Source organism: Melozone crissalis, unplaced genomic scaffold, assembly GCF_028551555.1.
Source record: "Melozone crissalis strain CALT ecotype California unplaced genomic scaffold, PUWL_Pcris_2 ptg000034l_1, whole genome shotgun sequence".
Classification (NCBI taxonomy): domain Eukaryota; kingdom Metazoa; phylum Chordata; class Aves; order Passeriformes; family Passerellidae; genus Melozone; species Melozone crissalis.
Genome location: NW_026535812.1, coordinates 19,412,910 through 19,554,997, shown reverse-complemented (window position 1 = coordinate 19,554,997; position 142,088 = coordinate 19,412,910). Strand labels below are relative to the sequence as shown.

At 42.9% G+C, this 142,088-nt stretch overlaps 5 protein-coding genes across 10 annotated transcripts; 3 read left to right on the top strand and 2 right to left on the bottom strand.

Moving 5' to 3' along the window:
* Positions 1–20,501: 20,501 nt before the first annotated feature.
* ZMAT3 (zinc finger matrin-type 3) lies at positions 20,502–33,800 on the bottom strand. Of its 3 annotated transcripts, none has more exons than XM_054282748.1 (6): positions 33,675–33,800; positions 28,194–28,519; positions 26,566–26,685; positions 24,681–24,847; positions 24,469–24,569; positions 20,502–23,407 (listed from the first exon to the last, which is right to left on the bottom strand). In XM_054282748.1, exons 2-6 carry the CDS (start codon positions 28,461–28,463, stop codon positions 23,196–23,198), a joined length of 870 nt encoding a protein of 289 aa, XP_054138723.1. In that variant the 5' UTR covers positions 28,464–28,519; positions 33,675–33,800; the 3' UTR covers positions 20,502–23,195. The 3 variants fall into 3 exon arrangements, with proteins under 3 accessions (XP_054138723.1, XP_054138722.1, XP_054138724.1); XM_054282747.1 differs by lacking the exon at positions 33,675–33,800 and adding an exon at positions 32,127–32,202; XM_054282749.1 differs by lacking the exon at positions 33,675–33,800 and adding an exon at positions 31,750–31,870.
* Positions 33,801–34,067: 267 nt separating this feature from the next.
* PIK3CA (phosphatidylinositol-4,5-bisphosphate 3-kinase catalytic subunit alpha) lies at positions 34,068–73,758 on the top strand. Its single transcript, XM_054282416.1, has 21 exons — positions 34,068–34,108; positions 50,722–51,135; positions 52,612–52,821; positions 53,486–53,736; positions 55,638–55,883; positions 56,685–56,770; positions 58,217–58,322; positions 59,311–59,463; positions 59,568–59,702; positions 61,319–61,443; positions 61,806–61,887; positions 62,343–62,507; positions 63,067–63,170; positions 63,878–64,049; positions 64,380–64,486; positions 65,000–65,121; positions 65,652–65,730; positions 66,585–66,755; positions 66,974–67,091; positions 67,280–67,431; positions 68,580–73,758. Exons 2-21 carry the CDS (start codon positions 50,784–50,786, stop codon positions 68,848–68,850), a joined length of 3,207 nt encoding a protein of 1,068 aa, XP_054138391.1. The 5' UTR covers positions 34,068–34,108; positions 50,722–50,783; the 3' UTR covers positions 68,851–73,758.
* A 6,536-nt stretch (positions 73,759–80,294) lies between these two features.
* ZNF639 (zinc finger protein 639) lies at positions 80,295–85,374 on the top strand. 4 transcript variants are annotated; one of them, XM_054282534.1, is made up of 6 exons: positions 80,295–80,382; positions 81,395–81,498; positions 81,877–81,953; positions 82,481–82,576; positions 83,457–83,597; positions 83,879–85,374. In XM_054282534.1, the coding sequence occupies exons 3-6, from the start codon at positions 81,896–81,898 to the stop codon at positions 85,024–85,026; spliced, it is 1,443 nt and encodes a 480-aa protein (XP_054138509.1). In that variant the 5' UTR covers positions 80,295–80,382; positions 81,395–81,498; positions 81,877–81,895; the 3' UTR covers positions 85,027–85,374. The 4 variants fall into 4 exon arrangements, with proteins under 4 accessions (XP_054138509.1, XP_054138510.1, XP_054138511.1 ...); XM_054282535.1 differs by lacking the exon at positions 80,295–80,382 and adding an exon at positions 80,644–80,836; XM_054282536.1 differs by lacking the exon at positions 80,295–80,382 and having other exon boundaries at positions 80,871–81,498; positions 83,457–83,591.
* Positions 85,375–88,244: 2,870 nt separating this feature from the next.
* MFN1 (mitofusin 1) lies at positions 88,245–109,195 on the top strand. The gene is made up of 18 exons (XM_054282474.1): positions 88,245–88,328; positions 88,950–89,071; positions 89,874–90,009; positions 91,030–91,192; positions 91,842–91,966; positions 93,406–93,514; positions 95,776–95,883; positions 96,538–96,691; positions 96,815–96,882; positions 101,105–101,226; positions 102,676–102,802; positions 103,080–103,184; positions 104,240–104,342; positions 105,300–105,529; positions 105,974–106,117; positions 106,618–106,814; positions 108,306–108,440; positions 109,108–109,195. The coding sequence occupies exons 2-18, from the start codon at positions 88,957–88,959 to the stop codon at positions 109,175–109,177; spliced, it is 2,211 nt and encodes a 736-aa protein (XP_054138449.1). The 5' UTR covers positions 88,245–88,328; positions 88,950–88,956; the 3' UTR covers positions 109,178–109,195.
* Positions 109,196–112,553: 3,358 nt separating this feature from the next.
* GNB4 (G protein subunit beta 4) lies at positions 112,554–141,873 on the bottom strand. Its single transcript, XM_054282537.1, has 10 exons — positions 141,787–141,873; positions 126,133–126,229; positions 121,851–121,889; positions 121,053–121,159; positions 120,027–120,090; positions 119,148–119,310; positions 118,933–118,999; positions 118,597–118,798; positions 116,639–116,855; positions 112,554–115,495 (listed from the first exon to the last, which is right to left on the bottom strand). Exons 2-10 carry the CDS (start codon positions 126,187–126,189, stop codon positions 115,389–115,391), a joined length of 1,023 nt encoding a protein of 340 aa, XP_054138512.1. The 5' UTR covers positions 126,190–126,229; positions 141,787–141,873; the 3' UTR covers positions 112,554–115,388.
* Between the last annotated feature and the right edge of the window lie 215 nt (positions 141,874–142,088).

Here is a 142,088-nt window from a genome sequence, read left to right as displayed (position 1 = left end):
CATGATTTCACCTCCTGCGTTTTGCAAAGCTTTGGTGTTTGACTGTAATGATGTTTTGGCTACAAACTGCAGAAGAGGGAAATGATTACGGGTTTTGCTATCTCTTAGAATTCAGCACAAGAGCCACAGAGCAGCTGTGGCTGAAATGATGAAGTATTTATATTGCTGTTTTTCCATCACAGGTGTTTCCTGGCATAAAAAAAGATTCCCTTGCACTGCAGTAATGTGGAAGTGTATGCTGGTCAGAGCTACTGGCACCTGATCTCACAGCCAAGGGGAAAAACAACTTGCAGGTCATTTTCTATCCATATTTTTATAAGCTCACAAGAGTTATGCATGATATCATTGTTGTATCTATGCCTCATGCAAACAGTAAGAGGGGTTTATTCCCCAAATTATGTTACATCATGATATTTTCACCAGTGACTTGCTGTGGGATAAATCTGGATGTCTCTACATAGATTTAGGGAGGAAGAAGGAGTTTTTGCTCTTTCTTTTTAGGGGGAATACATGGTGTGCTGTACTTGACACTTCTCTTTTTTTGCAAGGAAAAACAGTAAATTTTTGTAGGAACCATTCTGGAGTAAATCCACTGTGACTGAAGGTGAGATAATTCACACTTAATTTAAAATCCACTAATATTGATTTCTGAAGGCTTTTCCTCCCCCAGGGCTGCAAATCAGGTAAAACACTGTCAGGGCCTGGCAGCACTGCCCTGCCTGTGGTCAGCATCTCTTCCAGACCTCAGCCAGAACCCACCAGCCCTGGGGAGAGCCCCTGCACCCAGCACGGCTGATGTGGGCTGGGAGCTCTCCTGCACCCTCCAGCCAGGCTGTCAGACATCCTGCAGCTAACGGGACATTGACAAAGCAGCTGCTTGTTTGGTTCTGTCCATCCTCACCCATGGCTGCCATGGATTGGATCCACTCCACTCAAGGGACTTCTGTCAGCTGCTGGGGCTCAGCATGTCCTTCCAGCTGCTTTTTCCTGATTCCTCACCCACAAAATGATGTGTGTGCCCTCAAAGCTTAAGCAGCAACACCTCAGGTGCTGGGGTGGGTGACACTGATGTCCCCAGCACTGTCTGCTGGTGTCACTGTGCCTGTAAACTGCTGCAACCTTTGAGGACCTTGGGGTGCCCCAATCTTCCTGTGGTGTTACAGAACAGGGGCCTTGTGGGCTGTGCCCTCACCAAGGGGCAGATCTACCTAAAGCCAGAGATACCTCAGAGCAGGGGCAGATCTGCCTAAAGCCAGGGATGGACATAACTGGGAGCCAGCCTGAGATAAGGGCAGAGAAAACAAAGAGCTGCTGCTCTCTGGTCATCAAAGCCTCTCTGGAACTCTGAGCTCTCAGCTCTCCATGCAGGGCTCTGGGGATGTGCCCTGAGCCCTGTCTTGCTCCCTGCCCACCCCACTCAGGAGCTCACTGATTCATGTGAGTAGGAGGGAAGGAAAGAGGATCCTGTGGGATGCTTTTCCTCAGGATTAACCTCTGCCTGAGCAGGCTGATATTAAAGTGAAGCCTGTGGGCAGTAGCACAGCTAATATCCAAGACCTGTGCTGGTGGTGGAATAAACTCAGCAAGGAGGCACAGATGACTACTGGTAGTGAAAGATTTGGGATTGCTGCTCCTCTAGAAAGAATGCAATGGGAAAAGGAGAGAGAAGTCCTCAAAGCCCAAAAGCCACCCTGCCTCTTTGCGGAGTTTTTGTAGCTGTCCAGACAGGAAACCAAGAAGGCAACAGGATGTGAAAGCTATTGGTTTAAGAAGCATGATTGAATATCTAATAAGCACCCCCACTAAAAAAAGCAGAATTCTTCACAGGTTATATTCCTTACAGCCATGTTGGTGTTACCTGTTTACCAAGGGCTATTTCCCAGGATCTGCCTTGGTTGTCCCACCATCTGCTGCCCCAGGTCACACAGTGGTTAGACTGAGCTAGCAGCAAAGCTCATCCCTAGTCGTGACCTAATTCATTGAAATTTGTGCAAACTTAAGCTGAAAATTGAGCTCGTGATGGTTTAGAAAAAGCCTAGACTGGAAGCACAAAGCAAGCATCTTGAAAGCAAAATGAGGTTTAACTACAGCTGATGATCCAACTTCCAAGCAGATAAATTACTTTGCAAAAAGACTGGTACAGCCAAGCCCCTTTTCATTTACAGAAAGCTAACTCAATCAGTTCCTATTCTTTTTAGATAGATCTGCTGGGTGTAAATGAATATGTATAATATGTGGACCATTTATTTCCAAGAACATTGCAGTGAAAGTTTCTTTATGGATTTGCTGTAAAATCCTAAGTAAAGAAAAAAAATCAATAGAAAGTATCCACCTTTCTTAAAAAGAAAAGCCATTTTTCATCCCAAAGTTCAATTCATTTTGCTCTGGCACTTACTGACTTTGATTAAGAACCTTCCAATGTTTGTGCAGGGGCTTTCCTCCAACCTCCCTGGAAGAAGTTTCAAGTCCTTAAGCCACAGGGGTGTCAGCAGCATTGGAGAGGCTTTGATGGGGTGTGGGGAGAAATCACAAAGCTGAAACCCCTCTCTGCAAGTGAAGGTGAGAGTTGTTTTATTGCTGTTAACTGGGGCTGGGGGTGTCCATGATGCTGTCTGCATTGCAGCAGCAGCTCCAGAGGCTCCATCAGCCCCAGTATGACCAGTGCACCTTTGGGATGACAGACTGAGGAAGGTGGACCAGCCCAGTCCACCCTGTGGTCACCAGATCCCCCTGAGCTTGCCTGCAATGAATCCTATCTGAGACATTGCCTGAGGCTTGGGGGCTTTGAGGGCCCAGAAGAACTCATCCTTGAAGTGTTGGTGCAAGTCCTGAGTTCAACAAGGGTCCTGGGAGCAGAACAGTCCACTTGGTCCCACTTACTGAAATATTTTGCCTTGGTTTGGCAAAGGAAAGAGGCCCCAGAGGTTTTGGCAGCATCTGTCACATCAACACTGGGCAGCATCTGCTTCTGGAGATGTGAGCATGAGTCACTGGCACTCTGGAGGAGGGTGGGGACCAGCAGAAAGCAGAAGGCTCTGCCAGCTCCTTTTCCTCTCTCTCAAGGACCAGCTTGGCTCAAACACCATCATTAGCTGGCAGAGTGGAGGGCTTTCATCACCTGGCAGCTGTAGGGAGGTGGTTGTGCTCACTGGGAAATGAGATCAGACATGGGGTGAGCGGGTTTGTGTTCCTGTGAGCTGCTCATCCCCTGTGCCTTCCAGCAGGCACAGCACAGCCCCTTGTACAGAGGGGCAATGCTCTGTCTGGGGGTGCTGGGGCATCTCTCCAAGACAAGGGAAGCCAAGAGTGAGAGTCCCAAACAGATCCTGTGCTTGTGGTGAGCCTGAGGTTATCCTGTGTACAGAAGGAATGGGAAATGTCAGGCAAATGCAAAGGCACCTGCACCTTCTCTCCATCCAGTTTCCAGGGATGGCAGATGAAGTAGTGCCTACACATGCAACATGCTTTGTAGAAGCCTGTCTCTTCTAAAAATCCTTCAATTTTTCCCAAAGAAAGTCACAAATAACTTCAGGCTGAATAAATATTTGGAAAGAAATATTTTGCTTAATTTCTTGAGATTTCGTTGACTAGAAAAGAAATCCACAAACTCATTATTGAAAAGAATACACCTTACCTTGGACCAAACATTTCTTCATTCTCTTTTGCTGGTGTTAAATAGGAGGCCAGAAGAGAAGCCCAAAGGAGAAAATGATTTCCTGAGATAATTTTCAAACCCAAATATATGACTTGAGGCACTCTAGACATTGTCTATATGGAAGTCAGTTGTCCACAAATAATATCATGTAACTAATTAAACATTGTTCCTCTGCTGTTGTAAATGAAGATATAATTGTAGTTTTTAGTAACAAGTGTCTGCTATCTGATAGTTTTACCTATCTCTGGGGTTGGGGAGGAGAGATGTCTCAGATTAATTATCAGCCAGCTTGCAGAGTAATGTGGGAAAATGTCTACCCTGGCCTTAAAAATGTCTGACTACTTTACATTAATTGGCAGCCAATTAAATTGTGGTTAAAAGTGCCCAGAGTGGACACACTCAGAGGAAAAGAATTCACTGTGTGTGCTGTGTATGTTAATTTAAAATCACTATAACAGCAATTTCAAAGCAAAGTCTCTCCCAGTGTGACCAAGGATTAATCTTCATTCACATTTCAAGGGGGATAAGTGCTCTGCTGTTAAAGCCATTTCTCACTTTCCCAAGCTAAAGCAAGAGCTACAACCTTTCTGTCAGAATATGTATCACGATTTGGGGTTTTTAAGTGACCAGGCTTTGAAGTTCTCCTCTGGAGACTCCCCATCAGACCTTGTGATGTGACTGGAAAACCCTACACAGGGTGTGGATTTCCCCTCATCCCCCTCCTTACCTTTAGCAAGGGGAGTTACTCAGGGTTAGGGAGGACTCTCACTTCTCTTTGATCTGAGGGCTCCTGTGAACTGAGCACCAAGAGTTCATTTTCCCCATCTTGCTCAGAAAATCAAAAAAGCCCAGCAAATAAAAAGTGTGAAATAAGAATTAAAAGCCAAACAGGGAACTGTATGTATTTTATTGCAAGGACTTTCATAGGGACATTAAGGGGTTTGCTTCATTGCAGATTGTTATTATGAACAATATATGAATTTCTTTTAGACCGTTTTCTTCTTTCTTTACCTTAAAAAACAGAGGTATTAACAATGCTCCCAGCTATTAGGCAATCACTTTGTGCTGTCTGAAATTAATGTAAATTGAAATCAGAGCCTCAGGTGCTGAGGTGAAATTTGAAGTTTTCTGTGATGTGAAGAAAGCTGAAAAATCTCAAGGATACTCATCAAAATGGGCCATTTTATCTGCATGGCTTTTTCTATTTTCAGAAGGCAGCAGAGGTGAGATTATCACAGCAGTTAAGAGAAGAAACAGAAGTTTCATTGAGCTAGCACATCTAGATAAATTAAATCTGGTTGTGAAATGTAAATTAATAAAGAAGACAGCAGAGATGAAAGGGGGGAAATTTTTTCTCTCCTTCCTGTCCCTGAATCCCCATCTACTGCTTTGACAGGCAGTCCAGGCTAAATGGCCACAAGAATCACACAATGGTGTGGGTTAGAAGGGACCTGAAAGATCATTTATTTACAATCCCTCAACCATGGCACCCACTAAATCAGGTTCCTCAGGGCCCTGTTCACCTGGCCCTGAACACAGGGGTGTCACTATAGGACACGAAAGAACACAAGCACACACCACTGTTCTCAAGGTGAAGATAAAAGGAAGTTCATTTTCTGACTCCAACATTAATAGTTTTCTAAAAGTGACAGTGGATTGGAGGGTGACAGTGCCACCTCTCCAATGACACTAACTAAACAGTCTATCAACTTTCTCCTCCTCCATAAAGGGATGCAAAACAATGAGTTATTTACAGAAAGTGTGTGAGAAAGTTCACTACAAGAATGTCAACATCACAAGGCTTAGAAAATCTTAAAAACCCAGGGTGACATCGGGGTACCATGCTTGTGTTTTGTGGCAGCTCACAGCCTCCATCCTGCAGGGAAAGCCCTGGTTCTATCCATATTTACTGCTGTGCTCACACCAGACCCTGCTGGAATGTCCAAAGCAAAAATAAGTAAGATTGAGATGCCTCTCCTGATCAGCACAGGCTCCATCACACTTAGATACTTCTGTGTTTTAATTAATGCTCTTAGGTTAGCTCTGGTCTGGAGCAGCCTGCCTCACCTGCGTGGAGCAGCTGCTTGAAAACCCTCTGGCAGAGCAGCACGAGCTGCACTGCCCCTTCCAGATGCTCACTGGATCCAAGGAAGCAAAAAATATAAATTAAAAGGTCACTTTTCCACATGGACAACTAATGTCCTTGCCAAAGGGGTCTCCTATCACCTCAGATGAGGAAAATGGAGAGAGGAGGTGAAGTGTAGAGCTCCAAGGGGAAATACTCCTTGCTTCCAAAGAGCAGGTTTCTGTCTGCCTCTCTTTCCCACATGCAGAATTAATTCAAATGTACCACGTGGTTGTAAAGCACAATCGTATAAAAAACAGTCAGCAGTTTAAATAGTGCAAATGTAATATAAGCTTTGGGGACAGAGGAAAATATGTAGCAGTCTGAGTTTTCAGAGTAGAAAACAGACCTTTCCAGAGGATAATCTCTATTACATTGAGGAGGGATGTCAGAGTAAATTGCCAGTGCTAAGCAATTTTCTGATCTAAGGCATAGGAGGTTTATAACAGCCCCATGTGCTTTGGTTTAGATCATTTAGTCTGTTTTGCTAGCAAATATCACCATGTGCTGAGCAGCTAATTTTCAGCAAACCTTGGTAGAGCCATCAGGGAACCAGGTTTGTTCTTTGCTTTAACTTCATCAAAACACTTTCATTCTTTCCTTTTTTTAATAGTTTTTTTCCTTTTTTTGACTGAAGCACTGCAAACACTCTGATGCCAATCTGAAGGAACAATCTTGCACAGCAAACACAAGTTCCAGTCCCTGGGAGCTGCCTTGCCCTGTCCCAGGTCCCCCTTGGCAGGTGTTTTTGGAGGAATCACGATGACACATCAATCATTTCCAGCTCCCATGGTGCCTCCTCAACATCTACATCAATTCCTTGATACGCAGAGCTTGGAGAAGAACAAACCCAGCATTATTATGCCCTGGCTTTCCAACCTGCAGCTTCACAGCCAGCTATCCTTTGCTCCTATGTGCTGTAATTAGCCTTGTGTTAATTCCTGGGCCCCAGCCCAGCTCCTGGGGAAAGTTCACTGCATGCCAAGGTCGCTCCAGCCCTCAGCAGGGAGGAAAAAAGGAGGAAAGGCTCACTTTCTCACTTTTCTGTGGATGTAACCCCATTTCTGACACATCCAAGTTATTCCTTTGATTGGAACAAGACAATCAGCCTAGCTGTGCTGTGTCTGTTGTTTCAGGAGAGCCTCCTCCTGCAATATTTCAGAGAGCCTGTGGCCATCAGTGGATGCATCCCAAATCCCTGGGCTCTGGCTCACAATCCCACCCAGCCCCTGTGAACCTGGCTCACTTGGGAGAATTCAAATAAACAGGGCATGGCTGCGCTGTGCCTAATTGATAGTAATGTTAAAAGACTGATTGTCATTTGAATGCTAATTAAGGAAGATAGTTATTGATTTTAATGGGAGGCAGAGCAGGCTTTTGCCCATCTACCACGTAATGAGAAAGTACCAGGGTTGCTGTCAGTGCTGGGGAAACAAGCACAATAATAATGTGCTGAGAAAAATGCAGCTTCCTCTTGATAAACCTTTAACTGCAGCAAGAATGGCACTAAAGAAGAAAGGATTTTCTGCTCCCAGCCCTAGGAAGTTAACTCATTTATTTCTCTATATTCTACTATAATTATAACAGCACTTATAAACTCCAGTAAACACAAATATGGGTGTTATAAGGCCACCCAGTACTAAGATATATGGACAACTGGAGCTTTTAAGATGCTTGTGTAAAATGTCATTCTGTTCCCACTGACAGCATTCAAAATTCTCAATTTTTAGTAGAAAATTTTTATTTCAAAATTCTTTACTGTTAGTAGGTTTAGTGCGAGCTGAGGTCAGCACATGCTCCATGATTTCAGGGAAATTAGAGAGAACATTATTTTACAGTGACATTTGGAATTAAGTATTTGGTTTACAAATATCCTTCCCCAAAATTCAACACCATAAAATTTTTCCTGTCATTTTTACTTCTACCAATTCATCTTTGATTTATTTCTCCCTTTTTTAATAGCAGAGGGGGAGAGCAATGGGATGTTCAAATTCCACTCCATCAAGGTCCTCACAAATAAATAAGAGCTCAAAAATCCATAAAATTTGCCATTGTCTTTCAGCCACAAAATCCATGTCCCATGCCAAGAATTACCACAACAATAAAAACTTCTCCATCTTTATTGCCACAGAGCATATGATTCATTGCAAAGCTTCCCAGGAATATTTGTATTTATGCACATGACTCCATGTTGACCAGAGAGGGTAGAAAAATCTCCAAGCTCCCTCTTTGGCCAAATTAGATTTCACAGCTGAATCGTTGAGATTATATTTCGATTTTCAATGCTGGTGCTGGCATTTTTATGACAGTGGCTCTGGCTTATTAACAGAGCATATTGAAACCAGCTTGGTGATTTTCCCCTCCTTCTTTTCACTCTGTTGTACCAAAGAACATTTATTACTTTTTGATAAAAGATGCACACCCCTCCCTTAGGAGAGGGGCACTGAAGCAGGATGAGATGGCTCCTGCCTTTGTCACTGTCTCCAGAGTAACTGGGGAAGGGCGGGAACTGGAGTGTAATCATTCAATAGAGTGACAAAATGCAGGGCTGAAGGAAAAAAAGCTTAGATTAAATATTTCTTCGGTGTCCCTTATGTCTTCATCTATTTCTCAAAAGGCATTATGTGCAAAGCAGAAAATGGTATTACTTTTTTGTGTTAATAGCAGAGATGAATCATCTAATGCCATTCAACAGTTGGAACTAATATCAAGATCCCGGTTTCACAGCTGGCTGTAAGAGAGACTAGCAAAAGTTCCATAGATCAAAAGATGTTCATGTTTTGGGGAAGGTCCCTCTCCAGTCCCTCAGTCTGTGATTCCCTCTGATCTTGGAAATTGAAGCTCTCACTTTAAAGCCTTCCAATTTAATTCTCGTTCTCCTGAATGCTAAACATCCAGAGAGAGCATTTTCAGGGCATGCAAGGAGGGCAGTTTGGGCTTGCTGCCATATAGCCAGTCTCCAAAACCCCACAAAACCTTTAGGAGGATGATGACAGGATCCTTCAGGGCATCCAGAGCAGCTTGTCAGGCCAGCAGCAATCTCCTGGCATCACCAAGAAGGCTCCAAAGAGCCAAAGGTGGTTGCTGAGGGTGGAGCCCACCTGCCCAGCTTGCCAAGAACTCACTACCAGGGACCTGGCAGGGTCTCCTCACACTTCTGGGAGGTTTGGAGAATGTCTGGGGTAAAAAGTGGCTTTAAAGCAAGGTATAAATAGGTCTACTGAAAATGCCAGGTTGTTTCTAAAGATCTGTGATTTCTGGGAGGCACACCCAGGGTTAGAAACTGAGCACATGGATCAATCTCTCTCACCTAGAGGCTGCCTGGCCTCCATTCCATCCATGCCCCACAATAACCAGGTGAAGTGGCACCAATTTGTTGGTGTAATAAACGAGCCCATGGAGCACAGAGGGGCAGGAGCTGCTCCACGTGAGCTTCAGCTGCTCCTGCTGCAGAGGGGGCACTCCAGGGACAAACTGCCTCAGCCACCTGTGGTTTATTCACTTGCACAACCAGTCAGCATTTTTGGAAAAAGCCAAAAAATTGATGTGAGTCCACAAGGACATTATGACTAATCATGAGAGGGGAAATAGAGGGAAGAGCACGCAAAAGGGCTGTGAGCAGTAGCATCTCCAGAGCAGGAGGAATTAATTGCTTGCATCCCAGTTCTTTGCAAGCTGTGGAAGTCAGTGTGAGGGAAAGATGCCCACATCTCACAGAAGGAAGGTGTGTAAAGCAGGGTCACCTTTCGCAGCAAAACTTCACAGAAATTAGATGGCAGCCCAACCGTGCTAAGAGTTTCTCCACATCAGAGGTTCTGAATTGCAGCAGAATAATTCCAGCATCTGTAATTAGCGCTTCCATTAAATCCTCATTGCTCTTATATTAATTTCAGGAGTTTGGAGCTGTCAGGAGCATTATTAAGGGATGCTATCCTTGTCAGGAGCTGCAAATAAAATTTGAGCCTCTGATTAAAAGTTTAGGGCAGCCCTCATTATTTCCTGCATCAGAAGAGCAGTTTTGGGCTACCCTTTTAGTTAGTCCTGTTTCGTTATGGAGGGTCTCTATTTATTTCTGCCTCTGAGCTATTAAAAAAAAAAAAAAGACAATTTGTTTTTCATTTGTTTTTCACATGCTTCTTGGTGCAGCCAAATACAAAAATCCCCATTTGCTTTCAGAGCTGGAAGGACACAGTGGCAATGGGAAGGTGCTGGGAGAAGTCACTCTTGATTTTCAAAATTACCTACCTGGACCAAGGAAGGCACTGGCAAGTACAAGTCCCACATGAATGGGGATTGACTGCCGCTCTCATTAAGAGCCATATCTAGGATGTGGCATCCAGGAAACACACAATAGGCTGGGGGCAAACACATCCAGGACATGTGTTTCCATGGGATTCAGTACAATTATTTTGGCTTTAAAAGCAGACCCAACTCCCTGACTGGATCCAGCCATGCCCCCAGCACAGCCCTGGCACGCCTGGGAGAGGGGTTTGTGGGTTTTGGGTGGGGAACAGGCATCATGTGGACAATCAGGTATGGGAGATTTCTTATGGAAAACCTGGCCACCCTGTGCCACAAGGCTGCAGTGCCTATGTGCTGTTTGCACACACTGAAAAATAGGTGTACAGGCTGAAGGCAAGGCAGGCTGGGGCTGGTGCCAGAGCAGGGCTGCTCTGGGCCTGAAATCAGGGCTCAGGGCTGCACTCTAGAGCAGCTACATGGTCTTCAGCCAAATATTTGCGAGGAAATAAAGATTTGGATGAACTTAAGCTCATTGCAATCTCCTGTCAAACGTGTGTAATTGTTCACACTGGAAATGGAAGTTTGAAAAATCAAGATGCCTTATTTGAGAAATTACAAATGAAGGTTTCACTCCAGGAGGATGTTTTGGTTTGGAATTTATGCATTTGTTGTTTAATACAAACTCTTTCAATTAAAACATCCCCATGCATTTGGGGGAGGGGGTTGAAAAACATTTACTAAACCTGATTTTTCCATGCATACAGACAGCTGACAGCAATTTTTTTCTCCATGGGCAGTAAATAAAGAAACTGACTCAATCCAGTGAGCTGCAGATGCTTTTTACTCTGTCTGAAGCTGAACATCTCTGAAGACCGAGTTCTGTATTCCCCTGGTTACTTTTTAATTACATTGCAATAAAATTGCAAGGAATCTAATTTTGCCAGACAAAACCCAGGGATTCAGTGGAAGGTGATGGGGGTCCAGCTATTTCACACACTAATTACACCAGCACAAGCCCTGAAATACTGTGCTGTTTTTATTCATTCATGGAAAAAAAAAAAAAAAAAAAGCTCTCTCATCTAGATCTGAGTGACTGCTATTTCATTCTCAAAAATAGTCAATGCACTCTTCATTTCCCAAAAAGCAGCTGCCCTCTTCTGTTTCCAGGGAATATTGCTAACTTTCAAAATCCTAATGGTGTGCTGTTGAAATCAAAATAAAATGCCATCACTCTGCCTGCCTCAAAACAACAACCCAATCTCAAAAAAGCACTGCCACCTTCCTTAAAACCTCTGAAAAGGGGGCAACATTAAATAAGAGCTTGAAATAGGGGTCTAAGGAGGGAGCTGCTGGGGAATTCTAAAAGTATGTCTGCAGTGCCATCAGGAGGTGTGATCACAGCATAGGAGGGCTGGGCTGAGGCCGAGCAGGGTGAGGCACTACAGCCACCAGGACAGACGGACAGCGGAGCATGGTTGTGGGAGAGGCATCCCACATGCCCCTTTCCAGGGATAACAGCATCCTGAGAGCTCCAGGCACCTGTGAGAGTCCCCACAAGGTGTTGCCACCTCTGCTGCACCTCTCTGGCTGCAGCCAGCACTTCAGACCCCACTGAGGATGGGAATTCTGCATCCAGGAGGCTCAAACACACGGAAACATGCAGCCTTCTAAGGGGCTACAAAATTTTGGTACTTTTTTCCTCTTAATTTTCTGGAAGCCAGTTAGAAAACCATAGCCTAAATCTGCAGTAGGTGAGAGACCTTGCCCAAGCAGGACACCACAGCCCTCAGCAAAGCTGCTGGACCTGCAGGGAGGTGGCAAAATTGGAGACTGGGAAGGTGGATACCAAATAATATGAGTTATTTTTGTGTTAGGAATTGCTGTGACCCATTTCCACCAAAGCTGACCTCAGTTCTCAATTGTTCTCACTTTCCCAGTTACCAAAGGCATCCCTCCAGGGAATAAAGATTAAATGTGTGTTGGAGAATTTCAGGAGGGTGACTCGTCCCCTCACATGACCATTGTTCACTCATCTCCTCAGCCCCATAAAATGCATCATAAAAACGCCTTTTTTACTGCCTAGTAAAGAAGGTTCAAGTGTATAACTGCATTTACATGAATGTTCAGGACAGTCATATTTGCCACTTACGTATTACACCTTGAATTCTATTTCTTTCCTTGAAATGGGAATGAATCCAGTCATGCCACACCCGTTCTTTCCCCAGAGAGACAGGAAAGGTTCCACTGAGACAGAAAAACATAATGAATTCACTAAGGTCCCATTTAAAAAAATTTTAAAAATTAAAAAAAAAGGCTCAAATAGGTGAAGGTGGAGCAAGCAGCTGTTCCCTGGTTTGTGCCCTACAGGAAAGCTGGGCATGAGGATGCTGATTCAAACTGGCCTCTTCTTGTGAAAGTGGAAATCTTCCAAGTAATGGAGCCTGCCTGAACTTTGGGCACCTGTACATGTGCTCCAAATGAACAAGAGTGCTGCCCAAAATGCTGCATTTCAGCACCAGTTTAGCTACATAGCAAGAACTTCCACTGCAGCTGGTGATTAGAGTTTAGAAAGGTAATAACAGAAAGATAGAAAAAAGGGGAGGGAAGCCAGGCCTGGACTGGCACAGCCCTGGCATCCCAGAGCCCCTGTTTTGTTCTTCCTTCCATGGGCTCTCCATCCCCACCACTTAACTTTCCACATTTCCCTCTCAGCAATACATTTCCACGCTTTGAGGGTGTAAAAGCCAAACTCTTTGGAAAGAGCCTCAAAGCACACAAAGCAGATGAAGAGCTAACACTCTTTTAGGCCTTCAAAGGCCTAATTTCTGCAAGGCGACAATTTGCTTTGGTCATACAGCAAGTCTGTGGAAGCAAAATGCTGCAGACAGGATATTTTCACAGTGCTGTAGGTAGAACCAGCTGTATTGGGTTAAAGGCAGCACTTCCAACACAGATAAGTAATTTCTAATAAACAGAAATTGGAAAAGCCTCCAGCACCGAAACAATATTAAAGATTGAATCCTTCTGGGAAAGATATGTGATATTTGTCTGGCAAAATTGCCACCAGGCATTCAATGCTATAATTGTGTAATATTGAGTTTTATTCCAAATGCCAAGCATTAAGTGATCCTCCTGCATGATGTGACACAGCTTCACGTCCTTCTGGAGGAAATCTAGATCAACTTCAGTGGCACCTGCTGAGCACAGGGTCACCTCAACCAGTCTCCAGAAAGACACTGAAATATTTGCAGTTTGACTGTGGCACTGCAGCATTGAGATGAGCTCCTACATGAAACATGTAGCTTGAGATTGAACCAGAAATGTACTCTGGCAGCAACAGGGGACTGCAATCCTTCATTTTGGTGTGGGCAGTTCAGACAACTCCTGCTCTCTGCAGGGAATTGCCCTGGAGAGCTCTAGCCAGCCTCAAAGGCTTCACCCACTGCAGTTGCACAACCACATGCTGATGACTCTCCTTCTGGGGTTAAATTCTGTAAAAGACTAACTCACTTGGGGTTTAAACCCTGTTTTTAAAGGTAACTTGCAACCAGATTTCCAGAAACGCTACAGCAATTTAAAATGTCTGCTGGGGTTGATGAAAATGCCCAAGCAGATACAGGTATCAAAGATTTTTAAATGTGACCTATGCTGGTCTTGGGTCCCAAGGTTGGCAGGATCATCCAAGAAAACTTGAAATTTTCTTTGTTTCTATTCTTGTTTCTTCCACTGATTATTACTTTCCCTTCTGGGATGTATACATAATATTCTCTTTAAAGTATGACAGCCTGTGATCTGGACCCAAGGTGGATCTTTGGGTGCTCATATTTTAGGGATGCATGCTCTGATTTGGAAGACCTGTGCAGTATTCACTGTGGGAATATTATATTGTATGCCAAAGACAATAAATGCTGGCTGGCATTTTCCAGCCTCAGAGCTCTCATGAACCATTGCAGGGAGCTTGGCTGCTCATCCATTTACCATGCAGTTTGTTAAGTGGGCAGCCTGACAGTGGCAGTACCACAGCTTCATTTTCTCCTAACAGCTTTAGACAGCATTTCTTAAATCAAGACAAAGCCTTTGAAGTCAGTGAGTGGAGAAGGCAGCCCTGGCTTTGTTACAGCAATCAGAAATTCAAGTTGAAAGCCTGTATGCTAATTGCCAAGACTGCTGCCATATAATTAGCATACACAGTCTGTACCCAAATTAAGAAGAACTCTCTTGAAAGCTTATTATGCCCTAATATATCCCCAGAATGTCTATGCCTATAGCTGTGCTCTGCCCCACCTTTGCATTCCTCAGCAGCTGTGTGAGGATCAGTGCTGATCTGTGTGAACAAGGTGTCTGCAGAAACCTGTCCCACGTGCCAGACACTGGGCAATGACAGGAGTCCAGGCTGATGGCACTGCCCATCAAGAGCCCTGATAAGAGGGGAGATGCTGCTCCATGCAGCCACCCTGACCTCCCAGTGCCTCTCTCTGTGTCCTGCTCACCCACAGCTCCAGGGATGTGGCTAAATCTCACCTTTTAATAATGCTTGTCATGCCCTCTGTGCTGACAGCTAACAGCCCACCCCAAGGGCACAGGCTGTACCCAGCCTGCTGCCTTTGTGGGAACAGTGCAGGGGCAGGAGCAGCCTGCCTGGCTCTGCAGAGCAATCCTGAGCCCCCTGCATCCTGCCTCTTGTCTGCAACTGCACATCAGCCTCGAGGAAAGGGTAATGCAAGTGGGCAGAAGTGCAGCTTGGATTTATCAGACTTTATTTCAAGGGTATAACTGCAAGGACAGCAGCTGAACCCTCAGAGTGTCTTGAGACTGTGGGATTGGTAAAAGACAGATTGGAACTATCCACAGCTGCCTCCCATTCCCCACTTTTGTGTGCCTATGGTCACCTCAACCTTGAAAACCTCTCTTATTTATATTCTTTTTCTATTACCTCTTTTTTTTGCACTTTTCAACAATACCCACTAGAAATTGGGGGTTGCATAATAAAAACCTCTGCTTCATGCAAGTAAATGTTAAATAGAGGTGGTGTCCTGCTAACTGCACTTTTGTGACTGTGACAAGGCAAAGCAAAGACACGCTGGCCAAAAACAGACCCTCAAAGACACAGGCACTGAGAGGAGGCGCAATAGGAGGCATGAGAAGCATCCAGCCCTCATTCCTGGGTATCCTAATGCCAGCTACAGAGCAGCAGAATGTATGGCAGCCCACAGCCCCACCTGACATAAATAAATGCAATATCCTGCGGATGAATGGCTTTGCTCCTCTGTCAGAACTCAGACCTGCTAATCCAAACATGCTCCAAGCATCACCAGCTTTTACAAACAGGAGCTACTTGTCCAAGATCTCATGTGTTGGGTGGTTTGGCCATTTCCTCATTAAGCTGCTGCTGAGATGCTGTGAAGTGTTAGAGGAAGCTGCAACAACTGCAAAATGATCTTTAATAATTAGTGGACAAGAACAAGGAGGAAGAGTCCTTAAAGGGACAAGCAAGCACAACCATGGCAGAATTTGCCCCTGGAGGCTTCTGAGGCCACAGCCCTGCCTTGCACAGGAGCCTCTCCCTTTGCTGAAACAATCCCCACCTACACAGGTTCACAAAGAGCAAAAGGACATTTTGTCATAAATGACATCTCAGCCCCCAAACTCTCCAGTCAGCTGCAACAAGAGATTCTTGGCATCATTATACTCTTTCTACAAGTCTCTTAATTCTGAAGTATTCTTTCCAGACTCCTCAACATAGGTGTTAAGCTGTATGTCATCATCTCTTCTGGTGCACAGGGATTTGGACATTTGACTTTCCTTTTTTTTTTTCATACCTATGTTCCAACTTTTGTGTTTTTCACACTATTGGTCATGTTGCATTTAGTAAAGTATATAGTCTGCTTCTTCAGGTGAATACTGAATTCCTGCACAAAATTCCACAGACACACCAAATGCAGCCTATTTTAATTCTCATGCAACTCTGTTCATTTCTTCTTAGAACCCCACACCTTGTTCTTTCACTCACAGTGTCTTGGTACCTTGATACTGTAAAACAAGCCTTAGATTAATATTTTTTTAACATCTTTATATGTAGTGCAAACACCTGCCACATTCCCTAGTCTCAGATAATACACTGTGGATAATCTTCCTATCTCTCTTTACCCTCATGTAATTCCAGTGACTTGACACAGCTCTGCTCCTGTTTCACTCAGGTGGAGAGGTGAAGGAAGCCCAGTGGAATAAGGCCAGTCAAAAGCACATCATTCCCTGAAGGATAGGCCAATAAATCCTTGATATTATCTGTTACAGCAGCTTTTTACTATTCAAAAAGAGAGAAGCGTCCTTCACTCCAAATGCTTTAGGAGAACTAGAAGTAGGAATAAAGGGAATTTATGTGAAGAGGACATAAATGAATACAGAAGAGCCTCCAAACCTGCACTTTGCAAACCTGCATCCTTTACAATCCTCCTAAAAGCTGTTGTTTTTCCACATCTCCACTAAGGTCTAATGGCAGAAACAATACTGGAAGATCTCTGTCAGGATTCATTATTTTTAAACCACATGCCAAAGTCCTAATGCTTTATAAAGCCACTACATGAACAATGAAAATCCAACTATTATTAATCAAATTGGTTTTAAAATCCAGTCACTTTCATCATCCTGGGAGCAGGGAGGCTAGATGGAGAGAAGGCAGGGACAGCAGCTTGGTATTCAAAAGCATTGAGTTCAACTTTCCTTTTTAGCCACAGACTTTCTGGACAAATAATTTTTTCCCCCAAATTTTACTTCCTCAATTGTAAAATGTTGCAGGACAACTACATGAAATCCTTAGACAACAGGGTAATTGTAGAAGCAGAAGAAGAGCTATTTATGCTTCCAAATTACACAGTCTGTGATTTTCATCTTTATTTTGTAGTATTTTATATGCTGAGTAATTCAGCAAATGCCTGTGACTCTCAGTTAGGTTGCCCAGGTATCACCATGGTTTTTGGCTGTGCCAAATTGCTATAGAATTGGTATAAAATACAATTACCACATGCAAGTATTAAAAAGGCAGTGCTTTACCAGAGAAACCTGATCATGGGGATGTGCTGCTTTGTAGGGGTTTGGTTTCCAGGATGACCAAACACAGCCCAGATAAACATAAACAGTGAAGGGCTGGGGTGAAATTTAACATTAAACTGCACTTACAAGTTTTTATGACTCTATTTACTGTAAGAGAGAACACATAAAACCTCCAGCATTTCACTGTTAGCACAGAAGAAGTCACCTAAGCACAGAGGCAGCTCTCATGCCAAAAGGTAAATCAGGATAATCCCACCAGTGTCAGTGTTCTCTGTAAGGGCCAAAGCCTGGAATAGGAGAGGATAGGGGAATGCAGGGACACATCCCTGTTCACAGCTGATTTTACACAGCAGTCACACCCCAAATGCCCCTGGTGTGTCCCCAGGGCCCTGCCCCTGAGGCCAACGCCTCACTGCACCAACAGCACAGCTGCAGCACCACACAAGGGCTGTGCTTTGCTCTTACCTGAGCTGAACTCAAAAAACCCAGATTTTCCCTGCTTCCAAGGCTCCACTCAGAATGCCCTTTCAGTTTGGAAAGTCATTTATGCTGCACAAGCATATGCTCTTCTGGAGCCCTCAAGTAATGAAAGGGGGAAACAGCACTCTGGTAAAAAAAATGTGCAAATTTAAGTGTCAGGCTCAGCTTGTCCCCACTTTTTCACAGCCAGAGTTGAAAGTCAGTCCATGGTTCAGCCTGGTCTGTAGCAGAGCTTGTGATGTCCACTCAAGGGGAAAGCACAGACAGACACAGAGCCTTTTGTGTCCTCCTGCCTCCCATCCTGCAGATGCTGAGCACTCCCAAACCCTCCTCCCAAAGCCAAGACAGCTCTGAGCTGGCTTTCAGTAAGAGCTGGAAGTACACTGACCCTCCCTCCAGAGTAACACATTCTACCTTGAATTATACTCCTTTATCAGTGTGTGAAAACATGTTCATGTAGTTGCACTCAGTGCTGGGCTAAACCAGTCATTCCCACTCCAGCCATGAGCAGCAGCAACACCAAACATCAGGGCAGTGCAATGGTAAGAGCAATATGGTTTATTATATAATGAAGAAGAAAAAAAAAAATTCATTTTCATCAAGTATTCCCTCACAGGGGTCAGAACAATATAAAGGAAATAAGGAAAAATGTACAAAACAACCTGACAAGAAGGCTCTAGATGAAACATGTTCAAAGCACTTGCAAATGGTGTTGCTGGACAGATGCAGAAGGAAATTAAATCAAGTCATTTTTCCCCTGCAAAATACAACTGAAAAGCTGACTTTATTTTCAAAAATTCAGTTCTGTCTTTACCTGCAGGTATTTCAGGTAAGCTGACACAATTTTAACTGTGATACATTTTTTAAAGGAGAGATTCCCAGAACTACTGTTTGACCACATTCATTTCAAAGTGGATTTTATTTTCCCTTCCAACTTTATGCAGGTGGTAAACCCAGTTCAAAATAAAAGAAGCTTAGCCACTAACTTCAAACAAACCAGGTCCCTATTTCTCCACTTTCTGTTATCCTTTGGCAACCATGGCATTTGTTTTTCCATAATCAGCAACAGATGTCCATCTCATCCAGAGCATCCTTGCATGTGTGGTTGTAAAATTAAAAAAAAAATAATCACAAACCAAAAAACACATATAAAACATCAGCAGTGAGAAATTCCTGAAGGTTTTCAGGCCTTGCTCCTAACTAAACTAAAGTCAAGGTACTTCAAACTATTTTAGCTGGAGCAAGACCAAATCCTTACAGAACCAGATCAATGGTCCTCAAAAAGCAAAACCATAAGAGTGTTGTAATCCAAATGGAGGAGGAAAAGACAAACTTAGCAATGTACCTTGCCTGGCCCCAGCCAACATAATATCTCTGCCTTGGGTATTTAATTTACTCTTGACCCAGGCAAAATTCCCATTGGTTACAGTGAGAGCATCACTTAAGTAATGTAGCAAAGGGACATCAAGCATTAGTAAGCTAAAATATGAATCCATGCTTATGGCAATAGCTCTCCCTTCTAATGCCCTATAATGGGCATCTAGGAAAGGAAATAAGCAGCTTTACAGAAAAAAATCTGCCTTTTGTTACACTGATGACCATCCTAAGCAACTCCACAGAAGTTTTCAGGGCTCCTTTCAATGTGCATGAAGAAAGCAAAAAGTCAAAAACAGACCGATGTTAGGCAAGATTGTAACAGATTTACTCATTAGTGCAGAATGTAAAACAAAAGCTAATGCCTAATACAAAGAAAATAGTATCACTTTCATACTCCTCACAAATTCATGGATTCCACATGGTTTACTTCCTTGCCTTAAAAGAAATGAATGTTTAAATGAAGCATGAACTCTGTGGCTCTAAAAATAACATCCCGGGTTAGCAAAGGAATCATTTGAGGAAAAAGGAATTGGAAATTGACATTTAATAACAAGTTGCAAGGAAATCCCCATTTTGTTTAGCATGAAAAGAAACAAAGATCCAGAGGTCAGATTTGGTTGGGGGGATTTGGGGTGGGTTTTGCTGTTTGGGTCTGGTTGGGTTTTTTGGGAAAGAAAACAACAGCTATGTGGGAGGAAAAACATTTTCACAAATACAATAAATAATTGTTCTGATCCAAAAGCAAAGTGCGATGTAGAATTTCTCCATTTAAAAACAACCTACAGCATAATGCCTTAAATATTAACAAATCAATTAGTGGTCAGCACAGTAAAATAAATATGAACATATTGATTTACATTTTGTTTCTAGCAGCAAAGGTCATTAACCTACTGGCCAATGTGACAGCTTCACAGAAGTCCTGTTTCTTGGGTTTGGTACTTGGTTTAACATGAGAAAAAGATTATCTGGGTCTGGAAAATGGCACTTCAGCTGTACAGTGCTCTCCCCAGCCCACCTTTGTCAAAAGGGTTTGCCCAGAATGTGTTTTCAGTATTTTTTGAACAGGGGTTTGGAGAACACCTTTCACAAAAAGAAATAAAATCAGGAGCTACTCAGTATCTAATGTTGACAAGTACGAGTTTGGATTGTCCTGAACCCTAAGGACAATGGGGAGGTTGGGTGTTTTCTCTTTGCAGTCAGCAACTTCCTATGCTGAAAGGGGAGTGGGAAGATCACAAGCCACTAAGCAATGCTGAAGAGGGAGAGGAAAGCTTTGGCAGCTTGCAGGAAGGGCCACATCAGAGCACTGAGGCAAAGCCAGTCTCAGCTGCTTCTCCCAGCAGGACATCTTTCCTTCCATGGAGGAAATCTGTCCTACCTGAGTCCCACTGCCTGCTCTACAAGCCATCACTCTGAAATCACCAGGATGATCACATTCACTTGCACTCCCTTGAACAGAACAAAGCAGATTCAGGCTTCTCTGCTAAGGACAGACTGGAGCCACCTCTCCAAACCAGACTCAGCCTCAAGCAGAGAGGAGCCTGCAAGAACAGCCCCCTGCACATGCCTCACAAAAGCACCAGCACTGGGCTGTGGCACTTCTGCACAGCTGGAGCAAACCACGTTTTGACACCTCCAGCAGCCACTGGAAATGCCAAACAAGGAGCAGATGGCTGGGCTGGGAGTAGGAGCAGTAACCAAAGCTAAGTGGAGAACAGCTGATTTTTGGGACATGTGAAAGCAAGCAAAAATGCCTCCTCACCCCTAGCAATAAGCCAGACAGCAGCAGTACCTACAGCTCCTCCAGCTCATATTTCACAAAGGGTTGTTTTTCTGCTACTAATTGCAGCCTGTAGGAAATGCCATGCTTTAATTTACAGCCAGAGGGATGTTTAACCATAATGCAGGGATCACTGTGCTGAAGCACATTGTGGTAAGGCTCATCTAACTCCCTCTGCCCCTCTGGACAGTGGTGTCAGACTGGCAAACCTAAGGACAGGACACAAAGAGAAAACCAGAGCCCTTCTGTCAATACAAATGATGAGGGAGAAAGGCTGATGAGAGATTCTGGAAAGGCAAATGTTCTTCAAGGCTACACAGAGGGGAGGTAGGGGCAGGAAAGCACAGAGGAAACAGACTTACAAAGCTGTCAGAACTGTTGAGTGAGTGCTCTACAACCTGGGCTCCTGTTCTACCTTCTCACCTGCTGCAGGGCACAAACCCCATTTAACTGAGTTCTGCACAAAGGAGGGGAAGGAATCCCATTCATGAGGACACCCATTCCTCTGCCTCTATCTGCAGGGCAGGAATGATCTAGGGGGTTGTGTTCAACTACTTTGCAAGCACTCACCTTGCCTGGATTCAGCAAGGCTGCATTCAGGTTGTATGGCTCCCTGATGCTCATTCAGGGAGCTGAAGAAAACAACATTTAATTTCTGAGGAGCAGCCAAGTGCAACAGACCTTTTGAAGGTGGACTAGGAAGATGAATAAAGACTATCTGGATTTTTTTGTTACTCATTCTTCATTTTTTAAGGCAAGCAGAAAGTCCTTCTGGAATGCAAGAGGCAGGATCAGAATGGCAATAAAAGGAGGGGGGAGCTACCTTCAACACTATGCACTAGGAACAATTCATCCCTGCTAAAATCCTACTGAAACTAATGGAGCTGCATCCAATTCCAGCTGCCTGAAGAGGGGTGAGAGATGAGCCATGGTGCATCCTGGACCCTCTCTCTGCACCTGCCACTGCAGTCAGTGAAGCTGCACCAGTGCACAGTTCCAGCAGCACAGTGGGGGATCAGGTCCAACAAAAGCCACCGACATGCTGCACCTGCCACTGGAGACCATGTTTAATGACACTGAACTGGACTCCAATCACAGCTCCTCACATCTACCCAAACAAGCAGAAGAATAATTAACAACCCTACTTCTGCTCTTTTTCCCCTTCCTACTTTTGCTAAGGAATATCAAAACAAACACACACACCCCTTCTGAGTTTGCCTACAATTCAAAAGTCGCTTAACAAGTTTCTTGAATACTTCCATGAGGCCAAAAAGCTGTTACTCAAACAGTCAATCATCACCCTGACATTTAAATCCTACATAACTTTGGATTTTTGATGGTCCCTGGAACAGTCAAGTATACATCAAGGAATGGAATTAAAACCCATCCTGAGATGGAAAAAGAAAGAGGGGGGGGAAATCAACCAATATTGGTAGTTCTAGTTCAAAGCTAGAAGTTTCATCTTTGCTCTATAAACACCCATTAGGCTTAGCCCAGGGAATGGCATGGCTGTGGGACACACCAATATCTGCTACCCAGAGTCCAGGCAGCTCTGCTCTTCCAGAGCAAGGACTGCAGGCCAGAGACCAACTCTTCCTCTCTTCTACATCAACATGCAAAGAAATCACAGCTGAGAGCTCCTTCTATCTATTCTCAACCTGACTCATTCTAAGGCAGAATCGGAGCACAGCACATCTCACCTGAGCAGGTTTGCTTTCCAGTTCACTTCATTAAGCCACTGAGATCCCCAGAGATCAGGGAGATGAGCTACACCCATGGTATATTAAGGTGTCCAGGCAACAATAGCAAGAGTAGAAGAGTATTTCTGAATGGGGCTAGTCAGCTGAAATCCATGTCAGATGTTCAGAATGGAATCTGCATCGCAGAGGAAGCAGTAAGAGGAAAGATCCTCCCAGGAGAAGAGGTATGCACAGCCTTTCTACAAGGATGTGGAAAGAACCTACTCTGGACTGTAATGGGGGCCAGAAGCAGCAAAGTGTAGACAAATACACCACCTAATTCACACATTCACAGGCCCTACTCCTTCCCCTCTTTTACAAGCTGCCCAGAGAGTCAGTCTGCCATAGGGAAGCATTCTGGAGCACTGCTCTGTGGTGTGCCAAGAGGGGAGTGGGCTTTACACACGGTCCACCCACGTGGTAGGACCACAGAAGTTTCCAGCACTTCTTGGGCTTTGCATATTCATGCAGAAGGCCGGGGAGAAGACACAGTTCCTCCCTGCCACTCAACACAATGAAGAGCCTTAGATAATTAGCAAACAAACACCAAAAACACTTCATGTCCTGCACAGCGTCATCCTGCCGACTATGATAGAAAAAAAACCTAACCATACCAGTAAGTTTGCAGGTGTTACATGTACAGCTCAGAGCATACTCCTACCCAATGGAGCACAAAGCAGGGCACGTGGCAAACAGCAGGCGAGAGACAAGCTGCTCTAGTTGCAAACTACTACCGAGGGCGGCGCGTCACTGGACGTAGCCCAGGTTCTCCATCTCGTTCCTGTAGCGCTGCTCGGACACTTTGCTCTTGTGCTGCTTGCTCTCCAGGTGCTGCCTGAACTCCAGCTCCTCGCCGGCCCCAGCGTTGCACATGGAGCAGTAGAACTGCCCGCTGGGCGTCACGCACATGGCCAGGTCACGGGGGATCCTCTGCCGCGAGCGCGGGTTGAAGTAGGGACCTGGGGACACGACACAAAAGCCTGGTTTACCTGTGAGGAATCAAAGCTTGAGGCAGCTCCGTGACAATGCCTAAGTCCAATGGATGTGTGCTTTTCAACCAAAGATTTGATTCTTTAGCAGATTAGAATCAATCCTTATTTTCCCCACAACTCCTCTGCTGGTTTCCAGATTTACGGAGGTGTAGCCCACAGGACAGCACTTGGAATTTTATAAAGTAGTAGAGTGAGCTTAATGCCCCAGTCTTATTCAAAATCAGGAATCCAATAATTTAATTTTTAATAATTTAATAATTTTTAACAACTTAATAATTTTTAACAACTTAATTTAATGATTTAATAATTAATCAATACTTTTTTTTCTTAACCATCTAATTCCACAACTGGAATAGTCTTTTCATTATACCAAGCTGCTTCAGTTTAAAACTCACAAAATTATATTTAATACAACTTTAAAAGATTTATCTTTTCCACGTGACAGTGATTAGAATGATGTGATTAAACCGAGCTTCACCAGGAATCAGGGTTACAGCTAATGTGTGCTTGTAAAACAACTTAAAGTGAAAAAGAGAAATAGATGCGCGGCTGGAGGCTGTAATACACTCTTTAAATCACAGTAAAGAGGGAAAGTTAGTATCTAACACCTGAGGAAGGACTCTATGCTAGAAACAGATGGTCTTAGAGGGAGGCTAACATGCTCTCTCATTCTGGTCATGGGAGTGCAAGTACAGGTTGATGTGCCACAGTAGGAGTCAAAGCACCTGGCCACCTGCCAAGAAAATAAAGCAGGAAAACTGTCACCACTTAGAGCAGCCTTAGAGACAGGCAGATGGTAAATTAAGTTACAAACTGAGAAAAAGAACTAACAAGCAGGCTGACAAAACAAAGCAACTTTAGCAGCTGGGGAAAAAAAACCCATGCAGATATAAAAGATCAGCAGAGCTTGGACCAGCTACTTTCACAACCTGACTCTGCTAAAACAGATCTCAGAAACAGAAGAAAACCAAGTCTATTTATTATTAATTACTATTCCAGCTACAGAATAGATACAAGCTCCAAGTTACCTGTGTTGTTCTGAACCGCATACGTGTTTCTCCTGTTCTGCATCATCTTATATTCATTCCCTTCTTTCCTTGCCCTTCGTTTGCCTAGTTCTGAGGCATCCCTGCAGATTACACAAATATGAACAGCTGCAATTCAGGGTATTCTGACAAAAGGGCTGCCAGAGACACTGGCACACGCTTTCAGCCTGAGCATGAGGTTGAACAATACCTACGAGAACGAGTTATTCTGTGCCTCTGCAAGGCGCAGCCGCTTGGCGTGATTCTTCCCTTGGTAGTGAGCCTGAGCCACAGCCGGGGAGCTAAATGAGGCATCACAAAGCTTGCAGTAATCATTCTCTGTAGCCAAGATCACTCGGCCACCTGGCTTGCTGGATCCCATCTAGCAGCAAAGGGAGAGACAGCATGTGAAACACAAGAAGGTTAAATATAAGCTGAAATATTTCAATCACAGGGACTGAGACCACTGCCGTTCTCATCAGACAGCAGGAGAGCTGGAATTAAAGCCCATGGATTAGGACACTCTCAAGTTGTCCCCAAAGTGTTCTTACACAAAATGCATTGTTCTTGCCTTGCCTCCAGGAGAGCCTGCAAATGCCTGGCCTGAGGTGGAGAGAAAAGCAATCTGAACAAACAGCTCTGCAACAGCCACAGAGGCTTGTTTACATCACAGCAATGATTTAACTCCTAACTGCTGGGAGCTGATGAGCAGTGACTTTCACTCTTAAGAACACCCACTGAAAGGTAGAGGTGCTGCTCTCTCCTATTTACAGTCCATCTAATCTCTCCACAGCGCCCTGTCTTTACAGCTCCCTGACCACAGCAAGAGGGAAAAAAAAACAGTAGCAAAGCTGCCAAACCTCTGATCCTTAACCTTCAGGTGGGAGGACACCTGGATCCAGACTTCAAAGGAAGGACCCAGTCTCACATGAGTAGCTGCTGCTCTGTGAAGGACACCTTCATGTGTCTGTGGAGTCAGACCACATACAGTGATCCAGGCAGGAGCCATGCCTCCTCAGCACGTCACATCCAGGCAAAAGTGTTTTGTAAACAGTGCAGCAGCAGTGATTCATGCAGCCATGTCACTGCAGCACTTGACAAACCAACATTCTTTCACATCTCCTTTGACACTGCTCAAACTTAGAGACACACAGTTCTGATTTCTAACTTACAATGTGAACCCTCACATGGCCCTAGAGGTATTTTTATTGCCATGGGCCATTTCCTCCTTTAAAAAACACACCACCAGATACCCTGGCAGGTACAGCAGCCACATCTCCATGCCCTGGGCAGGACCCCACGCCATCCCAGTTCACAGCCATGAGCTGCAATGCCAATTTACACGGGGCCAAATCTCCCTCTGGCCAAGAACAGTCTGTCACTCTGCAAATGATCTCTGCTTCCCTACAGGCAGCACAGCCTTATGTTGCAGCTTCAATCCCTGCAACCCAGCTGTGCTTCCCTGCACAGTCACAGGCAAAAGCCAGGTTAGCTGTCACATCTCATGATAAACCCAAGGGATGAATTCTAGAAGGAGATAGCAAAAAACAGCTCTTTTTTCCTCTAATGTGCCCAAAACAGAATTAATCAGGATCACTGAGGGAACAATCCATTCACTCTGCACACAGGAATGAGCACTTCAAAAGGAGTAACAAAAGAGGAATTAGCTAACAGCCCTGGGCAATGGGTGTAGGAGCACCAAAGCACTTTTTCCATGTAGGCTTCCCCCACACAACAGAGGGATGATTGTGCAGAGCAGATGCCACACCCTCACATCCAAATCCAATTCCAGCAATTCTGCTCTATACCTGCCCTTACACAGCTATAATCAGCAGCACATCAGACTTACCTAGCAATCAAAGTATTTGCCAGGCAGAAATAGAACATTTGAAGTCCAACATTGTGCTGCAAGGGCAGATCAATATCTGCATCTTCAAAGGAAAGCAAACAGCTCACAACGGGCCATTTCCACCATCTTGTGCCATCACAAGGAAAATTCTTTCCCAACTCCTGCAGTAATCCTCAAGCCTGAGATCTGGTTATCCTAACTGGGGTTAGGTGACAAGCAAGCATGATCTCAGCCCCCTTGCCATGCCTTACCTGAGTTGGAAGGGTGACAACCTGAGGTGGGGCAGGCTCAACAGAATTACTCATCCTGGCAGGTGCTGGACAGCTGTTGGCAGCATAGTAATTCCTCAGCTTCTTACTGTGGTTCTTACCCTGCAAAGATAACCCAGATTAATCACTGTCCTAATAATAGTGTCTTACTCTGAAAGACAAAGGATCCAGAGACTGAAATGAGAAAGTGCCCATGAAGGTGGCAGCTCAGGTAAAGGAGCTGTCACCCAGCTCTGAATTTAAGAGATGCAGGCGTTCCTCCCTTTCTCCAAAATGCTCAACACCTAGAATGACTGGGCCCCCTCTTCAGCTGATTTTCTCAATAAGTTTACAATTACTTTTTCAGTCTGTTTCCATTTCCAAACCAGTATTGTGTGTTTTAAGACTACCTTGTTTTGCACAGCTTTTTGATAAGCCTGAACACACAACACACATTTCATGACACCACAAGCTTGAGTTAAAACATGAGATTGAATTTAAAACCCACATCATATTTTATTTTCTCTTGAAAAACATATATCATAAATGTTTTTGGTGTTCTGAAAGCCTGGTAGAATAACATGAAACTATGTATATGCATATTGTGGATGCACAGAAAGGCAAATGCAATATGTAAAAAATCACTTCTGTCCCGTCACGGCAGAAATTCTGCAAAAATAAGATGTTAGAAGTGTAACACCAATCCAACCTACCCCTTCACTAGCAGGATACCACTTTTTCAGGTCCAACAGCAAATCTGAAATTTGGGTCTGGTGTCCTGAGGCTATGGACAATCACCCTTTTGCACTCACTGGTGGAGAAAGTCACTATTTCCAATACTCATGCAAACATAGCACTAGGCAGAGAGGGTGTATGAAAATGGGGTAATGCAAGGCTGACATGTTCTATCTTTCAGCAGGAATCATATGCAAAGAGTCCTTACCCTATATCAGGCAAGTCAACAAGATCAGCTTAAACAAAATAAATCTGATCTGAGCCAACCCAGCTGATGAGAGTGTTTGCATAAAGGGCCCCACCAGATCAGTGCTGTGCACAGCCTCAGAAAGGAGACTCTGATAAACACATGGCAGCAGCCCCTTTCCTAATGGCACAGCTGGATCCAGCAGAAAACGCCTGTCCAGGCCTCACAAAATCATGTCTGGAATCAGAAGGTCAATTTTACTAAACTAGTGCAGATGTCAAATACAGGTTGCATAAAACAAAGGAAAAATCACAAGTGTCTGCTTTTTCACCCAAGCCATCTTGACACCTCTTCTCTGTCCCCATGGACAGCGTTTGCAAAAAGATCCAGTAACAACACCTTAAAAGAAAGCACTGCAGCACATCTGGACAACCAGCAAATCCAAGCAGGGTGAAGATATGTCTACAGAGCAGTTTCAGTCCATGAGGTGGTGCAGAGGAAGCTCCAGATGAGCAAGTTGAATGCTGCTGTTCATGTGCAGCACTCAAAACCCCCTCGAGAAGCTGAGTTAGTCCTCCTGCATTAGCCCACACTTCCCTCTGTGCTGCCACAGCAACGCTGCTGGCAGTGCTCGTGCTGGCACAGGAATGTCTCCACAAGCTGCAGATGCAGCAGCCCCAAAAGCTGAGCCTCCTGCTGCTCTCCTTACCTGGTAATGAGCCTGGGCTTGCTGGGCCGAGTTCAGAGTGACATTGCAAAGCTTACAGCACAGGGGCTTACATAGTTCCTCCAGCATAGGGTCCTGCTCCACCACCTTGGCAAGTTCCTCCTCTTGTGTGTGATGAAAGGAAGGCCCCAGTCCGAGAGACTTTGGTGGGGACAGTGGTGAGCTGGCTCTTGGCCTTGTAGCCACTGACATAGGAAGGGATGAAGGCTTCTCAGGATGAGGAAGAAGTCCTGCTTGCTGTAGAAGAATCATTGGCCAGGGAGACTATGGGCATGCTACTGCTGAAGGAGGAGGAGTCTTCTTCAGATCTAGACCAGAAAGACACAAATGCTGAAATAAGCAACAAGAACAGGAACATCAAGGATCCAGCGGCAATTCCTGTAACTCCACTGCCTCTACTTTATGCCTTTTCAAAATGCCAAGCAGGATAAAGTCAGTTTGCAACACTTTGCCGCCCACGGGAACAGCAGCATCCCAGACAACCAGGGCCAGATTACAAGACACTTATATAAGAAGTGGGTCCCGTGGCAGGTGAAGATTCCTGACACCCACAGCACCTGACAACAGCACACTCCCCCCACTGCTCCATGCCCACGAGAAGTGGGGACCATGCACAGCACACAGAGCTGTGTCACTGGGGGGACACAAGCACTGCCCACATCCTCCTTTGGAAGCCCAGGGACAAGCTCACTCCTAAACAAATATCACAGCAGACTACTGCAATGGACATTTACAAAGAACCCAAATACTTCAAAGCAGATTTATTGTATATAGGTAGATGCAAAATACATAAACACATCTATCCCTCAAAGACTTTACTGAGGAAAAGCTTTTCTCCAGTAAGACAACAAAAGAGAGAGAGTGGGAATAAGCTGGAGCACACCTTGTTGTACACTCAGCTCCCAAGGGCTCTCTCCCATGGTCTTCTTGAACGACCTTGAGCTATTTTTCACATTTCCATTACTAACTACAAGCAATGCAACATTTAAAGCTACATCTTGTTCTGCAAAATGGAGAACTTATCTCATATAAACCTTTATTCAATTATTTCTCAGTTAATTCAAGTTATTGGAACTAGCTCCACATTTCCAACAAGAGGTTCTGAGAGATTTATTTAATTAAAGTTTATAAATCACATCTACAGCCCAGATGAACATCCCTAGAATAATACAGAGCAGTGACATTATGAATTAAGGCATAGCTACTTTTGTTCATGTCTTATTAGCTTCTTATCATAACAAATCCTGTTCAGTGGCACACTGGGATCAAGAGAAGCATTATCTTGGCCTTTGCAGATCACTCCCAGCTAGGGCTGCACTGGCACCAACCATGTTTATGCTCTGGGCTTTGTTCATTTGTTTAAGCAAATAAAGAGACACATCTGCATTTTAAAGCAACACTTGTGTAAAATTAGGGAAAAGTAAATGAAATGCCACCAAGGAATTTTTTTCCCGAGTTGCTTTAGAAAATAGGGACTTCAAAGGCATTTAGGGACCTGCAGAAGCAGAGAGCATTTATCTGGGGTAACTTCCGGGATTTTCAATCTGCTAAAATTAGCTGAAGATAAATACCTTCCACACTCAAGCTATGGAAAATCCCAGTTGAAGCCTGCAATTTTAGGTACTGTGTTATCTTTGGATCTCTCTTCCCAGAGAGATCTGTTCTGTTAGGAAAAATAAAACATAATTGAAATGAATGAATGAATGGGACTAGAGCATTCAAGTGACAAAATCATTTCTGAAATGTTTATCTCAAACCCAAACTTACTCTAATACAAGACTGGAGGCAGTTCACTTATTACTAATATTAAAGGTAAGGAAAAAGATTGAAATTATTTCTTTTAAAGCCAGTATGCACCGGCTTGGGGACAATGTTTTAGGGCAGTAACAGAGCCATCATGAGTTTTCATGTTTATATTATTACTCCACCACCAAGGCTCTGCAAAATTTCAGAGCTGGAATCTACCACAAAGAAGGAAGAGGACACAGAGGAATAGTGCTGCAAATCATCCATCAGCAGTGTAAATTCTGTAGTGTTACCTAACCCCTTTCCTATTTTCAGCACACATGACCCTGGTTAAACAGAACAGAAGACAACTTTTTTATCTTTATTTTCCTCAACTAGTACTCTGTAGACAGTCTAATTAATTTCTGTGGGACTACAGATGGAACAAGTTCACATTCATGTTGGTTAAATACATCATAACACAGGCCTATCAAGGCAGTTTAAATCACCTATGCAAGCAGGTAAACATGCCAGCTAATTTCAGAGTTTTATTACATGAGTATAATGGGCCTCTTACCTTAAAATGAGAGTAAATTATAGCCAAATACTCCATAGAACAACATAAAGAGATGCACAGTAAATGGCAATTGAGATTCATCTGCTTAATTTTGCATGAGGATTCGTTGCATTGCATTTTCCTGCAACTGTCACAAATGGGATTTGTCATATACAAGAGGAAACAGTGCTTACAGGATCTATATCTACAGGGGGAAAGGTATAATGTAATACTCTTAGAAAATCTTTAACTGTAAGGTCATTTACTGTTTCTTAAAGTAAGCAGTTGTCTGAAAATAAAATTAAGGCTGCATGAGCAACTTCCACAGTAAGACTTCTTGATTTGGCTTATGCAATGTATGTAATTCTGGTTTTCCTCTGACGGTGATCTTTAACCACCGAAATTGCTCAAGTTATGTTCGTTTCTCTCTTACTGGTATTATAAATAAGAAAATAAAAATCAGTGTATTTACAGGTCCCTTTAATCCTCCGCTGCTGGTTGTTACAGGAGAAGGAAAAGGAACATTTTTAACTCCTCCTTTCCCTTCCCATGAGAAGCTGTAAGATCTTTACCCTAGGACACAGCAAAGGAACAAGGCACCTCCATCACCAGGGACCCCAGCCAGCACAGCCCAAGGCAGGGTAAGGACCTGCAGCTCTCCAAGGTGGGCTGAGGAGCCGTTCTGCCTGAGGACAGCACCTCTCAGAGCTCAGCCATGCCAGGATACACTTCCATGCCATGCCAGCTGTCCTTGAGAGGATGAGAGGGGTACAGGTGCTCCCTCCTTTCCTTGGGGCATCCCAAGGGCCGCACTGGAGGAGGAGACCCAGTGCCACAGCCTGGTGATGCCCACCTAAAGGGGAGAAACCTCCCTGGGCTGGGAAAGGAGCTGCTCTGGCCACACGTCTAAGGATGGGGAAGGCATGGCGTGACTTTGCTAGGAGAAATGAATAAAGCACAGTGAGAAACCCATGTGTTCCCACCAGAATTGTTTTTTAAATGCAGCTGAGGCAACTAATAACAGAGATGAAAGAAGCAGAAATGGTGAACAAGCTGTGAGTTTCACTGCTACGGGAAGCATTTCTTCTCAAGTTCACTCATCCATCAATACATGGACATCTCTTAATGTAATTGTGCCAGAAAGTTTCCTTTGGCCACGGGCTGGGCCTACACATTTCCCCTGAAAGGCAGCTTGTTTTATAACGCTGCAGGGACGGAAGGCAGCACCAAACACACACACAGCATGCACAGCTCTACCTTAAGGTGCACTGACCCTCCGCTGATGGGGACACACATTCAGCAACCCAGAACCAACCCTTGCGTCAAAGGGGGTATCAGAAAGCAGGGTGTAAATCCGACTCCCCGCAGGCATTCCTGCAAAGCCGCTTGCCTCGCAGTCCGGGGGCTGGACAGCAATTAGAAACCACAATCCCTGCTACCTTACAGCCTGGGAACCGCCGCAAGCTCAGGCAGCGCCGCACCATTCCGGGCAGGCACAGAGCCCAGCCGAGGGGCACGGACAGGCATCCGCATCCCCGGAACGGCCCGGAACGGACCGCGGCGGCACCGGGCCGGGATCCGCGGGACACCCCCGAGCGCAGCCCCGCCAGCCCCCGCGCACACCCCGCACCTACCGCGGCCCCGGGGCTCGCAGGGCCGGGCCCGGCTCGGGCTCGCTCTCAGCTGCGGGAAGTGACGGCGGCGGGGGCGGGACGGGGCTGAGCCGGGCCGGGCTGGGGCGGGACCGCCGCCGCTGCGAACCGCCCCGCGCCAGCGCTGCTGGGCACCGCGGGCACAAAAACACCCCCCCGGAGCTGCTTCGCATGGTCCTCGCTCCTGACCCGTGCTGCTGCACAACAGCATTTACTGTTTTTTCTCTTTTTTTCTTTTTTTTTAATATAATTATCTTTTTCTTTTTAGCAGATGTTACAATGCACCTGATTTGCATATATAAACATCTTCTTATTCATGCTGCTCGCAGCCAAAATGAGTAATGATTTCCCCTCGAGCCACCAAGGCCTCACCCGTGTGGTTGGGCCACCCTGTTTCAAAGCATATGGAGTTTCTGTTGATTTTTCTCCCCTTTTGTTGGAATAGGAAAGTGCTGAGAAGTCGCTACAGGCTGAAACCATCACCCAGATTTTTCAGTAGCCATCAGCCAACCCACTTGGCAATCCAATGGTTAGACACACTGATTGTTACTAATTTTTGTTACATGTTTAAAAAAAAAATCCATTTGCCAGATTCATAGAATCATAGAAGAGTTTGGCTTGGAAGGTCTCCTTAAAGACCATCTCATTCCAACCTCCTTGCCATGGGCAGGGACAACTTCCACTAGCCCAGGTTGCTCCAAGCCCTGTCCAACCTGGCCTTGAGCAATTCCAGGGATGGGGCAGCCACAGCTTCTCGGGGCAGTCTTGTTGCTAGGGTCTCACCACCCTCACAGTCAAGAATTTCTTCCTAATATCTGATTTAAATCTGCCCTCTGTCAATTTAAAGCCATCCCCCCTTGTCCTATCACTACATGCCCTTGCTGAAACTCCCTCTCTGGCTCTGTTGCAGGCTCCCTTTGGGAAGGAGGCTGCAGGTGGGAATCAGGAGCCGTGGTGATGTGGAGCCGAAGCAGCAAAGGGGCAGTTTGGCAGCAGGAATGCTCCCGGAGCCTGCTGTGCCCTGGGTTTGCAGGCTGTGCTCTGCCATGCCCTGCACGGCTGCTCTGGTGCTCCCACCCACTGCAGCGCTGCCTGCAGCATCTCAGCCTGCCCACGGCTGTGAGTATGGCCCCATGCTAGACCCTGGGGCTTGGAGAGCTGTTCCAAGTTAGAGAATTCACCAACGCCCTCACCATGTTCACACCTGGCTCCAAATCTTGCTTATGCCATCTCTGCTGTTGAAAGGATAAATACCCCTTGACAATAGGGTGATTTGCCAAAACGCCTTAACAATTAATAACGCAGGTTAACCGTGTCCCTGCTCGCTATCATCACCTCAGTGCCACCCTCACTTGTTGCATCTTGTTGGCTCTCACCGAGGTACCCCAGCCTAGCGCTCTCATTTCACACCCTGAAAATCCGCACCCACTTGGGAGTGCGCATTTACAATGTAATTTCTCTTCGACTTCTAATTTGTACGGGCATTCGCTTGGCGGGCCGCTCTTTCAACAAAACACCGGACTCACGTACAGCGACTCGATGCCAGTGGCAGCTGATTGTAAAGAAACCTGGCGGTCCAAGTGGGAAAAGGGTCAAGACTGGGCCAGACGCGCTGCGATGTGCAGGGCACGGGGGTGTCAGCGACATCAGGGCAACAAGCGGGGCAGGACGAGCCCGCGTTTGCCCAGCACACCCCGTTCCCCCGGCCCGCTCCCGCCTCCCCCCGCCGCGGTTCCCGTTCCGGCGGGTGGTGCCTTCCCCATCCGGGGTCAGCCCCGCTCCCTTCCTGTTATTCCCGTGCGGGAGGCGGCGGCTGTCGGGGAGCGGCTGCCGGCGCCGCTGCCGCCCGCGCCCGGGGCACAGGCACCGGCCGAGGCGAACGGGGCGGCCGCAGCGGCGGGAGGCGGCGGGCGCGGCCCGGGGCGCGGCGGGCGCGGCCGGCCCGGGGAGGCCGCGGCGGGCGGGTGAGTGACTGAGTGAGGCGGGGGTCGTGAGGGGCCGCTCCCGGAGCGCCGCTCGCCGAGGGGGCTCGGGGGCAGCGCGGGGCTGAGGGGCCGCGCTCGGCCGGCAGCGCTCCCCCGCCGCAGCCCGCGCTCGGGGTGTGCTGGCAGGGACGCGAGCCGGGAGAGGAAGAATAGCGGCTTGTTGTTTTGCAGTGTGGGTGTCTCCACCCCTGGAGTGGAGCTGAGCGCTGTGAGTGTGCTCACAGTGCCGGGGATGGGCTGGGTGATGCCGCTGGGAGCAGAGCTTCTCCCGATGGCTGTGTGGATGTGGGGGGATCCTGGCCCACGAGGTGGGTGATGCCGCTGGGAGCAGAGCTCTCCCCTTGGGTGTGTGTGTCTGTGTCTGTGTGTGTGTGTGGGGATCCTGGCCCACGAGGTGGGTGATGCCGCTGGGAGCAGAGCTCTCCCCTTGGGTGTGTGTGTCTGTCTGTGTGTGTGGGGATGGGGATCCTGGCACACGAGCTCTCGGCTGACAGGAGCACTGGCCCGTCCCTGCTACCTGTAAAACCTTCTTTCCTACCTTGTGCTACCCAGAGATCGGTTTGTATTGATGGTATATACGAAGCTGCTGTTTCTTGCCAGTATTTATGGTTTTCTGGTAGACTCTATAGTAGCAAAGCTTTCGCCAAACTAACACAAACACAAAACAAACAAAACTGTTTGTTTTTCTTTAGGGGTTTTGTAGTTGTTTTCAGTATTCCTTAAGTTATTAAGATATCAGGCCAATTCTGTAGCTGTTATAGGTATGTCTCCAATTTTTATAATTTTTATGTCTATTTTTTTCTTTTTTGACTAAAGATCTAATTGAACTAAGGTTATTTTATAATCAGTACCTATTCAGAACAAACAGAAGGCAAGTATATATACTTTAAAAGTAGACAGTAGAGAGTATGATTATTTTCTTTATTTAACTCTGCAGCAAACTTATAAAGGCGTGGTAAATTGGGTTCTGAGTCTAGATTTTGTTGAACTTAATAGAAAAAAAAGCTATTTTGTTTTGTTAGTTATTTGTACCTTCACATCCCTGCTTTGAGCTATACCAGGTGTTCAAATTTATCACACTGGATAAAGTTAGAAACTTTCCCATCATGATCTGACTCATTCTTTAGTTTCTTCCATCTCACAGTGAGTTTATAGAGGTGGACTCATACTTGTTGCTTCCATGCTGCAATTCTATAATGCAGTGTAATAATCAAAGTCCACTTCTTGTGTGCAAACTTTGTTAGTTCCTGGGAATATTCCAGTATGCAGGGTGATGGGATTTAATAATGTGTCTGCTATGAGGAACTGACTGGATAAGCTGCTCTAAAATAAAGCCCCATGTGAACTTAAAGCTTCACAACAAATAACTTTATTCTCAAAGAATAGCAGTGGAAAACTTTCAGAGTTGTTACTTATTTAGAAGCACATTTTAGCCAATGTAGAGAAAGCACACATCAACCAATCCCAGTGTTCACAGAGAAATTTATGAAACCACACAATTCCTATGGGATCCATGGAATATTCCACTTTTTCATTAGGACAGTAAATGCTGCGGGTCCAGAGCTGCAGTTGGAATCTGACTGGTGAGATGCCCTGCATTTCCTGGGTGTTAACTTGGTGCCATTCTTAGCAACCTGGAGACAGTGCTCAGTGTTTTTTCAGGACAGGAGAATCCCAGCCTGCAAATCCATGGCAAAGGGTTGTAATTGGCTGCTCCAATTTGCCATTCTGTATCAATGACAAGTTTATTCTGTTTGTTGTTGCTTTTTCTGCATGCATGATGGCTCTGAGAGGGTTTTTTTGGGAGTTTTGTTTCTTTTTTTTTTTTTCTTCTTTCTGGAGTATTCTTTGGGAAGGGGGTGTAGCTGATTTGTTTACAAAGCAATTGTGCTTTATTGGAAGTCATAAAGTGGTTCAATACTTAGTTAACTGTTTCTCTGATAATCAGGCTATTCCTGCTTTCTCTGAGCAAATGGGGGACACTTTTCCCTGGATAACTTTTTATTTTAAAAGCTGTTCAAAGCTTTAGAATATGAATTTCTGCAACCAGCAAGGAGTTCATGCTATCTCACAAAACAAACGGAGTAACCCCACAAGAGGTTTCCAGTTATTTGAAGAAAAGCACACCTTTAAAAGGTGTTGTGGAATAAGGAATGGACTTCCTGATCCACAGATCCTCAGTTTTTGTGTGTGTGGTGTGCTTTTTCGTGGCTTGCTCATGTGTGATACAACTTGGAACAACCTTGATAATGAAAGTTATCATCATAACTTTAATTTCTTTCTGAGTTAAAACTCTCTATAAATGACTAGAGTACAAGCCTAAGGCTGACATGCAGTCTGCAAAAACTGCTTTCTTATGTTTTGTGCTTAAAACATCAGCTCTTTATGCAATCTTTGAGATTTCTGGTGCAGATTCTCTGGGTGTTAGGAATAACCTAAAAACCCCTTGCAAGTATCACTCATTTCCAAATGGAAGATTGTTGCCATTGGTTTTGTTTGCCTGAGGAAATTGGGATGATGATGCATTAGTTCTAAATCACACAAATAATAGCAGCTCCAGACTGGCATCATGTAGCTTTGCTTTGCCTACTTGAGTACATTAATGAATGCTAACAAATATTATAGTCAATAGGATATTTAAGGAGTGTTGTGTTTGGGTGAGGGGGAGCTAAGATACTTTGTTTTAACTTCAATACTGATGCAGAAACTGATTTTGTTATTTAGAACTGGACAAAAATAATCCTTGTCTTTCTAGATAGTCTTCAAATACCATTCTAAAACTAAGTTTTGTCTTACTTACTGGTTTGTAATTACTGAAAATATGTGAGATCTAGTAAATCCTCCCCACTGAGAAAAAAATGGGCCATATCTGCATTTTTGTGTGTGTGATGAAGTTGGAGGGGGAGAACTTTGAAGGAAAGGATAAGAGTTTGCACTTTGGCTAACTGGACAACAGATGTGACTTCTAGTGTAAGCAAAGGTTTGGGGGTTTTGCAGCTTTTTGTGCTTTGCATTCCGTGCTTGTGGGAGTTTTGTCTCATCCTTTTCAAAAGCCAGACATCCAGCTGCTCCAAGGGGATGATGCCTGTCTGTAGCTATGACTAGAAGAGGCCACAAAAATATTTATGCTAAAACTGGATGGGAATTTTCTTTGGCTCTTGAAGTTGAATGTGTCATGGCAAAGAATTCTGTTACAATTTTCTCTTTGTAGTATCCTAATCCAAATGGGAGCTGTGGAGAGAATGGATTTGTTTCTCTCTATATTTAATTGGACAACAAATGTATGTGATTTGTTTTGATTATGGAGTTGGTCAAGATAACCTCCAGAGGTTCCTCCCAGCTGAATTTGTTCTACAGATCTATTTTTGAATGGTTAATGAAGTGCTAAATGAACCAGAAATAATACTCTGAGTATTAACTGCTGGCTTGTTTTTTTGCTCCTGCAGCACTGGTATAGTATTAACTTTAACAAAATCCAAACAATCAATCAAACAAACAAACAAAAAATCCAGCACAAAACCAAGCCCAGCTGGGGGGCAGGGGGAATTAAACTGGTTTAGAAAAGGAAAAGAGGCATTTTTATAAATCCTGTACATTAACTTGTAGTCATATGGAAAAGCAGCAGACTGAGTACAGTTTATGTAATTCTGGATCTGACTTCTCAGTCTAAGCAATACTTAGCATATATATTGTTTTATATAGGATGTATCTACACTTGAATTCTGGAAAAGTATTTTTCTAGTTAATTCTGGGTACAGATTTTGTGCAAGGCAGGCTAAGAGGCCTGTGTGTTTCAAAGAAGGAATGTGAGGGACAGGAGACATCATCACCTGTTCTCTATTTCCAGAGTTCTTAAAGCCAGCAAAGCAGGGGATAAAAGCACTTGGTCAGTTGTGTCTGCTAAGGAAACTCCCTGGGAATGGTTGTAGTCTCTCTTTGGAAAACACTGCTCACAGACCTGAGCTCCAGAAATGTGAAGATGAAGTTCTAAGAGGGCAGCTTACCTCTGCCAAGTTGAACAGGAGAAATGATGGAGCCCTGGTGCAGCTTTTGCTTGCCTTGCAGCAGTAGAAGTGGCTGCTTCAGTCGAGTTAAGAACAAACAGTTGTGTCAAACAGCCAGCTTTAGGTTCAGTGATCTCTGGTTTCATGTCCTGTTGCTTTTCACCAGTGGAGGGTTAGATAAATCCCAAAGAGACTGGGGTTTGTTGTTTGGGGGCTTTGTCTACTCATTAACACATTTGCTTTAATTAACTTACCTTCATGGATTTTTATACAGAAAAACCTTGGCAGTTTTGCCTACAGCTTCTGATTAAAGAAACATCTGAAAATGCAGCTTTTGAGGGTTGTGAACCTCAAAGCACATTTGTTGAACACAGAAGATTTATTGAATTGAGTAAGGCTGACTGTAAGTTCCCTGAAATTTTGAGTCAGCTGAGTCACATTTATTGTGGTAAATCTGTGTATTCTGACCCTTTTCTAGGAGAAAGAAATACAGAGAAACATCCCTTGGGCTATTTTCGGTCCAAGAGAAAAGAGAAAGCTGGATGGTTGCCTCCTAGATTGTACAACACGTCAAAAATCTTATCTGTCATTAAGATTTCACTGCTTTTCTTTTTTCTCATACTCCTTAGTCAGTCTTTTGCCAATACTTAATCTAGCAGTTAATGGTGATGAATGACTCTTGCCCAATATGTTCCAGCACTGTTCCTGATTTTTAACTCTTGCTGTTAAATTAGGTCCCACTCCTTTCAAAAACATGGCTTTCCTGGTGAAATTACAATTGTTGTTTTGGATAAGTGTCCTTTAATGACACTAAGCTGTTGAATAAAGAAATTACTCCTTGTTGCAACCTTGTTCCTTCTCTTAGCTATCACCAGTCAACAAAGAAAAAAATTCTTGAACATCCTCACAATGCAAGAAACTTTGAACATTACTGAAAGGAAAATATTCAAGATTCAGCATTTCATCTGAGACTAATCAGCCATAAGTAGAAATACATGCCTGTTCTGTGATCTGAATCTAATAGAACAAAATTTCCAGTACCTTGGGGCTTTGACATCTGACTTGCTGGAAAAGTGAGGAGATTGATCTCTGCAAAGACATTGGCAAACTAAAAACAGAATGCTTGAAAATGCAAGTGCAAGGAGAGTGAGCAGAGGGGTAAAGGCTTCTTTACCAGGCAGGCAGAGTGGGGAGGAATTGTTTCTTTCTCAAACTATTCAGTTTCAGTTCTGACAAAACTCAATAAATATATTTTTTGTGATGAGGAATGTTATGATCCAGCTTCAGTGCTTGTGCCATTAAGGTACTTTTCATTAAATCTGGAAAACTCCTAACTTGGCTCTTGACTAAAGGCACGGTTCGAAAGATGGAAGTGAATAGTGCTAACATAAGAAGTTTCCAGATAGATCTGACTTCCTCTGGGAAAAGGGAAGTCAAAACTAGCATTCCAAATCCTCCAAAATATGCCTGTGGTGTCATTAAACTGCTTAGACTCTAAAACATAACACTTAGTCTTCATTTTTTTATTTATATTCCCAGCTCTTTACAGAATAATCAGGAAATGCTGTGACTAATAATAAAAGTGGAAGTGATACTAATAACACCGAAAATTGCTCTTCATCCCTTTGTGGATGTTGAACAACCAGTTCTACTTACCAGTTTATCAAGGCAGTCTCCATTGGTGGGAGGGAAGTGATAAATATATTGTGTTTTATCTTCATGTAGTTTCATGCTGTCACCTCTGAAATCTTCAATTTTAAAGTGTTAAGTACTGTAAAAGAGCATTTGTCCCAAGAAAGCCTCTGGTGTTTAAGAGCTATTTTTAAGCAATAACATCTGACTATTCCAGACATCTGGAATAGTCTTGATAGTGATGTACAATTGAGAATGTGCCTGTGAGTTCCACTGCCAGTCTAGCAAGTTATTTACAAAGATTGATTTGTGATAAATTGCATTTGTATTTAGTATAAGATGGTAATAAATGAAATTGTGATGCTGTAATTGGAGAGGATAAACTTATACAGTTACATGAAGTTTTGGATAAGAGATTGCTAGTTAAAAGAAAGAGCTTAAATTGATTTTAATATTTTATTTGAGAAGGTAGAGATTAACTCTTTTGCTCGTGTTCATCCAAGGTTGAACACCTAAAATTCTAATAACTTGCCTTCCTCTTCAGCTAGCTGTGAAATGGAGGATAAAGCACTGATGCTGTTATCACTGCTCAGCAGCACTGCCTTGATCTCAGATAGCTCCAGCTTGGAATGTTTTGACAGTTTGGGAGCGATGGCAAAAACTGCCACCAAGAGATAAAGATGAAAACAGAAGCCAACAAGCAATAAAATGGCAGAATTTATACATGAAGAAAAGGATAGCAAAACCTACACCTGGCTATGGAAACTCTTCTTAAATATGTTGTCAAAGTGCTTTGTAATCCAGCTCTTCAGGTCTTCTTTCATCACCTCTTTTCCAGGCTTTTCATTGTAGCTCAGCAGATAGTGCAGTATCACAAACAGCTTCAGGGTGATATGAGAAGTGTAACCATGATTATAGATTCCAGTCTCTTGTTGTCCTGGTATGTGAGCAGGCATTTATTTAAACAACAAAAAAGATGCTTTGTAAGATAGATATGCTTCCCTAATTGCTGTTTTTTTAATGGGTGGAAATTAAATCCAAAACACTTGAGCTTTTGTGGTCTTCTGTTCTATTGCATGGTTAAACTTCACCAGGCTGAAAACTGATTTCAGTCTTTTGGAATATACACACCTACAAAAACATCAATGAAATGTTTCCAAAGAACTATCCATGTATTTAAAAAATATTTCTTTTTGTGTGTAAATGTGTCAAACTCTCTCAATAGCAGTGACTGATTACTACCAGTATCTATTTGGCTTTTTTATATTGAAGGCCTTTCAATTTAATATCTGCTTCTTACAGAGCTCTGATTGTAGTAGTAGGCTGCATGTGCCTTAGTCTCAAACCATTTAATCTGGTTATGAAAGTGACTTCCTAAACTGGGAAGCTGGGAAATCCTTGAAGTTCTGCAGAGCGTGGCTGATAGTCACTGCTTAAATACCTATGAGCTTGTGTCACTTCTTTGGAAGTTCATGTTCACTGCAAACATTATCTATTTAGACAAACAGTAGCCATTTCTTTCTGATGCATCAACCACAAATTGCTGCTGTGCTGACCTTGTTAGAGAAACAATTTGGGTTCCAGCTTGAAGTAGAGGGAAAAGGGATGAACAGCACTCAGCTTCACGTCTCGGTAGCCCCACACTTACTGTGCTTGTGTTGCACAACATGGTTTGCAAAGCAGATGCTCTAAGGAAAGGGGTAATAACATTTCCAGCATCTGCCTTAAATGCTTGCTCAGTGACGAAACTTGTTGCAGAAACACCAGAGCCACAAAAATGAAGAGTTTCAGTTCTGACCCAGGGCAGTGCTTTTCACAGCAATGCTCTGTTGGGGTGTGTTATAGAACAAGTGTGTAACTGCACAAGCCAAGCAGTGGGGTGTCAAAGAGGACACTTGGCTTTGGGGGATGTGTGCCTTGTATGACCAACAGAGCAGACCCTAAATGACCACCAAAATAACACCTGGATATGTCCAGTGGTGAGACCACACCCACTCTCACTTCTTATGCTAATGAGGAGCCAAAAGCCACTCCCACTCTGCTTCATGCTAATGAGGATCTGTAAAACCACTCCTACTCTTACCTCTCATGCTAATGAGGAGTCAAAAACCACTCAAGCTTCTCATGCTAGTGAGGGATGGTTTAAAACTGACTGGGAGTGAACCAGGTGGGATTCTGCCACCTCTGTGAAGAAGCCCAGGGCACTGGAGGACTAAGGGGACACCTCAGGATCCATGGTGATGACTCCCTCTCTCCTGCTTGCACTCTCTCTCCTCTTTCCCTTATACACTTCATGTGGCAGAATTATGTTGATATTGTTGAACAGACATTTGATCTCATTTGCAACTTGACTTGTGCAGGGAACTTTAACATCAGATCATAACAGATGCTTCTCACAGTCACGTACAGGAGTGATACCCATTTGGTTAAGGGTGGTAGAGAACCATGTCCCAGTTTGCCAGAGCTGGTTTTGTGCTTCAGGCTGGAGCATGCAGGGCCTACACAGTCACAGTGGATCCTGTTTGTTTGCACCTGTTGAACACAAATGCAAATCTGTTGATGTCTTGAGCATCACAACTGTGGTATCCAACTTGTAAATGCAGAGAAAAATGGTGTTCAACCAGGATCAACAGCTACAATGAGAATAAACACTCCTTGAGGTTTCAGAGGATCTTTGTTTTCTTTGTAACTTACACGAAGCAGTCAGGTGAGTTTACAAAATCGGGAATTTAGTCTTGCAGAGTTGTTTCTCATAGAAGGCCCAGTTTTCCTATGTGCTTAGGTGCAATACACCAGTGTGATCTGTGACCTTTTGGGAGATGAAGCCTGATGGGAGCAATAAGTGTTGCCAGATGAATATTATACCCACTTTGCAGATGAATATTATCCCCTCTTGGTGTGGGGGGTAAGCAGGACAATCTTGGTCCGTTGAAAATACTTTATGGAAAACTGTTGCTGTTTACCTCTCAGCAGTGTAATCATCTACTGCCAAATAAATATTTAGTTAATCACCATTGGCTGTATCACAAACAAGTGATAGGGAGTAGGACTTCATTTGTGACTGACCCTGGTGTGAAAAGCTGTGGTATTTTCCTCTTGTGATTGTAGCTTGTGTGGAAGTAGACGGCAGCTTCCACAGGGCAGGGTTTGCACAGAACTGGATTTGTCTGCTGCTGTCTTATTCCATGTGTCTTTTATAGGATAACCTGCTAAGAACTGTGTGAGTTTCGGCTGTTTATAGGACAAGTGTCTTTAGCTGCAGAATTGAGTTTTTCATTACAGGGGCTGTGCCTTTGTATTAACTCTGCTACAAACTTCCTTCACTCAACAAATGGTTTTGAAAAGGGAGCTAAGGAGTAGCTCAGTGGAGAAAGCATTGTTTTAGTTTTTCAGTTGAGGAGTTCAAACAAAGAGAAAAATAAAACAACGTACTTCCATAGCTCTTGCTGAGGCATGTGGTTCCTTACAAATCCTCTAACAAAAATGAAGTTGCATGCTATCCTCTGTTTGCCAGTAAATAAAGGATAATGATTTCTGCTAACTGAATTCAGTAAGTCCATGCAGACTAAACCCATGCTCCTGTTAAGTACTATTTGGCTGCAGAAGTCTGTAAAGATAGCATAAATGGAGGGCTAATTTATATTTGGATTACAGAACTGAAACTTCTGTTTCCAGTTCAGTGTTCTAGGCTTGCTGTTAAAAATCTGTGAAGATGCAAGAATGGTGCTATCCACTGCCCCTGCAAAAGCTTTTCTGGTTTTACACATTCAGGGTCTGGAGTAACTTAGTACAGCAGAAACACTTTATCTCAATTTAAAGTTGGTGCCAGACTGCATCCTAAGAATTGTTACATGGGAAGTAAACAAGATACTGTCAGTCTGAGCCTGATGTCTTTTTCAGCTGCTTCTTAGCAAAAAAGGGCTCGCAGGGTGACTGTTCTGTGTAAAGATGAATGTAGATTAATAATTGAACACTCCTGACACCGTTGCTTGTGCTAGAGAGGTAAGTGTAACTGTGTGAGGTCTGCAGTACCTCCGGGGTTTTATTGCAGTTCTTCCCCTGCCTTTCTGGGCAGGGACAGTAGGGAGAGGAAACCTTTCCTCTTCCTCAGTGCAACTGGAGGTTCATCATGCTGCAGCAGTGACTTCTAAAAGCCAAGGTGACAAATCTGGGGAGAACAACACTGGGAAAGGCCCTGGATGGGAGTTACAGGTCTGGTACACAGCTGCTGATGCTGGGTGGGGGTTCAGACCAGACTGGAGCACAGAACACCTGGATTAACTCTGCTCTGGTTCCTTGTCTGTGTGCCCGCACTTCCTGTTTTTAAAGATCCTGTTTACTGTCTGCATTCCAAATATCCCAGGAAGGTGGGAGGATGGGAAGAAACACAGAAAGAAAAGTAAACAGCATTATTTAAGGTGGAATTTTTTTTAGTTGGATAACCAGCATTTGTTACTTTTCAAACCTGGTTTCATTAAGCTTTTGTTTACATCGTCTGGCACTAATTTCCAAAAGCAGAACTACACATGAAGGCTGACATTGAAACCATTAATATTTGCAGCAAGAAGCAGAGTAAGCTTTTATGGTGTGCTTTGGCTTTGTGTTCTTCCTGATGTTCACATGAAACAATGTTTTTCAGCCATATGAAATGGAGTATTAAACAAAAATATGTAATGAAAGGAAAACCTTATTTCTATGGGTATAAAATGGCATCTTGCTCTGATTTTGTTGGCAAACTTTAAAGCTTTTGATTTAAACAGCTTGTAAGAATTTGGGTGCTGCTCACTGACCTTCAGAGCTCACAGCCTAATGTGGAGGAGCAGCACAGAGCCAGGTGGAAAGGTAATTCTCATCCTGCTCCACAGCAAGCCAAGCTAATTGCTGAAATAATGAGTAAGCAGATATGTGAAGTGCAAATAGATGATATGTTGCTTTTCTAATTCTTTGTTGTGCTTTATGACTCCTATAAATAACAAAATCTTGTGTTTTGAGGTGGAGCTAGGGGTGGAATTACTGAATGATTTTGGACTAAAAAGGAAAATTTAATTCCAGGCTTTTCTTTGTTTAAAAAAGAGAAAAAGTTCTGCCTTTAGCTGGAAGAAAATGTTCTAGGACAGATATTCTGCCTTTGGTATGTCATGGGATCCCTAGGGAGAAGGCACAGTCCTGGTGGGAGTTCTGGAGGTCACCAGCAACTTGCAAGTGCTTCTTTCTCGTGATCCTGTTTTCATGGCTCCCAGACAGTGAGGGAAGCTATAAACACTGTGCCTGCATGCATGGGGGAGGGCAAGCAAGGATTTCAGAATAAGAATTCACAAAGGTCTTTTGGTTCACTTGGAGAGGAAAAAAATACTCCAGCAATAGTAAATCTTTTCAAACTGATCATCTTGGATTTGTTTCAGCTGTTTGATCCTGCAGCAACATAGCACACATAGTTCCTCTTGGGAAATACTTTGTAGTGGGTTCTTCTTTTTTTCAGGATGACTTCACCAATAATTTTATTCATAGTATCTGGGAGTCACTAGGAGAATATTGCATTCTGAAAAAAAATCTGGATGTAAGATAACTTTATAGAGAACAGTTCTGAAATGTAGCCACCTCATATTCTCATATCTAACTAAACTGAAATTGCTTTTCACTAATTTCTAGTGAGCTTTTGCATTCACAGGAAAAAAGACCCAATATTTCAGCAGTACTATTATTCTATAGATGTTGCCAATAATTTTAGGGGTCTTTAGCTCAGTCTAGAATAAGGCAAATATACTCAGCACTGGTTTTGAAGTAACTACAAATAAAATTGATAGTGTTTGGAAATACTTGTCTGTTTCAGAAGGAAACTGAGGGCTGAGATGTTTTTGACAGTGTTAAATCCTCCTGTTTGCTTCCCCTGGGCTGCTGTTTGTGATCAGATAAGGAGTTCCTGGTATCTGCACGTTTTCTGGGAAGCAGGGACGACAGCAGTACGTATGAATCAGCCACGCCTGCAGTGCCACAGCCTGCTGCTTTCTGTCCTGAACAAAGCAGTGGTTTCACCAGTTAAATCTGGGGATAATCATGTTTTCATGGAGGACAGTTTCAGACATCTTTGTACTCGTCTTCCTGGGTTCTGGAAGAGTGCCACCTTGGCAAACAGCAAGAACAAAAGGACAGTACTGAAAATACCTAGTCTGTGGCAGTCTTACTGTCACCACACAGCAGGTTTGGACAGCAGCAAAATTAGACAGACAACTCTGTCCAGTTCTCTTCATGTTTTAGAGAGCCTGATCTGTCTGATGGCGAGAATGAAACATTTTAGCATTTAGAAAGGTTGAAATGTCCTTTGCATTCTGAAAAGTGTTGTTCTTGTTCCAGGAACTCTTTTATTTGCACAAACTCACAGCTTCTGTTTTGGGGATTCCACAGTACTTTATAAAAGCTTATTTGGGGTCATACCTGTAATTGATACTTCTGTCAGTGTGATAGAGAATCAGGAAAATCATTTAACCTACAGTTGAGGGCACAGTAAATCAGGATCATAAATTGTTGGACTGTTAAATGAATAGAAGGCAATGCTAGGAGTCTGAAGGAAACTTCTGCCTGGAAAAGAAATCAAATCCAGACACAGATCCTAAAGAGCAGCTCTCTGATACCAAAGATGCCACAAAATATTCTAAAACATTGCTACATCCTGTCTGTACAAACAGCGTAATGGGATTTGTCTTGTGACTGGGGAAACTAATGGACTTCAATTAAAGTGTAACAGTTTGCTGAATGACTCATTCAATTTCAACCGTGGGCTGATAAAATTGTATCGAGTGTTCAGTCTGGCCTTTGAATAGGTTTTGAAACACTGCCTGATGTGTACAGCAGTGCAGAGTGTTCAGTGCTCAGTCCCTGGGATGTGTGCACCTCTTTGCATGAGCATCCCATCCTTTATACTTCAGTACAATATTACTGCACAGTGCACTTGTTGCTCCCTTGTGTGCTTGGTACAGTTCTTGCTTGTTGGTACTTTAGAGAAGGAAGAACTTGCAGAGCCTCAAAAGTAACTGTAGGTACTTGTGCTGATGACAGGCTATGTCTGCTAAAGTGAACAATAATATTTTCCCCTAGATTGCCCCCCTGTCACGCAGAGCATGTCTGTGAGGAGATAAAACTGTCACAGTTTACTGAAACCAAATTTTCTAATCTTGGAATATCATATTCTTAATAAGGAACTATACCATCTATATCAGATTATATTATTTGTATAACCTATAGGAAAATAGGCTATACAAATTAGCATTCATATAAATAGCATTCATAGGCTATATAAATTAGCATCCATATGCTAAGTGTATCTGGAAGCAAGTATTATGGAAGGCATGTTTATCTTCCTGCTGTCTTCCCTCGTGTATGTTTATTCTTTTTGAATGGAATCTCAAAACTAGAGATTGTTTTGTGCTGGTCCAGATGTCCCAAAGCTTTTGGCAGGAGAAAAATGTTTGAGATGCTTTAGGAAGGTCAGGGATTGCAGGTGTGATGAAGTGTTCACTTGAAGTTTGATTTAAATACCATCTCTCTAGAATTCCCTTAAAATTACAGTCCTTTTACTGTCGAAGAACATAATTGATTCTATTTATTCCAGGCAGCCTTCCAGATTTTAAAGTGTACACAGAAACACAAGCTGCCAGCTATACTTGAAAACTGTTTCTGTTTACATTCTTGCTTTCCAAATCCAAACCCTGGAGGCGTGCTTACATGTGCAAGTGGAATGAATGTGCACACAGTGCCTGCATGCACCATTCCAGCACATGCCTGTATCCCAGCTTGAAACAAAAGCTGCTGTCTTTGTGCAGTTGCTCTGAAAATTGTAGATTTTGGGATGTCACATTTGGACCATTTGCAAGTTTTTTAAGAAAAGGTACTGAGTTGTCATTTAAGGTTTGAATTCTTTAAGGAAGCCAGTGCTGATGTTTGTTTTGAAGAGATGCTTGGCTAAAAGGATTTACATTTTTGATGTATGTGTGTCCCCCACTCCTGCCTCTGTTTCTTTGTTGCTGGGAGGGAGGGAGAGAGGAAAACTTGCAGTGGCAGGAGGCCCCATCCTTGCAGCTGCTCTTGCCCAGCCCTGCTGCAGTCAGGCAGCCCCACAGTGCAGACCTGCATTGGGCTGACTCCATGGGGATCTCAGGAGGGAGCTAAAGCAACAGAAGGCAGCACAAGAAAGGGAAAGTGAGTTGTTCTCTGCCTCTGCCATCCATCTGACCCGTAACTAGTTGGCTCAGGGAGCCCCAGTGCCAGCAGGGTGAGGGGTGAGCATACACACCCTTGGGCTGGGTGAAAATGGGCTCTCATGGTTCAGAAGAGCCTCAGCAGGATGGTGGAACTGCAATTAAAAGGCTGCTGGTGCAAGCTGAGTCTGTGTTGTGAATATTTAATTTGGTTGTATCCATCTGTACTATCATTGTGTGTATGTGGACAGGAAAGCTCATATGACTGCATATTCTGGTTTGTTTGGGGGCTTTGTGCTGCTTTGTGCCATAACAGCGATGTGCTTCTGCCTGTGTTTGCACTTAAGAAATGTAAATAGGCATGTGATTCAGTGATATGGAGAGGGAACCTTGTTCATGCTTTGCCTGATCAAAAAGATGCCATTTAACTTGTGTACTTCATTTTATCTGGGAGCTGAGGATAGCTATCAGTGGTTTGGAACCCTCTGAGTTACTCTGAATGGTGTTATTTGGGTTCACTGGTAGTGTTTTGGAATTGGTAAGCTTCCCAATTCTGGCTCTGTAAATACACTGTGTGTGCTGGGAGCTTTCCATTTCAGCATCCGCTCGCTGAGGCTGCCACAGTGATGGGGGAAATAAAGCAGCTTCTTTAAGCTCTTTCTTAAAAAGAAGTCAGTTGCAAAGTGTTTCTAAATATGCATGGGGTGGTACTGGAAAAGCATTTTTCTAAATCTGCAGTGGCACTTCAATAGTTCTGTGGATATTTTTAAAAGCCCAAACTGCATCTACAAAGGAAGGATTAAAAAAGACAACCCTATTGCTACTCAGAGTTGCTTAGGAAGCAGTGGAATTGCGAAAACATCATTTTCATTCTGATGTTTCTTTGTAAGAACTGAAGTGTCCCAAGAGCAGGTACTGGATGTACTTGGAAGAAAACTTTTTAGAAAAGAAATGCTAATACAGCAGGGAGGATCACTTTTTCTTTATATATAAAATGTTATACGTGAATTTTATATGTACATAATTTAATTAATATATGCAGAAATATATTTTTAAATAAATACATATTTTTTAAAATTTGCTGAGCAAAAGGCAAGCATTGCAACCATTGCTTTTCCACAGTGAGAGCTTTCAGGAAGCTGATCCAACAGAAGACATGTGAAGCTGTTGGCTTGTGGGTTTCCCTTCCTTTCTGTTCTTAAGAAAACTGAGATACAGGAGCAGTCCTAAGAGGGTTTGTGACTGTGGTGATAAGACAAGGAGTGATGGGTACAAACTGAATGAGGGTGAATTTAGGCTAGGTAAATGTTAGTGTTGACTGTGAGGGTGGTGAGGCCCTGGCACAGGGTGCCCAGAGCAGCTGTGGCTGCCCCATCCCTGGAATTGTCCAAGGTCAGCTTGGACAGGGCTTGGAGCAACCTGGGACAGTGGAAATGTCCCTGCCCATGGCAGGGGAGTTGGAATGAGATGCTCTTTGGGGTCCCTTCCAACCCTTAACATTCTGTGATTCTGTGATGGATCTATCCAAAATTAAGAGCAGTGAATGCACAGATAAGCACCTCTGTTTCATTACAGAAAAATGTAGAATACTGTGTGAAAATATCAGGATTCCAGTAAAGAAGACCAAATATTTTGTTACATGAAGTGTTCTTCAGTCTTGTCACAGGATGCCAACAATTTGTATGTGGAAACATTCTGAACAAACTGGATTTCTTTTGCAAATACACAAATATTGCCTCTGGTTAAGGAAATTAAAAATAGGTAGGGATTAGGACTGTTTGTTGGTGAAGTGTCACTGTGTGCCTGCTGGGTAGTTCTGCTCTCTTTTTGGCATCTCCCCTCACCCACTGGGCTATAAAACATCTCTGCTCTGTCCAGACTCTGGTTTTCTCATGCTCTGCCCCATTCTCATTTTCTCTCTTTCTCATACTCATTTCCTCTGCTCTGAGATGGCCAGAGCAGCAGATAGAGGGTCACACACGTGTTCCTCTCCTTTCCTTTGGCTTGGCAGGGACATTCATGCAGCTGCCAGAGGGAACTGGAACGGGGCATTGGCACTAAATAAAACAAGCCCAACTACAAAGTGTTAGTGGGGCTCAATTCTTCTGTCTCACTAATGGAAAAAAGGGTTTGTTGTTGGTGTAAGTAGCTTATACTGATCTGAAACAGCTATGGCCAAAACTTGTGTATGCATGAATTCTTAAAATCAAGTTTAGAGCTTTTAGTAAATATTTATAACTATAATATAAGTGTTCTTTGAATATTTAGAGGTTGGAGATGAGAAAAAAACATTTTTCAATGTGGAAGCCTTGGTTTAGCTAAACTTAAAAGAGCTGATGGTTTGTATCATCCAAATTATAATTAATGCTTCACTTTGCAAATTAAAACTATGGAGAACTTGGCTTGAGATCTGGTTAAAAATTTCTATAATAATTTGAGTATTAGGTATTTTCATCCCTCTGCTATTGAAATGTTCATTGAAATTAATTTAAAGTTGAGATTTTAAAAAATCCTCTATTCTAAAGACTATATGTATATTGGCATTTTTCCAAACTAGTGTGTTTCTATTAACTGTTTTGAGTAGATATTTAGATTCAAGTACAAGTTCTTAGGCTTGTTTTTATCAAGTCTTTCTTGTGAATGTAAAATACAGCCCTGAATATTCATCTATAATTATTAAGTGGCGTTTGAACCATTTTATCTGAGATTCTGGGTGATGTTTGTATTTTAAATGTTGACATTTGAATTTCTGATTTTCACTCAGGTCTGCACGTACGAATCACTGCTTGAAGAGCTTGAAGTACAAAGTTACCCCAAGATTTAAAAATGCCTCCACGGCCGTCATCCGGTGAACTATGGGGCATCCACTTGATGCCCCCCAGGATCCTGGTGGAATGTCTCCTCCCAAACGGAATGATAGTGACTCTAGAATGCCTCCGTGAGGCCACCTTACTGACTATTAAACATGAACTCTTTAAAGAAGCAAGGAAGTACCCTCTCTATCAGCTCCTTCAAGATGAATCTTCTTACATTTTTGTAAGTGTTACACAGGAAGCAGAGAGAGAAGAGTTTTTCGATGAAACGCGGAGACTTTGTGACCTGCGACTGTTTCAGCCTTTCCTGAAAGTTATTGAACCAGTAGGTAACAGAGAAGAGAAGATTCTTAATAGAGAAATAGGTGAGATTATCTTTTTTCAAAAACATTGTTTAACTGATTATCCTCTTCAAAATGGGTCATATCTGTCACATTTCATACCTGCCAGTTGTTGCATCAAATGTCCAAAGATGCTGATCATAGTAAAGCCAATATTTATAATCAGCGAGTTAAACTCCTGTTTTCTGATCTATTTCATTCACCTTGGCTTTGTAAAGCATATTGGTGGTTGCCTGTGGGTTAGAGGGTATCTTTTTGCTTGTCTTTTATTTGCAGGATTTCATATTATTACAGAGCAATGCCTGTCCTGTTATTTGGGAAGTCAGTTATAATTTAGTTTGGAGTTTACAGAATTGTACATTCTAGATTTAACATTCTAGATTTGTGGACACAGATTTTAATACTGCTCTAGCTTGCTTACAAAATCAAATTCCAGAAATTAGGTTTTTTCACCTTTCTTCATCCCCCTTCTGACAAAAGGCCATGGGGAGAGGAGGGAAAAACACCTGAGGTTGGAGATGTGAAGGCGAGACAAATTGATGTTTTGAATCATCTCTGGAGTAGCTTATGATTTTCCATGGTCATTTGTGGAAGCACAGAGAATCTGGCATTTGTTCCAGCATCTTGGTTAAGAATTAAATTGAGGCAGTACAAACATACCCACTCCTGTTTCATTGCTAACAAATGTGTACTGCAGTGGCAGAGGCTTGTCAACTGGAAATACTTGTTCTGAGGTACTGCTAATTGTTAAATGATTTAATTGTGACGAATGCATAATAAGTAAATTGCTTCTGTTTTGTAAAGCTCAACGTGTTCAGGACTTGGGGAGAGCAATGGTTAGGTAACCATGCAACACAGCAATTGAAAGTTTCCATTTGAACACTCATGCATAAGTGATGATTTATCCAAGTAATCCCATTAAAGTAAATGGAATTACATCTGAAGGACCTGAAAGAAATGCACTGTTATTATATGGATCTGTGTCAAAGAGCTTAAGTTCAGTGTCTCTTGGAGTGTTCATTGCAGTTCTTGAATAATGTAGGTCATTAAAAAAAAAATTAATAGCTCTCATTCCATTGTAAGCAAAGTTGATTATGGTCCTAATAGCTACCAATAATCCTGCCAGGGTTTGAGAAAAAATCAAATTTCACAGCTCCTCTAGTCCCCTTAGGAAACTCTGTGCTGACTTCAAAGGAAGTTGAGTCCTGGTCCTTTTCCTCTAGGAGGAATGTTGGCTGTGAGAGCAGTGATTTAAGGCTTCCAGGATCTTCAGGCAATGTACACCTGTTTTCTAACCTTTTCTGTGTCTGCTGAGTGCACTGAACTTTAGAATTGTGTAGTTCTTGAATGATATAAAACAATTACCTATGCATGTAGAAACTGGCACATATTTTAGGCTATGTTTTGCTTTATCTTGGCTTTTTTTTGTGACTGATTGAAGGCATTTTTAGCTCTGCCTGTCAGTTACACTGATATCCCCATGCTGCTCCAATGCTGTAGGTTTTGCTATTGGCATGCCTGTCTGTGAGTTTGACATGGTCAAGGATCCAGAAGTACAAGACTTCAGAAGGAACATTCTGAACGTGTGCAAAGAGGCCGTGGACCTGCGAGACGCCAATGCTCCGCACAGCAGAGCGCTCTATGTCTACCCTCCCAACGTAGAGTCCTCAGCTGAGCTCCCCAAACACATCTACAACAAGCTAGACAAAGGTAAGGGCAATGTTTACAGCAGAAACATGATGTATTTTCAGTGTTTGAAATCAAAGAGTACAGCTGTTGACTTGATCACTGTTTTATGTGCTGTATTTAGTACACTCCAGCAATATCTTACACCTTCAGCTGTTCAGAATAATCTTCTTGATGGACCCTACATTCAAAAGGATATTTAAAATTGTGCTATTCTAACTGAATCTTGAAATATAACTCAGTAAATAGAGATGAATTTTTTTTAGTGGGTGGAAACAGCTTGTCGACTTTGCAGTTTTCTGTGGCATTCAACTATCTGGAATTAAATTATGCTGAATCACTGAGTTATTTTGCAGTCCTCAAATATGAAAGAGTTACTGCTGTTTTCTTGAAGGCCAAATAGTCAGTAGTTAATAAAAATATTCTTAACCTCAGGGCTGGCTAAAAGTTTGAATTTCCACTAGAGTCAAAAATAAACTTAATGCATCTAGTTCCTTGCAGAAATTATAAACCCTCTCTAAGTTTGGGCAATGAATCTTGTTTACATCTTCTTTTAATGCTAAAAGCAAATCTTTGTTTTGGGGAGGCATGGGAGTTGTTTAGTTTGGGGGTTATTTTGAGTTTGTGCTTTTTCTTTGGAAACTGCATTTAAAATTATAGGCCTGACATTATTTTATATTTATTCCAGGGCAAATTATAGTGGTGATTTGGGTAATAGTCTCACCAAACAATGATAAGCAGAAATACACCTTAAAAATCAATCATGACTGTGTGCCTGAGCAAGTTATTGCTGAAGCTATTAGGAAGAAAACTCGAAGTATGTTGCTGTCATCTGAACAACTGAAACTTTGTGTCTTGGAGTACCAGGGCAAATATATTTTAAAAGTCTGTGGCTGTGATGAATACTTGCTAGAAAAATGTCCACTGAGCCAGTATAAGGTGAGTAACATAAAGGATTTCTTTTGAACTATACCAAAATAATCCAAATTTGTGGGGAGAAAAATGATCAGTATTAGGTCTGGCTTTTTCATTAAATTAATCCAAAACATAGCATGTGACAGTATGTGCACAAATTGGCTAATCCATGTGCTTCAGAAGGGAGAGGGGGAGAAAAGGTAGTTTTAATTAGAATTTGTATCACTCATATAATTTTTCTTCTTTGAATGTTTTCCTCTAATGTTAATGCTAAATCAAAGGTAGGTACTTTCAGAAATATCCTAGATTTTTAATGGCAAGAGATGAGCTATATTTGAATGGTGCTGATGTAATAAAACAGGAAATTTGATCAGATTGTAAATTATGAAACAACCATTACTACTTTAAATCCTGTCCTAAAGAGGTGGTAAAAGAGCAAACTCTTTTCCTGTTACAGCTTTATCATTACTTGAACAAGATAAAAAATGTAGACATCCAGCACTACAGAAATCATTGCTGAGTCTTCCTTGTGTCTGTCTGTCTATCCTTCACTGCCTGGGTTTGTTAGTGCTGGGAGTGTGAGAGAACATGGGGCAGAGGAGCATCTGAGCAGCTGCTGCTGCTTCCTCTTGGAGGAATGTATTGTTGTAATAAACTGCTCCCATTCCTTCAGCTAAAAGGTTGACAATCTGATCTTCAGAGCAGTGGAGGAGAGAAAGAGGGGTGGGGTATCCTGAATAATGGAGAAAGCATCTCTGTACTCTGGGAGCTGGGGAACAAGTGCAGGCATACATGAATAATTTTGCAGAGTCATCTGAAGATCAAACACCAGACCTATTTGATCTAGCGTGGTTTCTTCAGAAGCATCTGCTCTGCCTTTGCTGTGCCCCAGCAGAGCCTGCTCATTAACTCCAGGCTGGACCTGTCCTAACACACTGTGTTTTGTGGTGCTGTTGCCAGACTAAATGCTCTCAGCACTCAGACCTGAATGGACAGGTGAAGTGTGTCAGGATCAGTGCTGAGCCTAAGGTAATGAGCACACCTGAGCCAAAAATGAGCCTGTCTGCTGCTTACCTTGTGCTCCCTGCCTGGGACTGGCACTGTCAGGCACCTGTGCTGCACTGCAGGCTGGCACAGCCCCTGCTGTTCCACAACAGCTCAGTTGCTTCCAGGAGCAGCTCCGATCCATCTGCTCTGTGCTGTGCTGTGCTGGGGAGCTCTACAAGAAACCTGGCTGGTGTTTTTTTCAGCCCCTATCTCTCTCTCCAGTTCAGCCTTCCATTGTTGTAGATGTTCACAATTCAGAACCATGAGGTGTGGCTGTGTGACCCTACCCAACAGCGTGTCCAAACTCCTGGGTGCTGTACCTGCTGCCACTGTACAGGATGTGCATGCAGGACACCATTAGCTCTTTCACTTTCCTATCTCCTCCAGTATCTTTGTAGGTTTCCATTAACAAGAGTGTAGGCTTTGAAAAGACACCGCACTTTTGTGGTGTTCCTGAGGGTCCCCAGGACGAGCTGAGAGATGAGAATTTGACTCCATGTTCTCAGAAGGCTGATTTATTATGATATATGATATGATATGATATGATATGATATGATGCTGTACTAAAACTATACTAAAGAAAGAGAAGGGATACACCAGAAGGCTTAGCAAGAATGATGATAAAAACCTATGACTGACTCAGAGAGTCCAATACAGCTGGCTGGAATTGGTCATTAATTAAAAGCAATTCACATGGAGCCAATCAAACATTCACCTGTTGGTAAACAATGCCCAAGCCACATTCCAAAGCAGCAAACACAGGAGCACAATCAGACAATTACTGTTTTCATTCCTCTCTGGGGCTTCTCATCTTCCCAAGAGAAAATCCTGGGCAAAGAGGATTTTTCAGATGGCACACCTTGGTTGTTTCCTTGCAGTACATAAGGAGCTGCATCATGCTTGGCCGCATGCCCAACCTGATGCTGATGGCCAAGGAGAGCCTGTACACGCAGCTGCCCCTGGACACCTTCACCATGCCCTCCTACTCGCGCCGCATCTCCACCGCCACGCCCTACATGAACGGGGAGGCCACCACCAAATCCCTCTGGACCATCAACAGCGCCCTCAGAATAAGGATCCTCTGTGCTACCTATGTAAATGTGAACATCAGAGACATAGACAAGGTATGGCATTGCTTGGGCTTTGCAGCAGCTTGTTTCCCTCCTGAGTGTTTTGTTTTGGCATTGGAAAAAGTTCTTATATAACACATCAGAAAATGATACCACTCTTTAACTTAAATTGAAGTATTGAATTCTAAAGAGCACACCCATATTTTAGCATCTAGAAACTTTTCTATACTACTTAAAAAGTGTGAGTTGTGGTAACTAGCTAAATATTCTGCCTGGTAGGAGCAGGAGTCAGTTTGCGTAGCGCTCCAGCAGAGATGGTAATGGATAGAAAAAGAAATCTGTCTTCTAAGTAATTGTGTTTAAAAGTGTATTACAGTAACTGAGAGTGCTTTTGATGAGGGCATGCTGTCTTTGTTTTTGGAAATAAAGACAAAAGGCAGGTGTAGTGTTCAATTCCACTGAAGACATCTACAACCCTGACTCTCTTTCCTCAGAATTCCTTTCCCAACACCTTGGCACAGGAAGAATGGAGAGTAAATTCCAGGGGTGATTTTTTTAGTGTTGATTTCAAGTTTGCTACTGTATTTTTTAAGAACTAGTTTTGCCATTAATGAGGAGAAAGACCAAAACACTTTTTATAGAAGGATATGCTTATAAACTGTGCTGTACACCCAACAGAGCATGAATTAGGGTTCTGGGGACTGGTAGAGCAGTTTGGTTTTCAGTTTTGGTTTTGTTTTTGTTTTGTTACTGAAAAAGAAAGGATAATGTGCTGTAATCATGGTATGTGTTGACTGCAATGAAAACATTTGTTTACAGTAACATTTCAGAGACTAATATGGTTCTTGTTTTCAGATCTATGTCAGGACAGGTATCTACCATGGAGGGGAACCTTTGTGTGACAATGTGAATACTCAGAGGGTACCTTGTTCTAATCCCAGGTAAGATGAATACCTGACTTTCAGGGCATCATAAATGATAGCATTGAAGGAGTAAAGGCTCCACTTAACCATTACTCAGGTAGAGATCCTTACTGGGAATCCTTTACCTGAAGTTTTATAAATATATTACATAACCCTATATATATAAATAGCATTAATTTAATTCAAACACAAGCATTTTGTCTTGCACATAATAGTGTAGTATAGAATATATTTTCAGGATGTTTGACAAACCATCAATACTACCTGGAAAAAATGAATCACCTGAACTTACAAGTGCAAAAAGAAGTTTTATATGAGCATATATAAACATTAGGGACATCTTTTAGCCACCTGTTCTCATAAGTGTAACTAATGAAGAGGTGTGAAATTTCAGCATCTGCTAAGATTAGATGCAAAGTATCTGTGCAGAAGTAGTTCTTTGCTTGCATTTTCTGACTTCATGTCTTTAATGAAAATTTTTGAAACTCTTATTTTTATCCGTACATTTTCTATGAATATGATTAGGTTTTATAATTAAAGAACTAATAATATACATAGTTAGTGAAAAATAGGCACTCCTCCTGAGTTGCCCCTAATACTGCTGTACTTGAGCTGATAATTTCAACTATTTTAGAGATAAAATCTTGGAAAGGTGGTGAAGGTTATGCCTTAAAATCATGGATGTGTCACATAGATCAGTATTATGTGAAATGAACACATAAGAAAAGTGAATTAAAGTTTATCTGCCAATTTCTTTATTCTTAGAGAAGGGCTTTCACAGTTATTTCTTTGTAAAATTGCTTTCAGTAGCTACAAATACACTGAAAAATTAATGCTGTCCTTGGAAACTGCTTTCTCTTTCAACTGAGAAAATTCTGTATGACAATCTGCTTAGGGGAAGAAACTGGATCAGAAGTTCCTCTTCAAAAGCACAGCTCTACCAACTGAGAGATGAATTCTGCTTAGAGAAATTCATGAAAACAAAATCAAACTATTCCTGTAAAAGCAATCTGTGCTATTATTACTATAGTAAATAGAAAAATATTTGACTTGGGAATATTGCTTTGGATTTCCATGTTCTATCCCCATCTTGCAGATACCTTTTTATGTTCCAACAGTTGAAGTTTAGTTTGGTTTTGAAAGCTCTTTTTCCCAGTTGCCTTTTTCCTCTGAAGTGAAAACTGTTTGACAAGCTAAACCTTACATCAGTGTAGCATTTATGCAAATCCATTATCTTTAGGTTGCAGGAATTGAACCTAACATGGCTTTTTAAGCAGCATTGGGGCTAGAAGGCTGTTGAAGAAGTTTCTATCCCCAAAAGCAGTGAATGTGGTCAAATGCATATGTGGGGACCAGAAAGTGTGCTCTGTCTGCAAATACACAGTTTAGGAATATAACAAATGCCTTTTGGTGGGGTGATGGTGTGTACTTTAACCTGGTTTAACTCTGCCTTTGGACCTGCAGGTGGAATGAGTGGCTGCTGTACGACATGTACATCCCTGACCTGCCCCGCGCCGCGCGGCTCTGCCTGTCCATCTGCTCTGTCAAGGGCCGCAAGGGTGCCAAGGAGGTAAAACACCCCCGCCTTTGTTGTGCTACTGAGCCACAGCTGGGGAGGATAGCTGCTAAATGCTGCCCTGGCAATGAGTGCAGTGTTTGATTTGAATCTGATTAAAATAGGGATTTTTTTAAATTTTTTTTTTTAAGCTTATCAGTTCAGCATTGTAAATCATGCCCATATTGCATTGTCAGACACAAAGACCAATGTTGGTGTTTTGAGGTGGAAGTGCTTTTAAAATTAATTTTCAAAACCCATGTTACTGACCTATTTATTTTTAAAGGACAATATTTGTACCTTTAGAGTTGAGTTTTCAAGTAAAGAAATTTTGTATTCCTTTAGCATTTAATGCAAGACCTGAAATAGTGATTTTTAAGAACCTACATGCAACGTTTAATTTTTAGCCAGCAGCATCATTACATTGTGGGTTTGAGGGTGTTAGTCTACGAGCAGGTCTGTGAACCTTACAGAATGATTTGGGTTAGAAGGGATCCTTAAAGATCATCCAGTTCCACCCCCCTTTCACTAGCCCAGGTTGCTCCTGCCCCATCCAACCTGGCTTTGAACACTTCAGGAGTGGGACAGCCACAGCTTCTCTGGGGAACCTGTGCCAGTGTCTTGCTACCCTTAGCATAGAAACCCATATTTCTTTTGTCCAATCTAAAAATATTTGCCTCAAGTTTGAAACTGCTGCCCCTTGTTCTGTCACTACAGCACTTGGTAAAAAATCTCTTTGTCAGAAAAACTTTTTTGATCATCCTGACTTAGTCTGATGTGAGGAAGATATGTGCATGTGTTTACAATTCTTTTAGTATAATTTTGTTAAAGGACTGCTATGACAGTCATTCCTAGAAAAACATGGTAAAGCTTCCACAACTTGCTTTCTGCTAATCTGGGAATGTAACGACTTGATCTGGGGTGAAAATGTTATTTCTCCTGACTCGCTCTGCAGTAATCCATAGATGACATTGAAAAAAAATCATATTTTAATCTCTTTAAGGAGCACTGTCCATTGGCTTGGGGAAATATAAACATGTTCGATTACACAGACACTCTGGTATCTGGGAAAATGGCTTTGAATCTTTGGGCAGTACCTCATGGGCTGGAGGATTTGTTGAATCCTATTGGTGTTACTGGATCAAATCCAAATAAGGTATTTGCATGCCAGCTTCCCCCTTAAGAGTGCATTTCCAAAATATGCTTTATTCTGGTTGCTGTCATTCAGCAGAAAAAGTAATTTGAATTCCCTTGACCTAGGAAACTCCATGCTTAGAGCTGGAATTTGATTGGTTTAGCAACCCTGTAAAGTTCCCAGATATGACAGTGATTGAAGAACATGCAAACTGGACAATTTCACGGGAACTGGGATTCAACTACAGCTATGCAGGGCAGGTAAGGCAAACTCCCCCTCCAGGATTAGCTATTCAAATAGGAAAGGATTATTTGCTACTTTATTTTACTCAGTGTATGAGTGACAAAATGTTTTTTTTTTAACATCCTCATTTATTGTAAAATCATAAAATCAAATTTTTGTTGTGTGTTTGGTAAAATGGGCAATATATTCTCCTTTCTTTATATTACCAGTAAAGTGACCTAATGCTTCACTGACCAAGTAAAACACTCCAAAGAGAAACTGGTTTACTGTGTTTTTGACTTTTTTGTATCACTAATTTGGGTGTCAAACTACTTAGTTTAACTTCTTAAAAGTTGCAATTCTCCTTCAATGGCACTCTTTTTCTTTGTTGCAGTTTCATGTTTATAGTTAGGCTTTCCTGTGTAACCCAAAGGTGCTTAGAACTCTTTCCTGTCTGTTTTATGGGGTGGTTATGACCACAAGCAAAGGGAATTTTAAGGGAATTGATGGACATACACATGGGTGTAGTCCTTTATCTCACTTTTTCCACAAACAGAACTTGTGCATTACAATTGGCTTTTTGGTGAGGTTTGGAGCTTTCTTCAAAGCACTTTTTTGGATGATGAAAAGAAGTAAAAACAGAAAAGCAGTCAAGCTAAAAATGCTCTTTATTTAAAGCCAAGGCTGTGAAATTGGTTGGTGTGTTTTACATTTTCTTCTGGAGGCTGGTTCAAAGGCCTGGGTTTGCCCAAGGAGCTCTGTGCTCTGTGTGGAGAGCTCTGTGGTGGGAGTTTGGCTGTGCCAGAGAGCACAGAGGTGGCAGCACTTCCAGAGTGGGAGTTCTGGGGGTGTTTGCAGCAGTCCTGTCCCATGTGTCCTGAACAGGCTGTGGGCATTGGATTTCTCTTGATGCTCAGCAGTGTGTCTATCACAGAGCAGCATCTCTGCTGTTTATGCTGTGACTGAGCAGGGTCTTAATGAATGCTTAAGGACAGTTTTCTTCTTGGTAAATAATATTCCCCAGCCTCTTACCTGGGCCTCTGTACTCCAGCTCATTGTTTTGTTCCATCTGGCACAAAGAAAAAAGGGTGAGGAGGATAAGGTCACTTCACTGACAACATAGCTAATTTCTGCTTGTAGCAATTCTGTTTTCTGTGCTCTTTGGGGAATGTCTTACACTAATTGTGATTTACTGTTTTCCATATTCCTGTTACTCATGCATTCCTACAGCATTCTGCCCCTGAGTTACCTGTTTTCATCCCCCATGTTCTGTTTTTTCAGTTCCAAATCCTTTTCATTCCTTTCAGCAGCCCTCAGCCATCTCAGGCTGGGGTCAGAAATGACCAGTCTCACTTTGTGCTGCATTGTGTCATTCATCAGATGTCAACTGCTGCTATTTCTCCACACAGCTGATTTAGTTGAAATGTGCCTCTCCTTGTGCCAGCAGTGACTAAAAGCAGTTGTGGAGATCAAAGGCCTAGTCTTTCATCTTCTTTCTACATTTTGAGCTCTCAGTTATAACAAGTGGATACAGCAAGATAGTATTGCATGACACAGGCTGGAGTGGTTGCTGTGTGTTCAAATGCTGTATTTCATGTGTGCTTTGGCAATAGAAGGAGTTGTGTGGAGGGCTAAAGTGCCACTGTCTCTGCAGAGTAACAGACTAGCTCGGGATAGTGAATTAACAGAGAGTGACAAGGAGCAACTGCGAGCCATTTGTACCCGAGACCCCTTGTCTGAAATCACTGAGCAAGAGAAGGACTTCCTCTGGAGACACAGGTATTGCAAATCAAAAACCAAACAAAAAAAACCCTCTTGGCATATTCAAACTTCACTCCATTCATTCCAAATTTGTCATGGGTTTTGCTCCCTTTTCTTCTGTGCTGAGGAGCTGGTGTTTTAGACAAGGCTTGTAAAGCATTCTGCATTGTGTGGTTTGGTTATAATCCTGTGGAGAAGAGTAAGTTGTTGAATGAGTTCCCATTTTCCTTATTACTGCAGTTTTACCTGCATGGATGGATCCTGAGAGCACCTTGCTGACAAAGGAAGAAAAAGGTGCAAGACTGTGGGGACATAGTTGATGGTTATGAAAGCAGAAGTGTTGTTTAGTACATGCAACTTTTATTTTTCCTCTTTTGCAGACACTATTGTGTGAATACTCCAGAAATTCTACCCAAATTACTTTTGTCTGTCAAGTGGAATTCTAGAGATGAAGTGGCCCAGGTAACATAAAGCACCGAAGAGCTGTTAGATTTTGAAGCTTTAAAATGCTATTTTAAAGAAAGCTTCTGGAAGTTAAAAGCATATTTTGTGTGTATGATACATTGAACAAATATATGGAATTGCCACTGTGATTGACAGGTGTCTCTGGTCCATAGTTCTTGTTCTTTAGCTCAGTCTGGTCTTAAGATTTCCTCTTGCTGGCATTACTCAAATCCCTCTGATGTTGCCAACTTGTCAATTACAGTTAAATGTGAGGTTTTGTTTTCATTCTTTTTATAGTGGATAAAACAACAAAGTCAACTGGCAACTAATACCAGACTGTTGATTGAGAGGACCAGCAATTAAACAGCTTCTACTCAGATGTAGTTTGTCTGACAATGCCTTCTAATGGCTGTGTGTTCCAGCTTCTCCTGAGCAGTGCAAAGGTGTAAACTGCTTGTTCTCCTTGCCCCCAGATGTACTGCTTGGTGAAGGACTGGCCCTCAATCAAGCCAGAGCAGGCCATGGAGCTGCTGGACTGCAACTACCCAGACCCCATGGTGCGAGCGTTCGCAGTTCGGTGCCTGGAGAAGTCCCTGACTGATGACAAACTGTCTCAGTACCTCATCCAGCTGGTACAGGTACTGAGCAACTATTATTTTGGCATATTTGTTGTCTTGTGTATGTCCAGTGATCACAGAGGCTTAAAACACAGCAAAAGTTAAGTTGTTGTGAAAAAGAGGTCACCGTGTTTGCTTTGCAGATTATTTAGGAGTAGATGAAAGGTTAGTTTTTCTGCAGTGCTGTGGTTTTGCTTGTTGGTACTAAATGCCAGCATTCTGCAGAGATGCAAAACTGTTCCACCAACTGGAACAGGCAGCTATTTCAGCTGTCCTAACATATGGGAAAGGATGAGCAGAAGCATCTTCTCAAAATTTTGAGCAAGTTGAGGCTAAAATATTTGGTAACAGTAAAGCAAGCATCAGATGGTAAGTTCCTGAAATAGAGGCAGCCAGTGAACAGTTGGCATATATTGTTCAAAGCCTAACACATGCAAGTATTAATACCAAGATCAGTCATTCCAGAAGAAAAATGTAAAACATAGATGGCTTTTTATTTAACTGCCTTTAATCTGTATATTGTTCATAGAAATAATAACTGCATCTGATTTTTTAATATTTTTTCTTTATCCTTAACTAGGTTCTGAAATATGAGCAGTATTTGGATAATCAGCTTGTGAGATTTTTGCTGAAGAAGGCACTGACCAATCAAAGGATAGGACACTTCTTCTTTTGGCATTTAAAGTAAGCTTATTGTCCTGTTTAGGGGTGGTGGGCTTCCTATTAGCTGTAAACAATTAGTTGTTCTAAAGGTTTGACATACTAAATGTCCTTTCTTAGAAAAATGTTACCACTTTAAATAAACATTGGGTTATATTGGTTAAAAGTTTGAATATGTAGTTCAGTGACAGAAATCATGCCTTGCAGTTTCAAAGGTGCTTAATAGTACTTGGATTTGTACTTCTTTTTATCTAATCATGTTTATTCTGAAAACAAGGTAGTCTGAGACTGCTGAAAGCCTCCCATATTGTTAGCTGTCTGATGCCCCATCAATTTTTCCAGAAAACTTTACAAATATATGAGACCTAAAGAAAGCCACCCAATTCAACAAGGTAAAACTTTGAAAAGGACAAGTAAAAACTTTATTTTTACTTCCTTATTAAAGGCTTCTTATAGAGCTTGATAGCTCAATCTGCAACATATTGGGTTGTAGCTAGAGGTCACCTAAAAGTTCTGTTCTAAGCTGGTGTAATCAGAGCAGAAATAGAAGCAAGGCATCTTTGCTGTACTCTCACTTTTCTACTTGCCTCGGTGTCATCAAGGATAAGGGAGGGGATTGTTTGAGGGGATGTATTTTAGGACTCTATGAAGGTGTCACAAGTACAGCTTCATTTTTGGCACCTCTAAGTGGTCTTGTCTCTAGGCTGTAACTGTTCTTCCTCCCTGTGTAGGTCTGAAATGCACAACAAGACTGTCAGTCAGAGGTTTGGTTTACTTCTGGAGTCCTACTGTCGAGCGTGTGGAATGTACCTGAAGCACCTGAGCAGGCAGGTGGAGGCCATGGAGAAGTTGATTAACCTCACAGATATTCTCAAGCAGGAAAAAAAGGATGAGACCCAGAAGGTATCAAAAGCTGTCCTTATCTCCAGACTGCTGCTGTTGAGTCACAGGAATTACTTAGAACTGTTCAATTTGATCAATGAGGAAAGTGTTAATGCTAATTTCAGTAGGTGCTGTGTTTCCTGGGGAGCTGCAGTATTTTCTGTGCAATGCCATTGTCTAGCTCTCAAGGCAATAGAACTAAAGTTAAAAATTTCAATTTGTGTAATATGTAACTGAGCTGTACTTACATTAGAACTGTGCAAAACCATGCTTGAAAACCAGAGCTAAAATGTGATACCTTCATTTACATGTAAATAGTGTTCTCAAGACCTGAATGTGCTTATTGATCAGGTACAGATGAAGTTTCTTGTTGAACAAATGAGACGACCAGATTTCATGGATGCCTTGCAAGGTTTTATCTCTCCTCTTAATCCTGCCCATCAACTGGGAAACCTCCGGTATTGTATCCACTTTTGAAGTTTGTCTAGATGCTTCAGTAAATGTTTAGTAATGGTAACAATAACAGTGTTGAGGTTGACTGTTAATTTAGTAAATGTCAGTATTTTCAAAGTGCACTGAATAGAATTTGTAGCAGAGTAATCCATAAAGAGTAGAGTCATTTCAATCTAATGGTGTAACAAACCAGGGAACAACATGACTTCAGTTGTTCCTTAAAGGTGCCAGGAACTTCAGTCCTTTTTCCAGTTGTCAGAGCTCATATTGCCACAGGAATATTTACAATATTCCCTTACAACACAACTCTTCTGTTGGTCTTAGCAAATGGTTAATGTAGCACTTACTAATTTAACTTTGAGTCTGAAAATAAAAATGGTGCATTGTCAGTTATCTTTGCATCTTTAATTTGGTGCTGGTTCAAAGTTTGACCAAAACAGGGAGACCTTAGCAATATTAGAAAAACATGGTATAAGAATCAAATTATGCCTATTTCATAGAAATCTTATCTCTTTTAGGCTTGAGGAGTGCAGGATCATGTCATCTGCAAAAAGGCCGCTGTGGTTGAACTGGGAAAACCCAGATATTATGTCTGAGTTGTTATTTCAGAACAATGAGATAATATTTAAAAATGGAGATGGTAAGGAAAGATAAGTGTAATTCAAAAGCTACATACCTGTTTATTTTCCTAACCTTTTACTTAGTGTTTTTTATAAGTTTATAAAGTACATATAGTAAAAAAAAACATCAGCTGAGCAAAGCTATTTTCTTTTCCAGAAAAGAAGCATGGACAGATGAGTATTTATCTCAGTCAAGTACAAACTTTTTATGTTCTGAGATGCTCAGTCTGTCAAGGTGGAGCACAATACTATTTAATATTTGTTCTTTTTAATTGTAAATTTCTTGAAGATATATAGATGTATAAACTGTGATTCCATTGTCCTGGTTTTAGTGTATGTTTTTAAAATCACTACCATATGTTCATATTCATTTTTTACTATTTGAAACCTACTTTTCTGTACTGAGGGAACAAAATCTGCACAAAACTATGCAAACCTCATTACCTTTAGATGTATTTAGACATAGTTTTGGGGGGAAAAGGAAAGTAGGATCTAACCAAAGATTCTGATGTTACAAAATGTGCAAATTGAATGTATTTGACTATTTCAGACTTGCGTCAGGACATGCTGACACTTCAGATCATTCGAATTATGGAAAACATCTGGCAAAATCAGGGTCTTGATCTTCGGTAAGCATTAGAGTCATTCCCAAGTAAAGCTGATCTTAATGGTTCTGGCATGGTTTGTTCCCAGAGATTGCTTCTGTTTTCCCAAGGGTAATAAATGAAATGCTAGAAATAGACATTTTTGTGCATGTTAGAGCAACATTTAATTTTTTTTTTGTTTAACTAAACTACTGATTTTGTAAACAGATGATCATATTTGAAAAATACTTAGTTTTCATTCAAGTGGGTCTGAGTGAGCTACCTACAAGGAATGGATACAAGAGCCAAGTCACAGTAGCCACACTGTGGCCAAGTGATTGTGTCTGTAGGTTTGGTTTTGAACAAGGTAACAAGGTGCCAAATCCTCAGCCCTGCTGGGCAATGACTCTTTGCAGTTGGTATCTTCACTTCAGTCCACACAGAGACATTGCCCAGTCTGTGTGAGCTTCTCCTCCAGACTGGGGTGCAGCAGCTGCTGCAGGGCACTCAGGATAAACTGTTCTGCTTCTGGAAAACTCTTCCTAGACAGGTTACACCTTCAAATTTGTGTTTGCTGTGTGGTACATTTTTTAGATGGGAACAAAGGGGCTGCCTGTGCACTGTCTAGAAACCCCCAGTTTTCATTTTTTTCTCTAGGCAGAAGGACCTGTTGGTTTATGTTATCTCTCATGGGCCACAGTTTTGTCTCCAGTAGTGTAACAAGTGGCAGAATTAAGCCTTTGTCCAAGAATGGTTTGCAGAATGGTTACAGTTCCCCATGACTTAAAGAGTAGCCAGATAGAGGAATCTGCAGAAATACATCCTCTCCAACCTCTTGCCACCATTCTGTATAAAGGAAGGAAAAAAACCCAACAAAACAATGAACCTTTGTCTTCCAGGATGTTGCCCTATGGTTGTTTGTCAATTGGTGACTGTGTGGGACTCATCGAGGTGGTCAGGAGCTCTCACACCATCATGCAGATCCAGTGTAAAGGAGGCTTAAAAGGAGCACTGCAGTTCAACAGCCATACATTGCACCAGTGGCTCAAGGACAAGAACAAAGGAGACATGTGAGATTCCCTGTCACCTGTTTTTCTTGGCCATATGCTTCTTCTTGATGGAAACTTCAAGATAACTAAAGTTCATCAAGTGGGGGATTATGTCCATAATTATGTCCATCTACTTTTGTTTTCTTTTTTACCTGTCCCTGTTTGCTCTTTTGCAAAAGAAATGCACTTCTGTGTTATTGGAATATCTGAGGAAAGTGTCTCCTTTTTTGTTGGGATAGGTATGATGCAGCTATTGACCTGTTTACACGTTCTTGTGCTGGCTACTGTGTTGCCACCTTTATCCTGGGCATTGGTGATCGCCACAACAGCAACATCATGGTCAAAGATGATGGACAGGTAACAGTTGATTTCTAAAATCATATCCTAAGGTCATCCTCCTCATCCTTTGGTATGAGTTTTCGTTTTGGAAAAAAAATTTCTATTGGAACTATAAGTAAATTATCAATTTTACTGTGACTTCATTTAAACAAGGAATTATTAATCTTAACATACCTGTCTAATCTTAAAATTTCTGTCTTTCCAAGCTGTTTCACATTGACTTTGGGCACTTCCTCGACCACAAGAAGAAAAAATTTGGTTACAAAAGAGAGCGTGTGCCATTTGTCTTAACACAAGACTTCTTAATAGTGATTAGTAAAGGAGCCCAAGAATGTACCAAAACGAGGGAGTTTGAAAGGTGAGCTTTCTTTTATGCATTTAACCTCCAGAGTGTTTTGTACCTAAAATGCACTTTAGTACTGGTGACCTTTTAAAAATTAGACCTTTTAACTGAACAGTAGTATTTTAATTGGTTTGCAGTGGGAATATTCTAGTTCTTCAGTAGAAGATCAGCCATGCACTTGTAAGTCAGTGGGTAATCTTAGCACTTACATGACCTTTGGTCCAGGAAATCTCACTTGAGATTTGCAGGGTCAGCATACATGTGAATAAAGATGGTAATTTTTCAAACATCTGATATTTCTTTGATTTTACATTTAAAATCCTCTTGAGATGGCAGAACTGCAGCTACTGAGAGTTCTTAAATGTTGGGTGTTGTGTGCATCAGAGCCTTGCTGGTCATCCAGCCATACTTCTCTCTCCTATAGCTGCTCTGATAGCAGCTCTTCAGCTGACCTGTGTCGTTTGTGACAATGGCTGAGAACCTGCTGAACAAGAACTTTAAAATAATAGCAGTAAATAAATCTGTTGCTGTAGTCATTCTTAATATCTCTTTCCAACAACCCAGTCTTTAAGAGGTTTCAATTTTAATCTTAATTTCATTATGTTGATGGCAACAGAAGACAGATTTTGAATTAATGTGTCTATCTGAACACTGCAGTGAGGCTCTTCTGCATTTTTTCCCTTAACCTGGGTATTTCTTATCCAGTCTGATAGAGCAAATGTCCCTGTTTTCAGTGCATTCTTCAGAGTACCTAAAGAGGAATATAAAACTACAGGAGAAATGCAACTCTGAAGATAGCCAGGAAAGCACTGATTTTAGCAGTGTGTCAGGAAATACCTTTTGAAATCTGAAATGTCAGTAGCAGTGACAAAAATGGCCCTGTGAACTCACATAAATTCATGTTGACAGTTGTGTGAATTGCAGATGGGGTTTAAGAATAGAAAGCCTGTCTATGGATGTTGTGTTAATCGGACCACTATTAATCCTTACACAAATAAACTAAGTAGGAGAATGAGTAGTAATCTCAGCTACATTATGGTGTTCTTACTAGACTAAGACTGCATTTTTAGTGTCTGGTTACCTGTAAAACTGTTTTGGTGCTGAAGCAGTGATACACATGCAATAGAGAAATGCACTGAGCTTTTTCCCCTGGTCTCTTCCAGGTTTCAGGAGATGTGCTATAAGGCTTACCTGGCAATTCGGCAGCATGCCAATCTCTTCATCAATCTTTTCTCCATGATGCTTGGCTCAGGAATGCCAGAACTGCAGTCCTTTGATGATATTGCATACATTAGAAAGACCCTTGCATTGGACAAAACTGAGCAGGAGGCTCTTGAGTACTTCATGAAGCAGATGAATGATGCTCACCATGGTGGCTGGACAACAAAAATGGACTGGATCTTCCACACAATAAAGCAACACGCTTTGAACTGAACTGACAGCAAAGAAAACAAGAACTGATACCCAGCTCTGTGGGTACTGCACTGTTAATACCCGTTAGCAGCAAAGACTGGTTGCATAGGAATTGCACAAACCATGAACAACATTAGAACTTATGGCGAGAAAAGAGATGAATTGTTCAGACAACTGTTGGAAAATGATGTAAAACAGGGTTTCAGATAGCACTAAAATTATAAACTTCTAAAATTAAGCTTTAGTACGATGTGTGCAGGGACCTTGACAAATTAGAGAGATGGGCAGTCACCAAGTGTGTGAAGTTTAACAAGGGCAAGTGCCAGATTCTGCACCTGCAATGGGGCAAGCCTGGTTGTGTGTATGGACTGGGGAATGAGGCTGGACAGCAGCTGTGGAAAGGGACCTGAGGGTCCTGGTCCATGGCAAGTTGAACATGAGCCAGCAGTGCCCTGCAGCCAGGAGAGCCACCTGTGTGCTGGGGACATCAGGCACAGCATGGCCACTGGGCAAGGGAGGGCATTGGCCCACTCTGCTCTGCACTGGGGCAGCCTCACCTTGAATATTGTGGGCAGTTTTGGGTGCCACAGTCTAAATAAAATTAAGCTATTAGAGAGTGTCCAAAGGAGGGCCACAAGGATGGTGAGGGGTCTGGAGGGGAATGGGCTGTATGGGGAGCAGCTGAGGTCACTTGGTCTGTTCAGCCTGGAGAAGAGGAGACTGAGCTCAGATCTCATCAGGCTCTGCACCTTCCTCACGAGGGGAAGTGGAGGGGCAGGTACCAATCTCCTCTCTCTGGTGACCAGTGACAGGAATTGAGGAAATGGCATGGAGTTGAGTCAGGGGAGGTTTAGGTTGGATATTACAAAAAGGTTTTTCACCCAGAGGGTGGTTGGGCACTGAACAGGCTCCCAGGGAAGTGGTCACAGCCCCAAGCCTGACAGAGTTCAAGGAGTGCTTGGACAAGGCTCTCAGGCCCAGGGTGAGATTCCTGGGGTGTCTGTGCAGGGCCAGGAGCTGGACTCTGATCCATGTGGGTCCCAGCACATTCTGTGATTCGATGATTCATGTTATGCCTTAAGCTCAAAAAGGTAAACTTGGAAGAATGTTTCCTTTTTTCATTTGATAGGATAAATTAGAAGGAAAAAGAAAATAGTGCTAGTGTAAGAGTCCATCACATCTTACCTTAGATCTGGTACAGTAGGTGGAGACTATGCTGGATTGTGAAGAACAGAAAGAGAATTCAAGTGATAGCAAATACTTAAATGCAGCATAGTTTAAAGGAAAGATCTAAAAACGTTAGTGAGAGGACAGTGCCTTTTAAATGTGCTCGGAGGCATTAACATTTGTGGGGTTTGGGTGGCCCTTGAATTTCTGGGTCCGTCATCTGCACAGTTTCTGAAGGCAGTAGGAAATAGGCCCACTCAGTATGGTGTTTCTTCTGCTCAGTATTGCTAGGGGTGCAATTCATACTTTCACAAAGAAACTCCCTATCATCCCCAAAAACTGACTAACCTGGAAATTGAATGGTCAGAATTGGGTTTAGTGCAACAGAGAGCTGTAGTGTTCATCTTAGGTTTGCTTTAATCTAACTTGAACTGAATAGATTTTTTTCATACATGTTTTCCAGAACCTAAAGAAAGGTGAGTTATTAAAATTATTGAAAGATTATTTTTTTATAAAGGCTATTTATATAATAGGAACTATTATTAATATATATTCTTTATTTACATGATTTGTCCAATATTAACTCTCTTAATTTTGCAACCCAGTTCTATCTGTCCAAGACTCCCGTTTTCATTAACGTCACTGAAGGTGACCAGACGTACTCCTAGGACCAAATTCAGCCCTAGTGAAAGAGGACACAAGTACCAGTGAAGTAGTGGGAATATACCCACTAAAGCCAAAGGGGAACTTGGCCTAAGTCTCTAAAAATATTTTGGGAATCACTCTTCACATTACTGAAGCGATATGCTGGCTATTTCAAGAACGCTCATTTAAACCCTCAAAATTTGGGTCTACCATTTCTCCTCTTTCTTCCTCCTTTGGAAGTGGTTGTTGAATCCAGTAAGATACATCAGAAATAGCAATTTAGATTTTCAATATGATCAATAATTAGCAGTTCAGCAGACAGATATGTTGGCTAGCTCAAAGCATGTGGAGTTACCAAACATTTTATAGCTTTGTCTGTTTTGTGCGTGTGTGTAATATATATTTGTAAATCTAGTTGTTGTCCTTTAACACAATTACAATGTGTGCAATCAATGAAATTGGCACCATGTTTTGAAACTGTTCAGAGTACCGAGGATTTCAGATTGCCCTTATGCACAACTTCAGGTAGGACTGTTTCTCTAATTGCTAAACAGGTTTCTTTTTAAAGTTAGCAAAGCCCATAATAGTTCTGTGGGTGATGTTCACCCTGACATTTTAAACTTGCAAGATTGGCAGCACTTGAATTCCAAAGGTTTGGGGCTTTTGGGGGTTCAGCTTGTTCACTGCAAACACGCACCGAGGTGCCACTCAGAAAGTGCAATACCATGTGTAATATAAAATATGCTGGCAGTTGATGTTAGACTAGAATATAAGCATATAAATAAACTGTACTTCGTGCAGGCTGTACTGATGAGGTAATGAGTGGTTGGCTTCATTTAGCAAATTGTAATATATTAAAAATGTGCAATCAATTACGATATGAAAGACTTTGGGGATTGTAAAGCCAAGGCTTTGGTGTTGCAAGACACTTTCAAAGTCAGCATCCTGCAGCTGATTACTGCATGCATGGATACTTGATGTTGTGGGGGAAAACCTGGTTTTGTGAAAACTGCAGAAGCTCTGAGAATAGTAGGGGAAATGTGAAGTTTTATTTCCTTAGTTCTACGAAATATTTTGGAGTAGTCCAATAGAATTCCCATTGCTCTTTTTATTGACTGTTACATATTACTTTTTGTTCATATGAATATTTTAACTCCTGCTAAGCTTGGCTGTACTTTCCTAGAGCAAAGTTACCCTTGTATCTATTATTTTGCAGTCCACACACAATAATGGTTTAGCTCTTAAAATGGGTTAGTTTCAGTTTAACTTTAGTTCACAAAATCTGAAACCCTGTTGGCTATAATTCTTAATTTAACAGAGTAAAAGCGTTGCACAGACATCACATTAGGTGCTATATTTGTATTTATCTGGTGTTGAAACAATGCTTTACCTCGTTTATGCAAGAAATGGTCAGCCTTTTCCAGCCTGGGTGAAAAGATCAACTCCAATTTATTGGATGTTATGAGGCCAAATTTGTTTGTACTTTGCCCCTTCCTAGCCCTTCTGTAAATATGAGTATAAATGTCTTTCAGTTCAAGCACTGTATTCTGCACCCTTTTTGCCTAGACAGAGGTATGAGGAGTCAGGCTCTGTCTCCAGAATTTACTGCAATTAAGTGTTGTGCATAAGCTGTGGAATTTATTATGAGAATCAAATAGTAAAAGAAAGGAAACCTCAGAGTGGTACAGACATAATACAGTTGGGGGTAACTGTAGCCTTTCAACCAACTTTAAAAAGTAGGAGAAGCTCCTGAGCTTTACCCATTTCTTTGCATCACCAAGATGGGCATTTGAAAAGCATTCTGCCAGTGTTTCACAGAAAACAACAATCCTTTTCTCAGCTTCAAAGTGTTGAACCCTAATTGCTGTATCCTGCCACAGCAGTTCCTGCTGATGTAACTTCACTGAGGATAGAGGAGGCTCTGTTTGCTTACCCTGGAGGAAATGAGAGGATGTAATCTGCTCCCAGTATCAGGAAGAAGACCTGCTTACACACCATGAAAGCACTTGTAACTGAGTCCTAGATTTTTACAGAAATGGCTTGGAATTGGCTTATTTTTAACTATTCCCACTTCATGGAGATTTGAAAATGCTCCCTTTGTTCTGGGACTCAGAATACTAAAGTAGATTATTTTGGGCTTGAAATGAATCTGGGCACCTTGCTCCTGCAGCACTTCTTGTAAGACTGCCAGAGCAAGGAGCCCAGGACTGGGCCATGTGTTTTATCACAAAGCATTAGCAAATGGTGTTTTAGTGGAATAAAATTTAAATCAGTCACCTTTTCAGCTGTGAAATTCTGTTTGATGTAATGACAGAACAGGGTGCTGCATATTAGTTTTACTTAGCATTAAATTCATTGCTTTCCTAAACATAGCAGAAGTACCTGTACTGATTTTATATATGCATACTTCTTTGTCTGAAAGGGTGCATTAGTAGTTTTTTCATAGTTGAAACAGACTTCCAGTATAATTTGAATTTTTTTAAAAAAGGCTTTTAAATAAAACCAAAATTGTAGGTGATTTGGCATCTTGTGGAAAAGATGTGAGCCTGCATATTGAGGACAATATAGAAATTACCAGGTTTATAAGAACTTTGTATGTGATGACCCTGCTATCGATGGTTTGGCGAGTTGTTTGTGGGTTTTTATGCCAACTTTCCTTTTTCTGTAAAGTATTAAATGCCCTTTAGTGGTCAGTAGCCCATGTTTGTTGACAGTTTGAAGGTATTGTCTTTGCTTTGTCATTATATAACTGGCATGTTCAAATGTCTGTTCTTAATAGTAATTATGAATTCCTCCTGTTTTGCATGTCTGTACAGGTTGCAGACCTGGGCTGGACCCACTCAAAAAACAAATATCAGAAAAGCCACTTGAAATTACTATTTTTGTTGATGTCTTTGACATCTTGAAAATACTTCAAGTTAATGAAAATGGTGTGGTATTACAGAAAGAATTGTAACTTGCTGCTTCTAGGATTTTTTTTAACTTCTTTCACTTGTTCTAGTTTTACTTGAATGGAAGAACCACACTCATGTTTTTAAAAACACTATATAGCTGTGGATGTTGTTGCAGATTGTTGAATCCCAATTTAATTTTGCAATACATGTTTCATACAAATAATGAATTTGCATCTTTTTATTTTGTGCTGGAAGTTATCTCAGTTTAGGTAAGGCTCTGTCTGTCCAAAATGATGTGTAGCTCACCACCCCTGCAGCTGATATTGGTTTGGGGTTCTTCTTTGTTTAGTTTTACTCTTTTTTTACATCTGTGTTAATGAAGGGAAGCCAACTGGAAACTGGCTATAGGAGTTCTCTATCTGCATACTCTAACCAAACCCATAGGTGCTCTTCTCTTTGAGGAATTCTGATTTCACTTTATGCTGATACAACACTCATTTCATCAGAATTGCTCTGGATTCACAACAGCACATGAAATCAGAATTAGGCTGTATGTGTATCAGAGTTGCAGATTATTTATTCCTAGGATTCAGTATGAAAGGTTCTCATAAGGAGAGGAATGTTTGGTAGCAGCCCAGTTAAACACTTACTTTGAAATAGTCTTTATCAACAAAATAGCCTTTTCAGCTCTCCAAAAGTACAGTGATCTTGTCTACAGTTTGTTTCATTCTTGACACTTCAGTATTTTTGTTCTTTGCTGGCTTAAATGTTTCCTCTAACTACTCTTTTGTAGCATACAGACTTGTTGAACCCACACTCAGGAAAAAGCTCTGTTCTTCATTTGCCATACAGTGTTCTGGACATCTGAGCTTTATGGGCCAGACTCTGCAAAGTCTGAGGTCTTGCTGTGTTGGTGCTCCTGACTCAAAGCCAGAGGTGAATCCCTCTGTCCCTTCTCTTGTCTCTCCAACACCCCTCTGGGACATGCCCAGAGCATAAGAACATCATAAAATATTTGTAAGAGAAGATCAACTGAAGCAATGTTCTGCCTGTCCTTTGAAGTTAGTGTCCCCACTGGTTTGTGTCCGTGTGTTTTAAGTGTCCTTACTGTCACTTCTGTGTGTGATGCAATATTCCTGCAGCAGAAGGAAGGCAAAAAATATACTCTTCTGTCCTGATCTTGAAATTCTGGTGCCTGATTCCCAGTAGTTATTATACTGTTTCAGAGGCCATTCAGTTCAGTGTAACTGCATTAATTTTGTTGGGCTCCTGTTCCAGTCATAAAATTAATCACAACTAAACCTGACTTAATTGTATTGCTGAAGTTACTGAAAGCCTAATTCAGGCACAAGCTGTTTTTTCAAGAATCTTTATGTCTGTTGTAGTTTAGTTAATTGTTGTGAGCCAAAATATGGATATTCATAGTTGGAATCTCATTCTGCCTTGTTTCTTTAACTATTTTTAATATATTTTCAGGCTTTATTAATAATGTTCTATATCCTGATTTATCAACTGCTCCAGGCTGTCCAGAATTGTCTTACTGTTTCACTTGGGGCTGGGGAAAGAAAAGGAATAGATTAATCTTCTTGTCTTATAGCAGCTGCGGTCCAAATTCTTCATTTCTCATGTGAAGATAAATGTGCAATTCATGATCTGGGAGTGTCATCCTTTCTCTTTGCACCTCTTAAAAGTTTTAACTGTGAATATCCACTACACTATTAAAATCTACTTCCCTGGTGGAGAAAAGGGCTTTAAATATATATGGTTGCAGTCTGAAGTCCTGGATTCTTGGGTTTGAAATTTTGTAAGTATTGTTCTCATTGTAAATGGCAACACAACTGCAGAATTTTCTCAGAACCATTGAGGTTGGTTTGGAGTTCATTTAGGCCAGACACCCTGTTCAGAGCAGGGTCTGCAATAGAACAGGATGCCCAGGACATTGCCTAGCTGGGTTTAGAGTCTGTCTGAGAAAGAGGAACCCACAGTCATTTTTTTATCTTCTATTTCATTGCCTGTTGTCCTTTCAGTGGGCACTGAGAAAAGCCTTGCCTGTCTTTATTCCTCCCTATCAAGTCTTTATGCACATTGACCAGGTGCCCCTGGGCTTTCTCTTGGACCAGGACCCCTCTCAGCCTCCTCTCCTGTCCCTGCCCTCCATGGACCCGTTCCAGCACACCAGATCAGGTTTGTACTGGGAGCCCCAGTGCTGAGCAGGGCCAGGGGGAAGGCTCCCCTCCCCTGAGCTGCTCCTCCTGAGCCTGCCCAGCATCCTGTTGCCATTTTGGGTAAAAGCAGAGCCCAGGAGGGTGTCAGCTCTCCATGCTTCTGTGTAACTTCACTGAAGCTGGGAGCAGTTACCTGTCTGCATCAAAGGCAAAGTAAAAACCCCCACCAGTGCTTCAATTACCTTTTAAAAATGAGACTATTACCTTTGAAATAACCACTACTGGGGCAGGGGGGGACGTTGCCATATGTGTGTCATTCTGTGATAAAGGTCTGTGGTAAAGTAGGTAGAAAGCAAGACATTTTTAGTAATAATGGGCCAAAAAGTATTTAAGATGCAGCAAGATGCATGTGTTGTCATACTGAGAATAGTCTTGCAGTACTTTAAATAAACACAACTCCTTTTTTAACCCTTCTGCTGTGCTACTCAAGTAACAAAAGTTTGGCCTATGATACTTATTGTAGTTCATGTTCATGGGAAACTGTAAAAAGTCTGCTTTTTATTTATCTTCGCGGTCTGTATCATGCTGTTTATTAAAAAAACTACTTTTGTTTGGTTTTTATCACACTTTTGAGTGTTAATGTATATACTAACAACTAAATTAAAATGATATGGTTGGTACACCTGTGAATTCTGAAACGAGAATTTAAGGAATATTCAGTGTTGGTGTGTGATTTGGTGTTGCTCTACCTTTGAAAAAGGCTAGAAGAAAGGAAATGGAAATTGCATACCTCAGTTAATCTGGGGGAACAGAAATAGAATTTACATTATTTAGGGGTGGAAAGTCCAATATGTGTGTGGCATTTGTTCTTGTAAATGCTGATCCTCAAAATAAGTAATTTTATTTTAGTTTTAGACGTGGGCTGTAAAAAGCTGTGACAAGAAAGATGATGTTATTGAAGTGTTTCAGCTTCATGGTTTACAGTCCCTGCTAAATCAATCTGGTTTTGAAAAATATGCTTCATGCTTTCATTACCAAAATTATAATTTAAAAAACTAAACAAACAAGGTTATATTTTTGTATCCAATACTAATTTTGAAAGAGTGACAAACATTTGGGGAAATTACTCACACTGGCAGAATAATAGCATGAGGCTGCAAAGGAACTCCTCCTGTAGCCATGTTGGCCTACTTTGGACTGGAGTTGCTAACAAACTGGGAAGGATTTGAGTTCTCTTGTGAGGATTTCACTTTTTTCTTTTTGGAGAGATGAGGCAAGTGTCAGGGTTTTTAATCAGGCCCCTTCAAAACATTTTTGTCCCCAGTCAGCTCTAAACTTTGTACACTGGTCAGTTCTGTTTCAGGTCACACTGCCCAGCTTTGAGAAGGGCTGTGCTCCAGCAGGTGCTCAGTCTGTGCAGGACCAACCCTGTAATAAAAGATGGACATCATCATCCTTATATTTATTCTGAAGCTTCAGAAGAGCTCTGGTCTGAAAAGTATGGCTGGGGCTTTGGAACAAGCTACTTCAATAACCTGAACTAACAGGTTAAACTTGTGTTTATTATACATAAGGTGAGTTTTACCTTTGCCTAATAACTATGAAATGGTTGTGAGTGGCTACAGCTGTGTGTTAGTTGCACAGGATAGTTCAGGATAAGAGGATCATCAGCTCTTGTTCAAATACAGATTTTAGACTTCACTGCCATTTAGGGCCAGGGTGTGATTTTTGTGGTAGGTCTAAGTCTAAACATGAAAAAATCACAGAAAATTTGCAAAATAATGCTGGTAAAACAAAGATTTGCAAAATAATGCTGGTAAAACAAGAAAGATTTGCAATGGGATCAGTGTGGGTATCTCAGTAAGGCCTCCTGATTTTATGCCCAGAAATCAGTCTGTTTGCCAACCTGCCTTGGAAAGACTCAATCTAAAGTCTGAACCCATGCAACAAAAGAGCAAAGAACCTGATGCTAGACAAGATATGTCAAGTAACCTCCTACATGTCCTTTTAAACACCAACAAACCTACCTGCAGTGAAAGCTATCCTCATGAGCTATGCTAACTGCTGTCATTGAAGAAAGAGCTTACTCCATGGTTGTTTTGGTCAGGATACATCCCCACTAATTGAAATGAGCATCATCTATGTTGTCCATTTAAACAAAAATGTCAATGTCACACAGGCTTTTCTGTATTTTCAGTTCTGACTGATTAAAACCTCACCCAGAGCTCTTCCAACATCCCAAGCACGTGGTGGTTTAAAGAACAAGACTCATTTAGGCTGTTCTGTCCAAAGCATTGATAGCTCTGTTTGATGCGTGTGACTTTGAACTGGATCTGCAGCTTCAAAGGGGATCCTCCTCAGATGTTCTTCTTTCACTTAAAGCCTTGTCTTTTTATCTGACATAAGTGGTGTTGGGCTGTGCCGCTTTGGGTGGAGAATAAATCAGTCAGAAGGTACAGAGGATGCTTTGGTCCGCCCGCGTTTGCCTCACAAGCAGGACTGAATTCAAAGCAAAGGCTCGGGTTTAGGTCGGTTTTTTTTTTTCCTCTCTCTTTGCCATATGTGGATTTTTAGGTTCTCATCACTGCCCTCCGCTGGGATCTGGGGAAAGTGCTTTCCTGGAACGCTTGTAGGGAAAACATTTTGGTGAATAGAGGGAGAGCTACGTGAGCATCCGCCCATTTGGGAGGCTGTAGCTGATTTATGAGACCTTTAACACAAGCTGTCCTGGAGAAACCTCAGCAACCACGGCTGGAATAAAAAGCTGAGAACAAACTGAACTGGGAGACCAGAATCTTGTTGGATTGGTAACTCAGTGCAGGAGATTGTAGGCATACAAAATTTATTTTGTGTCTCAGGGCTCAGCAGTGTGCCAGCAGCAGGACACCTTTAGTTCTGTTTTGCTGCTCACCACCAAAACTCCTGTGTGATCATAGCATAAAGCTCTTTCAATCTGGCTCTAAGAAAGTCACTTTAGCCTAAAGGGATGTTCCCAGCCTCAGGACAAAGGCTAAAGGTAGGATTTTATAGAGAGAGTAAGTCCAGTTTCATCTGCCAGATAATGAATAAAACTAATGCCAGAAACAGGGTATAGTTTCCTTTTTTACCAGTCAGTGGAGCAACTGGTAATAAAAACTGGTAAAAAAACAATAACCCATTAGGGTTATTGTGAATTGTCTGCTAATTCAAAACTTTTTTGTAGAACTAGATAAATTGAGGCTAAGCCAGAGCAAAACAAGCATTTCATACATATTGAATGAAACAATTGGGCAAAATTCCATACGTTATTTTTAAGTCATGGAAATAAGGGACTGTAGCAGCCTCCCTCATGTCTTCAAATTTAATGAGGTATTTTTAAAAAAGGTAAGATGCTGTTTGAAGTGTTCTGCGTCGTGAACCAATACAATTTGGTGCTTTTTCCTGTGGCATGATTTAAAGTGAAGATTAAATCAGCAAAAAGGGCCGTGATTATAAATTTGGAAAAGGGAGAGTTGATTATTTTAACTTTCAAATCCTTATTTATACATATTTCACAGAATCGTGGAATTGTTAGTTTTTGAAGGGACCTCTGGAGATCATCCAGTCCAAGGCACAGTCACCTGGAGCAGGTAATACAGGAACACATCCAGGTGAGTTTGGAACGTGTCCAGAGAGGGAGAATCCACAACCTCCCTGGGCAGCTGTTCCAGTGCTCTGCCATCCTCAGTGTGAAGAAGTTTTTCCTCGTGTTGAGGGGAAACTCCTTGTGTTTTAGTTTATGGCCACTGCTCCTCATCCTGTTGCTTGCAGCCACCAAGAAGAGTCTGGCACCATCTTCTGGCCCCTGCCTTTGAAATATTTCTGTGCATTGATGAGATCCCCTGTCAGAGGTCTCTCCTCCAGACTAACAGGCCCCAGTCCTGCAGTCTGTCCTCACAAGAGATGCTCCAGACCCCTCCTCACTTTGTGCCTCCACTGGACCCTCTCCAATAACTCCTTATCTTTCTGTGTGTATATATTTCTTTCTTGTACTGTATATATTTATGATACACTTTATATTGATTGTCCTATACGGTAGCTCTAAGGGACAGCTTCTACATTGATACAAAAAGTAAAGTTGAGCTTTACCAGGTTCTGGCTTTGACATCACCCTCTCATTTGTGTAAAATCACAGTGCAGACACTGTTCTGAAGCAGGCTTACACACTGCCAGCCCTGGCTGAGGCCTGTGGATGGAAAGGCGGCTGTACAGACGGTGTCGGGTACGAACACCAGCTAAAGGTTTATTTAGGCCGCTCGCCGTCGCTATAGGGGTACAAATACCAGCTAAAGGTTTATTTAGGCCGCTCGCCGTCGCTATAGGGGTACAAATACCAGCTAAAGGCTTATTTAGGCCGCTCGCTGTCGCTATAGGGGTACAAATACCAGCTAAAGGCTTATTTAGGCCGCTCGCCGTCGCTATAGGGGTACAAATACCAGCTAAAGGCTTATTTAGGCCGCTCGCTGTCGCTATGGCGACGGGCGGGTGCGGGGCCGGCCGTGGCCGGCAGGGGGCGCTGCAGGCGGCGGCCGCTCGCCCCTTTCCCGCCCCTTGCCCGCGGAGCGGCCGGGCCGGGCCGGGCCCGCGCGGAGCGGAGCGGTGCGCGCGGAGCGGCCACGCCGGGCCCCGGAGGAGCGGAGCGGAGCGGCTCTGGCGGCCGGCAGGTGAGTCCCGGCGGCAGCGCCCGGGGAGCCGCTGGGCGGGAGCCGCCCGTGCCCCGGCCCCGCCGGGGAGGTGAGCTGTGATTCACGGCCTGGCCCGCGGCTCTCCCGGTGCGGCCCCGGGCCGGGCCCTCTCCCGCCGGCCCTGCGGGGTTGCGGCCTCGCCCGTGCCCGCGGCTCCGCGGCTGCCGCCGGGGCGGAGCGGCGCCTTTACCGCGCTCCCGCCAGGGCTCCCCGTGCGGCCTCCGCGCAGGCCGCGGGGCCGATCGGGATCCCGGTGCTCGGGGCCTGGATCCCGCTTTTCCGGGCCGGGAAAGCCGCTGGAATAGAACAGCCCGCCTTGCTGCCCCGCGGTGCGATCGCTGCAGGAAAGGTTGAGCTTTTCACGCGCCTTACCTGGGGTGGGACTTGCGGTGTCACCGCGCTGTCGGTTCTTCCCTTGCAATCACAGAAAACGGTGAGGGTACTGATGCTTCTAGATCGTGATATAACGTTAAAATCAATTATTTTTTTCCATATTTTGACCAAAAAAAATAGTTCAGAAAATATTTAATGTCAGAAGAACACCTCTGAGTTGATCAGGGCCCTTTTTTCCCTCCTTTCCCCTCCGCTGCATGGCACTGACTATGGAAGATCCTGGGCCCCCAAGCGCTCTTCAGTCATGGCAACCCGCATCACATTCCTTGTTTGCAGCCTTTTCTTCTTCAAGACTGTTTGTCCTGTATATAGGTCAACTATTTGTGTTTCGTTTCCAAATGTTTTTCTACTCTCAGGAGCTGCCAAGTGCAGCGAAAGCCAACTAGCCTGAGACAAAAGAAAAACAAATACACCAGTGCATCCACCTCACTCATTTTGATGCTCTAAACTGAAATTAATATCAACTTTTTATGTTGCTTTCTATCTTCAATTTCCATAGATTCATTCTTTGTAGTATTTGTATCACTTGTATCTGATTCTGTGTTTTTTCTATTTGGTGCTAAAGTTTTAAGTGGTTTAAAATGCTGTCACTCCATAGGTGAAAGTCTTCTTGAGCTGATGTTTTCACTACATTTGGAAGCTGTACAGTCAGTACAGTCTTAGCTGCTCTGCTTCCTGATACTGAAGAGTCTGGGATTTTTGGTAAGAGCATGACTGTGTTGGTATTTTAAACACTAAAACTCGTTTGTGAAGGGCTGTGCCTCAGTGTCCTGTCTCTGACAAAAAGGATGCTGGAGAGAAGGCTTGTAGATGACCCTGAGTGCTGGAATACCTGGAGTTCTGACTTGTCTGTCTTTAGGTGAACCTTTTGCTCCAGGGCAGGAATGTGAAACTGGACTTCAGCAGCTGTGTGTATTTAGTGGGTTCTTAACTGTATCAAAATGGCCTGGGGGACAAGAAGGGGGAGTTGGAAAAAACTTTTGATATGCAGGTTTTCAAAATGCTTGTATTGTTCCATAAGGTTCTGAAAGATAAACTAGATACAAACAAGTCTAATTCTTTAATGTTTTTACTTTACAGTTCATGTAGACTGTTCAAAATGAATGAACATCCTAAAAAGAGAAAAAGGAAGACTCTGCATCCTTCTCGTTACTCAGGTTAGTCTGGAGCTTGAGTTAGGTACACTTTAGTAAGTTAATATTTTTTCTCAGAATAATAACTTTACAAGAAGTGACCACTTTTGCTAACACGTGGAAAAGCAGCGACACAAAGGGTGGGATGAGAAATCTTGGCTTGAATGGGCAGCACCCACTCTGCAGGCTCCTTTGTTGGGCCACCTTGAGCCAATGCACCTGAGTGGTTTGTTCTGTGCTCCTGCACATGGGGGAACTGGCTTTAGCTGCAAATGAAGGTGATTCTGCTTCCACAGAGGGCAGGAATTCTGTAAAAGTTGGGGTGGGGTGGGTAGAGAGGAAAGTCCAGCACTGAACAGACCACACACTTGTCAATGTCCTCAGTGGGAGCAGAAACTCCAGACATCAGGGCGATAGCTGGAAGGTGTAAATCACAACAGGAATTCTTCCAAAACAAGTAAAAATGTGAAAAAGAATTTTGATGAACATGAAATACATTTGTAGCTACAAGACATGAGTGCTTAAAAGTTTTTGTTGATGTTTTGGTTTAGATTCTTCAGGTGCAAGCAGATACATAGACAACAGTGGGATTTTTTCTGACCACTGCTATAGTGTCTGTTCCATGAGACAGCCAGATATAAACAGAGGTAAGATTAAGTTTTGGGGTCTTGTTCTGCAGTTCTTTAATGTAACATGTTCCTATTCACAGAAGCAAATAGAATACACAGTATATAGCGGGTGTACATAGCAGGTGATTTCCATGTCCTTGTGATCTGATGGGCTTTAGACTGGTGAGAGGTTGTTCAGTTGTTACAGCTGAAATACAGTTTTCAAAATAGAAACAATGACAACAAAAGACCCTTCAATTTTACATTTATAATGGTGATTAAACTACTTCCAATACTCACTACCTAGGTAACAAAGTTGGTGAGTTCAGATGGAAATTACCAACAGTTGCATTGAATTGTGCTTGTACCTGGCAAAACAAAATGCCTTTTTATAAAACATCCAATAGTGGGTGGAAACTTAGCAGAGTAAATGTGATGGTGGATTTTTAGTCTATTCATTTATCTTTTCACTTTGATAATTAACCATAAAGTCTGCAGAAGTTTTAGAAAGTATCATATTTAAAATGCAATGTCCAGAAATATTGAAGAATATTTTTTAAGTTGAGTCTTTTAGATGTAATGTTTCATTTAAGGATTTCAAGTTTTTTTCTGTATAATCAGCTGAGTATTTTCAGTAGTAAATTCAGTATTTTCTGCTGAAATCTTCTGGACAGATTTGTTACTTTTTGAATTCTTTTGTTTTTCTCTGCACGTATGGAAATAATTTTCAAGGTATTTGCTGTCAATTTTTTAAAATGTAGGCTATGATGTGCTTAGTATATAAAGATAAATTTATGCAAGTAGAATAAATAAATAGTAAGGAAGATCTATGACTAAATGCAGGAATCAGGATGATGCTGGTGTGGAGAAATGATGACAAGGATGATGATGATGATGAAGGCTTGCCTTGCCTTTGCAGGTAGATTCCACAGTCCTGTGCAGAGCCTGGACACGGATGATGACGGGAGCCCGGTGCACGCCGGGAGCTCTCACTGGAGCGGGGCACACTCAAACGCTGCCATGCACTGCACAGACCCTAAAAAGAAGGATAAAGGTAAAGGTCAGTGTGTTTGCAGATGAGGGGCTGGGAGGTTGGAGAGCCCAGCTGCTCCTGGCTGTTTGTGTAACTTCCTTGCTTTGATAGAAATGGTGAGAGATTTATAGTTTCTGGTTAGCTGATAGAGTTTCTTTGTTAGCTGATAATACATGATAAGCTGGCAGGGGAGAAATAACTGGTCTTTGCATTTGAAAGCTGCTGCAGCTGACTGAAAAGTTAAAAATGGGCCTAGGTGTTTTGCAGCGGGTTTACTTCAACCTTCTATTACGTATTTCCTCCTGCAGATAAAGGTACTAACAATGGAATGTGCAGAGACTTATGTGACTCACCTATATTCAGTGACAGCCCCACAGAAGAAGAGAAACCTCTAGATATCCAAACTGTAGAAATTTCTACAACAGAAGTGAATGCTGTAGAAGTTCACGATATAGAAACACAGACTGTGTCACCTGAGAAGCTGGAAGCTGAGGACCTTGAGGAAATCCCTCTGGAGACCTGTAAAATCTTTGAGAAGAACCAGGCTTTGAATATCACAGCTCAACAGAAATGGCCCTTGCTGAGAGCCAACAGCAGCGGCCTGTACAAATGTGAGCTCTGTGAGTTCAACAGCAAGTACTTCTCTGATCTGAAGCAGCACATGATCCTGAAGCATAAGACATGTACAGACACTCACATCTGTAAAGTCTGTAAGGAAAGTTTCTCCAGCAAAGTGCAGCTCATTGAGCACGTAAAACTCCACGAGGAAGATCCGTACATCTGTAAATACTGCGATTACAAAACGGTGATTTTTGAGAACCTGAGTCAGCACATAGCAGACACTCACTTCAACGACCACCTGTACTGGTGTGAGCAGTGTGATGTGCAGTTCTCCTCCAGCAGCGAGCTGTACCTGCACTTCCAGGAGCACAGCTGTGACGAGCAGTACCTGTGCCAGTTCTGTGAGCACGAGACCAACGACCCCGAGGACCTGCACAGCCACGTGGTGAACGAGCACGCGTGCCGGCTCATCGAGCTGAGCGACAGCTACCACAGCAAGGAGCGGGGCCAGTACAGCCTCATCAATAAAATCACTTTTGACAAATGCAAAAACTTCTTCGTGTGCCAGGTGTGCGGCTTTAGGAGCAGGCTGCACACCAATGTCAACAGGCACGTAGCTATTGAGCACACCAAAATATTCCCTCATGTTTGTGATGACTGTGGGAAGGGGTTTTCAGGTATGTTGGAATATTGCAAGCACCTAAGCTCTCATTTATCTGAAGGGATTTATTTGTGTCAGTACTGTGAATATTCAACAGGACAAATTGAAGACCTTAAAACTCATTTGGATTTCAGGCATTCAGCAGATTTGCCTCATAAATGTACTGATTGTTTAATGAGGTTTGGGAATGAAAAAGATCTGTTAAGTCATCTTCAGATACATGAGACGGTGTGATTGCTTTCTTTCCCTGTAATCAGTTTGTTTAGAATTTGAATCAATTTCCAGTCACTGGAATGTGATATTAAATACAATTTTAACAGCAACTGTACATTTCTAATGTTTTCATCTTTATATCAGCAAAGCATGTCTAGCACTTGGTGTTGTGAATTTCCTTGTCTAGGGGTTTCAGTAGGAATAATCACATTTACACCGTGGTGGATCAGATTTTGGGGGGAGGGACAGGGGGAGTAATTGCATGTTGTGATACCAGTTCTCCTGGTCATCCTGCTCTTTCATGTCTAGTGTACAGGACCAGCTCTCTTGAGTTTAAAAAGGCACAAAAACAAAGCAAATATCTAATTCTATGCTTTAATAACCCAATACTGGTCTCAGTTCCACATCCAGCTCATGTTACCTTGGGTGGCAGCAGGTCACTGCACTGGTGTTTAGCAGTAGCACTGGCCTGCCAAAGATAAGGGTGCTCCAAAAGTTCCCGGGTATGGACATCTCCAGATTCCCATACCAGCCTTCATTTCCCACCTCATGCTCCTGATAAGCTTTTTCAATTGTCCTGTTTTATTCCTGGGATACCTTTCTGACCTCACTGTTCACTTTGTTCTGTGTTTAAGTCCCATCTGTGGGACTGTCCAACACACTCTTGCACATACGTACTGCATGACTCCCACATGAAATTCCCTTTATTTACCTTCTTCCTGTCTTTTAATGCACTGAGGAGACACACATTGCTTGGGTTTGTATTAGATCATGTTCTATAGAGTATTTGCAAAAGGAATTTGCAATGATCTGCTGGGAATGTACAAAATGAATTTCTTATGTGAAATCCTAATATAGCTCTCACTGAAATTATGGATGTCACCAACCTCTTGACTAGAGAAAACTTCTAGTAGTCTATATTATTGTAGTAATTCTGTACATTTATAATTATCTTTCCACCACTAGTAACTTGAGGAATGTTATTTTAACTCTGTAAATTTAAAACTTTTATATACGGGCTTAAAAGACCGGTACATTACACAATTTTTACTAATCACTCTCAAATTATTTCACACATTTGTTTATATTATACAAAGCACTATCCTACATTTGTAATCATTGGAAGTGAGTTACACCATGGTGAAAATACTCATAATAATTACTAGTGGAGTTTACATTTCTTTCTTCATTGATTGTAAATTTGTAATGTAAGATTGTCTAATGCAAGCTTTGTATAGAGATAATTAATGTAACAAATATTTCTTGTTCAGTGAGGTTTGGTGTTACCAGCTTCAAGGCATGCAAGGGTCTTTGGATTTGATTTTTAAAGCTAAGGGTAAAACTTGGCTGAATGTTATTGATTAATGGAAATTCTGAATTCCAGAGAAGTATTTCTGGAAAATCTATGAACCACTTAGTGGTTATTTTGTTGTGAGAGGCAAGACCATTTCTGTCACATTGAAATGCTGATATACTACTAGATCTTGTGTTTTGTTATTGAAAGGGCAACCTGAGTGTCTTGCTGTACTTTATTACTCCCTTGTATAGAGAATGACAGTATCTGTTGTAGAATTGCTCATTTCCTGTTTTGAACACAATCTTCCCTGAATGGCTCAAAATAGTAGCAATAATATAGCTAACAAAACACTAAGATGAATTATTTTCTATATGGAAAGTTAATTTTCCTCATATATCTGAAAGGGGGAATGCTGGTTTTCTGAAAACTCTGCTCCATTCCACAGAGGTGGAATGGCACAGCTGAGCTCTGGAGAGAAAGCTGCTCTGGGAGACAGAGACAAGAAGGGGAAAAAAGGCATTTAAAAATCCCCCAGAATAAATAAAGGGGCTTAAGAAGTGTGTATATTTGTGTAGACCAGTATTGTGTCCCCAGCAGGAAAGGTGGTGTCCTGTGCCAGCACAGAGCCCTGTGACACTTGCTTGTTGACATGAATAACTTCATGGCTGTCTTTGAGTTGGGTTATTTCTGACCTCTAAAATGGGAATCAAAACAATCCCCCACAGGAATGCTGTGAAGCCAGATCATTCCAAACTAAAATGCAGCGTCTAAACAGGAAATGTATCCAAGGTCATTTTAGGTTGGATTTTATAAATGAGGGACTAATGTTAGTATTTTCTTTTTACTATCAGGTAGTAAATGAAAGTATACAGGAATAGCATGTCTCATTTTAAAAGGGAACACAAGTATACTGCTAGCTTCCACATGATCAGTATGTAAAAGTAAGAAAGTGACTAAGTAGTGCAAACAATAGATAATGAATAAAAAAATAGGAACGATAGGTAATGAATAAAAAAATAGGTAGTGAAAAAATAGGTAGTGAGTCTGCGTGCAATGTGGAAGGCTGAAAGGCACGGCTGAGCGTGCCAAGGACAGGGATGACATTTGGGTTATTTGGGTGAAGTGGCAGGTGAGTGCTCTGACCTGGCCACAGATCCATCACCCTGGAGCCCAAGCAGCTCATCTCAGTCCGAGAGGCAGAAATACACTCTAGGGACCAGCACTGTGCCAATATTTATTATTTCTCTCATTATTTCTCTCCAAGGCAGTAAGTATCAAATTCTGGTTGTTCACTGGTACCTGCAAGGTTCAGCTGTTTCAGGAACAGCATTCCAAGCAGAAACTATGCAAAGAGATTGGTTTTAGTAGTGTTTTATATTTGTGAGAGATCTGTATTTGATTCTTTGCTTTTCAGACTTTTGAACCCTTCGTTTCGATGTGTGAACCCTTAGTTTTGAGGAGTATTTTCCAACCTTAACAAATCTCTGTGTATCAGATTCCTGGACCATATTTCTTAATGAGCGAAAGACCTTTTTTATATGAAAGACTGTTGACTTCAAAACAAAGTTTACATCCCACAAATTATTGCAAGATCTTAAAATACAGCGGATTAATAATCCTCAAATAACGTGTCGTCTAGAATGCTGTTGTCGCCGATTTTCATGTTGGTTCTCGTCCCGTACCAAATGCATGAGGGTACCGGTGCTGTTTAAGTCCTGCCAGCCGGCGGCGCTGTCACCGTGCGGGCTCTGACCGAGCCCGGTGTTGTGGGGGATCCCCGGGGATGATCCCGGTGCTGCCCGGGCTCTGTCCGCGGCCCTGCCCGGCTCCATTTCGCGAACTGCCCGCGCTCAAGATGGCGCCGGCCGCCCTCAGCCCGCACTGAACATGGCGGTTCGGGCGCGGAGCGGGGTCATAGGCGGAGGAAGGGGAAGTGACGCCCCCCCCCGTCCCGGCGGCGGCGGTGACGGGCACGGCCGGGGCCAGCGGGGCTCCGTGAGGGACAGAGGCCGGGACCGGGAGCTCAGTGAGTGACTGGGGCTGTGCCAGGGCTCCGTGAGAGACCGGGGCGAGCGGGGCTTTCGTGAGGGACCGGGGCTGAGCCGGGGTTCCATGTGGGAGCGGAGCCGAGCCAGAGCTCCGTGAAGGACCGGGGCTGAGCCGGGGTTCCATGAGGGACCGGGGCCGAGCCAGAGCTCCGTGAGGGAGCACGGCTGAGTGAGGCACCTTGAGGGGCTGGGCCGCCGCTGCCCCTCGACCTGACCGCACCGAGCCGGGGCTCCGGGAGGGAGCGGCGCCCGTCCTCGCTGGCCGGCGGGACCGCGCTGAGCCGCGGGCGGTCCAGCCGTGTTTGACGAGGGGAAAGCCTTGTGTTTGATGAGGGGAAAGCCTCGTGTTTCCGGGACAGATAGCACCGGATCTGTTCGAACCTGCCCCCGAGTTTCGTCAGCTGCTCTTGGCGCTTGTGGTGAGGAGAAGAGCAAACAGCTCAAACTGAGCTTACTGCCCTTTGGAGTTTAGAGCTTTGATTTGGGGCTTCAGGCGTTTTTGTTTTGTTTTGTTTCCTAATGGCTGTGTGAGCAGTGTATGAGTTTTAACGAGCTGGGTGTACGGAGTGTTTGGTCACTTAATGCACCTTTCCTTGCAGCTGCAGCATGGCAGAAGCCTCTGTCTCTCCACTGAAGCACTTTGTGCTGGCCAAAAAGACCATCACTGCCATCTTCGACCGGCTGCTGGAGTATGTCACTGAGGGAGCAGCGTTTGTGGAAGGTGAGCTTTCCCCTTCAACACGAGGGCCTTGTGCTTTGTTCTGAGTATATTTTATTGCAGCGTAATGTACCTTATGTTATCTGTTACTGTGCTGTTTGTATAAACGTGCACCTTCAGAAATAGTCACATTTTTCATTTGACACTGGGGATTTTTTCATCTTGTGCTGGAAGGAATGCCTGGCATTGCTGCATACCTGAAAAGCTGATTAACTCCCTTGCATTGGCAGCCTGGTCTCTTTTCCATGAGGGTGAAAGCTTAACCACTCTGGCCTGACACTTCTGTGGCGGTTTCTCTTGCACATAAGGAAGGACAAACAGGTGCTCCCATTTTCCAGCAGGAAGGTGCATCAGTGATGCAATGCAGGGAACCACTGGTCACACCCTCAGAGGGTTTAGCAGCATGGAATGTGTGAGGCCACACAGAGCCGGTTGCTCATCATCCCAATGAGCCCTGTGGGGGCAAGACAGCCCAGCTTTGCTGGTGCATCTATGGGAGGTACTGGCTTTCCTTTCTGAAGGAAGCAGGAGTCCCAAGGAACTGGGCACGTGAGCCCATCAGGCTGTGTTCACAGGGTTAGTGGATCAGAGGTTCGGTTGGCAATTGATATGAAGTGATTTGTGTGGTGATTTCACCTTGCTTGTGGCAGAGCTGTCAAATGATAAGGGCAGGTATCAATGTCTGTAGTGAGGTTTTTCTTGTTTTATCACTAATTAAAATTTGCAGTTGGCATCTTAAGTACTGATTACTTACACCTTGTTCTCTGTATGTGATTGCTTTTATGTTTTTCCTTTCTGTGTGTAGCCACATACAAGAACCCAGAGCTTGACCATATAGCAACAGAAGATGAACTAGCAAAAATACAAGCATATAAAAACAAGCTGGCAGTCATTGGAGAAGTGCTCTCAAGGAGACACATGAAAGTGGCATTTTTTGGCAGGTAATGATCGAAATTGCCAGTTCTTAATGTCTTTTTTTTTTTTGACTTAGGAAGGTCAGAGGTTGTCCTGTTCTCCAGAATGGCTTTTGGGTTTTTTTAAGGTGGTGGTTTTGTTTGTTTTATTATGTTGTTGTTGCTTTTGGGGTTTTTTGGGTTTTTTTTGTTTTGAACTGTTCCTGCTTAGGATTTTTTTTTTTTGTATTTGATTAGAAGTGCTGAAGAACTAAATTTGGAGCTGTTCATGCAACTGAAGAGAAACAGAAATAGTTGTCTGGTTGGTTGTGACATCAGTCTGATAGATCTGTGTGATGATTTTAAGGATAGCAGTAACAATATGGTCTGCTAGTCCACTTTGCTTCAGGGAATTGATTTTTCTGTCTTTACATTTAAACATATTTTTGGAGTGTGAATCTTCATGGTTCTAAAAATTCTGTGATAGTTGGGAAAAACCCGGAGAACAGTGGTCTTGCCTTCATTTTTGCTAAAAGTAGTTTAGTTATTTAAAGAAAAACTGTAAAAAGTTCTGGAATAAAGAAATTAGTTATATTTCCAGCTTGATATTTCAAAAAGTTAGAAGTTGAGTGCAAGCTGTGATGTGTGACGAAAGTTTCCCTTCTGCAAAGGGGAAAAAGTTCTGAGCAGGACAAAAGAGAGCTCAACTCTCCCTCTGGCATTTTGAATAAATTTGTGAACTGTTGTCCAGTGAGCACTGAACTTTTTCTGGAAGTAGTTCAAAAATGAGTAACAGATCATGCTGTTGTGTAATGGTTAAACCTCAGATATTTCTGGGTGAGGGGTGGAGGCTCAGTGCAGAGTAGGACACTGCTGAGGACTTGAAGTTGTTGCAGAAGGGGGAGTTGGTGACCAGTTCCCCTGAATGAGCACTCCCCACTCTCCTGGCTGGAGCTCTGTACCCAAACCAGCCTGTGCTCTGTGGGGCTGGTGCATCCAGTTCAGCACAAAGGTGTGTTCAGTGCTGCTGTGCTCTGCTCAAAGTACTTTTGTTTTCTATCCCTCCAGAACAAGCAGTGGGAAAAGTTCAGTCATTAATGCAATGCTGTGGGACAAGGTACTTCCCAGTGGGATTGGCCATACAACAAACTGCTTCCTCAGTGTGGAAGGGACTGATGGAGATAAGGCTTATCTGATGACAGAAGGATCAGATGAAAAGAAGAGTGTAAAGGTACATTTTTTGGATGATTTCATGCCAATTTTCACAGGAAATTACTCTCTCAAAAGGTCTCTTTTTAAACAGCAGTTTAAAGTCCTACAGAAGCATAAGGCTTGCTCATTCTGCGTTTTAAAGTTCTTGTTTAGGAGGGAAGAGCAAACTAATGAAGGTGCTCTGCTGCACAGTTTTCTGGGGTGTTCTAGAGAAACAACTAACGTGTGTTGTTTCATTGTAACATAGCATGAGTTGTGATTTATTTTTATAGGACTCAGTAAGTCCTGTTACTGATTAAGGATGTGGAATGTGCCCTTCATTTGGACTGATGGTGCTCACCTTAGTGAACTGCATACTCTGATTTGTTAAACCTCTGAGGCAAATTCATGATGATGCTCAGTAGCACACAGTCCAGCCCTGTAGGGAACATCTGTGACTCAACAGAAACTCTTGTCTGAGTTTCAAGGCACAACTTCTTCTTTAGATGCTGGTGAGTTGAAGAGCTTAGAGAAAAAAATCACAGCTATTCACCAGAACAAAGTATGAACTCTGTTACCCTCTTCAAGGTAGATCCTGTCCAAGTTTGCTTGAGAACTGAGTTTGGCTGCTTTGCAGACTTGTTTGAGGTGCACATTCATGTTGGTGTTGTCTTTAATGCTCTCTGCAGACCGTCAATCAGCTGGCTCATGCACTCCACATGGATAAGGATTTGAAGGCTGGCTGTCTCGTCCACGTCTTCTGGCCCAAGTCCAAGTGTGCCCTGCTGAGAGATGATTTGGTTATAGTGGACAGGTATCTCTTCTGTTTTAGTAAATATTTTCTTAAGGATATTAGCCATTACAATGTTTAGAAAAGAGATTGGTTTAGATTCAAAATTCTTGAAAGGCTTTTTTGTTTGAAAGGACAGAGTTTGTTCTTTTTTATGTACTGCTTGTCATCACCCTCCTGATTGTGCCCTTGTAGCAGTTGGAACAGACAAGTATCTTGTGACTGAGCTGAAAAAGGTTTTGGCTGAGGATACTCTACCTTTAAAACAAGCAGTATGGAAGTGTGAATAGGGTTGTTGCAGCAACAACCTTTTGCCCATTTCCTTTCTTGAAATGCTTCAGACTGATCATGTGAAGTATAAACAATGTGGGCTTCATCTTTAAAAGCTTCTGATAGGAGTTGCAGTGCCTGCATACCAAAGTAATGGGTGACCTCAAAATGTGATTTTGGCTATGTCAGCTGTGTGTGCCCTGTGTTAGGCTGGCATTTCCTCTGTGTTGATGTGTTTAAGGAATTCTGGAAGTGGTTGTTTTGTCCATTATTGTCCAATAAATGCCCTTATTTCTGGCCACTACATTATAATCTACAGTAGCTTTTCAAACCTTCAGGTCATCTGTACCTGATGTGTAAATCAATAAATAGTGAATTTGTGAGTAATTCACACAGGTGTCTGTGACTTTTTAAGTATGATTTCTTCAAGAAAACAACACTCAGAATGTATTCTAATAAATTGCGTTGATTTTTGTTCCATCTCGGTCTTGTACTTTGAAATCACTGGGAGTTTGTTGTTATTTCCTTGGGTGCATGATCTTGGATCAGTACAGCCTCTTCTGCTAAAGAGAAAAGAAAAGAGAATATATTCTGAGAGAGCAGGTACTTGAAAAGAGCAAATCATCCTTTCACTGTTAAATTGAGAGAATTTGAACCACTATAATTTAGGTGTTGCAAACATGATTTAATGTTCATATTCCACTTAATTTTTTTTAATGGATAGCACTATAGTTTTAACTTCATTTTGGTTTCTTCTTAAATCTGTGCACAGTTTGCATAGCATATTGCTTTAAATTTGGACTTTATTAATGAAAAAAATACTTTATGTACTATGGTCTCTTCTGATTAAAATTAGGATCTGAGGAGGGGAACCATTGTGTGAGGCTCTCTGGGTTTCTGGTGGACTGCCTGTCACTTCACTTGGCAGTTAATTATATGTGCATACTTACTAATCAGAAATTGCATTTTGGAATGAATAGGTAGTCTAATGATCAAGTGTCTGATAAATTCCAGATGGTAATTGGCTTGTGCAGTGCTTATCTTAAGTTTGTGGTAGGCATCAGCCTTGAGATTCAAACCTCTGTAATTTCTTGCAAGGCCCTTAGGCATTTCCACTCTATTTGTATCAGTTTATAAAAACCAACTGCTTCTTTGTTGTGTGAATAAGCATTTGTGTTTCTTGTTCTCAACAGCCCTGGCACAGATGTCACTACAGAACTGGACAGCTGGATTGATAAGTTCTGCTTGGATGCTGATGTGTTTGTCTTGGTTGCCAATTCTGAATCCACTCTCATGAACACGGTATGATGTACAATGATTTTATGCTCCTTCATTTAAATATTCAGCAGTTCCATAACCAGAGTAGCTGAGATCTTTACAGAAGGTGAATCACTGCACATAGGACTTGGTGGTGGCAGGCAAGAAATAAAGTGTATCCCTCACTAGGGAACAGAGAGCAAAATTTAAATTTCTGACTGACTTGGCTTTCTCTGCCTTGAGTGTCATGATTGTCCTTTCCAGTTCAGTTGTGTTTTTGGTAAATGGATGATGGAGTGCTTGTCTTGACTTACAATTTGTTGGTATTTGTTACCAACAAAAGAAGACACTTGTGGACTGAAGACACTTGTATTATCAAAGAAATTAAGGAGTGTTTAATATCCAGAAATGCTCCATAAGTTCAGTAAAATGCATGAACTGGGTAAAAGGAGTTGAGTTCCTGTCTTGTTCCTCTCTCAGGAGAGGGTGAATTCCCCTGGCACACCTTGTGTTGAGGATGAGTGCTGCAGGTTCCCCTCAGTGGGTTGTGTTTCTTCTGAAGAAGGTGTGAGCAACAAGGTTCTGTGCAGTGTGGAGAGCTGAAGATACTTAAATGTCTGTGTTCTCTAAAGCCTTGTTTCAGGAGAGAGAAGGGTTCTCTGAACCTTGCAGCCTAAATATCGTAGGACTTGTAAGAGGAGGGGAACATTTAAGGTGGCCAGAGCAGCTGTTGCAATAATCAAAATACAAGACCAGAAATTTGGTGTAATTTTGTAGTGGTCTCCAGTTTTGACTAAACTAAGTATTGTGGATGCTGACAATAAAAGGTTTCTAAGTTATTGCAAGTGTGACTGCCAGAATGCAGAGTAATACTACTGAGGGAATTCCTGATGATTTTTATTAAGCCCACTGCAGACAAATCATATGCTCTGGTTTTTCTGAGGATGGTTCTCATCTGAAAGGTGTGAACTTTCTAAACTGTTGAGACAGTTTTTAATAGAATAAAGAACTGAGTGTGCAAAGACAGTATTTCTTTGCATTCTAGCAAATTAGAGTAGTTTAGTAGAAGTATAAGAATTCAAGTTTAAAAACCTTGCATTCCGTTGTCTGAGCTGAGTCCACAAAGAGTCAAATACAAGAGATGTAATTTAGAAGAAAAAGAAAATCCTTAAAACATTCCAGACAAAGAGGATTTGACACAAATGTGACCATATCTTCTCTGTTGTGCACGAGTGACACTTCTAGGTTTTTGGTATGGACAAAACCTGTAAGTTGTTTATATTATGTCTATAACACCGCTGCTGGGGTCTTTTAACTAAAGGAAAAAGAAAAATTATTTCAGTGAACATCTCACTGCTATATAGATAACATAAGTTATCCTGCAGATAAAGCTTTTGACAACTAAAAATTCTCATCCCCCTTAAGCATTGTTTTTGCCTCTTACCATAACAAGTTTGAGAATACTTGGCATTATTCTGCCACACTACCTGAGATTTTTTTGGTGAAAATTTGATTCTTCTACTGTTCCCTCATAAATTCTCCTCAGACCAAGTTCTGATTTCTGCAGCAGTGATCTGGATTGCACATGCTTATTCCCAGCTGATGGAGAATCATGGGTCTCCAGTGCTGTGTCCAGGATATGCTGTGGTGTCCTGCTGGAAAAGTTTATGGCAGCACAGAGATCTCTTCTGTTTCAGCTTTGCTGAGTGGGGACTCCCTCCATCACGACTTACCCATTATGGCTCTGTTAACAGCAATAATGGGTGGTAGGTGCAGCCAGGAGACCTAAATACACTTAATTTTGTTAAATTAAGACATTCCTCAATGAGGTTTTTTTCTGTGTCTCAACCATGTGTCCTCATGCAGGAAATGTTATTTCTCTGTAGCTCAAGCTGATGTTGCCTAGCTGAGGAATAGTTAGATGTTGTATTATCTGAACAGAGAACCAGATTTGACAGGGTTAGCAGGAGCATCTTGGTAGTTCAGGTAAGGGAGACTTCATTGTTTTAGTCAGGCATCAGTAGTTTTTGGACTATTTTTTGGAAGTTTTCTTAGTTTATATTTTTATCAATTTTTAGAGAAAGTTGCAGTGTCTTTGACTAGCACTGGCATCGGTTTTAAGATATTTGATGACTTTTGAACTACCCTAAGCCTGTTATGTGCTGAATATCTCTGGGGTTTTATACTGATGAATTCTTTATAATAAACTTCTAAAAAGCTGGATAAACTTCAGAATCTGTTAGAGAAGAATGCATGACTCTGGTTTGGATGTCTGGGAAATTTTCTGTTTGTGCTTTAATTTTTAGGAGAAACATTTTTTCCATAAAGTGAACGAACGACTTTCCAAGCCAAACATCTTTATCCTCAATAACAGATGGGATGCTTCTGCATCAGAGCCAGAGTACATGGAAGATGTGAGTGAATTGATGGCTCTTACATGGGTTGACAGTTAATTAATATGTATTAATATGGAAACACCAGCTCTGTCTTATTAATACAAGGCTAAGTTATATGGTCAGAAAAAGGAAATAACTATTCCTCATTCAAACCTAAAAGTAACTTGCAATTCAAATGACAGTATATGCAGACAATTAATAAAATGGGAGACTTCTTTAGAACCTTTTTCCTCCACAGTTAAGGTTGTTTTTTAATCTTATTTGTATTACCTTTTGTTTCTGCAGTGATAATGCAGCCTGAGGGCACAGTTTATACATTTATACCTGCATAGAGTAGCTGGGAAGGTGCAGTGTTAGGTGGGAACAGTTTGGATCTTCAGATCTTGCCAACAGCAGCCAGATTGCAGTGAGAATTATTTCTCCATGTCTGGGGAATGAAGAGTTTACCCCAGAAACTGCCTAAGATCTCTGACTTACGTAAATGCAGTTGTACAAGGAGGTATTGCTGTGTCCAGGCCTGTTTAAAGGAGTAAAAGCAGCTGCTGCTTCTGTAGGGTTGGCAGGCATCTGCTCTCAGAGGGTGGCTCAGCATCTGTTTCTGCTCTGATGTTTGATGTGCTCACTCTCAGCTCAGGCTTTGCCTTTGTTCATGAGCTTTGTTCCTTTCCGTAGGTGCGGAGGCAGCACATGGAGCGCTGTCTGACCTTCCTGGTCGATGAGCTCAAAGTTATTGATCCTGTGGAAGCCAGGAATCGCATCTTCTTCGTTTCAGCAAAAGAAGTTCTGAGTGCCAGGACACAAAAGGCCCAAGGAATGCCAGAGAGTGGTGTGTAGCAACTCCTGCTTTTCCTCAAATACAGAAAAACACTATAAAACGTACTAAATACATTTAAGATGCTGTCCCTGCTGTGAGGTACTGCTGTCTCCCTTATAGTGTGTTGTTTCACAGGTGGAGCACTTGCTGATGGATTTCAAACAAGATTCCAAGAATTTCAGCATTTTGAGCAGATATTTGAGGTATTTATGATGGGCTTTCTAAACTGCCTGGTTTTTGTTGTAAAGGTAGCTTTTTTTTATACTTACCTTAATTATACTGAGCATTATCCATATTAGCAAGTGGAGGGGTGTAATGTATTTAAACCATCTGCAGCTTTGCCTTTTCTGTGGGTTCTGTTCATATCCTCTCACCTTCAGTAGCAGGTAGTTGTTGGAAAGGAGAATTATATAAGTGAGGGAAGGGAACAAAACTCTTAGCTCATCTTCTGACATCTCAGGACCAATATAGTCTATGTAAGAAGAAATTATGGTCTTGAAACATATATATCACTTACAGCCATGTGCTGGTGAATGTTTGCAGTAAGAAATTTAGTTTCATCAATGTAAATCTAAAATTATGCTTTCATTTCTAAAGCCAGAGTTTTGAATTTATCACCATTATGTACCTCTTAGCTCTGTTGTTCTGATCATTAACACTCTCCTTGCATCCTCTGTTCTGTACAGAATCCACCCTTCCACCTCACTTTAGCCATATTCATGTCTGGAGTTCAGTTTCTACAGAAATAGGACTGGCTAGACAGTTGAGTGGTTTCTTTATTATAGGATCCATTTACTTGCTAAATTTGATAACTTTAATTAACTAAAGCCATTCTTGGATATCTTAAGAAAGCCTCTTGGGTACCCCTCAATGGTTTTGTATATGAGTATTTAAAAAAAAAGAATCTGCCTCTGAAAAGTCTTTCTTGCATTACAACAAACCCATTTAACCTTAGCAGAACTGAATTATGTAGTGATGTGTGTATATGTGAAAGGCTTTAAAATAATAGCTTGATTTGGTCTTGCATAAGCAAGAAAACATCAGACTAAATTTAATCCTTATCCACACTCTTCTGATAGGAGACTGAAGTGTTGAAATGATGGGTGCAGGGTGCTGGCAGGGCCTGGCTGCATGAGACATGACATTTCTTGTGTCTCTAGCTGTAGTCAAACATGCATGTTTTTTGCAATTTTTGTCCTCAGAACCATAATAGGAAACTTTAAGCCAGCAGGAGAAAAGTGGAAATTGAGCTTCTAAATCAGTTATTGTTCTTTATTGTATTTTGTCATCTGCTGTACCCAAAGCTTTTTTGACAAAATCTCTTATAATTACAGTTAAGCACTCAACACTTAGAATATTTCAGTATGAAGATGGATGATGACTTGTGATGCTGTGAGTGCTCAGCACATCTGTAAATCAGATGTCACAGACTCAAGTTGACCACCACAATGAGAAGTATCTGTCACAGGATCAGAGCCATGACAAGTTTCTGTGGCACAAGGAACAATTCTGTGACAGCACTGCATGGCCTTAAATCAACCTTTTTTCTTTTTTCCCAGTGTGTTACATTTGCTGCACACCTGACTCCAACAGTGAGAGTGGATTCTGTAGTGTTTTTCCTTGCTCAGCTGTGTTTTGTAAAACCATTATTAATGGCTTTGAATAGGGGTGTGATGCCATAATTTAGAGAATGAAAACTGTGCTGAATTAAGATTGCCAAAGCAGTTTAAATTTTGAGCACTTGCTGTTGCAGCCTCTTTCACATTCAGGTTTTTGTGGCAGTTTTCTAAGTTACAGTGGCAGTTTATGTGCTTTTAAAGCAAGGCTGAGACTCAAATGGTTTACCAGGTCTGAAGTTTTCAGACCTAATACTCAAATTACTGTCACCTGAGCTGATAAAGTAGCTGACACCAGCAGGCTGTTGTCACCAGTTCTGCCTGCCAGCTCTGGGCTCTGTATTAATGAGGAATCTCAGACTGCAGGGAGAACTTTCTGTGTGAAATCCTCACTGATCCCATGCCTTGTGCACTGCCAGGCCCTGAGTACAGCCTAAGCACTTTGCATTTACTCCTGCCAGAGGAGCTGCAAGTCCCAGCACTGGGGTTACATTGCAGTGTGTGAAAAGGAAGGGATGAGAGCACAGATGCTTCTGTCTGTCCTCATCAAACACTGACTCCTCCCCTCCCTCAGTCTGTCTTGCCTTTAGCTCCTTGTCCTGTGCAGGTGCCCTCCTCAAACTTCCCAAACTTCTCTCAGTAATCTGTCACCTCTCAGACCTGTCCACATGTGCCTTGTTCCCCCTGCCTGTACCTGCTGGGTTTGCTCCTCCTGGATTCTCTCACCTTGCTTTTGTCATCACTAAAATTGGACAGCTTTTGCCTCTTCTCCATATGGGCTGAGAAGAGGAACTGTTACTTCTCCAGTACTTCCACATTCCTGATTTTAGTATCAGTTCCCTGGTAGGAAAGCCTGTTCATTGCAGGCCTGAAATGAGCTCAGTATAGATAGAATCTTTTTAAAAATAAATCTAGAAACATCCCCCCAGTGCTAGTTAGTTGTGATATGAGAAAAACTTGGACTAATTTTGGAAAGCTTGTAAGGTTTATATAGACTTTAGTGTGAGGGCAAAAATCATTCTGAAACTAGATGAAACATGTTTGTCTACAAAGCACAGGGTGGTTGAAGTTGCTAAAAAAAAAACCTGGTGCAGGCATTACTAGAAACAATTGTAAGCAGTGGGAAAATTAAGATTTTAGAGATTCATGTAGTAGCTTTAAAATGTGATGCTACTATGTCAGCTGTATTGCAACAAAAGAAAGGAGAGAGGCAGTCTTAAAGCATTGAAATCTTGGATCAGTGCTGGATTTTTATACTAGGGAATGATAGAAAGTGGTCAGTGTATTTCCTGAAATTTTACACTGAGGTACACAGAATGCCTTATTAAAACAGCAAAGAAATGCCTGGGCCCTGCCCTGTGTGCAGTAGTGCCTGGAGGATATCCTAGATAAAACCAGCCCCACCATGCCTAAGGCTGGGGTGCTTCTCAAGTTTCTCAGAAGTGCTGGCAGCAGAATTGGTGTGGGAAGCAGTGGAGGAGGGAGGAGGGTGGAAGAGAGCTCCTGGCTGGCAGAGCTGGGGTGAGGCAGCCCTGCAGAGCCTTCCCCAGCTCTGCCCTGGGATGGGATACAGAGCACTGGGCACTGACAGCTCTCCTGTGATGGAAGGTAACTGGTTTTGCTTAGACTGTTGAAACAGTTCATCTTGGTTTCAGTAAAAACTTTTGTACAGACTAACAGCCAAACTGCTGCTGTCCCCCTCTTATCTCTCCCCACTGTTTAACTAACCTTTGTGTTTTTCCTAGTGCTCTAACTTGGATTTTCTGATTGTGTTGTGAGTGATTGTCATCCTTTTACCTACCACGTACTAATGTTGGGAAGACTCTGCTCTGTGCCTAGTCTAGCTCTTACAATGTGCTGATATTTAAAAAACTCTGGCCTTTCATTGCTGATTTCTAGATCTGCTTCGTCGAGGAACAGGGACTGTTTTCTCCATGTTGTTTATTTTGTTTTCATCTATTATTTTTAGATAGCTGAGATTTGTAATTACAGCATATGCTGAGGTAATAGGCAAATTTTCTAAAAGCCATTCAAACCTGTGCCATGAAAGGTGAATCCACAGATGGAGAACAATTTAAAAATCCCATTGATGTGGTTTAAGGAAGTCAGCTGCTTGCTTTCTTCCCCTCAAACACAAGAGTTCTTCAGTCACTGTCCTGTATTTCTGAATTGCTGTTCAATGTTGAAGATTGATTAGAAATTGTATTGTTAGAGCATTTTCTGCTTACTCATTTAACACTTCAGTAATATGTAAACAAACTGATACTTTAAGGACTACTTAAATTTTATTTATCCCATAAGAAAACCCTTGTTTCTTATTCCTAATTGTATATTTTGTTCCTGGATGGTCAGTATTGACATGACAATGTCAAATTCTATTGACAGAGTTACCTCTTGAAAGTAAGACTGTGTAGTGCCACAAATAAAACTCAAGCCAAGCCATATTGCTAGCACTCATATTTGACATTTGTAATTCCAAATAGATGGTTTTGAAAATTTCTTGAAGAGATAGATTTATCCGATGTATTCATCTGAGTTTTCTTTTTTTTTTTCACATTATTAATTTATTTTAAAAGAATGAAAACCGATGCACATTACTGTGAATGGACACGAAGGCAGATTTGCTGCTGTAGATTCATTTAAGATTTCAGTTTCTGTTGTCTTTTAATTTCTTTATACTTTCTCCCTTTTTATTTCCCACTGGTTTAAGTTCATGGTAAAATTGGCAGCATGTGCTTTCTGACAGTGAAATTCCTGATGGTGTTGGCATGGAATTGCAGTAATGTGTTGTGGCTTGGGCCCCTCGCAGGAGTGTATCTCGCAGTCAGCCGTGAAAACCAAGTTTGAACAGCACACTATCAGAGCTAAACAGATAATAGATACTGTGAAAGACATTATGGACACCATAAACGTTGCAGCAGCAGAGAAAAGGTAGGTGGGGTGGAGGACTGGTTGGATTTGGTTTGTCCAGATCATCTGAGGAGCCATTTCTGGGCTGGTGATTTTCTTGGGCCATTACGGACTTTAAAATCCACTTTTTCTGCTTGGTAAGAAACAGACAATTTCCCTGGTATGTCAGTATGTCAGTCTTACCGTTGTTCACTTGCCCACTCAGTTCTGTTCTTGGTCTGTGATTTCTGTACAGGGATCTTGGTTTACTTTGGTGTTCTTTGTTACTGATTTGCAATCTGTGTGTTTTCAAACCTTTTTTTCAATAATAGTTAAAATGTTACGTTTTTCTAGTGATATGCAGCATTTCAGAGATGATGTTTGGGCCTGCTTTACTTTCTTTAACAGTTACAGTGAAGAATAAAAATGGAAGGATGTAGATGCTTTAATTTGCAAGTGATTAGAATACTGTAAGGAATGAGATGAGCCCAAGCTAACAGAGGCTTGGCCTCTGGCCCTTTCCAGATTGCATCCTTAAATATCCTTATTCTCTCTTCACTCATGTAATCCTTTAGTGCTAATGATAGCAGCTCATCTGTTCTGTCTGGTAGCTTCATGTATCCTTTGAGGTTTGCATATGTGTGCAGCTTTTCCTCACTTTTGTTGCCACCTTGTGTCTCTTGTACACAGTGAACTTGCTGTCACGATTAATGCTTCCCATCCATCTCCTTCCTGCCTGTCAATAATGTGTCTTTGTGTTTCAACAGACTTCACTGTGCTGTCAAACACACTCATCCCCCTGAATATGTCAGTTTTTACAGACTGCCTGTTTACATACTGACTTGTCTCACATTGTCAGATCCCATGAAAACATGCTGTGAAGTGTTTGAAAATATTCTGATATTCTGCTTCTTTCTGTCAATTGACTTAACCAGAATGTCTGTGGTGATGCCTCTTAGTTTGAATTGCTATTTGTTGTTTCTGGTGGCCCTTCAAGAGGAAATTGCTCCAGGTTTTCAGGAATTTTTGCTTAGGTCAAGGAATTCTAGAGAGACTTGTTTGTGACAAGGTTGGTTTCTCCCACATCCCCTTTGCTTTGCAGGGTCATCAGGCCCACATCACTGTTAAGGAGTGGTTTAGTGCTGTTTGTCAGCAGAAGTTTGATCAGATTGACCCTTTTTTAAAATCAGGGTAGATGAGTTATTAAAGGCCTCTGATTCCCCACACCTTTTTTAGTTGTAATCCTGCGACAATACAGTGATGACAGCTCTGACTCAAAATGCTGCTTTTGAGTTGTGTTTGCTCAGCACAGCCTTTGAATGGAGCTGCCATGTCCAGCCCTTCTTGGAGCAGGGCCTCTGCTTTGGGCAGCCAGTGTCACTTGGGATTCCCCTGGCTGCTCAGAAACCATCAGCTGATCCTGGTGAAGGGTTTGTTTCTTTCCTGGGGGAATGCATGGTGGTGATGGTGATTTCCTTTCTGCTGGGTTAGAGTCCAGTCCATGGAAGAGAGAGAAGATCAGAAGGACAGGCTGGACTTTGTGAGAAACCAGCTGAACATTTTGACAGAAGACACCAAGGAAAAGATCAAACGCGTTACTGAGGAAGTCGAAAACAAAGTAAGTCAAGGCAGTGGGAACAACTCCTCAGATCCAGGTGTTGCCTCCTCTCTCAGGCAGCTCCTTTTGCAGTCCACTCATCTCAGGAAATATGTTTGAAATGTCAGAACACTTCTTTTTCAATTAAAAAGAAAAGAAAAAACAAAAGCTTAAAATACCAATCTTTCCTGAGTGTCAGATGATTGAATGATTTCTTGGGACAGTTCATGCAGTTGTCTGTTCTCACTGTCTGGAAAAGGTAGCAGAAACATTTTATGCATTTCCTGTGTTCTTCCAGGTCTCCTCTGCTATGACTGATGAGATTTGCCGGCTTTCAGTTTTAGTTGATGAATTTTATTCTGATTTCCACCCTTCTCCTCAAGTATTGAAGCTCTATAAGACAGTAAGTTTTTTTGAATGGTTTGAAGCCAGACTCTTTGTCTTTCCCTTAATTTCTACTTCTGTGTTTTCATAAATTGCTTAGATTTTATGTGACTTTGAGCAATCCAGGATTTTTGCTTGCTGACATGTGCATATCTCTTCCCAAAACTGAAAAAGGTTGAAAATATTTTCTGCTTTGTTTTTGGAAAGAAATTAATTTTTTCAACATGTTTTTAGTAGTAGAATGGTTCCTAATTTCAAGTTTTCACTTCCAGCAAATAAGACTTTGCATAAATAATTTTCTTTACTCCTAAAATCAAATAGATCCAAAAATAAAATAAGCTTGCAAATACTCAACACTTCTAATAAAAACTGGTTTGGGGGTTTTTAATTTTAGAAATTCCTTCTCAAACTTAGTGCTTTAAGTTAAAGCACATATACCTACGTTTGCATCTTGTGCTGATAGCGCTGCCTGCCATAGCTGCCCCCTGGAGTCACAGAATGTTCTGAGGTGGAAGGGACTCACAAGGATCACTGAGTCCAGCTCTTACACAAATGGCTCATATGGGGATCAAACCCACAACTTTGGTGGTAACAGCACCACACTCCAACCAGCTGAGCTCATCTCAGGCTGTTCCAGCCTGGCTGATCACCTGGAGTGCTGCATTTTCAGGACAATCCGTGCTGGTTCACCTCAGCAGAGCATCCTGGGCAGGCCCCCGTGGGAGTTGGTGGGATGGGTTTGTCCCTGTGCAGAGCAGTGGAATTGGCTCCCATCAAATGACACAGTAAGGGCTTTGCAGGGCTGTAGGTAGTGGTTTGCTTTTCACTGTCACAGTGAAAGTACAGACTTCTGTGCCTTTTAATGTTTACAGTCCTAGGGAAATCTTTCCTGTGTCTCTTTAGTTAGGTTTTCAGTCCCAGTGTGCAGTTGGAAAACATGGTATTTCCATGGAAACATGCTTTTCTTCCCACTGTAAATAACAGTTCTTAGTATGTAACATATTCCTGCCCCATATAATGTAACTGATAGGCTAAACACAAAGTGATGGGCTTGTGTTCTTTGTGGCACTTCAGGAACTGAACAAACACATAGAAGATGGTTTGGGGAAGAACCTGGCTGAGCGCTGCTCCACTGAAGTCAACCAGTCAATGCACCAGTCCCAGCAGGAGATGATTGGTAGGAGGAGGGAGGAGGAATGGTAACACTTCACATTTAAAGGAACACAATCTAAGAAAATTCAGTTTTAAAAGAATTTTCCTTCTGATCATGCTTAACATTGATGCTATAAAGGGTAAAAGAAAAGCCATGATAGACCAGGACTGTGTTTAGCTCAGTCCCCTGTTTCTGATACTAACCAGTAACAGATGCTGGGGGAGAAGAACAGTGAACCAGGGTAAATGTAGCAATCCCTGTCCATTTGATGGACTTCTGAGCTGGTACACTGCATCTGGAGTAATGGCTTAAGCAAGTAGTCATGGACCTGTCCTTTGGAAGCTCATCTAATCCTTTTATAAACCCATTTAAAATTTGCCTTCAACGTCAGACACACCAAATACACTAATTGTTAGAAAATGTTCCTGCAGTATAGTGCTCTCCCTAGAGCAGACCCAGAAAGCAAAACACTTTATTTCACAAAGGATTTGTACACTCCCCCCCTTTTTTTTTTGTTTCTTTTTAAGTAGTAACTTTATTGCACATCCATCTCTATTGGTCTGTTCCTGGTAATGAAAGATTCAGAGTGAGATCATGAAATTACATGAACTTTTCCATCCTCTTATGTACTAATATTGCCTTTTCTGTGTGGCACCATGGAACTGATGGATAAATTAAATTTTTTTCTTACTCCATCCCTATCTTTTGATCAGTGGTAGAGGTCTTTCAGTTTATTTGAGCCTTTTTTTCCAGCAGTGAGTTGATTTTCATGACTGTTTTCTTGTATTGGAGCAATAAATTCCCTGCTCTGTTAGGGTCAATCCTGCTGAAGTGCCACTGATTTTACAAATAAATAAATAATGAACTGACCATTTTAGATTCTCTGAATTGATAAAGCTGGTCAGCAGTGCAGAGATACTGTTTGTGAATATGCTCTTCTTCTAATGGTAACTCATCTTTACTGTTTGTTCTTATTTCTAGAAAATCTGAAACCATTGTTGCCTTCTAGTGTTCAGGATCAGCTCCACTTGCTAATTCCATGCAGGAAGTTTGATCTTAGCTATGATCTAAACTGTCATAGCCTGTGTGCAGATTTTCAAGAGGATATCATGTTCCACTTTTCTTTGGGATGGACTTCTCTTGTAAACCGTTTCTTGGGTCTTAAACAAGCTCAGAAAGTACTCCAGGGATTAACAGATCCAAACCTACATGTGAGTCCTTCAGAGCTTGGACTGCTTTGTTTTACCTTGATGAGAATATATTGATTTTTCCTCTGTGCCAATGCTATTTACACGCTTCCTGCTGCCTTTCCCTAGATCCATTGTGTGAAATATTTTTGGTGTGGGTTGTTTTTATTGGATTATATTCAGGGTTAGAATGGAACTGAAAACCTCTTTTAAACTTTCTGCAGCTGTTACACAAGTTGGTTTTCCTTTGGCTTGAACCCTTTGAGTAGCCTATTCCATTTGTAATATTTGGATCTTTAGGTCAGAACCAGCCCTACGCAGACCCTTTTTCTCTCCTCAGGAGTTTTGTGCAGATTTCACTGCTGAAGGCTTTCCTTCAAGTAAACCAAAACCTGAATATATGAAAATAAAGCCCATCTGTGTAGCTCCCTGATGCTTTTGACTCAGGCTGCCCTGTTCCCATTCTAGATCCCTCGTCCTTTAGCCAGCACCCCGTCTGCCGCCTTAACTCCCGACAGCGCGCCCCAGGAGGAGTTCATGGTTCCCTTGGTGTTGAGTTTGGCCTCGCTGACATCCCGGACCTCCATGAGCATCATCATTGTTGGTGGAGTGGCAAGTAGCACTTTTCCTGCTGGAAGGGTGGCAGAGGCTGAGCTGCTCTGTCCTGCCTGGGGTGTAACACAGAGCGTGCCATGCACTTGATACTGGGCCAGATGAGCATGTGCAGTGCCCTGGATACTCACAGTCAGTTCACAGTGAGAAACCAGGCTAATCACTGTGAGGATAGCTGGGTGTATTCTGTGCCAGAAGTCTGTGTTCAATGCCTGAATTAAATGGTGATCTGATGGTACCTCCTTCACTTTGAATTTAGTTGGAGCTTTGCTTCTTCATGAAGAGCATCAAGCTTCTGTAACCTGCACATTCTCTGTGCCATTGGGGACCAGCTCATGTGAATGTAGCTGTATTGCTCTGCAGTAATAATATGGAAAACATTTATTTTCTTAAACAAATCCAGTGAAAGAGCTGTGGAGATGATTTTTTAAAAAATGGGCGAAGTTAGCTTTTATTCCATAGATCACCTTATTTAAGCTAATGAAGATTTTGTTTTCCAGATTTGGAAAACTGTAGGCTGGAAGCTGATCTCGCTGTCGCTGAGCATGTACGGGCTGCTGTACCTGTATGAGAGGCTGACCTGGACCACGCGGGCCAAGGAGAGAGCCTTCAAGCAGCAGTTTGTCAACTACGCCACCGAGAAGCTGCAGATGATCGTCAGCCTCACCAGCGCCAACTGCAGCCACCAGGTGCAGCAGTAAGTGTCACACGGGCTGGCCCTCACTGCCACAGGCATTGTGGGGTTTGTGAGGTCCCCAGAGATGAGAATTTGGCTCCATGTTCTCAGAAGGCTGATTTATTATTTTATATTAAAAGAAATTACATGCTAAAACTGTACTATAGAAAGAGAAAGGATACATCAGAAGGCTAAACCAGAATGAGAATGAAAGCTCGTGACTGACTCCTTAGAGTCTGACACAGCTGAGGGTGATTGGTCATTAATTAAAAACAATTCACATGGAACCAATCAGAAATGCACCTGTTGGTAAATGATCTCCAGACCACATTCCAAAGCAATCAGATAATTATTGTGTACATTTCTTTTCTGAGGCTTCTCAGCTTCTCAGGAGAAAAAATCCTGGCAAAGGGATTTTTCAGGAAATATCATCATGGTGACAGGCCATTGTCACTGGCCCTGCCTGATGGCACCTCTAGTGTCACTTGGCACTTAGTGGGAGGGGGTTTGAGGAGAGTCTAAAATGCCACCTGAAAAGGCCAATACTTGCATCTGTGTGTGGTACTGTGAAGATGGTGGCTCTTTGTCCAGCACCTTACAGTAGAGACATGAGAGATCATTTTAGTGGAGGCTGAGTTGCTCTGCCTTTGGAGTCCCTGGAAGGTTGAGCAGAGCTTCTGCCCCAGGGGCTGCTATGGGCAGGTTCTGAGCAGCCAATTCTGGCTCTTCTGCACTGCAGGAGATTATTTTCACTCACCTTTCTGAACTATTCCCTGAGCTACACAGGAGAGAGAGGTGTTCTGCACCCTGGGGGCTAGAGGGTGCTTTAGCAGCCCTAATTTTCTGAAATAATAATTCAGTCAAAATACAGTTTCAAGAAGAAGCTGAGGAAGGCAATCAACCAGACATTACTTAGCAGAAACAGGTGGGAAAGTGTTTTGCAAAGAGAAAAAAAAAAAGGAATAGTAAAAAGTTTTGCTTCAGTAGAGGAAATAGGTCCATCCCTGTGTCTAGCAGCCCTGAGGACATGGAAGAGCTGCACTCAAACCAGTGCTGCAGTTGAGAGGAGAGGGTGCTTCATCTCCTGCATGAGAGCTTGGGTGCTGGGCCCAGGCTGGTTACTGGGTTTGTTTTCCCTTTGTGTGAGGTTGGGTGGGCAGGTGTGGAGCGCTCCTCACCTGCACAGGGCTCACGTTCCTGTGAGCAGGGCTCAGTGTGGCACAGGGCATTGAGCTTGCCAGTGTGGGGCTGCTCTGGCACCTCCTGCCACAGCCAGAGCCCCATCTCACACCTGCACCTGGAAATGGCCAGGCATGGACTGAGGTGCATTTGGTGTGTTGAGGGTTTCTTTTTCTAGTTTAAAAAGTACCCAGTTCTCCTGCTTTCTGCTATTCTGTACTCCCATACAGAAGGTTTGATTCCTGTGTTCTGCACACTGCAATGCCATGAGATTTTCTTTTTTTTTAGCATTAACTTCTGTAAATCATGATTATAAACTTGTTCTCACCTTAGGGAAATGGCCACTACTTTTGCTCGGCTCTGTCAGCAAGTGGATATTACTGAGAAAAACCTGGAAAAAGAAATAGCTAGGCTTTCCAAAGAAATAGATCAGCTGGAGAGCATACAAAGCACCTCCAAGCAGCTGAGGTAAGTCTTGGTGTGGCTGGCCACAAGCATCTCTTAGCCCTGCTGACTCCAGAGTGATCTGTGCTTGTGTCAGACTGGAATTGAACTAGGTTAGTTCAGGTGCAGGAGGAGATGCAAAGATACCCTGAACAACTCTGGGTATGTTAAATAAATGTATGCTGCTGCCTCAGTGAATCAGCTAACCTCCAAAAATACTATTTCTTAGATCATCTTTACCCTTGTCTCTCTTAAGTGGGGGAGACAGGTGTTTCAGCAGAATTTGAGTCTCCTGTTGGTAACTTGAGGGTGGCACCTTCCCAAGCCCCTCCCCAGAGCAGAGCAGGAGAGCAGCTGTGCTCTTTTGAGTCATCAGTGCAGTACTGGTGGTGCCAGTGGTAGGTGTTTGCAGAGGAGGAGCTTCCAGCAGTTGGTGGTTCAGGGCTTGGAAGGAGCCTCAGCTGTACTTTCCTGTCCTTCCCACCTGCTGAAAGGCTGCTGCCTGCTGGCCTCGGGCATCCACCCCTGATGGTGAACGTCTGCCCCCACACACTCCTTCTAAAAACCTGCATTTACATTATCTTAGTGTTGGGGGTGTGAGTAGATGAATAGAAATAAAACACTGATACTGATCCTGCCTTTGGGATGTTCAGGCACTGAAGTAAATCCCTTGCTTTTGTTTGTTTTACAGAAATAAAGCCATTCACCTCGAGAACGAACTAGATCGCTTCACAAAACATTTTCTTCAAAAGAGTAAATAAAACATCATTGTGAACCTTCCCGGTGCTCCTTTGTAGGGCAAAGTAGGAATTTTACAGGTGACACTTGTATTCTATGAAAATGATTTATATTTTTAATGTTACTCTGGTGACAGTTGTTGTAAAACTTGGACTCTGATGGTGAACCAAACGGTAGAGCTGTGGTACTCTTGAGTGTTATGTTCATTTTGCAGATTTTGGGTTAAAAATTACCTTTAAACACTAAATTTTTTGGGCACTTGACAATAAAACCCCAAATCCTCACTGGTTTTCATAAGTATGTAGCAGTGGCAAGTCTCTCTTCCTGGCATCCAGGACCTCAGACAGGGAAAGAGCTTAGCCCAGTCTCCTGCTTTCAGCTGCTTAGGAATTGTCCAGGGCTGGAGGGTGCTGGTTTTCCATGTGGATGTGACTTTGTTTAGTGAAGGGAAGTACAAACTCTGGCATGGGAAAGAAGTCCTGAGATGTTCAGAAAGGAGGTGCCAGTGTGTTGGGCAGCAGTTCCTCTTGAAAGGCAGCAAAGGTGAGGGTGAACTGCAATAAGGAAATGCAGAGGGCTCAGGGCTCCTCTGGCTCCAGCCTTGAGCCAAGAGGGCACTGATGCCATAGATGAACCTGTTCCTTGCATTTGAGCAGTGCTGTGGTCCTCTGCCTGTGAGCAATGGCTGTAACCATGGTCAGGTGAGCTCAGGTGTGGCACAGCCCCAAGCACAGCCAGGCCCAGCAGGGTGTGCTGAGATGGTCTGGGCACGGATGGTGCAGGTTGGCTCAGGGTGCCAGGAGGGACCTGGAGCTCCTGTTGCTGCATTCAGGGAGCAGGACGTGGTGAAACCCCATCTCTCCCTTCCCAGCCCCTCTGCTGCAGAACAGGTTTGCTCCAGCTCAGACTCCAGGCAGCGGTGCTGGAGTCCTTGACCTCTTTAACAACCTTCTGCAGTCATTCAGCATCTACTTTTTTCTAACTAGACTTTTTAAAATTATTTTAAAAGAAAAGCCTTTGCAGAGTATTTATATATTTTTATGGCAGTGTTAATATTGACTAAGTTAAAGATTGAGCTCTCAAGTATAGGAGTTTGCCATTTTCAAGTAACTAAGGGCTGTCTCATCAGGAGATAGATGTAAGATGTAATGCTAGAGGCACTGAGGGAAGACAGCAGTTCCAGCAGTGTGTCTAGGTGTTTGTTCTGACTGTGCATGGGGAGTCCTGGGGGTTTGAAGGAAAGTGTGGAATCCACCCCTGAGAAACAGCCCAACCTTGGTGTGGTGAGGGCAGAGCTGTGTATCAATGCTCTGTTTGTGGAGCATCTGTATTGACATTGTATCAAGATAAAACTTTCAATGCATGTGTTCTGCAGTTATTTATTAAAAAAGTCCTACCCCTGTGCTCTAGTAAGTTCTTTGGCAGCTCTGTCCCAGGTGGAGGCTGCACATCACTCCCACAGGTACTGCAGATCCAGGACAGGTCCCAGCTGCTGCTCCATCCCCATCCCAGGGGCACTCTCAGGCCAGGGGCTGCTCTAATACAACACCGACAGCTCAGCCAGGCTGGTTAAAAGCACTTGTTTATTGGTTACAATATCAACTCATGGCAACATCTTTCACTGAGCCACTGTACAAATACAAAGAAAAAGATCCGTCGTGGAAAAAAAAGCTATAAACAAAGTTCATAGCAAGTGATTTTTTTGTCACAGGGAAGTCTTTTTACAACAGCACTGTTAAAGAACAAATGGCACAAGTCCCTGGTTTTTTAATAGCTTAAATAAAAGCCTTAAGACTGTTTCTGAATACATACATAATCCAAAGGCAGTGCAGAATCACTTCATAATTGGTAACATTACCAAAGTTTTCCAAAGTAGTCAGCAACAAGTAAAAACAAAACAAAAAAAGCTGATGAGAGATGCTGGGAACTAAAGGCAAAGTAAAATTTAGCATGTTTAGAAGCACTTTGCTTTGGACTCCTTTGGATGTAATATGTACTGCAAGTGTTCAGATGCTTTTATTTAAAAAAAATAAAAGAAAAACACAAAGAGAGCACCATTGTGTAAGTAAAACAAAGGCTTGAAATACCTAAGACTATTCCACCGAAGTCCATATTAGTTAAAACCTAAACATACTGTGTGGTATAAGGATGTCAGGCACATGTAATCTGTTATCAGTTATATCAATTAGTAACACTGTTCACACATTTACCATAACAACACTGCATTAACATTCTGCATGTATTTTACATAACCAGCAATTGGATAAAAGGCTCTGGTGCCTCTGAAGTGTAGGAGGAGTGTGACCAGCATGCATGCCAGAGTACTGGATACACAGTGCACCATCAACCCATGCTAAGTACTTGGACAGGAAATGCTATCTCAAAACCAGCCATTCTGCTACACAACCATTGATACCAACTAGTCCAATTAGCCAAAACTCTCACCAACATCTTAAAGCACAGCACTAAACCTAGTGGAGGTGACAGTGTCCCCAGAGAGGACAGACTACAACTCTGGGAATGTTTTCACAATGTTTTCATTCCATCTTAAAGTAATTAATGTGAACTTCATCAAGGGATGAGCGGTTACACAACTGAAGGAAGGAGTCAACTACTTCCAGCCCATGCATTACAGTAAGGACCCACTGAGACCTGCTGCTGCTCCAGCTCAGCCTTGCCAAGGCAAGGTCAGGCCTGTCCTGGGGCAGGAAAAGCCTCTTTATTTAATGCACATTCCCTTTGGAGTGGCACAAATCCTGTCAATCCACGGAGCTGTTGGCTCTGCCAGCCCTGCCATGGGTCTGCAGTTGAGCACAGCAGTGTGTGCAGGGAGAAGGGCTGCAGGCAGATGGAACCAGGCCACACTACTGAAGTGCATGAGCAAACATCAGCACGAAGCCACAGCAGCTTTCTGTGGTTTCCAGAATCTCAAACTGCTTTCTCCACCAATAAACAGCCATCCAAGGCTACATGGGAACAAGCCCAGGCTGGGCACTTGCCTGAAGGGAGAACTCTCTATTGGAAAGTTAGATCACATTAGAAAATGGTGACAAACTCTACCAGAATAAACTAAACCTTGTTACATCAAGCACATGGTTCTGCTTCCCAAGCCGTAACAGACTGCCTTTAGAAGAGAGGCTGGGCAAGAGTTGCTCTGCCACTGTTTGGCACAATGCTCTTGCTTACTCCAGTTCTGTAATGACACAACTTATCTGAAATTCAGCTAAGGATGTAGCCTGGCTACAAACTTCTAAAGCCAGTGAAGATGAGCCCACTCATGCTGCAAGACCTGCTGTGAGCAAGTTTGCTGTCATGGTGCAGTCACACAAGCTGCACTCCTGGGCCCATGCCAACTGCAGGCACACACCAGTGTCTTTGAAATTCAAAGCTGGGGTAAAACCTATCAAGGGTCATTTCATTACCTTCCTTCTTTTAGGAGGAGTTTGAGCTTTTACCATAAAAGCCACCTCCACTTGAGCCGGGGCATCGACCTCCAGAGGTCCCTGCCAGCCTAAAGAAGGGAATGTCACAGCCTGAGTCATTCTGTGGCACCACACAGTAGCTGTGGTACTGGAATCTGCAGGCTTGGAAAACAACCCACAGCCAGGGCAGGAATGAACAGCAACCATCACCTGGGCAGGATCTGTCACAGCTTCCTCCAGGCCCAAAGCTGCACCAACGCCGATTCCCCGCCGCGCTCGGGCTTCCCCCAGGTCCCGTGTGCTGACAGCAGAGCCCCTCAGACCCGGCTGAGCGAGGAGCAGAGGCAGCAGAGCTCTGTGATGCTGTTGGACACCTCAGCAAGTAGTTGGCATTCCTTAGGATTTACTTTAAAAGCAGCTGAATCCAAGAGGCAACAGCCATCCAACAATGACAGTGAAGTTATTTGCAGTAATACCTGTACAAGAGCCATTACCACTGTTACAGGCTACCTGAACTGGTAAGAAAAGTTATATACAGCTGTAAAATTGGTTTTGGAGTTTCACAGGTAGAAACCAGTTTTAATACCAGAATGTAAAAATGGCACCTGTCTCAGCAAAGGTGTTGACTAGGAAATTGGTTCAAAACACACTTCTATGGAAAAGAATTCTTTTAGAAAAAGAATATTTTCTTAAAATTCCTTAGTAACAAATTTCCAGAATGATTCACTCAAGGCAGCTGTGAGTTAAAAAAAATAATCAAGTGCACCACTAAAAAATAAACTGAGTCTGCAAGATCCCAAAGAGCTGCTCACTTTAGAGAGTTACAAGAATTCCATAGTAGTTCTATAAATGCAGACAGATCACAAAGCAAAACACTGAGGAATTGCTGTGAGACACAATACAGTGGGATTTTGGTCCTACACCACAGGCTGCTGTTAGGAAATGTTCCTTCTCCAGTATAAGAAGCGCCTTTTTCTTATTTTAAAAGTGAATTTACCGTGATTGACTGGTACATTTATTGGCACCTTCACCATTATAGACATGGCGAGTTTACAGGCACAGTCTGGAAGTACTGAAGTTTAGGATTAAAAAATGTCAGAAACTTGACAGAAGTCATCTCAGCCAGAAATCCTTTGGATATACTACAGGATTCTGGGTCCTTCTCTTTCCTACCTGACCCAGAGACACCCAGACTCCTCATCAGTTCCAATGAAAGACAGCTAACATCATCTTCCAACCTGGTGATTTAAAATTCACATTATCTTTAAAATAAGTCACTTAAGAGAAGCCAATAGACTTAATCCCCCATTCCAAAATAGCCACAGATGTTCAGATTCCCAAGGGAACATCCACTGGGAGTGCAGACATGCTGCCAGGCACCAAAAAGTTCAGCATCCTCCCTGGGCAGTTTCAAATGGGCATCAGTCACATGATTTTCCTGTCTCTGCATGAACTTACTTGGTGAGATTTCTAAACAACTGACAGCAAAATCAGAATCAAATCAGGAAAGGAGCAGAAATGGCCATTTACAGTGTTGGAGCTGCAGAATATCTGGCATCACTAAACCCCCATGGCACAGCCCTCAGAGCACACAGAACAAGCACATATCCTCAGGGAAGTTTTCAGGGGTCACACAGGTGCAGTTAAGTTACACAATTCCTTTGGTAATTCACACTGCACAGAACTAACAACAAGCACTTTTGGCTGTGGAGTGCTTTGGCAACCCCTGAATTTGGAGAGGAATTACAAGCAATTAACTGCACAGTTAAATCCTCCTTAGGAATTGAAGCAAAGTCCTGAATTTCTCAGTTGGTGTGGAATGAGCAATCTCTGCACACACTGCTCTGGGCTCTGAGCAGCAGCCAAGGCACTGGGAGTGCACATCAGCTGCAGCTTGTGAGGAGCCAAACCCACACGTGTGGCCAGAGCTGAGCTGGCCACGGCACTTGGCCACTTGGCTTCTGTACCCACAGACTGCATGGAATAACTGATGCAAAAGCCTGCAGGGAGGAAGCTAAAACATCTGGATTTACTTTATTTTCCAATTATTTCTGCTGTTGGTGCAAGTCTACCTGGCATTAACTCCTGGGTGTTTGGAGGTCATGACTGCCAATGGATGAACCAGGAACCACTGGCTTCAAGGAAGAACCCCCTGATCAAAAACAGGCAAGCAGGTCAAGAAGTGAGTGAATAAGGCTGTAGGTATTAACTGGGAGTCTCCAGGGCCTTTAAAAAAAATTCAAATGCCTTCCATTATAAAAAACACATACATACCATTGGCTTCACTTTATCTACAGTAAATTCACAAAAACATTTAAAACAGCAATCTAGTTCACCCACTACAAAACTCAGAAGTGACATCTCAGGTTAAAAGCAAAGCTATAAATGTAATTCCATAAAAAATGCAAACATATTTCTTTACATACAGACAAATGTTACATGATTGGCTGCTATAATGTGTATATTCTGTTATGTACAAAAAAAAGTACAGGATTAGCAGACTGAGCACAAGCAAAAACCCTTCAAGGACAATCTAACCAAACCACCAAAAACAAAAAGACTGGCTCTTAGTTTGTCGGTCACCATGATTATGTGTGCTGGCCCCTTTTAAAAAGTCAGTGATTTCTTCCCCCCTCCCCTATTACTTCACTTGATTTTTTTTTCTAGTTTACAGAAAGCCTTTTTGTGTAATAATCAGTGAATAGAAAAACTTCACCTGCAAATACAAGGTAGAAATGTTATTTCACAGCTATAGGCTGCAGCATTGATCTCTCCAGATCTCAAATGGAGAATGTACATGTTTGGCTCCCAGTTAATTCCAGATTCTGAGAAAACTGTCCCAAGACCCTGTAGCTACAGCCATGCCGTCATCAGTAACACCTAAACAGCTGACACGGTTGTCATGGCCAGCCAGGACACCTGGAAAAGAAGAAACAATGGAAGTTCAGCGTCTGCAAGATGCCAAGGACCTCAGTTGTTACTCTGCTCTCCCAAGTAAGTCTTAAGTGTACTAAAAAAGATACAATGCAAGATCTTAATTCTTCTTTTTTGTCTTTACTCTGAGGAACCACATAGACTGTAACAGCCTTATCAAAAAATCCAACCATAAGGTATGTAAAAATATCTACACACAATATTGCCTCCATTTTTCTCTCTGCCCTTATGACTTCTCCTTTCTGTCCCATAGATGTCTCCCCTAATCTGGCTCTCTAGTGGCTTTTCCCTGTTTTCTACAGTGCTATCCACAATTTCAGCCATCAAGCACTTCCAAAATCCAGTGTGATGTCTCCTGACAAAGCCCTGGATGCATTAACTACCTTGAGTTTCTCAAGTTTTGCAAGCCCTAGGGATTACAAATCCCCCATATATTGTGGCAAACAGAAGAGCAGCACTAGCCTGCCTCTTTCCTGCTTTGGTTCTGTTTTCTCTCTAAGTCTTCTTGCCCTTGTCTGCTCTCCCAAGATTCCCCATCCAGGTGTAGCAGAACTAAGGAAAAGGATTTGTGTTCAGTCTGGACAGCAGAACTGATGTTCAGAACTGAACCAGGCCCAAGCATTTAAGTTACTCTAAGAAGTGAGAAAGAAATAGCAGTGCTATAAAACATGCTGTGTGCTGACAAAAGTGACTGATTCAAGGACCAGAAGTTTCCACTTTCCCTTTCTCCCAACAGCAGGGAATGCAAAGCCAAAAGACTCCTGTAGCTACATCTGAATTACTGCCACTCATGGGTGCAAAACACAATGCAAACGTGTAATTCTGCACTACTTAATCTCATACACTTCAGTGAAATACATTTCCTGTAGATGCAATTTTGGAGGGCATTCCTCAGCCTCGAGAGCTGGGATCTCCCAGCACACAGATCTGTAAAGCCCAACAACAGGCCTGTTCTCCTGCCTCATTTACTGCTCACACCACAGAGATGGAACTGAAATGCAGTGTGACTTCTGGAAGACAAATAAAAGGATGCCATTTCGAGAGAAAACAGCACTAAAGGAATCCAGCAGATCCACACCAGCAGCACCCTGGCTCTGCACTGTGCACCACCCGTGGCCGTGTGCTCACCTGCCCTCTCCCCTTTGAGGGTGTCCCAGACGTTGCAGTTGAAGTCGTCGTAGCCGGCGAGCAGCAGGCGGCCGCTCTTGGAGAAGGCCACGGAGGTGATGCCGCAGATGATGTTGTCGTGCGAGTACATCATCAGCTCCTGGTCCGCGCGCAGGTCGAACAGCCGGCACGTGGCGTCGTCGGAGCCCGTGGCGAACGCGTGGCCGTTGGGGAAAAACTGCCAGAAACGTGGGGGTGAGACACGGGGGCTCAGCATGGAACAGACACTGGTCATGCTGAGCTGGACACAGCACAGCACTGTTTCACCAGGCAAAGGCAGAACGGTTTGTTGTATTTCTGCATGTTGGATGATGCATGTACGCAGCTATGAAAGGGAACACCTCTGGAACAGCACTGGGTGTTGCGGTGTGCTGTAATGTCCCATTTTAGACTTCCAGGTCACCTCCCAGGTGTGCCTGTACCTCTTCCCCCTCGCCCCTTGCTGAGTGAGTCCTGTCAATCAGGCTTAACATTCCAGCAAGTTCAAAGGATGCCCCTCAGGCCCAGGGGTCATTGGCCTGTCTAGGTGTCATTCCCCCCTGAGTCCCTGCCCCTCTCACCTGGTTGGTGGCTCACCTGTCCCCTCCCCTCCCCCTGCCCCAGGAGCTTAAAAAGGTAATCAGGCCATGCGGTCGGCATTCTCTTGGAGCAGTTGCCTACATTCAGACCTCTATAACCATGGAATAAACCTCTGGATATAAACTCTCCAGCAGAATCCATCTCCTTTTCCTCCTCACCATTCGCCTGAAGCCTTCCTTCCTGAGGTAAACGGAGTCCCTAACAAGCCTGTTCAGTGCCCAGCTGCAATCTCCAGCAAGCTAAAGGTGTCTCTGGGGTGATACACCACAGCTGCTGCCTTTGGCCTAGCAGCAAGGGTCAGACTGGCCCAGGCACAATCTAACTGGTAATATTGGGATTCATATTCCAATAACTGGGGACACCTGAGTGACTGGAATTACAGCCAGGCAGCTCCTGGGTGTGCTCTAAGAGCAGTCACAGGGATGCCACTGACTCCTACAAAATGAAGCAAACCCCAGCTCTGCACATCCTGGCTGAAGTGGAACACAGTGTTCCATCCTGAGCTGGTCAGCCAGGCTGGCTCAGCCAAGACAGAATACTGCAAACAAACAATTCAATTTCCTAAAAAAATCTATTCCAAATCCGAGTTATTCTCTCAACAGCAATATTGATTGAAATGGGAATGGAGAGAGCCCTGCACATCTCAGGGTTCAGGTCTAAGTATAGGAACTGCATTTTTGTACTGGTCATGTGTTTGGTATTTTCTCAGCCTTAACAATTTTTCATGTTTATCAAAAACAGATGCAGCTTCGACTTAGATTTCTTTCTCTATTTACCAGAGCCTGGATCTTGCAGATCAGAACATAGTGTTACTATGACAGAGGGGAAATATAATCCACTTTCTAAATATTACCATATTATTCCAGGGAATATTCAATATCAATACTAATTTTAATTGCCTTCCAGAATACTTCACTGAAAGCTCTTTTTGTTCAACTAAAAAACTTTAAGATGAGGATGTTTGGCTGTGTTTTACCCTCTCAGTATTCTGCATTTATCTACAATTTTCAGTTTTTAACACGTTGCCATGCTTCAAAAAAGTTTCCCTAGTCCATTCTTTACTTCTTAAAAAAAGTGATGTCTCAATTACTGAATAAAAACACAGGGGAAACTATTCCAGGAACAGCACAGTGCATCACAGATAATGGCAATAATAATTCACTTACAAAGTAGATTGTAAGTTATTACACAACCTTCTCCATTACATACAATTTAACATTCTCTACCCTAACTAACTGATTTTAAATCAAAGCAGCTCAGTAGACTCTAAGCTGAATTCATGCAAATGTAGCCTTTATCCTCCCCCTTTCTTCCCACGTGGAAGCAGGAGAATCACTTACACAAACTGCATTAATGTCTGACACGTGCCCCGTGAAGGACTGCCTGCACATCCCATCGCGGATATCCCAAAGCTTCGAGGAGGCATCGCAGGCGCCCGAGACAAAAGTCCTCATGTCTGGGCTCAGGGAGAGGCTCATCACATCTCCAGTGTGCCCAGTGAACGTGGTGGTCTGCTGGCCAGTCTCTATGTCCCACAAAGCACTGCAGATGGAGTTAACACAACGTCTGTCGTTACTTCAGAGTTCAAATTTTAAATACAAATTAAGGCACTGGAGAGAAAAAATTAAAGGAAGAAAGAGGGGATGGTAGAAGGCCAACAGAGCTCAAAAACTCACCAAGTGGTGTCTCCTGAGCTAGTGACAATTTGGTTGTCATCTAGGAAGCGACAACAGGACAAGTATCCTAAAAACAAAACAGTTGTGTAAGGGTTTGACCCAGGAGTAAAGACTGAAGGTGGAAATGCAAGAACAGCCCCAAGCTGTGCCACAGCAGCAGAGCAGAGGCAGTGCCAGCCCGCAGCAGGGCTGTCCCCTGGAGCAGCAGCACTGACCTGTGTGGCCCGGCAGCTCGCGGCTCACGCGCACGTTGCCCTCCCTGGTTTTCAGGTTGTAGATGGAGCAGATGTTGTCCAGGCCCCCGCACGCCACGTAGTTGCCCGAGGGAGCGTAGGCACAGGTCATCACCCAGGAGGACCTCAGGGGGATGGCGTGCATCTGCAGGGACACTGCAGGCTCAGAGCACACACCGGGGCCACGGGGCACCCCCAGCACCAGCACCTGGGTTTACAGCCCATCACACCCAACCCACTGCATTGTACACACCCACAGCTCCTGGTGACAGATACCAGATCTTCGGTACATGATTTCATAGCAAAGCTATTGTAAACTTACACATTTACAGTCCTCGTTTATTCTAGTTAAGATTTCTCTGTCCAACTCATTTACATCTTTAAACCACAGGTTGTTATATATACAGCAGGATGGCTGTCCCCATGGAGACTGCCTGGTTTACAGAAGCACAGCTCCACTCCACACTACCTAAGCTTTTCCCTAACAGCTGTTTTCCTTCCTTCTCCTTCCTCTGCCCTCAAACCCAAAGCACTCTTGTAAATTCTGAGGTTGTGTAGTTCTATAATTCAAAACCAAGTTAGTTTTAGAAGCGACACCACACAGGCAGAGAGCTACAGCTACTGCACTAGGCAAGTAAGAGTGAAAATGTTACATGTTATTATGTAATTAACTATTGCTTCAGAGACACAACCTACAACACATCACTGGTACTCACCCAGCCATGAAAGGAACAAAAAGACTGACTGAATGAGAAAGACTACTTTTGATTTTTGATTTGCAACCATGGTAAAAGACAGACACAAGCCCATTCAAACACACAGATTATACATGAATTATTGATAAGGAGTATAAATAACTACCTTATTTGTTGTGTAACTATCCCAAATAATTAATTTTCCATCTTGAGAAGCACTGACTAGTAGCCTAAATATGAACACAAAATAAAATATGTTAATACAAAACAAACAAAAAAAACCTCAAAATACACATACATCATGCATGATTATCAAGTGATTCAGAAGTTTCATAATTTCTTTATTACCTTCTGCTTTTTTCTTTTTATTGACAGGGTGCATTTGTTGCAAAGATTTAGATCTCCATATCACCTGACTGAGGAATCCCACAGAGACTCATGATTGAAAATGAACACAAGTGCACAACTCACTAAAAGCACATTTTATGAACTCTCCCCACAACTGCTTTCATTATTCATATAACTACACAGTTACACAAAAGCAAATAAGGAATTTAGGCAAAAATAAATCTTGAGAACAGATTCTAGATGAATTCCTCCCTGGAGGACACAATACAGAGGCAGTGTTTACACCTCACCATCAGCTGCTCTAAAGGCAGCAGAACAAAACTCCAAGTTACTTTTCCCGCTAGGTACAAAAGGATCTTTTTTCAATGAAATAAAAAATTGTCAGTAAAGTTTTTAAATCCCTACCATAGAAGTTACAAAATTCTTCAACAGTTTGGAATGCACAATTTCCAACATTCCAAAAAATATGTCTCATCACATACTCTCTATTGCTGAAACAAGACTCAAAAACTTAAGCTAAAATTGAAAGAAGGAGAAAGCAAAATGCCTATGGCAAGAACAAGCAAAGTATCTCTACTCTGAACCCCCAGCAGTGCTAGTCTGTGATCCCCTGCAGGGGCAGCAGCTCCACTCCATCAGCTCCCAGGGCCTGACATCGAACTGAAGGTGCCACTGGGATCCCCAGCCCTTCCCTGGCAGCTCCAAGCTCCCTGTACACACCTGGAGTCGGATCCCCAGTGCATGGCACAGATTTTGGCTAAGGGACCTCTGAGCTGACATTAATGTGAAGGTGCCAGGAGGATCCCCAGCCCTTCCCTGGCAGGTTCAAGCTCCCAGTACACACCTGGAATCAGATCCCCAGTGCATGGCATAGATTTTGGCTAAGTGACCTCTGAGCGTGCGCCGGGTTCGCATTTGGATTCGACCCACGGAGTCCAGACTTGTTGTGATCTAAAAATAAACCAAACAAACCCCTGAGATACTGGGAACTATTTTTAACGCACAAGATAACAAAAATACATTTGAACTTTGATAGATTATCTATCTTGGCACACAACAAAAACCATTAAAAAATAGGATAGTGGTGTACACCCAGCAACACCGACACAAACAGATTTTACAGAGACATAACACACTCCACAGTGGTCACAATGAAACTTCAGGAAGCTCTTTTAAAATACTTGTACATTTTACTATTTCAGATTATTAAATCTCAAAGTTTTCATTTTAAACCAATGAAAGAAAATGCTTCAGTATTTACTGCACTGTTAGTTTTTAAAGCATGGCAGAACTTTATATGCAAAATAATTCTGTTTCCAAAAAACTGCTAAAAGATATTTAAGTCTTTCTAAATATATTTAACACAAGAAACATACTGTACTTAAAAGGTAAACTGGAAGCAAGATCCATAAAGATAGTGGAGGGGGGTTGACTGGTTGGGGTTTTGTGCTGTTTTGTTTATTTGGGTTTTTTGGTGGGGCTTTATACACTTATTTAAAACTAAACAAACACACTGTACATTTCCGAAGGCTTCTTTCACTTTATTCTTTCAGATACTGAACAGGAACATGCCAGAGTCACAAAGTGATATTTTTATTTTTCATCTCTCAAGAAACAGCCTACACAAAGAGCAGGAACATACCTGAGCAAGAGTTGTGTCACTACAGGCTTTCCTGGCATCCTGAAACAGAAAATGGACCAAGTTGAATTGGAAAGGTAACACTGAGCATCAGGTGAGAGGGTCTAAAGGAAAAGGAACTCTTGAACTAAATGTCAACACACTCAAAGCCACACAGCACCACCAACCGACATGCCAATATTCCTTCTGTCACCCTAATCTGTTTTATTGTGCAAGGAATCTAAAAAGCAATGGCACACAACGAGGGGTGGTGGAGGAAGAGGGACTTAAGAAAGGCCATGCCCCAGCAGCCTTTGAATCTCCCTTTCTACAGACTATGGGATTCAAAGGCATTTGGAGCCATCCTGAAGTCCCAGTGCCTACCCTGTTCCCTGTACTCCTTCCCTGGGCTGGCTGTGCTTGCTCAGGGTGTGCTGAGCACAAGGGAAGAACTGATCCACCTGGAAAAGCAACCACATGTTACACAGCATTAGCAAGCTCTGTGCCCACATTAACCCTCCTGCTGGCTGGGAGAGAAGGGTGAAAATCAGCAGGCAGGATGCCAGGAGCAGGACAGACAGCAGGATTACCAAGGCTTAGTGATGATGTACTTGACACAAATGGAAGGGAAACAAATGGCCCAGTGACACCCTCACCCATTTCATGGAATGGGTGGTGCCCAGATCTCCACACAGACACTCCATGGGTTTTTCCTTATCTCAGACTCTATGGACACAGGACTTGTTTCCTGCATATGATTCAACCTGACCTAGAAAACAGACTTGACTTTCATTGTGTAATTCAGTCCCACATTGAACCCTGGCACAGGTGAGCTCCTCTGAGCCTCCCCTGCGGCACAGATTGTGCAAGGGCTGGTTTCAGTCCCAGCTGTGACTGCTCTGCTCTCCTGCAGCCCAGGGCCCTTCCCAGGACACCCAGGCATGGCCTGTCCTCCTTCTGACAAAATGGCTTAAAGGGCTTGAAGTTAGGCAGGAGCTGTGCAGCACAAATTGAAGTTAAAACATCACCAGGAGCAGCCACAGAACCCTCTCAACTCCTGGAAATTTCTCCACCTTGTGCAACCAGTGAAGCAGCCACCCAAAAACAATGGTGCCTCTTCAGCAGCACTTGGTGTGTCCCTCCCAAGTTCAGTCTGTGCAGATTGTTCAGTCTGTCCCTTCGAGAGCAGGAACAGAAACATTTGCTTGCACATTTTGGATCTGCTTCAACATGATCAGGCTGGGATCTTCAGGTTTTTTCAAGCTCTTGCTCGAGAGTTACTTGACATTGCAACTTTAACATTTCTTAAGTGCATGTTTATTTTGACCACCCTTTGTAGCTCTCCTCCCAAAAAGCAAGCCTGAGAGTGGATTAAGTCATCTCAACTTATTTTTATAATGTCTGAACTGTAGAAATATTTATAAAATGTTGACGTCTGGAATCAGCAGGGGTTTAAAATACCAGAGCAGCAAATCCCTTAGCACTCGGGACTTATTTCATCCACAGGAAGAAACACACTGCATTTTAAATGACTACTTGTTGGATTGTCCTGAAATAGCTAAAAATGTTCAACATAAAATGAATTCTGAATGCAGTCTGAATGAAACAAAGCTTTTTTGCTCTTTAAGAGCAAGCTATTAGCAACTCCTGTATTTGAGGCTAATACTTGCCATACAATTGGCAAAACTGCAGGAAAAGGAGACTTTCAACAGGCTATTTTAATTCTTACCTTGAAACTGTATTTCTACATATGCATCACCATAACATAATCATTAGTGTCAAAACATAAAAAACTTCTTTATGTAATTGCAGATTTTTTTTCAGTTCATGCAGCAAGACAATGCAAAATTTGTGAGAAAAATCCAACTGCTTGATCAGTGTGCAGCCCCCAGACTTTCCTAGCACACACTTCAGGTTGCAGTTTTTCTCCCCAACTACCTGTATTTTTTAAATATAGTGTTATTTGTCCAAAATTTCTGGTTTGAATGACACTGTGCCAAGTAAGCAACACTTCTAAAAATTGAAATTATCCTCAATTTCAGTTCTCACAGTGAGGACACATGTATGACATGGGAATTTCATTACAGACAGAACTAAGAATTAATTTTAGCCATCAAGCCATCTGACAGATATCTGACAATTCACTGTTCCACCTTCCTGCACTACAGATTCCTGCACTCTCAGGCTGTGCATTGTCTGTGCACAGACCAGAGCTCCAGCTGCATGGGGAGACACATCATCTAGATACTGCAAAAATAAAATTAATAGCCATGAAACCCTTCTAAAATATTGCAGACTGAAGTCCATTGGGGAATCAACAGCTCTGCACTGCAGTTTCTACACCTCAGGACACTGTTAGGTACAATCTTATCTGGACCTCACTTCTAGGCACAAAGCTGATTTTCTGTGATTATATTGTTAGAGGAAATACCAGACAAAACCCAAGAGTTGTCCACGACTAAGACAGAAAAATGCTAGCTGTACATAAAACATCAAATGCAGTTAGTGACCTCATCTCTTTTAAGGAGTGCATCAAAAATAAATCCTGAAAATAATCAGCCCAGTAGATATTCTTGACACTTAAATCCCCTATTTCCAGATCCTGTATCTATCCTCTTACCCATCCCAAACAAAAACTGTGCAATGATTTGATTAGCAAGATAAGCAGCCATCTCTTCAAATATGAAATTGAAGTATTTGATCAGAAAGTTTTATGGACATTAAGTCATCAGAAGCATTTTTAATTGCCCAAGGATCTGAAGTTAGAATTAAGTACAATGTGTCCAGGCCTGCACTCAGATGCCAAGAGGGAATCACCAATTGCCATTGCTGAGCCAAGGGACCCCAAAGGCAAGAGAACCAAGGTTACTGAGCTACAGCTGACAGATCCAGTTTCCAGTCTGGGTGGTTGAGTTACAAAGGAAATGTTAAATCAACCTAAAGCCACAAAATGGAGCCATTACCCAAGAGTCCATCACATTTCTGTGCTCCAAAATTTAAAAAGTAAGCAAACATTCCTGCAGCACACTCTAAGCCCTCTAACTTGCCTGGTAGCTCTTTCTTCCCACAGCTTTACATGAAACCAGACTCACCAATTGTGTGAGACTGAACAAAGACTCAACTGGCTCCCCTCAACATAACACCATGATAAAGTCTTTACACATCATGCAGAGAAGAACTGAAGAATTATGAACCCCTTTTAGCAGCATAATTCTGTAGTAAAGCTTCAATTGGAACAAAAATAAATAGTATTTTAAGCTAAAAAATTCCTTGTTTCCTCTACAGAGCAGGTGGAAGGGGCACAGTGGCACAGCACTGCCTGATCCCCACCTTGTCTTTCCAGAGGATGTGAAGTGAGAGCAGGACACAGAGGCATCCCTGGATGGCTCTGAATGAGCAGCAGCTGCCCCAGCACAGCCCTGACACACCAAGTGTGCTCAGCACGAGGCTGACACCCCCAGCAGCCTCACACCTCGCAGGAGACACCACACAGCAACTGCTGCCAGCACTAAAAAAAGTGCCATGCTAAAAAAAGCCTCTGTGCATGCAACACATTCTGAGAAATCTGTACTCTTTATTCTTTAAGCCATTCCCATATAAATCAGATTTATGAATGCTTCGTGCTTTGAAAATTTTGATGAAAAATAAACAGACTTTGAAGATCTTTATTATACTTCCCTGAAAACTGCATCACTGACATATAAATGCACGTTGCAGAAGATTCCTGGAAAACTAACTTTGGGCATGACAGCTCATCCTTGGTTTATCTTCACTGAGTAAATACAACAAAAAAATAGCCTGTATGGAGGCATCAGCATTTAATAAAAATAAACTCTACAGGAAGCCAAGAAACAGTGCTTGTAGAAATGACATCCATTCTGGAAGGCTCTCTCACACTCCTGCTTTAACATCAGGTGCCACCTTTAGCCCAGGACCAAGCTCTTCTAACACCCTTAAGCCAAACTTGTCAGGCCTAGGTTCTAGGAGTTTGCTGCTCCCTTCTGTTTCTAAAAACCCAGAACATAGAACTTGCAGAAACACATACACCCCCCAGCACCAAAACTCAGCAAACCTCAACAGAAAATAAAGCATTTTCTTCAAGAAATAGTACAAATTTACTTCATTACACCAATGGCTTTTCTGATTTTTACTCAAATATTCTGAAAATATTTTAAGCTCTGCACGAGTTAAACTGGAACAACTGCTAGATCTTTACAGTTTGTTCCCAAAAGGGAGGAGATCTTTACAGTCTGTTCCCATGAAGGAGGAGTTTTAGCATGGAAAAGAAGCAGTTGACAATTCTTACTCTGATTTGGTTTCGCAGCTGCTCTGCCTCCTGCCGTAACTGCTCCAGCTCACTCATCTTCAGCCTCTATTTCTCACACTCCACTCGTGAAGAAAACCTGCCAAGAGGAGGGAAAGAGATACTGAAAGTTATTTTTTTCCTCTTTAGAAAACATAACAAAAAAAACTACGAATCTGTGTATATATTTATTTTTATTCTACTTTTAGAAAGGCTTCCAAACAGACATTCCCTTTAGTACACCGTGTTAATGAATTTGGCAAGACCTAAGTGATTTCAATTCCTGAATTACCACGAGAAGCAGAATTAAGTGAAGTCTATTTTAAATACAAAAGCAACTGTCAACAGAACCACCCACTGTACTTTACAAACCTGTTTTGTAGCAGCTCCCTGCTCCCCCGCCCGGAGATCTCTGTCAGGCTGTGCCCCAGGATGGCAACACAGAGCAGAGGCTGCAGCTGCCCCCAGGGTTTGCCCTGGGCTCAGCAGGGCTGTGGTACAGGCACCTGGCACAGGACATCCAGGGCAGACTTGGTTTTATTAAACATGAAATTTCTGAATCCTAGACTACAGCTGAAATAACAGATTATCTCCACTTTTTTCTCTCTTTTTTTTTTTTTTTGGGCAAAACACAATGATCTTTAAATTTCAAAAGCACCCACAGAGTGAGAAGGGATAGCAAAAACCAAATCCTCCCTAAAAGCATCCTTGTGCTGATACAGCCCTCTGCTCCCTAAAGCAGTTGTCATCTGAATGAGGACTCCAAGCCAATTTAATAAAAATATCAATTAACAGTAAGACCACATGCAGGCACACATTCAGATTATTTTTTTTCAAATCAGATTTTTGCATTTGATTTTTTCAGTGTTGAACAAAGCTTCCTCAGATCAATTTTCAGGTTTTTTATCCCCAGCACAGCAGTGCAGTCAAACACCACTAGAGACCTCTTAAGTCTATTCACACACATGGAGACTTCAAAATCCTTGCAGTGAAAGCAACATCAAGTAAATTGCTCACAGACAAGCCAGGCACTTATTTGTAATTTTTTCATGACAGAAAATGCACACCAGAAAGGTGACAATAGTGGTCCCATGACATTATATAAAAAGCCAAAACACTTCTAGCTTGTAGGGGAAGACAGACAAGTCAGACTACTGCTCACAAAATGAAAATTGAGGAAGGAAGGAAAAGAAGCAGGAAGAAGAACCTATTCAAAACGTTAGTCTATGTTTCCTATTTAGTACACTGAAAAATGGCCAAAAACCAGAGAAAAAAGGTCACAGTGTGTCTGGTAAGTTGTAGACCTCTGGGGAAACCCCTTTATTTGATCTGGCTATTCGTTCTCTGCAGTTCAGTAGTGATGTGCTCTGAAAGACTGACTCTGGAAAGGTTTTTTCCATCTATAAAACACCACACAGATTTAAAAGAGTGAGAAGTCTTGGTTCAATGCAATTTGTAATAAAAAAGTCATCCTTGAACTAAGAGTTTATACAAGTGTTTGAGAGCTACAAAGTTTATTGCTTCTCAAGAAGAAAAGTATCTTCGCTAATTATCCATCTACTTCCTTTCAATCTCTGCTTGCCACAGGTCTCACTCCAAGTCCATTTCAGAACCAGCTCACAAACACACATTGGCTTGGATCATCTCCATCATGCCCAGCAGTGACAGGGATGGTGACTCAGCTCTAACCAGTATTTCCAGCTACATGTAAGCAAACTGTGAGGTTCACACATTCCCCTTCCCTAAACCTGTGCTCTGTTCAACTACCAAGATGTTGTAATTCATATGGGAATTCTCCAGGAGACTTCTCCATTTCCTACTGTGCTCCTTTTTCAGCAGCCCAGACTATTTAACACTGCTGAATGCACAGCAGGCATAACACACAAGCCATCAACACTGGTGTCCAATTTTAAAGATTAAGCATTAAAACCATGACTTTAGCACACACATTAATCACAAACCTTTATAGGCTATCAGTTTAATTACAACCTTAATGCCTTTAATGGGGATACCTCTATGAAACATAGCCCCACTTTCAGTTATGACAGCGCCAAATTAACCTTTTCAGTATGATTCTCCCTTTTTATTCCAGAACCTACTGAAAGGTAACACAGACAAAACAATGGTCTCAAAGGTCTAAAGCCAGCCAGCCATGCTGCCTGCCAATGCTTAGCAGTCTTATGTGCTATTTTTAACAGGAGATGAAGATTCCTAGCAGGGAAGTTGATGCATCTCCAATTTTCTGAGAAGGGAAGTCAGCTTCTGCCCTGTGCTGTGCCACACACTTCAGTGCTCTGCAGTCACTTCAAATTCTCACAGAGAATCACTGATCAGAAAGAAAGTGACATTATTCACAGCTGGAAGCACGCATGGCCAGTCACAAGCACCCAAAGTTAGGGTATTTTTCCATTCATAGGTAAAGCTGTGAGCAAATCTGAGAATGGGCTGTAGCACTGCACTGATATTCAAAGACAATTCTGCACATGAAGTTAATGGTAATTAATGTCACTCCTATCAGCACTGTTCACCACTAATGCCATTTCTGCACCAAGCTGCACCAGCAGCTGCACAGCTGGTAAACTTCACAACTTTAAATTGTGTCACACTTCTCCAAGTTCCTACATGGACAAACTCCAGAAGCCTCCTCACTCACCCACATGTCTTCAGTTAAAAAATAATTCTGAAGTGAATAAAAGGAAAATGATCCTTCATATTTTTGAAAGCAACTTTTAGCAGTGGCAGAGCCCTAGCAGCACCAGCACGTGCTAAACCTGCAAAGCCTTAAGCACCACTGCTCAGCAGAAATGTGTCAGTGGTTCAAGGTCAACCCCAGTGAGCAGAGAGCTGCCTTCAAACCAGCACACACTTCCACTAAATCCAGGCTCACTCTAGAACTGGCTCACTGTAGCTTTGAGCAATAAAGTTCCTTTCCAGCACACAGCATTTGAACAACTGAGATATTAAGCTATGTATAAACACCAAGATACCACAGTAAACAAACTAAGTGCAGTTCAACTATTAAATTGAAGTGTATCCAACACTGCTGCGCTGCCTGGCAGCAGCTCCCAATGCAAAGGCCTGTGTGCTCAGATCATCCCCACCATTAAATATTTAGCAGAACTGAGAGAAAGATGCTTCCACTTGGGATTTTTTTTTTTTCAAGCACTATTTTCATGTGCCCACAGGAAGCTCCAGAAACTGAGTGGGCAGGGAGGAAGCTCTCACAATGCATTTCCAGATTCACACCAACTCTGCAGGCAGCATCTCTGAACTCCTGTCACACTCCTGTGGGAACATCTTACTGATGTCACCAGACTCACAGCTCCAACACAGGAAGATCAGTACATGCTTGGAAGCTTGGAACTCATGGATGCATCTGTGTCTGTTTCAATACTTCTGATGCTCCAGTATGGTTAAGGAGAGGTAGTTATGTGCAAAGACCATTACCCAGACTAGATTCACTTGCTGTAATACTGTTTCTAAGCCTACCAGTGAGGTGAGCAGTGAAGCACAGAAGAACACACAATGAGATGCTTGGCAGCAAAGCAGAGGCTGCATCCTACAAACCAGTCCTCACTGCAGAGAAGCCAAACACCACCACAACCTTAAAGTGTGCTACCAGGCATCAGGTAAACACCTTGGGTTTTATCAGATTCAATGCTGGGACTGCTTTGGCAGGGTTTACAAGGATTGCCAAGAACAGAGGTGATGGCTGTGTTGCAGACTTTTCCTCACACAAATTACTGACAACCTCCGTGGATTCCTCACCAACCCATACTGGGTTAACAAAGCACACAGTGCCTCTTCACTCTCCCCTCCAAGATCAAAATACCACAGCCTGGAGGGGCAGCAGATACAAATTTCCCCAGGAGGCCAACTGTACTATGCCTGGTCATATACACAGTAGAACCATCAGCTCTTGTATGGGCAGAAAGAGTGAGTGAGGATTCCTCCTGCCACCTCAGGAGACCGGGGGTAATGGGATGTCTACTTCCCTGACTTATTCACAGTTTTAATAAATGTTGAATCAAAGAAAAAATATTCTGAGGTTGCCCAGATGCAGAATACTCATTGTATCTGCTTTTCAGCACTCAGAGGCAGCACCTCTGATGAAAGAGGTCAGAGGCATCTCTTCAAGTACATGTGCATGATGAACTATGAACAGTTCCACCTGCTGAGGCCTTGAGGCAACAGGACAGGGGAGAACCTTTTAGCACCTCTGGTAGCCCAGGGTGCCACTGCAGGACACCCAAAGCAGCAGGGGCTGGAGCCAAGGACACGAGGTGCCTCCACCAGAAGCAGCAGCTCAGGGAGCTCGGGGTACCAGGGAGGCACAACCCTGCCCTCAGCCATTTCCAGGCTGAGCTGCACTCAGTGCAATTTCTCCTCAGACTTGTACAAATGAATTTACTGATACCAAAATAAAGTGCCTCCCAAGGCAATGTATTAACTAAGTCAGATTGCACAGTCTATCTAGTGCCAGGAAAGCCACTGCCAGGCTTGAGCTCTCCACAGATAAATGACTCCTTACACTACTCCTGATTCAGTGGCAGCATCATTTGCTAAGAGTTTAATTCTTCATTATACAGGCAGGCAGTGACAAATTACCCCAGGGTCTTGTCTCCAAAGTACTCTCTTTGCAACCTGTGGACTCAAAACCTTGTGGCTGGAAAAACACAATTTTCTCTGCAAGAGTTACTAGAGAAGTGTAAATATGCCCCTCCCCACAACAAAGGTTTGCTATTTCCGTGCCAAATATATAGATTAAAGGGGCTGCAAAAAGAACGGTCTGTTTGACTGGATTGTTAAGAGCTATCAGACAGTTATTTCAGTAAGAATTTAATTTTCTATCAAAAAATCAGTCCTTTAGAACTGAAACAAGTGCTTACCTACATGTATCAACCTCAGGTTTTCAACTCCTATGCAGCAAGATCTCAAAGATCTCACTCAGTAATACCAATGATCTCAAAGTGATCAACAGACAGGAGGAGAAAGGAGGCTCTACATGGCTTTCATGTGATCACACAGGTGGCTGAACATAAGGAATGCTAACTACAGCACTCTACTAAATATAGGAGAAAGACACCAAGAAACACTCCAGCTCTCTCAAGGGAGACACAGTGCTAACTCAGACACTCAGGCTGTGGACAGTGGGTTCTGGCTCTGGAGCTGAGCCCTGCCAGCACACACAGAACAACACTTTACATACTCAGGATGTGCCAGAGAAGATTTTGATTAAACACTGCTTCATTTAGTGACACTAAACAAGACTTTGGCAGCTTTGCCCAGTCATTTATGTCTCCCCAAAGCCATGAATAAGAGAAGAACAAAAAGAGGTTCTATCTCTCACAGCCTGAAGAGAATGGATTTGACATATTCAAAATCTACAAACTTGGACACAGTGGACAAAGCCTTACATCAGAGTGAAATCTCTGCATGCACAACAGTAATGTAAAGTAAATGCATTAATTTATGAAATTAATATAAAATTTAATTAAATAATAAACATATGAAAATATGTAACCGCTGTGCTGCAGTTACATACTTTCATATATAGCAACTATTTCAGGTGGAATTTTACATAAAGTATTTTTTATGGTAGAGCTGTTTGAGAATCACACATACACTCAGCTCTACACTGAGGAAAATGAAACATTTAATGGCTTTTTACTATACCTTGGGCCTATGCTGCCTCTCCTTTGTTTCTCAAAGACCTTTCCAGCTATCCATTCTCCCAAGCCTTCTTTGTTCTCAGTTGTAGCAGTACTGCATCAATAAACAAAGACAACAAAGCAAAGAGCTTTTATATTGGTCAACTAATACTTGAATCTCAGGAGAATAATGCTGGGATAAGTTGAAATAACAGTATATAAGGGCTATAATTGCCCCATTGTGTACCTTGGTCTTTATCTCTCCTCTCAAACCTCTTCAGGGCATCTCCCTCCTTTCTTTATCTGTAATGTATGTTTTGAGAAGTGCACTAACTGTAGAACATCTTACACACACCAGTCAAGTAAGAAAATTTACCTCAAAAAAAAAAAAAAAAGGTTGCAATTGAGAAAATAAGCCTGGAAATCCTAACTGAATCTTTTCCTTAAGATTTCTCTATATTCATTTAGTCAGAGGGAACGAACTGCTGCTCTGATTTCCGATCCCCAGGCAGATGCAGGGAGAGCTCTCCCTGCTCAGGGCTCTGGTCTCCCCAAGAAGAAAACAGGAAGCAGCCTGGGTGTGACCTCGCTCGCTGAGGTCAGTGCTATTGTTGCACTTCTGCACATTTTGGAAGTGTTTTAAAGTGATATGTCTCCATTATAGCTTTGGTACAAAAACAGGAAATAATCAACCAACGCCTCTCGAGAGGAAGGGTATGAGCAGAACTTCCTTAAACACCCATTCCTCTAAGAGAGACCATCCCCAATTCCAAGGGACCAATGGATGTGTGTGCTCAGAAACTGCATGGACAGCTGGGATGGGGATGCCACAACAGAGACTCCAGCAAAGTGGGATTCAAGTCTCCTCTTGGTGTGCTCACATGGCCTGAGCAGCCACACCAGGAACACAATCCCACCCACCAGCCGGGTGGCACCAGCACCTTCAGGGCAACAAATGCTGCTCCTTCCTCCCTCGTCCAAAACACCTCAGACCCACTCATCATAACGAGAAGAAATATGTGCCATTTTATACCCACGTACACTCTCAGCCAGGGATTCTAACAGGACTTTGAAATAAAGCCTGCCACATCAAGACACTTCTATACAGCACAAGAACTACTTGGAGTTATGAACAGAATTTACACCTCTGCATTTGCCTTCAGACTTGAGCACTGTGAACATCACCCTGGAGTTTTCCAGCCAGAGGGGAGCAGAGGCAGCAGCAGCAGCTCCAGCAGCTCCCGTGGTGCTGCTGCCTCTCAGAGCCATCGCTTGGCTCAGGGAGTGAACCCACACAGCCAGGCTGGAACTGGAGCATCCTCAACGTCCCCTTCCAACCCAAACCACTCTGTGGTTCCATGGGACCAGCCCCAGCACACCAGGGCACGGCCCATGCTGGTTTTGGTGGCTGGTTTGATGGTGGTTTCCATGGAGGACAAACAGACCAACAAACACTGACCTTGTTGACAGCAGTCAAAAAACAGACAAAGGAAATCAGTTCAGAAATTTAAGTGAAGTGATTCTTAAGTTTACTAATAAAAAAAAATTGCTGACTGAAGACTGTTACCCTTTATTTGGCTGAGAGCTCATGAGACTGGTTTCTTAAGCTCAGAGATATGAGAGTTTATTTCTAATACCCAGCTGAAGTCTAAGCCAAGTACATTCATAAAACACATACAGAAAGGCCTTACTCTTCTTAACCCACACATTCTAAATTCTAGAATAAAAGCCTCAAGAAATTCAGTGTTAAGCATAAGGCTGAGAAAAGCACAGGAAGGAAGGAATTTTTTTAGTCATGAATATTTCACAGTCCAACAGTGATTTTTCCAAAATTAACATTCTTGCATCTTATATTCATTATGTTCATTTCCAGGTCAAAATGTTTTGGTACATAAGCACAGATTTATTTTTATCACGCTCCCTGCAAACAGAACTGCATGTGAAATTCAAATGATCTTGTCTTTAGTGACTATAATAATCATTCCACAGTAAAAACCTGGTTCACTGACCTCAGGACACTCCATCACTGAACAAATTATTATTGTTTTTAATGAAGCAGAAAGATATAACCCTAAGTAAGAAAACAGAGATGGTTCCAGTCCAATTTATTCCTTGGGGACAGACAGGTGGATACACATATGGAGTGAGCTGAGGGCTTTTGTCTCTTCAAACACCCAGCCATACCCAGAAGCCATTTTAACATTTTAGTAGGAAAAATGTACTGCAGAGTGACAATTCAAAGTCATTCTGAAAGACCCTCATTTCCATTTAAATCCATCTCTAAGCAAGTTTGACTTTGGATTTTTTTAAGGGCTAATGCATTGGTATTTACTGAAGTGGCATCATGTAGGGCCATGCAGTGCTATGCATATCAAATCTGGTCTGGCACCTACAGGCACAAAAGATTACTGAAGCAGCCTCCTGTTATCTGAGAGGGAGCAGACTGCACAGCATGCATAAAAAGCACCAAGTGCACAGAAAATTTGAGGTTTAAAGTCAATGGAGAAGATACACATTAAGAGAAACTATAGTGTCTACAGGAAAAGTGCCTCCATTCATCTCAGATGACTGCTCACTTGCCTGCAATAATTTCTGGCTGACAGTTTTTGCAAGTGGAGCATTCTCACTCTCCTGAGGAGCGGAAAGCCCAGCAGTACCAGTTACACACACACACACTATACCCTTTCAGATGTACCATCAGCAGAAGCCATGCATTTGATGGATCCATGGTCCCAGCCCCTTCCCTCCTCCCCATCCAGCACTGCCTTGGTACCACAGGCACAGCGAGGCTTTATGTGCTGCTCATCCCACAGCTGAGCACAGCTTACAGCTGCACCCTTTCACTGCACAACGAGGCAACATAAACATCTCAGCTTTTTTAATACCAATTATCCAAAGGGCAGATAGAACTACTGCCCTCGGGTCTCATTTTAATTTTGCTTTCGGTTCACAATACATTTCTGGTCAATTACTTGTCATTTGAAGCCATGAAAATTAAGTTCTCTTCCAGGCTACATTCTAAAAAAATATTTTTTGAGATTCACATTTATATGATATATATATATATACTTCAAAAAAATCTACCAAAAACCTCACACTACAGAATGACCAGAAATCCAGTGCTAGGAATTAAAAACCCCACGTACTGTTTTGTCACCCTTTTACTGCAAATACAGGATTAAGAGCACATGGGCTGTGTAGCCACTTCTGGTACCACTTGTGATCAGACTGATATATCTAATCTACACTCCTTGGAATTGCTTTTGATGTTTCTCAAGCTGTAATGTCTCTTTTCAAACAGTCACTTACTAAAGAAGATACAACACCCAATACTGAAGAAGTTAGTTAAGGAAATCAGTAGCACTGTGTTCCTAATTATCTCCACATTTGCAGGTTCTCAAAACAAAGGCTGTCTTTGTAGAAGTAATTTTTAACTGGTCCAAAGTCAGAAATTACCTATCTGCCTGGAAAGAAAATGGCCCCAGATTACGTTTCCAACAGAAGAGGATAAAAGAGAAACAAACTGCTGCTGCAAAGAAGTACAATATTGACTGACATGTAGTAGTCTTCCACAAAGTGTAACTTTTTAATTTTTTATATGAAAACTTTTTTATGAACACATGATGCTTACTAGGTTATAAACAGCAGAATTCCCCTCTGGAGACAAAGCCTAAGGTTACAGAGAGGAATAATGAGTCAGACACCAGGAGAGAGCCCACGGCTCCACAACCTGCTTTGCTCAAGGGTCTTTCCAATCCACTGGAACTTCTGCTGCTGTAAAGGCTCCCTCCATGTCCATGTCTCAGTCCTGTCAGCCAGGTCAGCAGCTCAGCTAAATCCATCTGTTCCAGCCCTCAGCACAGAGCAGACACTGCTCCTGGGAGCCTTTTGGGTTTAATGTTTGAGACATGCATTCCCGCTGGAATTTTTCTCAACAATGGTGACTGATGGATTGGTGAAAGTGGCTGAAGATTCTTGAGCTCCTGCTCAGGAGCTCCACACCAAGCACAGAGATGCCTGACTCAAAGAAAAGGCAAACACAGGCCCAGCTCTGAAACTCTGCAGCAGTTCAGCTGTTTGCTGAGGCTGTTGGTCTTTCAGCTCATCCTGTCACAGTTATCAGAGCCCTACGATTCAGGGCCATGAGGTTTCTGTAGAGACTGAGAACAGAGAATTCCTCCTTGAGTTTCTGAAGCAGCACCACCAGGAAAAGTCAACTTTCTTCACTCCATCCCTTCCCAAAGTGCATGTTTGGCTTTTGATGCCCATCTATCTGCACTTGCAAAAGTGTCTGACAGATGTGCAGGAAAAAAAAAACATTAATCACTTCCTATCTTCGGCTACCTGACCTTCCAAATTAGCTGCTTTTTCCTAAAGTGTGGGCAACTGCAGTGAAGCACTCACACCATCAAATACTCATTTACAGGACATTTACTCTGGACTGTAATTTTATTTTTATTTTGCTGTATAAAAATAAGTAATCCAGCTCCCTCTTTTGGGATGCTTCCAAGACAAAAGAGGAGTTTCCCCTTTTCTGGTGCCTATGTTAGAAATTAAGGTTGTGTTTGTAGCACCAAAGCCACAGTTTTATTTCCAGGCCATCTCATTCTCCATACTTTCAATTAATTTTGTATTTAGACACCTTGCATTAAAACTACTTGAAAAAGCAATGAAGAAGTTTCTTGTCCAACAAGTGTCAGTGAGGCTGAAAACAGGCAATCAGTGTCCTATAAAAAGCTGTAACACCTCCCTGGGGACCTCTGCTCTTCTCCCTGAGATTGTCAGGAGCACCCAACCCCCCCGCTGTGCCCTTCCTACCACTCAATGGAGGGAAAATGGTACTAACATCATGATTAATTTCTTGAAATTCTAGGGCATCTGGACTTCATGCTGTCATGGAAACTTTGCTGTGCTGTTTGTTAACTCTGCTTTATCGTGCATCATGTTGAGATTACAACAAAACTTGATCTTCCCATCAGCACCATGCACAAGCAAAGGGAAGGGCTCCAGTCTGCCTCCTCAACAGCAACACAGGATAAACACAAGGTCCTAATCCTAATTCAGACCTTTTGGGGGAGAGAAAGCTCTTATAGAATTTAACTACCTAAAACCTAGTGTACTCCAATTTACTAATTTTCAGTACTGTGACATTACACTGCACTGTCAAAATCTTTAAGTCAAATCATCAACACTGACCAAAATCACTAGGTACACACTAAATGTAGTGTATGAAATTGGATTTTGACAAGCATAGCATCCATACAGAGAATCTGAATACTTTTTTCAGCTCAGTAACAACTAAGCTCAACTTAAATCAAGAACTGAAAGAAGAAAAATGTCTTCCGTTTCCAAGCTAGGAATAAAACTGTTTTGTATGAACAATCACCTAAAGCAACCAATTATGACACAATGGGTCACCAGAAAAATATTCAGATCAAATATTTATTTTAAACAGACCAATTTTAAATATCATGTTTCAACAACAGATCATGAAGATCATCTTTAATTTTAATGCAAGACTTCAAATGCACACAAATAGCACACAAATAGCACACAAATTGGATTTCAATATATAAACAAAAATTACATAAGTGCAATTTATGTTAGAAATAATTACTATATATATATCAGGAAAACCATATACAAAAAATAATCCAACAAGAATTAAATCATCAGGTTATCCTGAAACTGCTTGGATGCTCTGTGCTAGACTAGATGCTGACCACCTGAATTAATGCCTGCATGATGAAAACAAACCAGGCAGGTCCAAGAGTTCCCAGTGCTGATTGCAATGAGGTGATTTGTCCTTGTAAAGCTGCCAAGACACTCACTGAAAGCAGCTCCAAGACCAATCTCATTTAAGAAGCACATTCAATCCTGGGATTGATTTTATGATTTCATTTTGTTCTCCTCCCCACCCCATTTGAAAATTAAAACCTTATACAATAATTTCAATGTTAACATTACTCAGCTCTTTTAATGTTTCAAAACACTGGGATTCACAATGACTCAAACATTTGGCTTACACTGAAAATCCATATGATTAATATTTGTCTGAGATCTAAAGTAAGAAGGAGGGGGTAAACAGCTCCTGCAAATTGTCAAACCTGTTTTGCCATAAAGAACTAATTTTATGTAATAGGTGGCACTTGAGAGTGCCTTTTGCTCTACAATACAATCAGGCACTGCCATCTTTCCAGTTTAAGCCCTTTTGGAAGGCAAGAGATTGCAAGAGTTGCAGTAATTGAATTAAAACCTGGCTTAGTGTGTGTCAGCATTTGGAAACTTTTGGAAGCCCAGACACCTTAAAGGAAATGAAACCATCTCCAATGAACTGCATCAGTATTTGCCAGCCAGTGTCCATCTGCAGTTGTGTTAATTGTGGCTCTGATTAACCCTCAGCCCAGCTCTCTGGCACTGCCCCTCAGTAACAGTGATTTATCTGCACAGCCAGTGCCACTGGTGGCACTGACCCTCACTCAAAGCATCCCCAGCTCCCCTCCTGCTCTCCTGGTTGAGGCTCTCTGCAAAGCAGCTCTACTGCTCACACACTGAAGACATGACCCCACACCTGAGCAGTGCCATCCTTCAATTAAAGCTGCAGCTCAGGGCACCCTGCTCCTGTTCTCCAGAAAGCTCCATGAACCCCTCTGCACCAAAGCACAGCCTCCAGAGAACAGCACACATTCTGTGTTTTTCAGGAGCATTTGCTGTACTTCTGTTTCAGATCTTTCATGTAAATTCTATTACAAAACTCTGGGTTGCAAAACACAGAAGTTGCATACAAGAACAAAACAATAACAACTAAATTTAATTACACACTTCCGAAGATGAAGTAAGTGACAGGTTTGCATCCAATTAGAAGAGAGAAAAAATTTGGTGGAACTTAGAAAATGTTTTCTTGATTAGCAATATTATGCATACTTTCTAAACAGCCGGTTCCAGGCACTGGGGAGCTGCATTAATCTGAGCATTGATATTTCCAGACAGTGCTAAGTACAAAACACAATCACTGCATTATCTCTGGCCCAAAGTATTTACCTTCACTGCACGTCAAGCTCAGAGATTCTGAATTTTTTTACTAGCTTGATAAGATATTTCAAAGTCACTTCTGAGATATAAAAAAATATAAATTACTGTCTTCAGTAACACAATCGTCATAAATGAAAGATTCTGGCAGAAAAGAAGAGTAACTCAAGAAGATCACTTCTCTAGATACTATCAGGATTTTTTACTTCTATTTGTTATTCACCTTCAAAATATTACATTCATAAATTTTGTGCCATTTTTCTTAATGGTCCAGGAGATAACTATACAGTTCTGTATTCAAAAAATATTTTTTCAAGGTTTTCTAGTTAGGTTTTTGAGTCCTACATTTTTCTTTAGAAACCTGAAAATTAAAATACTTAGACAAACAGAACACGAGATGCATCAATCCTCAACTAAGCAACATGAAAATACATTGAAACTTTCATTATCTAACATAATTATAACACGACATTTGCAGCCAACAATTTTTTATTTAAGATTGAAATGACCCTAGCAGTTAATCAAGACCAACTTTCCAAGCACTCAGGAAAGGGCTGAAGTAGATAGAGCAGGAGCTATTTGCTGTAGTACTTTAACAATACAGAAGAGAGAAAAAGACACATCTGTAACCTGAAACTCAATTTTTTTCATGATTAACAGCTGAAAGGTGTATACTATATGCTATTATAGCAGCCTTAGTTCTCAGCCTATTAAATCTGTACAACTCATCTACATTATCCACTCTGAAAACGGATTATTTTAGAGAAATAATAATTCAAAATATAGTTTGCCAGAGCAGACACACAGCGAGACATTTGCATACTCTTACCATCTCCCTCATTTCCCTAGCCCCCTTCTTACAAGATAACATCAGTCTGTTCTTTGGAAGCACAAATTAACTTCACCACAGCTATCATGCTTAGAAATCACAAACAAACAGTGCAAAAAACCCACTGAAGATTCCCATCCCATTAAGAGACTTTCAGGACTGTGTGTGCTTGTCATGTGGTTTGTTTCATCTTAATTTGTTGATATAGTTATTATTCCCGTTAGCACAGCTCCAGACTTCCCCCAGCTCTGCCCAGCCCCTGCATCTCCTGCAGCTGACACTCCACTGCCAGGTTAGTGACCATCTTTGACATCACTTCCCATATTTCTAACACAAGTCAGGAAGCAGCTCCAGGTTTTCCTCTGAGCACTCCCATGACTTTGCAGACTCATGTCCCTGCTATTCCTACACAACAGTTTTCATCTCTCCCCGGGTTTTACAGGCTGGTACCTGTTTCCTCTCCCTGCACCATTTTGCCATTCTTTCCCCTTCCTTCCCCAGTACTCTCCACCCAGCAGAGGAGCATCCACTGTGTTGCTTCAGAAACTGATTATACCAAATTAAATTAAGCACTTTTTTCCTCAGCTCATACTTAGCTTTGAGACTTATCCTGCTTCTATTTCAGAACTGAAAACCATCCTGGAAAATCATGTACTTTCCAAGCTACAATAAGCAGCCTAATAAAAGACAACATCCTCAACTGTATAATTAACAGGAGGGAACAGATCCGAGGCTTATTTTGCCCTAGTTCAGATAATATTACAGCATAAACTAGTCTACCACATTTATATCTGGTAGCAATTTGGATGCTTTTCAAAATTTCCAACAGAAATCAAACAAAAAATTATCAAAGATTATAGTCGCAGCAACAAGTGCAAAATTAAAAAAGCAGATTCAAAATTAATCTGGATGGGGAAATGAGCAATACCTACGAAGTATGACAAAAAAAAGCACCTAATGACTTTGCACTTTTCCTAAAGACGGGGAGCACCTTCCGACTCACCTTTGCCACAGCAGTCACGCAAGGCATGCAAATCACAGCCACAGCCGATTTACGGCACGCTGAGCGCGAACCGAGCTGCGCTGCTCTGGCCAGGCACAGACCGAGAGCGGAGCTCCCCCGGCCCGGGGCGCTGCCCGCACCCACACGGGACCCGGGGCCGGCCCAGCCGGTGCTGCCGGGAGCGCCGTGCCCCGGCCGGCCCTGCCCACCCGGGCTGCCCCCGACCCGCAGCTCTCCTCCCCGGCCGGAGGGACCGCGGCGCCCTCAGCCCGGTGTGTTACCGTCACCGCCCCGCTGTGTCACCGAGCGGGCCCGGCGGCACCGGGGGTCGCTGCCCGCCCCGCCCGCTCCTCACCTCCAGCCCGGGGTACCGAGCCTCTCCTTCCCTCCGCACCCCCGTCCCGGCACCCCCTCGGGGGACGCTCCGCGGCCCTGCCCCGGCCCCTCCCTTCCCCGCGGAGCCGGGCGCTGTGCCCGCGCTCCGGGGCGGGCGGGACGGCACCGGGTGATGCCGCCCGCCCGTCCCGCCGCTCTCGGCGGACCCCGCGACCGCGCCCTCGCCACGCGCCCGCCCCGGCCCCTCTCCCGCGGGGCTCCCCCCGCCCGGAGCTTCACCTGCCGGGGTCTCACGGCGCTGGGACCGCTGCCGGCGGCGCCGCCCGAGCCCTGCCTGCCTTGCTTGCCTCCCGCCCGCCCCCTCGGCGCTGCGGTGGTGCCGCCCATGCCCCCCCCCGGCGCCAAGGATGGGGCCGCCCAAGGGGCGGGGCGGGCGCGGCGCTCCCGGGCGGCCCCGCGGGGGCAGCGCCGGACGCGGCTCCGGGACCCTCCCCAGGACCGGCGAGCCCGAGCCCGCCCCGCTGGGGCCGAGCCCGTCCCCGGGCTCCGCGGCACAGGTGGGAAGCGCACTGGAGCCTCCCGCCCGCCCGCAGTCCCGCGGGAGCGGCCGGCGCTGCCGCCGCGCCGGGAAGCTCGGCCCGCGGCCCCACGCGGCCCCGCCCGGCCGAGGCTCCCTGGCCCCGGCGCGGCGAGCGGAGCCGCGGGGGGACCGGGCACCGCCCTGGAGCAGCCGCGCGGAGCCGCGGGGGACGGGCAGAGCCGCCCGGCGGCAGAGCCCGGCCGCGGGGACATCCCCCGGGCGGAGGTACCTGCGGTGTCCGGCCGGCCGCGGAGAGCGGTGTCACCGAGCCGCCGCCATGGCGCTGCTGGGGCGGGAGCGGCTCCGCCCCGCCCGCATGGACCGGACAACGTGACGGGCCGTTGCCATGGCAGCGCTGCGTGACGTCAGAGCGCGCACAGCGCCACGCCCCTGAGGGCGGAGCTTCTGTCACCCCGCGTGTGACAACCGTGAGGGACGGGACACGGGGCAGGGGGACGCTGAGGGGGACAGCCGTGAGGGACGAGACATGGGGACACTGAGGGTGACAACCGTGAGGGACGGGACACGGGA

Excerpts from the sequence above, each read along its gene's own strand:
- ZMAT3 (XM_054282748.1), bottom strand. The coding sequence starts at position 28,463 with ATGATTCTTCTACAGCAAGCAGGACTTCTTCCTCATCCTGAGAAGCCT. Across the intron at positions 26,686-28,193 it reads AAGCCCAGGCTCATTACCAG|GGTAAGAACCACAGTAAGAA; the intron begins GTAAGGAGAGCA and ends TTATCTTTGCAG. Across the intron at positions 24,848-26,565 it reads TTGTCACCCTTCCAACTCAG|ATGGGATCCAGCAAGCCAGG; the intron begins GTAAGGCATGGC and ends CTTTGCTGCTAG.
- PIK3CA (XM_054282416.1), top strand. The coding sequence starts at position 50,784 with ATGCCTCCACGGCCGTCATCCGGTGAACTATGGGGCATCCACTTGATG. Across the intron at positions 64,487-64,999 it reads CATCAACTGGGAAACCTCCG|GCTTGAGGAGTGCAGGATCA; the intron begins GTATTGTATCCA and ends TATCTCTTTTAG. Across the intron at positions 67,432-68,579 it reads AAAACGAGGGAGTTTGAAAG|GTTTCAGGAGATGTGCTATA; the intron begins GTGAGCTTTCTT and ends GGTCTCTTCCAG.
- ZNF639 (XM_054282533.1), top strand. The coding sequence starts at position 81,860 with ATGTTTTTACTTTACAGTTCATGTAGACTGTTCAAAATGAATGAACAT. Across the intron at positions 81,954-82,480 it reads GCATCCTTCTCGTTACTCAG|ATTCTTCAGGTGCAAGCAGA; the intron begins GTTAGTCTGGAG and ends GTTTTGGTTTAG. Across the intron at positions 82,577-83,456 it reads ACAGCCAGATATAAACAGAG|GTAGATTCCACAGTCCTGTG; the intron begins GTAAGATTAAGT and ends TTGCCTTTGCAG.
- MFN1 (XM_054282474.1), top strand. The coding sequence starts at position 88,957 with ATGGCAGAAGCCTCTGTCTCTCCACTGAAGCACTTTGTGCTGGCCAAA. Across the intron at positions 90,010-91,029 it reads AAAGTGGCATTTTTTGGCAG|AACAAGCAGTGGGAAAAGTT; the intron begins GTAATGATCGAA and ends CTATCCCTCCAG. Across the intron at positions 103,185-104,239 it reads TATTGAAGCTCTATAAGACA|GAACTGAACAAACACATAGA; the intron begins GTAAGTTTTTTT and ends GTGGCACTTCAG.
- GNB4 (XM_054282537.1), bottom strand. The coding sequence starts at position 126,189 with ATGAGTGAGCTGGAGCAGTTACGGCAGGAGGCAGAGCAGCTGCGAAAC. Across the intron at positions 120,091-121,052 it reads CACTGGGGATCTGATTCCAG|GCTACTAGTCAGTGCTTCTC; the intron begins GTGTGTACTGGG and ends GTTCATATTTAG. Across the intron at positions 118,799-118,932 it reads AGCTCAGGAGACACCACTTG|TGCTTTGTGGGACATAGAGA; the intron begins GTGAGTTTTTGA and ends CTCCATCTGCAG.